The sequence below is a fragment of the Scyliorhinus canicula genome, chromosome 1 (genome assembly GCF_902713615.1).
Source record: "Scyliorhinus canicula chromosome 1, sScyCan1.1, whole genome shotgun sequence".
Taxonomy (NCBI): domain Eukaryota; kingdom Metazoa; phylum Chordata; class Chondrichthyes; order Carcharhiniformes; family Scyliorhinidae; genus Scyliorhinus; species Scyliorhinus canicula.
This window is the reverse complement of record NC_052146.1, coordinates 157,286,904-157,431,082: the sequence shown is the minus strand read 5'-3', so window position 1 is coordinate 157,431,082 and position 144,179 is coordinate 157,286,904. Positions and strand designations below refer to the sequence as shown.

Below are 144,179 nucleotides of genomic sequence, written 5' to 3'. Positions count from 1 at the left end.
CCTGGGGTTACCCCTATCTCTGGATCTGTAAAGACTTAATCACCTGCAAATGTTTGCATTCTAAGCATTGTCTTGCATATTTGACTTTGTCTATATATATGTTTCTGGAACCCACCTCTTCATTCACCTGAGGAAGGAGCAGTGCTCCGAAAGCTGGTGATTCGAAACAAACCTGTTGGAATTTAACCTGGTGTTGTAAGACTTCTTACAGTAAAAAATCACACATGATTTGGGACTTTTAAAATTTGCTCCTGGGAGGAGAGAATTGCTGGCAAGACCACCATTTATTGCGGACACCCTATTGCCTTCATAGACCGCTGCAGTCCATGTGGTGTAGGTACACCCGTAGTGCTGTTAGTGAAGGAGTTCCAGGACAAGAAGAGAGGATGCTGGAAAACGTCAGGTCCGTCAGCATCTATCAGGAGAGGTTTTTTCCCACTATCCTCTGTTCTTGTTTCAGATTCCAGCCTCTGCAGTATTTTTCTTATTTTTGGGAGACCCATGGTTTTGACCCAGAGACTGTGAAGGAACGGCGATATATTTCCAAGTCACGATGGTGAGTGACTTTCCACCTGTTTTCTTCTCTTTGTTCTTTGAAGTGTTAAGAGGTTATGCGTATGGAAGATGTTGTCGAAGGAGACATGGTGAATTGTTGCAGTGCATCTTGTATATGGTACAAACTGCTGTACACCGGTGTTGGAGGGATGAATGTTTAGCTTGGAGGATGGGGTGCCAACCGGCTGCTTTGTCCTGGATGGTGTCGAACCTCCTGAGTGTTGCAGAACTGCACTCATCCAGAAAAGTGGGGAGTATTCCCTCGCACTCCGGTGGCACAGTGGTTAACACTACTGCCTCACAGCGCCAGGGAACTGGGTTCAATTCCGATCTTGGGTGACTGTGTGGAGTTTGCATGTTCTCCCCGTGTCTGTGTGGGTTTCGTCCGGGTGCTTCAGTTTCCTCCCTCAGTCCAAAGATGTGCAGGTTGGCTGGATGGCTATGCTAAGTTGCCCCTCAGTATCCAAAGGTCGGGTGGTGTCACAGGGATAGGATGGGTGAGTGGGTAGGGTGCTCTTTCGGAGGGTCGGTGCAGACTTGATGGACTGAATGTCTCCTTCTGCACTGTATGGATTATATGGTTTCTGACCTGTACCTTGTAGATGATGGGCAGGCTTTGTGGGGTCAGGAGGTGAGTTACTTACCGCAGAATTCTCAGCATATGACCTGCTCTTGTAGTCAGTGTATTTATATAGCTAGTCCAATTCAGTTTCTGGTCAATGGTAGAGCGCCCCCCCCCCCCCCCCCCCCCCCCCCCCCCCCCCCCCCCCCCCCCCCCCCCCCACCCCCCCCCCCCCCCCCCCCCAGCCTCCCGCCGATGTTGATAGTGGGGAATCCAGCGATAGTAACATCATCAAATGTGAAGGGAAGACGGTTCCATTCTCTCAATACCAAATTGAGGTGGTGCTCCACTGTCAGTCCTATTGTCTTCCTGATCATAAAATCATAGAAACCATACAGTGCAGAAGGAGGGTATTAGGCCCATCGAGTTTGCACCGACCTTCCGAAAGACTAGCCTACCCAGGCCCACTCCCTCGCCCTATTCCCGTAACCCCATCTAACCTTTTGGGCATTAAGGGGCAAATTAGCATGGCCAATCCATCTAACCTGCACATCTTTGAACTGTGGGAGGAAACCGGAGAAAATCCACGCAGACACGGGGAGAATGTGCAGATGCCGCACAGACAGTAACCCGAGGTAGGAATCGAACTCGGCTCCCTGACAGTCTGAAGCAGCAGTGCTAACCACTGTGCCGCCCGAATAATAGGACATTAAATCACAGCATTGTGTTCCACTTCAGGTGGAGCTTTAAGATTCCATTGCAATATTTGAAGAAAAGTGAGGAAGTTCACTTACTTACAGGTGCACCTTTCCAAAACAGGTATATTGAAACGGTGCTGACTAGTTGCTTGTCTCCAAGTCAATATCAAGCATGGAGCTGCATTTTATTTGGGAGCCCAGGTTTTCAGAGTATGTCACACAGGGCACTTGGCTGAATGAGCTCTAGGAAAATTTAATCTAAGTGATCCCTGGCACAGGAACATAGGATTGAATTTAACACTGTGTCACATAAAGGAGCTATTATGATGGGTGACCAAATCTTGGTCAAGAGGGTAAGCATTAAAAAGCAAAATAAAGGAGAAGTGAAATGAGGAAAGGATTAGGTGGGGAAGTCCAAGTTCCTATTTGAAACACATTGGGCTGGATTCTCCGTTGCCTGATGCCAAAATTGGGAACGGTGAACGGGTGGAGAATAGCTCCCAATGCCGTAATTGTGGCAGGGCGGCACAATCGCACAGTGCTTCACAGCGTCAGGGTCCCAGGTTCGATTCCGGCTTGGGTCACTATCTGTGTGGAGTCTGCACGTTCTCCCCGTGTCTGCGTGTGTTTCCTCCGGGTGCTCCGGTTTCCTCCCACAAGTCTCGAAAAATGTGCTGTTAGGTAATTTGGAAATTCTGAATTCTGCCTCTGTGTGCCCGAACAGGTGGGATTTTCACAGTAACTTCATTGAAGTGTTAATGTAAGCCTATTTGAGACAATAATAAAGATTATAAAAGGTGCCTGTTTGATGCCCGGTCATGATGCTCTGCCCCTGCCAAATCAGCGTCATTTCGACACGCACCCCGCGTAGTTATGACCACATTCACATCTCATTATCGGGCCCACCCATGATGCTCTATCTCCGATGGGCCGAGATCCCGATGGCGTGGGCCACGTGTGGTCTCAACAGTCGTGAACCTGGCGTGGTGGCTACGGAGTGAGAGGTCGTACGGGCAGTGTCCAGAACTGCCATACGTCACCAACAATCGTGCTACTGGCTGGGGTGGGCTTCTGCCAGGGCTGGGGGAGTAGTGGGAGGTAGCCGGGAGGTGAGCCGTGGGGTCAAGGTGGACGGGTATGCAGCCCAGCACAACCGGCGCCATCTTTTTGGGCACGATCAATGTGTGTGGAGTGTGTAAGTGTAGGTGCGCCTGCAGCCTGTCAGCCCTGCGCATGTCCATCATGGACCCGGTGATTCTCCCACTGTTTTACGCGCGTTCCACGGGTGTTTCATGCAGCGCCGGTGCTAGCCCCTCACCGGTAGCGGAATCGGTGTGGGTGTGGCGCTGATTGTTCTGTTGTGGAACTCCACGGATCCTCCGTTGGCATCAGCTCTTAGACACAGGAACAGAGAATCCTGTCCAAAGCACTTCTCTGAAGATCAACAGGAGACTGTAGTATTAACAGCATCAGGTCAGTGATTCATGGGAAGACATTAACTCACCATCTTCAGTTTTCGCATTCCATATAAACATTTTCACTTGATAATAAATTCAAAGACCTGTTTAATACCACATTGTTCCTGAAACAAGGCGCACACAATATGACGACAGGATTGACAAATTGGGTCTTTTTGTTCAAACATTGCAGATGTCGAGGTAAATTTAAAATGATGGAAGATGAGAACAGGAAGAAGTCTTACAACACCTGTTTAAAGTCCAACTGGTTTATTTCGAATGGCTAGCTTTAGGAGCGCAGCTCCTTCCTCGGGTGAAGGAAAGCTAGTGATTGAAACAAATAGAACATAGAACAGTACAGCACAGAACAGGCCCTTCGGCCTTCGATGTTGTGCCGAGCAATGATCACCCTACTCAAACCCACGTATCCACCCTATACCCGTAACCCAACAACACCCCCCCCCCCCTTTAACCTTACTTTTTAGGACACGAAGGGCAATTTAGCATGGCCAATCCACCTAACCCGCACATCTTTGGACTGTGGGAGGAAACCGGAGCACCCGGAGGAAACCCACGCACACACGGGGAGGACGTGCAGACTCCGCACAGACAGTGACCCAGCCGGGAACCGAACCTGGGACCTGGGACCCTGGAGCTGTGAAGCATTTATGCTAACCACCATGCTACCGTGCTGCCCTATCTGTTGGATTTTAACCTGGTGTTTGTTCCAAGACTTTTTACTGTGCCCACCCCAGTCCAACGCCGGCATCTCCACATCAGAACAGAAAGGAATAGAGACAGATTGTTTCCAGTGGATGAAGGGCTCTGGAACTTCTGCATTGAGAGCAACTTGACATGATTTTATGTGTTTCATAGGAATAATGGTCGGCCATTTGGTCCCTCAAATCTGTTCTGGCATTCACCTACATCAAGACTGATCTTCTAATGGGCAGCAGGGTAGCATGGTGGTTAGCATAAATGCTTCACAGCTCCAGGGTCCAGGGTCCCAGGTTCGATTCCCGGCTGGGTCACTGTCTGTGTGGAGTCTGCACGTCCTCCCCCTGTGTGCGTGGGTTTCCTCCGGGTGCTCCGGTTTCCTCCCACAGTCCAAAGATGTGCAGGTTAGGTGGATTGGCCATGCTAAATTGTCCGTAGTGTCCTAATAAAAGTAAGGTTAAGGGGGGGGGGTTGTTGGGTTACGGGTATAGGGTGGATACGTGGGATTGAGTAGGGTGATCATGGCTCGGCACAACATTGAGGGCCGAAGGGCCTGTTCTGTGCTGTACTGTTCTATGTTCTATGTACCTTAATGCCATCTACTTGCACAATCCCTGTATCTCTTGATGTCATTGGTATCTAGAAATCTACTATATATAATATAATAATCTTTGTTGTCACAAGTAGGCTTACATTAACACTGCAATGAAGTTACTGTGAAAAGCCCCTTCACTTTGAGTATACTCACTGACTGGGCATCTATTGTCCTCTGGGTTCTCCCAACTTTTTCTGGAAGGCAGTGAGTTTTATTGAGGCACAGTTCCAATCAACCTCATTGTCATTGAGGTCATTGTCATGTGCAGGGATAGACAGTGTCATAAGGAACCACTATCTAGCAGTGAGGACTAATTGACATTTCAGTTGGACATGCTGGAAGTGCAGACTGCAACGCGCTCACAGTATTGTCGCTGAGATCAGATTGTTCCATATCAGTAGGTTCCGTTAGTAGCTGAGCTGTTGTGTGAAATCTTGGTTATGACCTGCCAACTTTGGCTTCATGTATTCCAGGAGTTGCCACCAATGCCTCTAACTGCATAGCCCATCCTCATTGTGCTACGCGCCCCACTCCAATTGAAAAACAAATGCTGCTTGACTATCAGTCAAACAGCCTTATCCCCATCAAAGTTTGTTTTATAACTAATAAGCAAAGTTTCCAAAGAAAATGAATATAACAATTTTTAATGCCTGTGATTTGTCTCCTATGTTGCTCACAACCATGTCCTCGAAAGTAATCTTGAATTCCTGGGACAATTTGGGAAGGGTGACAACTCTAATGACTGCGTGTGGGCGCCAATGTGGCTATTAAGTATGTGACAAGCATGTATTATGTGTCTGTACACATAAGGGCCTGTAGGTGTGCGACAAGGCTGAACAGCAGGCGTTCAGCATACTAAATGGCAGTCAGTCAAGAAGGAAGCACACTAATAAGGTGTAAATAACTCACTCTGCACCCTTCGTTAAACAGCTGGCATCATAAATATGCACGGATTCCCCATCTGAATTCTGACTGCAGACACTCTGCATCATTGCGCTCTGCAGCTGTCACACTCTGTTCAACAAGAAGCTGAATGAACATGCACTGTGTACAAACATGACTCGCTGCAGATTTCTCACTTACTCGTGCGGACTGCAAAGTAAAACAAGGTAATAAAAACAGGAAACAGCAGAATAATGAGGCAGCATCTGTGGAGGGAGAAACAGAGTTGAAGTTTCAGGTCTGTGACCTTACACCCGAACTGGGAGAAGTTTGAAAGGAACAACTCTTAAGCAAGTGCAGAGTTTGAAAAATGATGGAGTGGAGGGGACGGGGTGAAAGGCAGGAGCAATTAAATGCCAAAAGAGATGGTGTAAGGCAAACTTTGAGTAGTAATGGGCCAAATAAACAAAACAATGATGGGCCTACTCATGAGGAGGTGTAATTGGGAAAAACTGAATAGGAACATCGAGGGCTCAATAGGTATAAAGGGGACGTTATTTTGGTCGGAAATGGGAGTATAAAAGTTTGTCTATTTTATCAGGCCACGAAGAGTCCACACTGAGTTTCGAAGAAATAAAAACTTATTTTATTTGACAACTATTATTATACACAGCTCCAGTAGCTTGTGACTGGGTCTTCCCTAGCCTTACTGGCCGACTGTATTTATACGTAGCCAGACATTGTTAGAGGTCCCCGATACCTGCAAGATCCATAGGGTATCAGAGAATCATAGAATTTACAGTGCATAGAATTCAGCCCATCGAGTCTGCACCGGCCCTTGGAAAGATTACCCTACCTAAGCCCACACCTGCATCCTATCCCTGTAACCCAGTAACTCCACCTAACCTTTTTGGACACTTAAGGGCAATTTATCATGGCCAATCCACTAACCTGCACATCTTTGGACTATGGAAGGAAACCAGAGCACCCGGAGGAAACCCACGCAGACACAGAAAGAACGTAAAGACTCTGCACAGATAGTGACCGAAGCCAGGAATCAAACCTGGGACCCTGAAGCTGTGAAGCAACAGTGCTAACCATTGTGGTACCATCCTGCCCGCGGTACATCATTCTCACTCCGTAAGACCCATGCGGGTTATAACAGACTTTCTCAAATTTCAGAGATGAGCTGGGACCTAGTTTGATTGATTTGGCTGGTGGCCAATGAATTGACCCAAAATTCTGTACTTTGTCAGGTACAAGACCTAAGGAGGTTTCACTTTTTATTCTGGCAGCACAGTGAACACATCCATCTAATCCTCTCCAGAAAGCTGTTGCACATTCTCTCCAGAAGGCTGCTGTGAGACTGTAACAGAAAGATCCAGCTAACTCTCTCTCCAATAAGCCTGTGGGTGGTTAGATTCCTGAAACTATCGAGGCCTGAAGACAAACCATGAACTGAAAGCAAAGTTTGATGAAGCAAAGACTCTGGCTCTCCAGGAAAGTTGTGAGTATGGTATTTTAGAACAACAGGAAAGACCAGTGCAGGCTGCAAAACAAAGACTTTAATCTGCAATCTTACTGTGAAGTAAGCATGTGAAGAACCATCACCTGAAGCATAGGTAATCCCCACAGCCCCACTACTTGCCTTCAAACCACTCACCAGGTACGCGGTACATACTCATGCAACTCGGCCAACGTTGTCTACTTCATACGCAGCAGGAAAGGATGTCCCAAAGCGTGGTACATTGGCGAGACGATACAGATGCTGCGACATGAACGGACATCGCGCGACAATCGCCAGACAGAAATGTTCCCTTCCAGTCGGAGAATACTTCAGCAGTCAAGGGCATTCAGCCTCTGATCTCCGGGTAAGCGTTCCCCAAGGTGGCCTTCAGGACGCGCGACAACGAAGAATCGCTGAGCAGAAACTTATAGCCAAGTTCCGCACACGAGTGCGGCCTCAACCGGGACCTTGGATTCATGTTACATTACATTCATCCCCCACCATCTGGCCTGGGCCTGCGAAATCCTACCAAGTGTCCTGTCTTGAGACAATTTATGCCTCTTTAACCTGGGGTTGCCCCTCTCTCTGGATCTGTAAAGACTTAATTACCTGCAAATGCTCGCATTCTAAGCATTGTCTGACATCTTTGAATTTGTCTATATATATGTTTCTGGAACATACCTCGTCATTCACCTGAGAAAGGAGCAGTGCTCCGAAAGCTAGTGATTTGAAACAAACCTGTTGGACTTTAATCTGGTGTTGTAAGACTTCTTACTGTGCCCTTAATAAGTTGGTGCTGAGTTGCCTCCTTGAATCGCTGGACTCAATGTGGTGTAGGTACAGCCACAGTGCTGTTAGGGAGTTCCAGGATTTTGATCACGTGACAGTGAAAGAATGGTGATATAATTCCAAGTCAGGGTCATGTGTGGCTTGGAGGAACAGGTGGTGGTGTTCCCATGTGGCAGTCGCACTTATTTTCCAGATGAGAGTGGTGTGGGTTTGGAGGGTGCTGTCAAAAGAGGCTTGGCAAGTTCCTACATTGCAGCTCTGGTACACAGACCTGTCACTGTAGTGGATTCAGTAGTGGAGGGAGTGAATGTTTGTGCTTGGGGTGCCAATCAAGCAGTTTGCTTTGTCCTGGATGGTGTTCAGCTTTTTTTTTTAAGAAATTTTTTTTATTGGGTTTTTGAACCAGGTATAATTACCGTTATGTACACAGGATAAGAAACATATATATATATATATATATATATACACACATATATAGAAGAGAAGGGAACACCCAAACATACCAAAGAGAAGAAAATAATACATAGTAAAAACAATACAAGAAAAAATAAAATAGAATAACTGGTAGGGTATTGTGTACCAGCTCATCAGCAGCAACTCTGTACACCTGGCAAAAGTATTTACAACACATAAGTAGGCGACTGTTGGGGGACTGGGGAGGCAAATATACATTCAGGTGCCGGGGAGATAATTACAGTGTGCGATACTTGGCTGTGTTTCATGTTGTTGTCGCTTGCTTCTCCCGGATGGATCTCGCTGCTGTCTCGCGCTCGCCTCCGCTTCTGCCGCTCCTTCCCGTGTTCCGTCTTTATTTTCCTCATTCCCTGCTCCTGTAGATGTCATGCTCGTTTTGGTATCCCGTGTCTTCCTTCCGACTCTCATTTCCCTGCCTCCCCCCCCCACCTCGCTGGTTCTCCTCTCTTGTTCCCCATCTCCTCCCTTCACCCCCCCCCCTTCGGTTCGCCTTTCTTTCCTCGGGTTTAGCTGTCTCCCCCCCCCCCCCCCCCCCTCCCCCGTGGTTCACCTTTCTTTCCTCAGGTTTAGCTGTCTCCCCCCCTCCCAGTCTATCTCTCCCTTTCATGCCTTGTCTACTTTCCCCTGATTCTTGACTACTTTCCCCTGATTCGTGGCTACCTGGCTATTCTTCCTCTTGTTCGTTGGCCACAAACAGGTCCCGGAACAGTCGCATGAATGGCTCCCACGTTCTGTGGAAGCCGTTGTCTGACCCTCGGATGGCGAATTTGATTTTCTCCGTTTGGAGAGATTCTGAGAGATCAGACAGCCAGTCTGCAGCTTTGGGTGGTGCTGCTGACCTCCAGCCAAACAGGATTCTACGGCGGGCGATCAGGGAGGCAAAGGTAAGGGCGTCCGCCCTCCTCCCCAGGAATAGATCTGGCTGGTCCGAGACCTCGAAGACCGCCACTTTCGGCATTGGCTCCACCCTCACCACTTTGGACATTGCCTCAAAGAAGGCTGTCCTGTGCTCCACAAGTCTGGGGCAAGACCAGAACATGTGGGTGTGGTTGGCCAGGCCTACTTGGCACCGTTCACATCTATCCTCCACCTCCGGGAAGAACCTACTCATACGGGTTCTTGTTAAGTGGGCTCTATGTACCACTTTTAGCTGCGTCAGGTGAGCCTTGCGCATGTGGCAGTGGAGTTGACCCTATGCAGTGCTTTGCTCCAGAGTCCCCACCCTATCTCAATCCCCAGGTCCTCCTCCCATTTCTTTCTTGTTGCGTCCAGTATGGTGTCGGCCCTTTCTATCAGTCGGTCATACATGTCACTACAGTTTCCTTTGTCTAGTATGCTTGCGTCCAGTAGTTCTTCCAGTAGTGTCTGTCGTGGCAGTTGTCGGTACGTCCTTGTCTCCTTTCATAGGAAGTTTTTAAGCTGCAGATACCTTAGCTCGTTCCCCCTGGCTAGCTGAAATTTCTCTGTCAGGTCGTCCAGTGTTGTGATCCTGCCATCCGTCTATAGGTCCCTGACTGTCAGTGTCCCTCCGTCTTGCCCTCACTTTTTGAAGGTGGCGTCAGTCAGTGCTGTTATGAACCTATGGTTGCAGATGGGAGCTTTGTCTGACATTTTGGTCAGGCCAAATTGCTGCCGCAGTTGGTTCCAGGATTGGAGGGTGGCTATCACCACCGGGCTGCTGGAGTGTTTTTTGGGTGGGGATGGGAGTGCTGCTGTGGCGAGGGCCCGGAGGGATGTCCCCACGCAGGAGGCCTCCTCCGCGTGCGCCAACTCGGCTTCTGGATCCATCCCCTTACTTGCTCGGCAGTCGCCGCCCAGTGGTAGAACTGTAGGTTTGGGAGGGCTAGCCCCCCCCTGGATTTTGGTTTTTGTAGGACCTTCTTTGGGATCCTAGCATTTCCCCCCACCCCCCATACGAACACCATGATTAGTTTGTCCAGCGCTTTGAAAAAGGCCTTGGGGATGTAGATCGGAATGGATCTAAACAGGAAGAGGAACCTGGGCAGTACGTTCATTTTGATCGTCTGGACTCTCCCCGCGAGGGAGAGTGGGAGTGTGTTCCATCTTTGCAGGTCCTTTTTTACTTCCTCTGTCAGACTGGTGAGCTTCCATTCGTGGATTTCTTTCCAGTCATGGACTATTTGGATCCCCAGGTAGTGGAATTTGTGTCGGGCTTCTTTAAACGGCAGTCCGTTAGTGCTGCCTCCCCCCCCTTGTGGGTGTACCGGGAAGATTTAGCTTTTGCTCATGTTGAGTTTGTAGCCCGAGAACGCTCCAAACTCTTTCAGGAGCGCAATGGTTCCGTCCATGCTGCTCTGTGGGTCCGAAGTGTAGAGGAGCAGGTCATCTGCATAGAGTGAGACTCTGTGCTCTCTGCCTCCCCTTCGGATCCCCCTCCAGCTTTTTGCTGCTCTGAGCGAGATTGCTAGTGGTTCGATCGGTAGGGTGAACAGCAGCGGGGACAGTGGGCATCCTTGTCTGGTGCCCCTGTGCAGTTGGAAGTATTGGGAGTTGGTATTGTTGGTCCATACGCTCGCCATGGGAGCGTTGTATAGGAGCTTTACCCAGGAGGTGAACCCTGTTCTAAGCCCAAACTGCTCCAGTACCTTTATGAGGTATTTTCATTCGACTCTGTCGAAGGACTTTTCTTCATCTAGGGAGACGATCACCTCTTGTGTTCTCTCCCCGGATGGGGTCATTATCACGTTCAGCAGGCGCCTGATGTTCGAGGTAAGCTGTCTACCTTTGATGAAGCCCGTCTGGTCCTCTGTGACCACCTCTGGAATGCAGTCTTCTAGCCTTTTGGCTAGGATTTTGGCGTCTGCGTTCAGCAATGAGATGGGTCTGTATGCCCCACATTCCGTTGGGTATTTGTCTTTCTTAGGTGTCAGCGAGATTGAGGCCTGTGCTAGTGTGGGTGGCAGTGTGCCCCTAGCTAGCGAGTCTGTGAACATCTCCCGCAGGTGCGGGGACAGTGCTGTTGCAAATTTTTTGTAGAAGTTTGCCGAGAATCTGTCTGGTCCCGGCGCCTTCCCTGCCTGCATGGAGCTAATGCTCTCCATGATTTCTCCCAGTGCTCGTGGTGGCTTCCAAGCCCCGTTTTCTGCCCTCCCCCAGACTCCCCCCTTGGGGGCTCTGAGGTGTACAGCTCTTGGTAGAAGGCCTTGAAGGTTTTGTTAATCTTTTCTGGTTCTGTTTCTAACGTGCCTCTGGTACCCCCGATTTGTGCAATTTCTCTGGTGGCTGCCTGCTTTCTCAGCTGGCGTGCCAACAGACGGCTGGCTTTGTCTCCGTGTTCATACAGGGTCCCACGTGCCTGGCGGAGTTGGTGCACTGCTTTCCTGGTGGAGAGCAGGTCAAAGTTCCTTTGTAGCTCTTTCCTCTCCACCAGGAGCTCTACGGCCGGGGCCTCAGAATATTTACGGTCTGCTTCCAGTATGGAGTCAACCAGCTGCTGCCTAGCCACCCTTTCCTCCCTATCTCTTTGTGCTTTGAATGCGATGATTTACCCTCTTAGTATGGCCTTTAGCGCTTCCCGGAACGTGGAGGGCGAGACCTCCCCGTTCTGGTTGTTCTCCGTGTACTCTGCTATGGCACGCACTATCCTTTTGTTGAAGGCCTTGTCAGCTAGTAAGGCACTGTCCAACCTCCATGTGGGGCATTGGGCCCTGCCCGTCTCCAGCCTCACATCCATGTAGTGTGGAGCGTGGTCTGATATCACAATTGCGGAGTATTCCACTTTGTCTATCCCTGGAAGCACCGTTTTCCCACAAAGAAGTAAATTCTGGTGTATATGTTGTGTACTGGGAGAAGAAGAATTCCTTTTCCCCCGGGTGGGCGAACCTCCAGGGGTCCACCGCTCCCATCTGCTCCATAAAGTGACTCGAGTTCCCTTGCCATGCTTGAGGTTTTCCCCGTTTTGGGGTTTGATCTGTCCGTCTTTGGATCCTGTACACAGTTGAAGTCCCCCCGCCCCCGCCCCCATGATTAGTCGATGCGTCGCTATGTCTGGGATATCTGCCATGGTCTTAGATAGAACAGTACAGCACAGAATTGGCCCTTCGGCCCTCGATGTTGTGCCGAGCAATGATCACCCTACTCAAACCCACGTATCCACCCTATACCCGAAACCCAAGAACACCCCCCCTTAACCTTACTTTTTAGGACACTACGGGCAATTTAGCATGGCCAATCCACCTAACCCGCACATCTTTGGACTGTGGGAGGAAACCGGAGCACCCGGAGGAAACCCACGCACACACGTGGAGGACGTGCAGACTCCGCACAGACAGTGACCCAGCCGGGAATCGAACCTGGGACCCTGGAGCTGTGAAGCATTTATGCTAACCACCATGCTACCGCGCTGCCCCTAAAGTCTTCTTGGTGAAGCTCGTGTTGACCCAGTTGGGTGCGTACATGTTAACTAGTACTACCGCCATCCAGGGCCCTGCTGACCATGACGTAACGTCCCCCTGGGTCCGTAACCGTCTTTGTCACCCTAAACATCGTCCTCTTGCCGATTAATATCACCACCCCCCTGGCCCTTGTCCCATAGCAGGAATGGTAGGTTTGTCCCACCCAGCCCTTTCTTACCCACAGTCGGTCCTGCTCCCTCAGGTGTGTCTCTTGGAGGAAGACTATGTCGGCCCTCATATTTCTTAGGTGGGTGAGGACTCTGGATCTCTTCACTGGGCCGTTGAGTCCTCTTACGTTCCAGGTGACTTATGTTCAGGTGAGAGGTGCCCCCTCGCTCCTGTGGGATTAACCATACTTATCTGGTGGACGCACCCCTGCCCTCCGGGGTTTCCCTTTGTTAGGGGGCCATCAAGGATGGCAGCTGTCGCTGCTCTCTCCATGCGGTCAGGTCCCTGCGCTCCGGGGTTTCCCTTTGTCCCAGGGGCACCTACCATGGCCGCCCACTGTGCGTCCGCCATGCGGGTTGTCCCCTGCACTCTGAGGTCTCCCTTCGCCCAGAGACCATACTGGGTGGGTGCTTGCAGCGGTTCCTTGGTTCGAGCCCTTGGTTGCGGCACTTTGTAGCCCTGTTCCTTTTCTAGCCTCGTTTGTCCCTCCTTCCCTGCATCCCCCTCCCCGGTCTCTCCCTCCCTGTGTACCCCCGGCCCCCGGTCTCTCCCTTTTCCCTCCTCTTTCGTATACCCCTCCTTTGTCCCTCTTTCCCCTGTTCCTGTCCCCGTTTGCTCTCCCGACTCTGATGGGTGGTCCCCCCCATCCCCTGCCTGGCGCCTTCCCCCCTGTTGTAGGCACGATGCGGCCCTGCTTTGTTGCGTGCCCCCAGCGCCAGCTTTCCTGCTAGTACGGTGGCCCCCCTCTCGGGAATTACTGTCTCGCTTCTCCCCTGCCTGGCCTCTGCGATTTTCTGCCTGCTCTTCCCCCTCCTACCCTGCACCCCTCTCACTTGCTCTTCTTTCTCTGCTGCTACTCGTTCCCTCGTGCCGAGGCCTGGCCTCCCACCTGGAGCGGTCCCTCGGGCAGTGGTTTGCTCTTTGTTGAGGGTGCTCTTGCCGTGGCGGGGGCGGGGGGGGCTAGCATTGCCTCACCCCTCCCCACCTCCCTGTCGGCGTGTTGTTGCCCTTTGCCATCTCTACCCTCGCTGGTGGTTTTCTAGCCCGTGTTCCTCGACAAACTTGTTTGCTTCAGCGGGGGCTGTAAAGAAGTATTCTCTTTCTTGGCATGTGACCCAGAGTTTTGCTGGGTACTGCATACCAAAACGCACGTTGCTCTTATGAAGAGTGGTTTTCGCTCTATTGAACTCTGCCCATCTCCTGGCTAGATCTGCCACAATGTCCTCGTAAATTCTAATGGTGTGTCCTTCCCATTTGCAGGCCCTATTTTTCCTGGCCCAGCGCAGGATCGTTCCCCTATCCTGGTACCGGTGCAGTTTAGCTATGACTGCTCTCGGGTGGTCTCCTGCCTTGGGCTTCGGGCGCAGTGACCGATGTGCTCTGTCCATTTCTGGTGGGTTGGGAAAGATTTTCCTCCCCAGTAAGTTGCCCAGCATCTCAGCCACGTATGTCGTGGGGTTTCTACCCTCGATCCCCTCTGGCAGGCCCACTATCCTGACATTTTGCCTTCTCGAGCGGTTTTCCTCGTCGTCCACTCTGCCCTTCAGGCTCCCCTGTGTTGCGCCCAGTCTCGCCACCTCCTTCTCCAGGGCCGTGATCCGGACGCTCATGTCAGTCGCTGCTTTCTCCAGCTCCTTAATGGTCACCTCATGGGCTTCAAGTTTCTACCCTTGGGCATCCAATTTCTCCTCAAATCTGCCCAGGGCCTGCTGCACCTCCGTCAGGGCCTTGGCCATTGCTGCCTGCACTGCAGTCTCTATGTCTGCCTTCGCCTCTGCTGTGTTTATCTGCTGATATTCCCTCAGCGTCTCACTAAAAGCTGCCTTCCAGTTCCAGCTCCCCCCTGGCCCCGGGGCGAATGCACCTGTCTGTCCAACTCTTTTTGATGCGGCGATACATCCGTTCTGCCGCTTCGTGCGCTGATTCGCTCGTCTGAACTGGCTCGCCAGTTGCTCTGTCTGCCTTTGGTGCCCCTTCTCCCTCTGCTTTGGCTCCCTTCTGGCATTCTTTTCTCCCCCTTCCCTTTCTTCTTTTCCCATTGTTTTTCTTTCCCCCCCCCTATTTTTTTTGTTTCTTCCCTTTTTCTTCTCCCCTCCCTTCTCTCCTTTACCACTTTATTTTTCCCTCTTTTATAAAACTCTTCTCAGGTGGGCTTGTTTTGGGTGAGAGAAAGAGAGTGCAAAAAGAAAAAAATAAATTCCCCCCCCCCCCCCCCTCCCTTTAAGTTTTCTTTTCAGAGTTTTGTTTTTGCAAAATTTCTTTTTTCCTTCCTTTCCCCTCACTCACCCAGGGTCGAGAGAGAGAAGCCTCTTTGTTCTTGCCTCGTGGTGGTCACTGCTGGTTGCCGGGGGGGGGGGGGGGGGGGGGGGGTCGGTCCCCGCTGCTTGGTCCGGGCCGCCGATCGTCGCACCCTGCGCTCTCCCGCTGGGGGGTGGGGGTGGTTGGGTCGTTGGTCGCTCCTCTGTTCCCTCCCTTCTGCAGGTTCGGCTCCGCTTCGGTCCGGTCCTGCTCTGGTGCCGTGGGGGGTTTGTTGCCGCTGCTGCTGGATCGCTCCGCTGCCGGGGGCCCAGTTCACCTGCCACCAATTTTGCGGGACTTTGAATTTTTCCCCCCTCCTCCCGTTGTGGAGACCCCCTGAAAAAAAAGCCCCAACCTCGTTGACCTGCGGGAGCCCCTTTTTTCGGTGTTCAGCTTCTTGAATGTTGTTGGAGCTGCACTCATCCAGGCAAGTGGAGAGTATTCCATCACACTCCTAACTTGTGCCTTGTAGATGGTGGGCAGGCTTTAAGGAGGTGAGTTACTCACTACAGGATTGTGAGTCTCTGATCTGTTCTTGTAGCCACAGTATTTATTTGAAATGAAATTATCACATGTAGGCTTCAAATGAAATTTACTGTGAAAAGCCCCTAGTTGCCATATTCCGGCGCCTGTTCAGGGAGGCTGGTAAGGGAATTGAACCGTGCTGCTGGCCTGCTTTCAAAGCCAGCAATTTAGCCCTGTTGTAAACCAGCCCCTGGTCAATGATAACACTCAGGATGATGACAGTGAGGAATTCAGCAAAGACAATGCCTTTGAATGTCAAGGGACAATGGTTTGATTCTCTCTTGTTGGAGATAATCATTGCCTGGCACTTTTGTGGCATGACTGTTATATGCCACTTCTCAGAATTCTGAGCGTGGATATTGGCCAGGATTGCTGCATTTGGGCAGGGACTGCTTCAGTATCTGAAAAGTCACAGATGGTGCTGAACATTGTGCAGTCATGAGTTAACATCCCCACTTCTGACCATATGATAGAAGATCATTAATGAAGCAGCTGAAGATGATCGGGCCTAGTGCATAACCCTAATAGTTTGATAGCGCTGTTGATGACCCCTTCCGTCACTTTAGTGATTGAGAGTAGACTGATGGGGCGGTAACTGGCCAGGTTAGATTTGTCCTGCTTTTCATGCACAGGACATACCTGGGCAATTTTCCACATTGCCAGGTAGATGCGAGTGTTGTAGCTGTACTGGAACAGCTTGGCATGTAGTGTGGCAAGTTCTGGAGCACAAATCTTCAATACTATTGAACATAGAGTGCAGAAGGAGGCCATCAAGTCTGCACCGACCCACTTAAGCCCTCACTTCCACCCTATCCCCGTAACCCAATAACTCCTCCTACCTTTTTGAACACTAAGGGCAATTTTGCACGGCCAATCCACCTAACCTGCACGTTTTTGGACTGTGGGAGGAAACTGGAGCACCCGGAGGAAACCCACGCAGACATGAGAACATGCAGTCTCCGCACAGACAGTGACCCAGGGGGGAATCGAACCTGGGACCCTGCTGCTGTGAAGCCACAGTGCTATCCACTTGTGCTACCCCTATTGCTGAAATGTTATCAAGTCCCATAGTCTTTGGAGTATCCAGTGCCTTCAGCTGTTTCTTGATATCAGGTGGAGTGGATCAAAATAGCTGAAGACTAATGCTGGGTACATCCACAAAAATTGGTGCTGTAAATAGTGAGGAGGAAAGCCTTAGATGACAGGATGATATAGGTGGGCTGGTTAGGAGGGCCGAACAATGGCAAACGGAATTTACCCCAGAAAAGTGCGAAGTGATGCATTGTGGGAGCATTCACAAGGCAAGAGAATGTTCAATGAATGGTAGGACCTTAGAAGTACAGAGGGACCTCGGGGTGCACGTCCAAAGATCACTGAAGGCAGCTCGACATGTAGGTAAGATGGTTAAGATGACATATGGGATATTTGCCTTTATTTGCCAAGGCATGGAATATAAAAGGGAGGTTATAATGGAGCTCTACAAAACACTGGTTAGGCCACAACTAAAGTACTCATCAACCCCAATTCCAATCCCATCTTCCAGCACTTGGCCCGTAGCTTTGCATGCTGTGGCATTTCAAGTACTTATCTAAATTACTTCAATGTTGTGAAGGTTACTGCCTCTACCACTTTTTCAGCCAGTGAGTTACATATTCCCACCTCCCTCAGGGTTACATTTTTCCTCATATCTTCTCTAAATCTCCTGCCCCTTAAATCTACACCCCCTGGTTATTGATCCCTCTACTAAGGGCAAATGCCCCTCAATTTTACACACCTCAGCCTTATCTGCTCCAAGGAAACCAATCCCAGTCTAAGGCCCCAGAGGTTGACCGGGCCCATAGGTCCTTGAGGCAGAAGCTGAGAGCAGGGGAGCCGCTGCGGGCAGTGATTGTGCAGATGCACAGGTTTCTGAACAAAGATCCTGAGGTGGGCCAGGGAAAAACGGTTCGGTGAATGGGAGGGAAACTGAAGCTGGATTTATCAGGACATTGGAGCGGAGATGGCCCAGAATGCGAGCGGGGTTAAACAAGGCCAAGGCAGTGCTGTACCTGCGACAGATTCGATTCGGGGTGTGTACCCAGCTAGACTTACGGTAACCCATGATGATCACTACTTTGTGATGCTGGTGGTAGTGAGTGGCTTTATCAAAGACCATAAGCTGGGGAAGAGCTGAATGGTGACTTTGGATGAAGGAGTTACGTACGTGAAAGTTGGGATTTGGTATTGTTCTTGTTTGCCGATGTGGGGGGGAAAGTTAAGAGGTTGTAAATATGTAAGGGGGCGGAGCAATCTCCTGCTTCTTTCAGGTCTTTTGTGTTTGTAATTTTTTTTTGTAATGGTTGTACATTTGGGACTTTTTTGGGATGTGTTGATGTCTTTGACACTGTTTATGGTAATCGGGTGCCTATTGCGCAAGTTAAGGTGGGTTGTGTTGGGGAATGGGGAGCATTGGATAGAGCCTTCGGGCAGGGGTGCCACACTAATGAGCAAAGCTAATAAACAGGGGTGCAGTGAGGGAGGGGAGACAGACTGTGACGGCTAACCAGTGGGGTTTGGGCAGGGAGGAATGCAATGTGGCAGGTATGAAGGATGTGTGGTCAGGGGCAGAGGGCCGCCTCGGATGGCCCGGTTTAGAGTGGGAATGGGCGTGGCAGAGTCTAAGGTTGGTGAAGGCAGACATCAGAGGGGGTTGGAGGCGTAAGCCTCCGGTGAGAATCGTGACATGGAATGTCCGTGGGCTGAATGGGCCGGTCAAGAGGTCCCGGGTTTTCGCGCACCAGAGAGCTTGAGATTGGAGGTGGTATGTGATAGTGAGTGGGATGTTAGTGGGGACGGCAGTGGTTTTGGTAAACGTGTACACACCTAATTGGGATGATGCTGGTTTTGTGAGGTTACTGGGAGCAATTCCGGAACTAGACTCTCACCAGTTGATTATGGGTGGGGGGAATTGTAAGTGTATAATGGAGCCTAGGGTGAATCGGTCGAGCCCAAAGTCGATGGGAAGGTCAAGAATGGTGAAAGAGCTGGGAGGGTACATGGAAAGGAAGGAAGGGGATAGTGAATCAGTGGAAGTTTGGGAACTCGAGAGGATGTATTCCTTCTTCTCGCATGTGTATAGGATGTTTCCCATGACTGTTTTTGTGGTGAACAAGGCGAAGCCGATGGGGATGGTAGGGGTAGAATATGCAGCGATTGTGATCTCAGACCATGTTAGATGTGGGGTTTTGTTCGGGACAGGTGCACAGTGTTGGACTTGGGACGTTTGGCTGGTAAGGAGTTTTGTGGGAAGGTGAGAGTGGTGATTAAGAACTATGTGGAGTTTAATCAGCATGGTGATGTATCACTAGCTACCTTTTGCGAGGCCTTGAAGGCGATGGCCCGAGGCAAAATTATTTTGTTCAAGGCCCATTGGGCTAGGAGGGAGGAGCACCAGCGGTTACTGGACGAGATAGTTGAGGTCGGCAGGAGATACTCAACGGCCCCCATGAGGGAGCTGTTTGCAATATAAGGTGTTGCAGAGGCAGTTTGACCAGTTGGCAACAGGTAAGGCTCCAGTTGCAGCTGCTGAGGATGAGGGGTGGTGGGGGGGTGCAGTGAGTATGGGGAGAAGGTGAGTCGTATGTTGGCCCACCAGTTGCGGTGTCAGGCAGCGTCCAGGGAACTTTTGCAGGCGAGGGCGGAGAAAGGGGAGGTGAAATGAAATGAGGTGATGTCGGAGAGGATAAATGAGGTGTTTAAGGCTTTCTAAGAGGGGTTGCATAGTACTGAGCAGGTGGGGGAGGCAGTGATATGTGGCAATTTCTGGATGGGTTGGAGTTCCCACCATACCCAGGACCATCCAGTAAACCCCCTCTGTACTGTTTCCAATGATATCTTTCCTTGAATAAGGAGACCGACACTGGACAAAGTATTCTAAATATGGCCTTTTACAGCTGCAGCAACACCTCTACTTTTATACTCCAGCCCCTTGAAATAAAAGCCAGCATTCCATTTATCTTCCCTATTACCTTCTGCGCCTGTATGCTAGCTTCTGGGTTTCATGAATAAGGACACCCCAAGTCTCTTTGTGCTATAGATTTCTGCAGTTTCTCGCCATTTTAATAATAACCTGCCTTTTCATTTTCTTCCAAAATGAGCAATCTCACATTTTCCCACGTTGAATTCCATATTCCAATTCTCTGCTCATTCCTACCGTACACTCTGTTCCTTCCTCCAAATCATGAATACATAGTGAAGAGCTGAGGTTCCCGCACTGATCCCTGTGGCCCTCCAACCTGAGGAAGGCCACCTTATCGCTACTTCCTGTTAATTAGCCAATCCTCTATCCATATTACTGCCAACAGTGAGCTCCTGTCTTGTGCAGTAGCTTTTTGTGTGGCACCTTATACGTCTTTTGAAATTCCAAATATACAGCATCCACTGGTTCGCTTCTATCTACTCTGGCTGATACCTTCTCATAGAACTCTAGTAAATTTGTCAGGCATGATGTCTCCTTCATGAAACCCTTCGTGAAACGATAAATTTTTTTAAAAATTAACTTTCTTCTGCCATTCATTCTATTTACCAAGGCCTGATTGGGTAGCAGCCAGACAAGAGAGCACCTGGAGACTATACTCACTATTCCCATCTGCTATTGTCAGTGGTCAGTGTTTCTCACAGGATCCCGACAGGTAGAAACCAGGTGTATGACAGTACTGACTAACTTTTAGATGCTTTAGGAAATTAACTCACTTATTAGGAGGCAGCAAAGATATACACGGTAAATGTGAGATAGAACTTCATTTATATATATTGTCCCCAAAATGTTTCTGTAGTGGAATACAGCACTTGCTACCCACACAGCAAGACCCCAAGGTGAAAACATGTTGCTGCTGCTGATAGAACCACTACTTTGTGTCCTTCCGATATTGCCAAGAGGGCTACCTGTCCACACAAACCAGATAGTACAGTGGTTTAGCTTTTCCAAGGACAGCACCTGTAACAATGCAGTTCTCTCTGGTCTGGAATACAAGCTGACATCCTGTCAGCGAGCCTCTCGCTTTCCAATTGGGAGGTAAGGATTCTGCCAAGTGAGCCAATGTGGTGGGTGCAATTGTTATGATCAGTGCTCATGCACACCAAGTCACCTGGATTCCACGTTGGCTGACCAGTCCTCATGTTCCCCTACCCAAATACCCTCCTCCCCAAATAATACCCGGACCCAAATTCATCATCCCAACCACCCACGTGATACTTCCACCAACCTCCAACTCATACATCCCTTCTCCATCCAGAACACCCCATCCTCATACCCCAGCCTGATACACCCCTTCTCCATCCAGAACCCCCCCCCCCCCCCCCCCCCCCCCCACACACCTGGTTACATCCCCACCACCCATCCAGTTCGGATACCTCCCCAACACCACCCAATCCTGATATATTCTTCTGCATTCCCCAAATCCAGCACCCAGTTCTAATGCTATGTCTCTAGGCTCAACCCATTGCTATTTTCTTGAGGGAAATTCTCTCCTCCCTCGGTCTTTTCCCCAAAGTTGCGTACTCGGTGGATTTTCTGCAGTTGACTCTGGATTGTTTCAATGATATCGATCTCATCTGGGATGTGAACATAACGTACGTTTCTGCCAGTCACAAAGAAGTTGTCCAGCTGCGACACTCTGCCCCATCTGTCAGTGTACGTCACCTCGGATAGTCGGATATTCATGAAGGCATCAACGTTAACAAAGCATCCCATCACAGAACTCTCATCCCGGAGGTCCACAGTGGTGACGTGGCCATGCACTCCCTGGAGAAGGATGATAAGGCTGTTCTCTGCAATTGTCCGCTCTTTAATAGAGTGACTCAACGACATGATGCTCACTCACAGCCTCTGTGCAAACAACTGATAGGAGACTAAGAATCAATAACAACTGAAACACGTCTGCTGACAGAACTGCAACAGCACCTGAAAGGAAAAACAAATGGATCATGTGGAGAGTGTTCGCCTGATTGCCACTGGGATTCCGCCAGGGCTCTTTGATGTTATACTCGGCCAAATTATGTCTTAAAGTTGAATGCAGATACTCTGTCCACAGCTCTATCATCCATGTTCGGACTGACGCTGTAAAGAGGACAGGAGCCTGATGGCGCTGGCGGAATTTGGTAGATGGTCAGAGACAAGTCACATGCTGTCTGTAAGATGTGCAGTGACCAGTCACACCCTCTGTATGATATAGTGAGCGGATCAAACGTCTTCCCTTGAGAAGAACAGTGAGTGGACAGTGTCTTGTGTCTCCCCTGGGGGTGGACAGTGAGTGGACATAGTGTCTCCCCCCCCCCCCCCCGGATGAGGACAGTGTGTCTCCCCCAACCCCCTCGGGGATAAGGACAGTGTTTCCGCCCACCCCGAGGATGTGGACAGTGTCTCCCCCCGACCCTCGGATTTATGGACAGTGTCTCCCCCCGACCCTCGGATCTATGGACAGTCTCTCTCCTCTCCTCTCCCCTCCCCCCCCCCCCCCCCCCGCCCCCCGCCCCCCGCCCCCGGGGTTGTGGACGTAGTGTCACTCCCTCCCTCCCCGCCGCGAGGGTTGTGGACTCCCCCCAGGGATGAGCACAGAGTGCATCCCCCGGGCCGAGCTCACTTACCGCCGATTAATACCGTTCCCGCCAGTCAGCCTGTTGGAGGAGGCCCTGTCACCTTGGTGACGACCACTTCCGCCTGCGCCGCAAATACGTGTCCCCGGACAGCCCCGCCCCTCCGGGTGACGCAATGCGTTTCCCACCCGGAAGTGAGTTCAGCATGTGGCTCTGGCCTCAGTCACTCACTGAGCTGCTGGGCTCAGGCTGGGAACTGAATGTCATTACCCTGAGTGAGAGAGGGAAGAAAACCTCGCTCAGCTCCCTTACTGATGGCTGAATAATCGTCTTCTGTGCTCTCCTGCCTCAGTGACATTCCTCACTGGTTCAGTGTGAAATTTCACCTCCCTGAATTAATGTGAAATAAATGTTTTTGTTTTGATCATTGGCTCACATCCAGCAGGAATTGGATTCAGACTGTTACCAAATACACTTTACCACTCTTTAAATGGGATTAGTACAGATTGGTATTTGATGGCCAGCATAGACATGATGATCTGAAGGGCCTGTTTCTGTGCTTCATGACTCAATGACTGTAAAACCATACAGGTGCAGAGAAAATAGTCGGCACTCAATTCAAATGGGCAAAGGAACGGTAATAGGCTTCAAACCCTCTGTTCCTGCTGAAGGTTGGTGTTTCTTGAGAGTGCATACTGATTTTTTTCCTGCTTTGTTACTTGGCACCCAGCCAATTATAAAATAGTTTTCAATGTTGTTATCAGAGTAATTATTGATCGAGTGAGTGCGCAAAGATCTGGCAAATGGAGTAAATGTGGAGAAAATGTGAAATTGTCCATTTCGGCAAGAGGAATAAAAAATAAGATCTATTAATGGTGAGAGATTGTAGAGCTCTGAGATTCAAAAGAATCTGGGCATCCTCGTGCATGAATCAGGGAAGGTTTGTATACAGATACAGCGAGCGATTAGGAAAGCTAATAAAATATTTAGTTCAGGTGGCACAGTGGTTAGCACTGCTGCCTACAGCGCTGACTACCCAGATTCTATCCAGGCCCTGCGTCACTGTGTGGAGTTTGCACATTCTTCCCGTGTCTGCATGGGTTTCACACCCACAACCCAAAGATGTGCAGGTTAGGTGGATTGGCCACGCTAAATTGCCCCTTAATTAGAAAAAAATAATTGGGTACTCTAAATTTATAAAAGAAAAGAATATTATAGTTCATTGGGAGGGGAAGTGAACACAAAAGTAGGGAAGTTATGCTTCAGTTATACAGGGGCAAGTGTGGTGAAATATGGTGAAACCATATTTGGAGTACTGTGTTTGAATTTAAGGAAGCATGCAGCTTCCTTGGAAATATTCATTGGAGCATTAAGCATTGGAAATATTCAGAGAAGGTTTACAAGAGAATTATTTTCTCTGAGGGTCATGACTCTTTGGAACTCTCTTCCTCAAAAGACAGTAGAAACAGATTCTTTGCTTAATTTGAAGGCAGAGGTAGATTGATTCTTGATAAGCAAGGAGGTGATAGGTTATCAGGGTTAGCAGGAATGTGGGGTTGAGGTTATAATCAGATCAGACATGATCTTATTGAATGGCGGAGCAGTTTCGAGGGACCGAGTAGCCGAATCCTACTCTCAGTTCATCTGATCTTAATGACAATAACCTTATAATCCCATATCCGTTCCATCACAAAGATTTCTTACAATCGCTCTCCATCCCTGCCTTAGCTCATCTACTGCTGAAATCCTCATCTGTTCTATCGTTTTCTCCAGATTTGACTATTCCAATGTTTTCGCGATATAATCTTTTGCCGATGCGTGACCATGCTGCCCATGTGCCAGCTCACCCATGGCACAAGTCCTTATTGACTTACCTTGACTCCCAAACCGCTGACTTTAAAATTCTCATTCTAAATGGTTTCTCCTGTTGCAATCCTGAAAGCGAACAGCCTTTACTGTACATGTGGAGTAGAACGTATTGACAACGGTGTCGAGACGCTGGAGCATGGCATTCTGGCGTGCAGCTGGTGCCGGCCACGATTTTAGCGTCACCACCATTTCTCTGCCCAATCATGTTTTGCGATTCCAGCGTCGGCCGAAGAAGAATCCCACCAAAGGTTTGCGTTTCCCAGTTCCGAGACAAAAGAGGTTTCTGCCCAAGTTGGTGTTTCCTTAAAGTGGTCCATGAGCTAAGGATTTGTGTGTGTGTGGTGTAAGCGTGTGTAGCCACCTTTTAGTTTATGAATGGTTCAATTTAAAGATAACCCACCAGACAAGCTTTAGACTTAACCAAGATAGATTAGTTTATTAAAGTAAAACAAAAGTGATAATTATTAACCAAAAAAACATTTAGAAAGATTAACACCCAAAATTTTAAAAAGATATATTTAAAGATAAGTGGCTGGATTCTCCATTCCTGAGACTAAGTGTTGATGCCAGGCAGGATTCGGGGACTTCTATGAGAGCAAACCTGGTGCTGCACCTGGACCAATTCAGTGACTGGAGAGGCTAGCACCGGCGCCACGTGGAACACAATCAATTCCAATGAGAAACTGCAGGATTTGCTGGGTCCATGATTTACACTGAGGAGGGTGACAAGCTGCAGCCATATATACACACTTTACTCCCCGCACACACTCATCCCAGCTAACAAGTTGGCACTCGTTGAGCTGGAGCATGCCCATCCCGCTGGTGGGTTGGCTGGGGCCAGAGGGTATCTAGAGGGGTAGCCGGGGGGGGGGGGGGGGGGGGGGGGCGACACCCATACGACCTGTGGCCCTAAGTTCACAATGGGCAGTCAGCGGAGTATGCAGCTGCATGGCTGCCTTGCAGGCTGCAGCAATGGTGCTCCATGCCCGACCACCCCGACCTCACAGCCCACCTCTTGGCCACTACCTGCTACTCCCCTGGACAGCGGCACGACTGTCAGCAAACTATGGCAATGTTACACATTTTCTGTACCCCCCCTCCCCCCCTCCCCTCCCTCAGCAGCCACAACTGCGGTTTCATGATTTTTAAAAGCACAAGTGAACCTTGGCGTCGGGAACTCGGCCCATTGGAGGTGGAGAATAGCTGAGGTCCAGGAGAATACCGGTCGGGCCGCTGATGCTGTGCCAACCGTGTTTACTGTACTTGCTTTCTGGAACGCATTCACGCCACTGTCGAGGTGACGGAGAATTGCGATTTTGAAATCGGTGCCTGCATCAGAACCTATTCTCCGCCCAATCGCATTTCGCGATTCTGGCGTCAACCGACGGGGAATCACGTCTGAGATTTCAAATCAATCTGTGTGAAATATCATTGCTGGCCTGTTGCTCGAGTTCCTCCTTTCCAAAGTAAAGAGGTTTAAACTTGAGGTTTGATTCAACAACTGCGATGCCTTCGATAGTTGAAGAGTTGGAGTTTACCTTCGTAAGGGCTCAACACGTGGACCCTGGGAATGAGTAAAGGCTCCTGTTTTCACTTTTACAGGACTGCAAATGGTGGCTGCTCCTGGTGTTCTGTGAGGTCGTCTTCTATCTTGGACTTCAGGCGACCTGTAACCTGAACAGGTAGACCTGTTCAGTAGATAGACTGTAGACATACTCTGGTATCTGCTCAACACTTGTTTATTAGTACTCCATCCAAACAGGTTACAGATTAGGAATGTGCTCTGGGGCTTTATTCCGACCTCTTACTTTCTATCTCGAATCTAGCACATAATTACCTAATGTCAGTAGTACACCATCATCTCTGTCATATTAGCATATCCTATCTGTTAATCTTTTATACTTCATCTCCCCCAGAGTTTATTATCCAACATTTAACAATGACATGAAACTATGGGCGGGGTTCTCCGGTTGCCGATGGCAAAATCACGTTCGGCGATCGGCCAGAGAATCCCCGTTTGCGATGGAATTGGGGGCGGCGCTGCTTTTGCGATGCTCTCTCCCCCCCCCCCCCCCCCCCCCTCCAAAGCGGCATACTCTGGGAGTATGCGGGCAGGGGAGGCTTTGGCAGGGGCTGGGGGTACTATTGGGGGGTGGTCTGGGGATCGCGAGCCTGGCCACAGGGGGTGCACAGTTTGGCAGGCCGGGTACGGGTGCGGCCGGTGCCATGTTGCACAGCGCGGCCGCTGCAGACCGCCACCGTGCGCCTGCAATTCTCCGGCTGTATCGGCAGCTAGAGCCAGTGCTCTACGCTGCATGCCTACTGGCCCCCCACCAAACGGAGGATCGGTGGCCATTTTGCACCAATCGTTCAGTCGTAAAAAGCCGCCATTTCCACGCTGGCATCTCAACATAGCTTGAAAATCGGAGAATCCAGCCCTATATATTTTAACCATTTCCATTGCATTTCTATTAATCCCTTTTTACAACAACAGATTTTATCCAATTCTTCCCCTCAGTAAGACACAGTCCTGGGGGCTTCTCCTCAGTAAGACACAGTCCTGGAGGCTTCCCCTCAGTAAGACACAGTCCTGGGGGCTTCCCCTCAGTAAGGCACAATCCTGGGGGCTTCAACCATCCACAGCAGTCCCAGGCCTTAAGGAAGACAACTTGGAGACATGAAAGCTTTTTTCTGTATCTGCAAGGTTATCCTCTGCAGAATAGGACAGCAGTTTATCAGCTCTATTGTCAACGTAGTTGGAAAACAGAGTGTAGGTTTCTGAGTGATTGAACTGCAAGGTCAACAAAGAATATTCAAGAAAAGACTGGTCCAAAAGAGAAGACTGAAGAGAATGGACTGTTGTCTCCTCTGAGACTAGAAGAGATGAGTGGCACAGTGATTAACACTGCTGCTTCACAGCGCCAGGCACCCAATGCCAGCAATGGTGGCCTTCTTGCTAGTCGCTGCAGCCCTGGGGGATTCTCTGCGGCTCTATGAGTTGGAGCTGCTCAAGGAGGAGGAAGCTGCAGCAGTGGAGCAGGAAGCAGCCACCCAGGTTGGAGAGCGAGCCACCCAACAGGCCGAGGAGGTGCCAAGGAGGCAACGCATGCGGCCTTGTGTGCTCTGGAAGCGCCTCTCATTTGAGGACCTGCCAGACCGGGCATGCCGAAGACTCTGACGGAGCAGAGGGACAGTGTGACATATCTGCCAGGTGATGGCACACCTGACACCGCGGGGTTATGGGGGACGACACTGCGGGGTTATGGGGGATGACACCCGCTCCCAGTGACCGTCAAGGTGATAATCGCCCTGAACCTTTATGCAACAGGGCCCTTCCAGGTGCTGAGTTGGGACCTGTCTGGGATCACACAGACCTTGCTGCACAGGATGCCCCGGGTCCAGGGGGTGGTCGACGGGGTGCATGTCACTCTATGAGTACCTGCAGAAGACAGGCCGCTCGACACAAACCGAAAGGGGTTCCACTCGATGAACGTGCAGCTTATATGTGACCATCAGATGCGCATTATGCATGCCTGTGCCCGATACAAGGGCAATGTATACAACGCCTATATCCTGGCATTCTCAACGATTCCTGACATGTTCGAGGTGCCACCCACCCCCCGGCTGGCGGACTTGGCTCCTGGATGACAGGGGGTTATCCACTGCGGTCGTGGCTGATAATACCTATCCGGAGGCCACTGACCGAGGCGAAGACCTGCTACGATGACGCCCATACACCGACCACGTCCACGATCGAGCAGTGCTTCGGCCTCCTGAAGATGTGGCTGGACCGCTCTGGAGGGGCCCTCCAGTATGATGCTGAGAGGGCCGTCCGCATGGTGGCCATGACAGTCGGTATGGGTGCCGGCATGTGAGGCAGGTTTGGGGTTCGGCTGCCCTCCAGGTGGAGGGGTAGGGTTGCGGGTATGTGGGACCTGGGTTAGTGCTGGGGGCACAGTGTTGCCTACTTTTCTTTGAGGAAGTGACAAAGTTAATTGATGAGGGAAGGGCTGTAGATGTCATATACATGGACTTTAGTAAGGCATTTGATAAAGTTTCCCATGGCAGGTTGATGGAAAAAGTGAAGTCGTATGGGGTTCAGGGTGTACTAGCTAGATGGATAAAGAACTGGCTGGGCAACAGGAGACAGAGAGTAGTGGTGGAAGAGTGTGCCTCAAAATGGAGAACTGTGACCAGTGGTGTTCGACAGGGATCGGTGCTCGGACCACTGTTGTTTGTGATATACATAAATGACCTGGAGGAAGGTATAGGTGGTCTGATTAGCAAGTTTGCAGATGATACAAAGATTGGTGGAGTTGCAGATAGTGAGGGAGACTGTCAGAGAATACAGCAAAATATAGATAGATTGGAGAGTTGGGCAGAGAAATGGCAGATGGAGTTCAATCCAGGCAAATGCGAGGTGATGCATTTTGGAAGATCAAATTCAAAAGCGGACTATGTGGTCAATGGAAGGGTCCTGGGGAAAATTGATGTACAGAGAGATCTGGGAGTTCAGGTCCATTGTACCCTGAAGGTGGCAACACAGGTTGATAGAGTGGTCAAGAAGGCATACAGCATGCTTGCCTTCATCAGACGGTATTGAGTACAAGAGTCGGCAGGTCATGTTACAGTTGTATAGGACTTTGGTTAGGCCACATTTGGAATACTGCGTGCAGTTCTGGTCACCACGTCACCAGAAGGATATGGATGCTTTGGAGAGGGTGCAGAGGAGGTTCACCAGGATGTTGCCTGGTATGGAGGGTGCTAGCTATGAAGAAAGGTTGAGTAGATTAGGATTGTTTTCATTGGAAAGACGGAGGTTGAGGGGGGACCTGATTAAGGTCTTCCAAATTATGAGAGGTATGGACAGGGTGGATAGCAACAAGCTTTTTCCAAGAGTGGGGTTACAAGGGGTCAGTTACAAGGGGTCACGATTTCAAAGTGTGAGGGGGAAAGTTTAAGGGAGATGTGCGTGGAAAGTTTTTTACGCAGAGGGTGGTGGGTGCCTGGAACGCTGGTACAGGAGGTGGTAGAGGCGGGCATGATAGCATCATTTAAGAGGCATCTAAACGGGTATATGAACGGGCGGGAACAGAGGGAAGTAGACCTTGGAAAATAGGAGACAGGTTTAGATAAAGGATCCGGATCGGCGCAGGCTGGGAGGGCCGAAGGGCCTGTTCCTGTGCTGTAATTTTCTTTGTACTCACCCTGCACCTCCTGAGGAGGTTGTGCAGATTTTTATGGCACTGCTGTTCGGTACGGATGGTCATAGTTCACCATACTGAAGGCCTCTGCCACCTGTGCCCAGGCACGGCAAATGGCGACGGCTGGCAGCCTCCTTTCCGGACCGGGTATAAGGTCATAATAATCTATAATCTTTATTAGTGTCAGAAGTAGGCTTACATTAACACTGCAATGAAGTTACTGTGAAAATCCCCTGGTAGCCACATTCCGGCGTCTGTTCAGGTACACAGAGGGAGAATTCAGAATGTCCAATTCATCTAACAGCACGTTTTTCGGGACTTGTGGGAGGAAACCAGAGCACCCGGAGGAAACCCACGCAGACACGGGGAGAATGTGCAGACTCCGCACAGACAGTGACCCAAGCAGGAATTGAACCCGTGTCCCTGGTGCGTGACGCAACAGTGCTAACCAATGTGCTACCATGTCATGTTCCTCTCCTCCACGGCGTACAGGAGGGTCACCAGCTCGTCATCCGTGAATCTTTGGGCTGCTCTCCTCGCTGCCATCTTGTTGAGTGGGATGGTGTGTCTGGGGAGTGAAGTGTGTATCTGCGGCTGCAGCTTGTCAGCCTCCTGAGCGTCAATCGAGAAATCGGCGAATCCGGCACCGTTTCTTATTGGAATCGATTGTGTTCCACGTGATGCCAGTGCTAGTCCCTTAATAGTCACTGAATCGGTCCAGGTGCGGCGACAGTTTTGCTGTCATGGAAGTCTGGAAATTCTGCACTGACACAGTCTCAGAAACAGAGAATCTCGCCCTAGATGTCTTCATTTTCTGTAATGAGAAGAATATCCTGTAGATGACTAACTCGGGAACAAGATTGTTGTGCAGGATTCTGAAGCTTCAGAAGTGCTGCAGATTCTGCCACAGCGTGTGTGCTGACCTCCAGCTCTGGAGGGAAGATAGCTTTCTGCTGGGACTGAAATATGGGCGGCAATTGACTTTCACCCTTGCAACTCCTGGGCAGTGTGATCCTCTATGGGTTCTGACCTGGACTCAGGCAAGGCATTCTCTGTGGAAGAGACACCAGAGACACACTAAGCATTACATCGGTAGGTTCAGTGGAACAAAGATCAGAGCGCTGCTCAGACACTAAAAACACAGGTGAGTCCTCGAAAAAGACAATAGGGGATTCACAAGGTGCATCCATCAATGGGAAAGTAAATCATTCTCCAAGACCGCAATAACCGAGGGATCACTCAGCATTGGAAGGGATTCTTCCTCATTACTCTCCAGGAAGAGTTAATTCAGGGCCGGCAGGTCGGGGAAAATCCCAGCCATTGTCTTATCAGTTGACATAATCAAACTTTTAAAGGACTCAGCCGTTAACTTCAATGGCTCCCATTCGCCCAGGTTGAAGGGGATAAGAGCTATTCACAACTCCATGGATGTTGCAATGAGTTTCTGTTTATCCCTGGTGGAAATGCCAATTGAATTTCAAATGTCTTCATTTGTCTGGAAATGTCCATCTGCAATCCACTTGAAACTTTCTGGAAGTTTGATCACGTTGCAGTGGGAAAGGCCAGGTGACATTTGGCAGCCATCTTTAAAGCTTGTTTATGATAATATTTTAAAAAGATTATCTATTTTACAAAATCTATAATATCACAACTACACATCCATGAGAATTGTGAAAAATCCAGAGAGACATGGTAAAGTTGAGTGCCATCGGTGTACTTCTGGACAATGCCACTGAGGGGCAGCATGTAGCTGGGAAAGAGACATTCAAGTAAATAAAATAATATTTTCATCATGCCACAGTAACATGGGCAGCACAGTATCATTGTGGTTAACACTATGGCTTCAGAGCGCCAGGGTCCCAGATTCGATTCCCAGCTTGGGTCACTGTGCGGAGTCTGCGTGGGTTTCCTCCGGGTGCTCCGATTTCATCCCACAAGTCCCGAAAAACATGCTGTTAGGTGAATTGGACATTCTGAATTCTCCCTCCGTGTACTCAAACAGGTGACTAGAGGCTTTTCACAGTAACTTCATTGCAGTGATAATGTAAGCCTACTTGTGATGATAAAGATTTAAAATAATTTTTAAAATCACAAAATTCCTCCAATCCACTTTGGCAGGTGTGTTAGGTACACTGGTCTAACACTGGCTGCAACAGGATGCAGCTTAGATCGGAAAGATACTCCAGGCCTTGAAGTTAGTTCAATCAAGTTTATTGAACTAATAGCACAGTTCTCTGTGAGCTCGACTCTCTGCTAACTTAAGTGTGGTTACTCTGTCTGACTGAACCAGACAAGCTCTTAGCCACGTGGTGGAGATGTGTGATTGGAACAACACCCTTGACTGACTCTCTTGACAGACTAGCTCTTAGCCACGTGGTGGAGGTGTGAGATTGTAACAACACCCTTGACTGAATCTCTCGATGTTCATTACTGGAAAGAGGTGGAGTGTGAGTGCCTCGTGTCTTTTATAGTCAGATCCCACCTCTGAGTGTCCTGTCTGCTTATTCGTCATGTCCTGTTCTCTTTGTCCATTAGCTGCTTATCTGTATATCATTGTGTGTGCATATCATGTCTGCATATCATGACATCTCCCTTTTTTTAATGTTTGGATGACATGTGTAAGTGTATTTACAAGAATAAGCCAATATTAACATATATACATGCAGTGGATGTGAACATATGTACATGTGAAAACAGCTGTCTATGCGACATAGCAAACAGAACAAATGTTCATAAGTCCAGTCTCTGTGTCTTGCGTCTGATCCTGGTCGACTGCCGGAGAGGTGGTGGTGGGGACGACAGCACCTTGATGGGCGGCGGGATTGAAGCCTGACTGGTGGCCTTGTGGGTCGAGATATCAGGAGGTGGCAAAACAACTAAAGGAAACGGAGAAGAATGCGGTTGCGGGCAGGCAACTTTGTGCAGTGCCCGTCTGTTTCGTCGCACAACAGAACCATCCGCCAGACGCACAACATATGAGCGGGGGGCAGCCTGTCGAACAACGACAGCTGGAGCTGACCAGCCTCCATCAGGGATCTTGACCCGAACAGTGTCTGGCGGGGATAACACGGGCAAATCGGTGGCATGAGCATCATAGCCGTTTTTGCAGGTCTCGGAGCTGCTGCACCTTCTGCAGCACCGGGAGGTGATCCAGGTTGGGCAGGTGTATGGCTGGAAGTGTCGTTCGCAGGTCCTTGTTCATCAGGAGTTGAGCCGGCGACATGCCAGTGGACGGGGGGTCGCCCTGTATGCAAGCAGCGCAAGGTGAATGTCAGTCTCAGAATCCGCGGCCTTGCAGGTGAGCTGCTTCACTATGTGCACCCCTTTCTCAACTTTTCCGTTTGACTGGGCAAACAGAGACCACTCGTGGCTGTTTAAGCACGGGCCATTGTCACTCATGACAGTGAGTGGGATACCATGCCTGAAGAATGTCTCCTTACAGGCCTTGATGACGGTCTGAGATGTGAGGTCTGAGAGCTTCACGACTTCAGGATAATTGGAAAAGTAATCAATGATTAACACGTAATCATGACCATTTGCATGAAAGAGGTCAATGCCAACCTTAGACCATGGAGAGGTTTCGATTTCATGCTGCTGGAGCGTCTCCTTGCTCTGCGCTGGTTGGAAGCGTTGACAGGTCGCACAGTAAAGGACCATGTTTGCGATGTCTTGGCTTATCCCGGGCCAGTAGACAGCCTGCCTGGCTCTGCGTCTGCACTTTTCCACACCCAGGTGGTCCTCATGGATTTGACGGAGCACTAAGCTCTGGAGACTGTGGAATTACAATCCGGTCCAGTTTGAGGAGGATACCATCAGCCACGGCAGGTCATCCTTCACATTAAAAAATTGAGGGCACTGCCCTTTTTGCCAGCCATTGGCTATGTGTTGCATGTGGGCTGTCTTCCCACGGATATGAATCACCTTCTCATCAGATGCCGGGAGGGTACTCAACCTGTGACTCAATTTGTCGGATGACGGTCGGTGGTTCACTAGGCACGGTGATGGAGCGGGACAGTTTATCGGCAATGATGAGCCCCTTGCCAGGCGTGTAGACCAGGTCAAGGTCATACCTTCTGAGTTTGAGGAGGATGCACTGCAACCGAGGTGTCATGTCATTAAGGTCCTTCTGGATAATGTGGACCAGAGGTCTGTGATCCGTCTCGACTGTGAATGTCGGCAGGCTGTGGACATAGTCGTGAAACTTGAGAATGCCAGTGAGAAGGCCCAGGCATTCCTTCTCGATTTGTGCATACCTTTTGTCGTGGAAATCATAATAAAGACAAATTCCTTGAGGTTCGGTTTAAGGAAATTTATTTATAACCCCCTCCCAAGGGATGTTTTGCTGTTTCTAAAATACTCTTATGGTGCATCTTGGCCAGCTTTGAAGGATGGGATTTCAGTCCCACCCGGCATAAATGGGGGCTGGGTTTCCAATAATGATAATCATTTGAATGAAGGAAATGAGTCCCTCGAACACTGGTTAGCAGACAGAGGGAAAGAGGCTATCATGCAAGGGGCCAAGAAGCATTTAACCCCCAGGAAGGATGTACCGCACCTAGCGACACCTTCCCCTATTAGGCAGACAGACACTCTGCAAATTAGGAGCGGTAATCCATTGCATTGATGATGGAATGTTTACAGAACTGCCTCAAATACGAGCTCACCAGCTGCAAAATTTAATAACTTCTGAGCCTGCGCCCGGTCGCTCTGTGTCTATGTTGTATGCTGGCAGCTAAACGTTAACCCTAACAGTACCACTGTTAAAAAAAAATTAAAAACTGCAGGAAGTTTTACAAAAGATTAATGACCCTTGGACACGGCACCTGACAGAGTCCAGATAAGAGAATATAGTGACCCATTGCACGGCTTGGTATGTTTGTGAGGATGAGCACGCAGACAATTTACAAACGCAAAGTCACTTAGGACAGCAGACATCATTGCATATCACTCCTTTTTATTTTCGGTGTTGTGGGATTAGGAATGTTAGTCCAATTGACCCATAGTCAGAGGGACCTTTTTAGGATGGGTTTAACTTCAGAACCCCATTTAACATTGGCCGTAAGACATCCCACTAAGGCAAAGCAAATAGGAGAACTGATCAAAGAGGCCAAAGGAAAAAAGTAATACATGGGATTTATATTGAAATGGACGACCAAAATTGCCTGATAGAATTTAATGGAAAACAGGAGGGCAGAATAACCTGGAAAGAGGAGCAACGGCCCGCTACATTTGAAAGACAACAACCTCCCTGAGAGAGCCAGCATTTACTCCCTTCAATCCTGGCCCAGGTAGTGGCACATCTATGAGCCCAACGTAAAAATCATGTTGGAAAAGTACATTCTGTCCCAGTGCATAGGGTGCAGTTACAGAAGAACGTTGCCCTGCACTGCTTAAAACTATACAGGTTGGCACCGGAAGCAGAGAAAGGGATAGAGGGAGTGATCAATGCACTATTACAGCAAGGGGTGCTGAAGAGAACACAAAGCCCCTGTAACACCCATATACTCCCCAATCCAAAGGTAGGAAGACCCAACAAGTGGTGGTTTGTGCAAGATGTCAGAGCCATCAATAAAATTGTTATCACTATTGCTCTGTTGGTGCCGGACACAAATGTCATTTTGTCTTCTGTACCACCAACAGCAGATACATTCTCAGCCTTTTTCTCCATACCATTGCACCCAGAAAGTCAATATCTATTTGCCTTTACATATCGGAATTAACAGTATTAAAAGAAACTTGGATGAGCCAGTTGTCTGCAGGCTCAACATTCCCTCAATATGATGACAATTTATTGATAGCCTCAGAGGGAGGGCTAGTTTGTCAACAGAATACCCTTTTGTTATTATCACATCTGGCAGAAAGAGGGCATCGGGTCTCAATGGACAAACTGCAATTCTGTCAGGATTTGGGATTTCAGCTGGAGCAAGGACAGCGGAGGCTTGGGTCTGAAAGCGTACAGGCTGTAGCAACGGTTCCAACTCCGCGCACGAAAAGGAAACCCTTACCTTCCTCGGCATGGTGGGCTATTGCAGGCAGTGGTTACTGGACTATAGAGAGATGGGCGCAGTACTGCGCACGGCTACCCTACAGGATGCCCCTTCAGTTGTTACCTGGATCCCAGAGAGGGAGCAAGCATTTCGGAATTTGAAACAAGCCATGATTAGCGCCCCTGCCTTGGGACTTCCTAATTTCAGCAAGCCCTTTACTCTTTATCTGAATGAAGCAGGGGGATTTGCAACAGCGGTCCTGGTGAAGAACATTGAGGAGGGAAAAGACCCCTTGCCTATTACTTGGTGGCCCTATGTGCTGTGGTAAAAGGTATGCCAAATTTCTTAAGAGCAGTAGCAGTCACGGCGGCCATAGTAGAAAAAAATCAGTTTTGCTGCTGCTTAATTCATCCGCAACGCAGCATTTTACTGCGGCTCGACACACTGGGTACAAAGTAATCCTCTCTAAAACCAACTTTACTTTCAAGCTAGCGCCAGTTGTCAACCCTGCAACACTCTTATCCGCGCCCTCGGAAGCAGAACATATGTATAATCATGACTGTTTACAATTGGTTGAAGCCACCACAACCCCTCGACCTGATTTATTGAGTCACCCACGAGAAAATCCAGACATCATCTTTTTCACCGATGGGTCAGCGAACCGACCAAATGATATGACCCTCCTGGCCGGCTATGCAATAGTACCTCCATTCAAGATAGTGGAAGCTTTTGCTCTGCCTTCGGGAACATCTGCTCAAGCGGCCGAATAGTTTGCCCTTACTAAAGCATGTTTTCTCGCTAAAAATAAAACAGTCAATATTTATACTGATTCCCGATCCACTTTTGGGGTAGTACATGATTTTGGCCAATTATGGAAAAACAGGGGATTCATAACTTCCTCCGGCCAACCTATTAAACATGCTAAATTGGTATTAAATTTACTAGATAGATAGATAGAACAGTACAGCACAGAACAGGCCCATCGGCCCTCGATGTTGTGCCGAGCAATGATCACCCTACTCAAGTCAACATATCCACCCTATACCAGTAACCCAACTAACCCCCCCCACACATTAACCTTATTTTTTTTTTAGGACACTACGGGCAATTTAGCATGGCCAATCCACCTAACCCGCACATCTTTGGACTGTGGGAGGAAACCGGAGCACCCGGAGGAAACCCACGCACACATGGGGAGGACGTGCAGACTCCGCACAGACAGTGACCCAGCCGGGAATCGAACCTGGGACCCTGGAGCTGTGAAGCATTTATGCTAACTACCATGCTACCGTGCTGCCCACCATGCCTACTAGATGCTGTTCAGCTGCCCAGCAAGATAGCCGTTTTATAGTGTGAAGCGCATACTACCGCAGACGATGAAGTCTCATGCGGCAATAGATTTGCTGATGAAATAGCAAAGGAAGTGGCTCTCAAACAGCAGCTGTCTTGTTATGCTCTAAGTGTGGCATAAGCGGCTTCCTTGTAGTGCACTTGACAAAGGAAGGTTCAGACGGGGAGATAACTTCAACACGTTTATTAAACTATATACGCTTCAATTACTCGTGTTCGACACTACTGCTAATCCTACTATAGCTACTCAGACTGACTAGCCAGCCTGCTACAATCCACGTGGTGGGAGTGATATTGAATCAACCCTGTGTCTGTACTCACTGACTGTCTCCACTGGAAAGAGGCAGATCGTGTGTGTGGTGTCCTTTATATATGGGTTGGTGTAATGCCCTCCTGTGGTCGTGTCACCGCTGTGTGTATCGTGAATGCCCATTGGTCGTGTCCTATATAACTGATCTATTGGTTGAGTGTGTGTGTGTGATGTCTCTGGTGCTCCCTCTAGTGTCTAGCTAGTCTACATATATTTACATTAACCCCTTGGTGTATTTGCAGTGATGCATATCACCACAGCAGCCACAATTACAAGCTGCTGCAGTTGAACTTCTATCCACCATAACAGAACCAAAGTTAAAACAGACACAGGAGCAACCTTCCCTACAGGAGCATCGCTCTTGGCTAAAAGCAGGTTGCTATCCAGGCACAGGAGCAAGCCTCCCTACAGGAGCATCGCTCTTGGCTAAAAGCAGGTTGCTATGAAGACAGCCATCAAATCTGGATCCACCCAGATAGCCGCGCAGTGTGCCCCAGAAGTCTGTTTTGCCACTATGTTGCCTTGCCCATGGGCAAGCTCATGTGGGCAAAGGAGGAATGACACACGCCATATGTCAACAATGGTATGCTCGAGGTATCACGGTAACAATTGAAAAAGTAGCCCGCACATGTATGATGTCAGAGGAATAATCGGGTAAAACACCCGCTGTCTTTGATCATCTCCTACGGCCCAAAATGCCCTTTGAAAATTTGCAGATAGATTTTGTACACATGCCGATGGCTAAGGGATTTAAATACATGTTGGTGATAGTGGACATGTTTTCCCGGTGGGTAGAGGCTTTTTCCAACCAAAAGAGATGATGCTACAACAGTGGTAAATATTCTGTTAAAGGAAATAATACCTAGGTTTAGGGTACCAATGGGTATTCACAGTGACAGGGGAACTCATTTCACTAGCAAATTGACCAAAGAAGCCATGGGATTTGATTGTAAATTGCATTTACCATATCAACCACAATCCTCAGGAATGGTGGAAAGGGCGGATGGAATAATTAAAATTGGTTACAAAAGTGTGTCAATAAAATGGGCTGCCAGATGCCATACCCATAGTAATGTATGCCCTGAGAAATCAGAGAAACCGTAATATGGGTTTAACACCGTATGAGATATTAATGGAACGTCCCATGACAACTGGAACTAAACCCCCAATGACACCAGCGGCAGTAGCCTTAATATGGGCAGATGAGGCATCACTAAAATATGCCCAGGCCATGTGTGAAACCGCTGGAAAAAATACATGAAAAGATGCGACAAGCTCAGACGCATCCAAAAGAGGGAAATACACACCCTTTAAACCTGGAGGTCAAGTATATGTGAAAGCACTAAAGAAAGATTATTTTTCTCCGAGGTGGAATGGACGCTACCAAATGCTGCTAACAACCCGAACAGCTGTTAAAGTAAAAGAAAAGCCAGATGGGTTCCAGGCAACTTGTGTAAACTACACCATACGGAACTTTGAGAGTATTAGCGAAACGCTAACCTGAAGAGAATGACGGCGTTAATGTTTTTATATTATCATATTAATCCAATACCATGTAGAGGGTAAACTGCATACTAACACCTTAATATACATGTCTCACTCATACACAGAGAGGGTAAATAAATTCAGTTGTTGGGTTTGTGCACAAATTCCCAGATGCTTGGGGGAGGGCTTCCCTGTGCGACTTAGCCCATTCACCAGTAAAGAGATAGAAGAATGGGCTCTGAGACAAAATAGTACAAGACGTGGTGAAGATGCACAGAATATGTTAGGTTAGAGATTAGCTGGATACGATATGAATAGGTTTGAGGAATGATGGGGGCCTAGGTTGATCCTTCCCAATTATACTGGAGTCCCAAAAGGAAGTATATGCTTTAAGAATCATAAAACATATGGGACCCACTCAGTAGGCACGAGTCAGTGTGATCAGACCTTGAATTGGCAACCCGCTATGTTCCACCTTACAGCTAAAGGTCTATTCATCTTTGATTGGTCAGGAGTTGAAAATCAAACTAGTGGAGGCTCCTAGGAAGGGAATCGATTAGACTAATGATGACTGACAGTAAAGGAAACCTGACCGCATATAACGGCATGTATTTTATCTGTGGCCATACCAGAAAATTGGGAAGGCTCCTGCTATTTGGGATAGGTAGTCCCTTATGTGCATCACATTCAGCAATTGCAGGACCATCCCCATCACAGGACCACACAAAGTGTTATGACATGGGCACAAATGCTGGGAATAATACCATCATTAGGAATAGCCACTACTGCATACGAACTACACAAACTACGAGACATCCTTGAGCAGGTAGCTAATGGCACTGCAGAAGCTGTTAACCAGATAGAAACTGAGATGGTTGCTGTAAGAGCAGTTGTCCTGCAGAATAGAAAGGCTCTTGATTTCTTGTTAGCTGAAAAGGGAGGTACTTGACTGTTGCACGTATGTCCCTGATAACTTAAGAGAAATTGATAACCTGGTGGATCACATTCGTAGAGAGGTCACAAGATTACATGAAAATGAGGGATGGGCCTTTGGCTTTGAGTGGTTAGGATCATCAGGACAGAGGATTGTGTTCTGGATTATAATCACCATTGTAATCTTGATTGTTGTATGGTTATTGTTTTAATGTTGCACAAGATATTTTTATTGTACTAACACAGGAGAACAGCCCTAGCTGCCTTGCCACCTTGCTACCAGGCTCATAACACGCAGGGACTGTCATACGTCCGTTCCCCTTACATTATAAACCGCCCTTCTCTACGGAAGACTCGATAATTTACTAAAAGGTGTTAATCAAAAGACCAACAAGGAGGGAATTGAGGAAGGGAAATTAACATCGACCAACTTCAAAGCATTCTGGGAAATGCTTGACTATAGTTCAACACTGCTTTTGAATGAAAATAAGTAGGTCAGGTAACATAAATGAAATACTGCTTAATATTCTGGTTTCAGCCTTATTATGAAAACACATTGTCCTCCGAAAGATAACAAAATGTGTACTCGAGTTGTTTTTAGCCAAGGGCAAGAACATACGTACCACGTATTTCATATTACGTACTTTCCAAGGTCTATTTAATATAAACATGCCTGTTTATAATAAATAGACCTTGGAAAGTATGTAAGTATTGCGAGTAAGTAAGACCATGCTGAGTTACGGTTCCCCATGGCATGTGTGTCAACAGCCCCCCTCCCCACACACCGCATCCTCCACCACTACCCAACCTCCACCCCACACCCTCCACCACTACCCAACCTCCACCCCCACACCCTCCACCACTACCCAACCTCCACTTCACACACTCCACCACTACCCAACCTCCACCCCACACCCTCCAACACTATCCAACCTCCACCCCACACCCTCCACCACTACCCAACCTCCACTCCACACCCTCCACCACTACCCAACATCCACCCCACACCCTCCATTACCCAACCTCCACCACCACACCCTCCATTACCCAACCTCCACCACCACACCCTCCACCACTACCCAACCTCCACCCCCACACCCTCCATTACCCAACCTCCACCCCCACACACTCCACCACTACCCAACCTCCACCCCCACACCCTCCACCACTACCCAACCTCCACTCCACACACTCCATTACCCAACCTCCACCACCACACCCTCCATTACCCAACCTCCACCACCACACCCTCCACCACTACCCAACCTCCACCCCCACACCCTCCATTACCCAACCTCCACCCCCACACACTCCACCACTACCCAACCTCCACCCCCACACACTCCACCACTACCCAACCTCCACCCCCACACACTCCACCACTACCCAACCTCCACCCCACACCCTCCACTACCCAACCTCCACCCCCACACCCTCCACCACTACCCAACCTCCACCCCACACCCTCCACCACTACCCAACCTCCACTCCATACCCTCCACCACTACCCAACCTCCACCCCATAAACCCACCTCCACCCCACACCCTCCCCCACCACCCCCGTAAACCCCCTCCACCACCACTACCACCCCAACCTCACCCCCATAAACCCCCCTCCAGCCACACACCCTCCAGCACTACCCAACCTCCACCCCACACCCTCCACCACTACCCAACCTCCACCCATAAACCCACATCCACCCCACACCCTCCCCCACCACCCCCATAAACCCCCCTCCAGCCCCACCCTCCACCACTACCCAACCTCCACCCCACACCCTCCACCACTACCCAACCTCACCCCCATAAACCCGCATCCACCCCACACCCTCCCCCACCACCCCCACTCCCACCCCAACCACCCCCATAAATACCCCCCACCCCCACACCCTCTCCCACCACCACTACCACCCCAACCTCACCCCCATAAACCCCCCTCCAGCTCCACCACTACTACCACCCCAACCTCACCCCCATAAACCCCCCTCCAGCCCCCTCCTCCTCAACCCATGTTCCACCTCTATCGCTCTCTCTCTCTCCCCCCTCCCCGTGACACCATCCCCACCTCTGCCACCCCAAGGATTCGGTGGGGCCACGTGATGGAATGGCCAGCCCGCATGCAGATGGTGGAAAGTGCTATTGTGGGCAGAAGTCAAAAATTGTCAAACGGTGCGCTGCACCAGAGCACATTGCAGAGCGGGTTGTAATCATACTCCACCCCATGGACTGGAGCCACTGTTATTGCCAAACTCGGGCCTGTGTCATATAGTGAGGCAGGTAGGAATCAGGGAGAAGGTTTCAGGGGGTGAGGTTGGGTTGCGCAGGGAGTGGTGTCTGGGATGGGATGTCTGTGCCGTTGGCCAGGCCCCTTAGTCAGTGAACCAGGAGACAATCATAGGATCCTGTGCCCGCCAACGTTGTGCGGCCTCCCATGCCTGACCGGGTCCATGACATGCCCATCCTCACCCTTCTCTACATCCTCCTTATCAGACGAGGCCTGACCACCATTTTCCTCCTCCAGCACATTGGCCCTCTGCTGTGTGATGTTGTGGAGGATGCAGCAGATCACCACTATGTGGGAAACACTTCCAGCACTATATTGGGGATCCAGAACGGTCGAGGCACCTGCACTGGATCTTCAGGATGCTGAAGCAACACTCGATCACGTCCATGGTTGCTACATGGGTGTGATTGTGGAGCAGCTCCACGCACAGCTCATACAGCCTCAGTGCATCACTCAGGCCTGTGGCGACTAGGATGAAGGCCACCATTCCTAGTTAAATTCCAAGGTCCACTATCTGTACTAGGTGAAAGTCAGACATGGGTTAGCTTGGTGCATAATCCTGTGACCAACCAGATCCAATGGGCTACACACTGCACCACTGGCACCGTCGGAGCTCGGCACTGTGGGGGCCTCTGACTGCCAGGGGTACCGGTGGCCTGCGCTACCCAAACCAGTGGTACGCTCCGCAGGCCTGTCCTCCTGCAGGGGATATGATGGATGTTGCCCTTGGGTGGGCTGCCTGCTGCCTCGCTGGCGGCCAGTCGTGGTAGGTATGGGGAGTTGGTGGGGTGGGGGCTGGGGTTCGGGGAGTGGTGGCATCCATACAGCTGTGGCACTCTGCATAACTATGGTCCATGGTTTGTGGCCAGTGCAGTGGCTGCCTTGCAGGCCGTGGCAATGCCGGACTGTGCCTTGACACTCCAGTCCCTTTGGGGGTCACCCTGACCGCACGGCCCATCCCCAAGTCACAACCTGCTGCTCCCCCCACCCCCCTCGGGCCTGGCGGAGTCCTCCTCCCAGCACCAGGAGCCCAAGGTCATGCCTCTGCATGTCCTACCTCCTCTCTTCCTCGTCAGCCATGGCGCCTGTTTTCGATTTTTAAAACCAGAAGTGAAACTTTCCATCAGTAATTCCCCCTGGCGGAGGAGCGTGGGGGCCCCGGAGAACATCGGGTCAGACCCGCTGTTATGCTACGGCGTTTACTGTACATGCAGTGTAGAACATATTGACACTGCTGACGTTGCACCATAGCATGGCATTCTGACATGCAACTGGCGCCCACCACGATTTTGGCATTACGACCGAATCTCCGCCCAATTGCGTTTCTTGATATTTCGGCATGGGAGACAGAGAATCCCGCCCTTTGCCTCTCCCGTGCTGCGGCTCTGGCTGCTCAGAGTGGATGGTCATCTCGCGTGCCACTGAATATCATCGGACGTGCTACCTTTGGCACATGTGCTGTAGGTCCCTGACCCCCTCCTCTATGGTTTCAATAAAACAGTGGTTAACACTTTAAACATAGAATTCGATTTTCAATGGATTATAAAATACATTTGTTGAGTACACCCATTCCCGTTTTATGAGCTCCTCTTCTTCATTTCCCGATCCTTTGGAGCAGAAACAATGGTTTACATCAATCTGTGGGTGACACATCCAAGCAATGTGCAGTCTTCAGCGTTCGCTGATCTTCAAACATGAAGGAATTTCTGCTGCTGTTCAAAGTGATTTATTAAGTTTCAAATGTCCTGACAACTTGTTTGAGTGCATTGTATCAAGCAAAAAAAATCCCTGGAAATGCAACTTCACTCTGCTCAACCTTTTTGAAAAAATGTTGTTTTGGGGCAATGAGCACTGACAAAGTAGTATTTATTGAGCATTCTTCATTACCCTTACAGTACTAAAAGTCAATTATGTAGCATGTAATTGGAGTCACATATATGCCAGACTCGGTAGTCTCTCTCATGAAGGATATTTGTAAATCAGTTGTTTGTTTAAAAAAACATCCAGGAGCTTTCATTATTGTTTTCGTTCATCGTAGAATTAAGTTTCATAGTTGAACTCATGACCTCTTAGGTTGTTGATTCAGTACTATAACCACTCGACTACTGTGTCCACATTATTAAAATCACTGGACAAACCCAAAATGAACTTCAAATGCTTGGCCTAATATGCTACAAAAATTGAGCAATGGGCTGGGAGCAGTGGAACAGTTAGCATTTATTATCAGCCTCAGAAGTTTATGGGCACTGAGGACATGAATCTACCCTGTGACAATTTGAACGGAATTCGTCCCCGCCACTTCTCACTATGGAGCAGATGAGAGCAGAAGGAACGACTTAAGTAAGCTGCATAGCCCAGCCCACCTCAATGAAGGAGGCTAACTTGTCATCAAGATTCTTGGTAGATACTTATTCTGTAGCATCTGCTCTATCTGGCTTAACTACAAGTTTTAAAAATGCTTATGTAAACATTGTGGATGTGTTTTCTAATCATTCACGAAAAGAAAGACATGTTGTTGAAGCTTTTACACCTTAGACTCATTAGGGCAAATCCAACAATACTAAATTTCAAGCAATCACAATAATTTATATTTCAGGACAAAAGAGGATTTTCTTTCCATTTATAAAATATTTTACTTTGTTATTCTTGCCAAAGACAAGCATTCCACACATTATAAACTACGTGCCTAATTTTTGCCCACTTCATTAAAAATTTTTCTTTCCCAATTAGGGGGTAATTTAGTGTGACGGGGAGAATGTGCAAACTCCACAGTTACACGGGGCCGCGATCGAACCCAGGTCCACGTCAACCACCGCACCGCCCCATTTCCTTATTCTCACCCAACCCACATGTTCACCTGCATATTTAGCTGCCTTCATCCAAGTCACTAATGCTGATTGTAAATAGTTGTAAACCCAGCAATGATCCTTGTGGCGCTCGACTGGTCACAATTTGCCAACCCGAAAAGGACTCATTTATCCCAACTTTCTATTTGCTGTTAGCTAACCAATCCTCTATCCATGCTAAATATGCTACATCCAACACCACAAGGTAGCAACCTTTTATGTGGCAGCTTAGCAAATGCCTTTTGGAAATCCAATTCTACAGGTTCACCGTTATCCACTCTTTTTGTTAGTTTTTCAAAGAGCTCTAATAAATTAGTCAAACACAATTTCCCTTTCATAAGCTATATTGAGTCTGCTTGACTGTGTTATAATTTCTGAATGCCCACCTATTACCTCCTCAATAATGGATTCTAGCAATTTCCAATTATAGTGGTTAGGTCAACTAGCCGATAGTTTCCTGCTTTCTGTCCCCGTCCTTTCTTGAAGAGGTGTCACAGTTGTAAACCACCAGGACCTCTCCAGAATCTGTGGAATTTTGGAAGATCCACAATGTAGATTTTCACAGTAACTTGATTACAGTGTTAATGTATGCCTACTTGTGACACTATTAAAGATTATTATCCACCATCTCTGCAATCACCGCTTTTAAGACCCCAGGATGCAGGGAACGTGGCAGCCTTTAATCCCGCTACTTTTTCTCTGGCGATAGCAATTGTTTTGAAGGTCCTCCTTCCCTTCTTTTTCCTCTCTTGACTTTCAATTAATCCAAGACATTTTTGTCATCATAGAATTTACAGTGCAAAAGGAGGCCATTCGGCCCATCGAGTCTGCACCGGCTCCTGGAAAGAGCACCCTACCCAAGGTTAACACCTCCACCCTATCCCCATAACCCAGTAACCCCACCCAACACTAAGGGCAATTTTTGGACACTAAGGGCAATTTATCATGGCCAATCCACCTAACTTCTACAGTCTTCTACGGTAAAGTCTGATGGAAAATGCCAGTTCAATGTTTCTGCCTTTACTAATTTCCCATTAATTCCTAGGGAACCAACACTCACTTCAGTGACTCTTTTTCTTTCTTATATACTTGTACAAACTCACTGTTCTTTTTATATTTCTACCTGGTTTTATTTAATATTTTAATTTTGCCCTTTATTTTAGTCTTTCTTTGATTGTTTCTAAAATTTACCATTTCTGACATACCATTAATCTTTGCAGTATTGCACACATTTTCTTTCAATTGATCCCATTCTTAACTTCCTTAGCCACAGATGATGCATCCTTCACATAGTCTTTAATAGAATATAACCTTATTGAGAGTGACAACATATCTCCTTATGTATGCCACTGCTTCTCCACCATCCTATCTTTTAAACAGCCGACTTTAGCCAACTCTGTCTTCATTCCCTAGTAATTTAGTTGAAGATGCTAGTTTTATACCCACATTTCTCACACTGAAACTAAATGCAAAATTCTGACATGTTTTGATCATTTTAGAGGATCCTTTACAATGAGGCTATTAATTAATCCTATCTCATTTCAGGTTTAAAATAGCCTGCTCCCTGCTTGGCTCCAAAATGTATTGCTCCAAGAAATTGTCCGAAATATATTTTATGAACTCTTCTTCCAGACAACCTTTGCAAATTTGATTTGTCTAATTTGCCTTTAAGACCATAATCCCAGCCAAACTGATATCCAAACTCCAAAACCTAGGACTTGGCTCCTCCCTCTGCAACTGGATACTGGACATAGACCACAATCAGTAAGGATAAACAACAACATCTGCTCCATGATAGTCGTCAATATCGGGGCCCTGCAAGGCTGTGTACTTAGCCCACTACATGCCCTATACACACACCACTGTGTGACAAAACTCGGCTCCAACTCCATCTACAAGTTTGCTGATGACACGACTGTAGTGGGTCGGATCTCAAACAACGATGAGCCAGAGTACATGAGGGAGACGAGAACCTACTGACATGGTGCAACAACAACAATCTCTCCTTCAATGTCAGCAAAACTAAGGAGCTGATCAGCGATTTCAGGAAGCAAAGTATTGTACATATCCCTGTTTGCATCAATGGTGCCAAGGTGGAGATGGTTGACAGCTTCAAATTACTAGGTGTGCACACCATCAACAATCTGTCCTGGTCCACCCACGTTGACGCAACAGCCAAGAAAGCACAACAGTACCTACACTTCCTCAGGAAATTTGGCATTTCCACATTGACTCTTAACAATTGTTAAAGATGCACTATAGAAAGCGTCCTATCTGGCTGCATCACAGCTTAGTATGGCAACTGTTCGGCCCAAGACCGTAAGAAACTACAGAGAGTCGTGAACATAGCCCAGTCCATCACGCGAACCCATCTCCCATCCATTGACTCGGTCTAGAATTATGGAATTCCTTCAGTGCAGAAGTGCATTCAGCCCATCCAGCCACCCTCTGAAAGGGTCAGTCCCCTGACCTATCCCCATAACCCAGTAACCCCACCTAATTTATTGGGCACTAAGGGGCAATTTAGCATGGTCAATCCAACTAGTCTGCACATCTTTGGACTATGGGAGGAGACCGGAGCACCGGAGGAAACCCGCGCAGCCACAGGGAGAAAGTGCAAACTCCACACAGACAGTGACCCAAGGCTGGAATTGAACTCGGGTACCTGGTGCTGTGAGGCAGCAGTGCTAACCACTGTGTCACAGTGCCACCCTAAACCACCCACTGCTTTGGGAAAGCTGGTAGCATAAACAATACCCTTCCCACCTGGGTTATTTCCTCTTCCAACCTCTTCCATCGGGCAGAAGATGTAAAAGTCTGAGACAACACACTAACACATTCCCCACTGTTACCAGACTCCTGAATGGGCCTCTTACAGACTAAACTGATCTCTCTAAGCATCTTCTCTACTGTTGTAGCACTATACTCTGTATGCTTCACCTCATGTCTATGTGTTCACATTGTATATTTATTGTATGTCTGTCTGTCATGTATGGAACGATCTGCCTGGACTGTACGCAGAACTGTATTTTTCACTGTACTTCAGTACATGTGACAATAAATCTAAATAATGAAAAGTAAGATCTACAAGTATTACAGTACCTATGTTACAAGTCCCCATTATTCTTTTCATGTATACTCTGTGCTAGGTGTAGCTACTGTATGGGGCCTATAAACGATTCCCACCAGTGACTTCTCTCCACCCAAACGAAATCTACATCTTGCTCTTCTGAACCAACATCATTTCTCACTACAGCAATAATCTCGTTGTTTAATGACACAGCCAATTATTTCTTTTTCTCCTGCTGAAATGCAAAATACTCTTGCATGTTCATATTCCAGCCTCGGTCACCTTGCAACCACATCTCTCTAATTGCTATTGTTATGTATGCTACGTGTATTCAGATACAGAGCATTTAGTTCTGTCTTTTTATCATTCTCCCACACTCTGAAACCATCTGCTTCCTACACAGCGTGGTATCATTTCTCTCATCGCGAACTACCCTGTTCTTGTTCTTTCTCTTTACCTTATCAATTGTATCCTTACATGATTCCTCTCTATGATCCAGCTATGCCATTCTCCAGGACACTGGTCATAGGGAGGACGGATGTAGTGCTATTGGAGAGTGAATATGAAAAGGAAATATTGAAAAGATTATTAAGACATTAAAATAAATCATTGCAGCAAGTCAATTAAATACAAGGTTAATCCGAGCCAGTCCAACATCCAAGAGAACTGTATGCGATGAAAATATTGTACCTCAAGTGAATTTTAAAACACTAAAAGACTAACAAACTGAAAATAAACAGGAATCAGGGGCAAAATTCTCCGACCCAGCCCGGGACCGGCGAAAATCTCACCCCTGCCATGGCCGGAATTCTCCACCACCCGGGAATTGGCGGGGGCTGGAATCGCACCGCGCCAATCGGCGTGCCCTCTGCGCTGATCGGCGTCCCCCTGCGGCGATTCTCCGGCCCGCGATGGGACGAAGTCCTGCCGCTGAGTGGCCTCTCCCGCCGCCGTGGTTTCAACCACCTAGATAGCAGTGGGATTGGCGGCTCGAGCGGGCCCCCGGGGTCCTGGGGGCTGGGGGGCACTCGGACCCGCGGGGGGGGAGGGGGTGCCCCCAGGGTGGCCTGGCCCGTGATCAGGGCCCACCGGTCGGCGGGTGGGCCAGTGCCGTGGGGCACTCTTTTTCTTCCGCCATCGCCATGGCCTCCACTATGGCGGAGGCGGAAGAGAACCCTCCTACCGTGCATGCGCCGGTGGTGACGTCAGCGGCAGCTGACGCTTGGTGCACGCGCGAACCGGCGAAGGCCTTTCGGCCAGCCCGGACGCCAGCCGGCGAGCGTCAAAGGCCATTGGCGCTGGTTTTGGTGCCGGTCGGCGTGGCGCCAACCACTCCTGCGCGGGCCTAGCCCCCAAAGGTGCGGAGAATTCCGCACCTTTGGGGAGGCCCGACGCCGGAGTGGTTGGCGCCACTCCGCTACGCCAGGACCCTCCGCCCCGCTGGGTAGGGGAGAATCCCGGCCCAGATCTTCTAAAAACAAATTAACTCTGACACTCAGTTTGGTTCTAATATTTTAATAAAGTTGTCAGTGTTTAAAGTTATTTAAGAACAGTTAATGGCAGTTAATAGTTGATCTTTTAGAAATTCAAGGTGCAGAGGTCCAAATCCTGAGACCAACTCTGCCTTTAACATTAAAAGTAGAACCAAGATTTGTGTCTATTTAATTAGAACAAATCTAAACTGTACAAGATTGGCAGATTTTCATACAATTGCTGGTAAAGGTTCCATAAGGTGACCCAGTGACCCCACTGCCACACACATACAATCAAAATTTCATAGCATGACCCAGTGGCCCTACTATTATAGACTGTGATACCAGCCAGACACTGTGACCCAACTATAACCTACACTGACTGGTTTTATTAGCATGACATACCGACTATCCATATAATTTTTACCTACTCCTGCCCTCCACCCCATGGCTAGCTAATCAGCCAGTCTCTTTTAATGTTTCGATTTGATTTTCACAGACGCACACTCAAAAAGTACACAAATAAAACACTTGCATTCTGTGCAAATCTGCCTCCAGTTCACAGAATAGCAGAAATTCACAGCTGAGCCAAAGCCTCTCTTCTCCACTTCTGTCTTCCCTGCCCATTTACTTTCCAAACCTCCATCCAGATTTTGACAGTCATAAAGGTTGGTGAATATGATCACATTCTGGCTGGTTTAATAGGTACTATGTATAGTAAAGGTAATTGGACGAAACTGTGCCGAGGAGCACAAAATTGTACAGAATGGGAGTTTGGCTCTTGGTACAGGGACTGAGTGAGTCGATAACAGAAACAACTTGTTCAGAGGACTGAAAGCTAGCCACTCAGCCACAAATGTTGTGCCAAGGAAGGTCATGGGGAAAATATGGTGACCTCACTGTTGACTGGGAGCATGTCACAGATCGTCCATCATGGCCAGTAAGTCATCCCCTTTACTGCGATTGTGCCTGGGCTGCTCCTGGACATGGAACTCTCCCATTATTCGTGTTAACTCTTCGTGCTGCTGCTGGTCCTGTAGAGAGAGATAACACATATTAGCTGACCAGTGGTCTTCTGTCTTATAAGTAGATCGATCAGCTGAGTGGGTAAATGCCTGTGTGCAGTGTGATATTGTTTAGAAACTGGGTCCTGAGGCTAGATCCCTGGTTTGATTGCTGAATAGGCTCTTCTCAGCCAAATGGGGAAGCATGACAACTGACATCACTGTTGATATAGGTCATAAACCAGCCCTTTGGTGCTGTTCAGTCAATGTGTGTGAGCACACAACAGGATTGGGCTTGTATGTAACTACCAACACCCTTTCCACAACGCACATGTTTGAATTGGTTCATGTGACCATTTAGCTGAAATAGCAAAAGTCAGCGAGTGCCAACAGCTATTAAAATATTTGTTGATTGAGAGAGGGGGGGGGGGGGGGGGGAAATTACAGTTGCATACATTCATTAAAAGGTAAGGTGCAGCTGCTCCAAATAGCGATCTAATATCATTCTGCTCACCTGAGAGACCTGTATGTCGATCACTTCATCGGAAAGGTCTGGAGGCCTCACGGCCGCTGCATGACTATAAGACAAAAATAGGTCAAAAGATAACTTGCTGCAGCTATAAATAGTCTGCTTCATTCTTTAGAACAGATCAGACTGCAACAAGCAACTCTTCTCGTTTCACATAGAGTCATAGATGTTTACAGCATGGAAACAGGCCCTTCGGCCCAGCTTGTCCATGCCACTAAGTTTCTATAACAAAGCTAGTCCCACATGCCTGCATTTGGCTCATATCCCTCTATACCCGCTCTGCCCATGTAACTGTCTAACTTTTTTAAAGGAACAAATTGTACCTGCCTCTACCACTGCCTCTGGAAGCTCGTTCCAGATGCTCACCACCCTCTGTGTAACACAATTGCCCCTCTGGTCTATTTTGTACCCCTCCGCTCTCACCTTAATCCTATGCCCTCTAATTCTAGACTCCTCTACCTTTGGGAAAAGATGTTGACTATCTACCTTATCTATGCTCCTCATTATTTTATAGACCTCCATAAATTCATCCTTAAGCCTCCTGCACTTCAGGGAAAAAGTCCCAGCTTATCCAGTCTCTCCGTATAACTCAGACCATCAAGTCCTGGTAACATCCTCGTAAATCTCTTCTGCACTCTTTCTAGTTTAACAATATCCTTCCTATAATAGGGTGACCAGAACTGAACACAGTATTCCATGTGTGGTCTTACCAATGTCCTGTACAACTTCAACAACACGTCCCAACTCCTGTATTCAATATTCTGACCAATAAAACCTAGCATGCTGAATGCCTTCTTCACCACCCTGTCCACCTGCGACTCCAGCTTCAAGGAGCTATGAACTTTACCCCTTGATCTTTTTATTCTGTAACTCTCCCCAACTCCCTACCATTAACTGAGTAGGTCCTGCCCTGATTAGATCTACCAAAATGCATCACCTCACATTTATCCAATTTAAACTCCATCTGCCAATCGCCAGCCCACTGGCCCAATCTTATATAACCTTTCTTCACTATCTTATATAACCTTCTTCACATAACATAGTATAGACCAGGGGCTGGATTCTCCCAAAATGGGGCTATGTCCCCACGCCAGTGTAAAAACGGTTTCGCACAGCAGCGGCCTTGCCGAGCGCCATGGCGAACTTGGACCGCGGAGGCAGCTCCATAAAGTGCCCCCTCCCCCCCAACCACCGACCGGATGTGTGCCCCTGCATCGGGCCGGCCCGATCTGTACCCCGGCCACCCATAAGGCCCCCCCTGGTGTCCAATCCCCCCCGCCCCCCCCCACCAGGGTGGCCGCGGACTGAGTCCGCAGCCATCACGCGAGAGTCCCGGTCGGGAGTGGAGGTTCGCTGGACGGGCCTCTGGGAATGGGGGCCGCGCGGCGTAATTCGCGGACACGTGGATATTCGCGGCCTGAAGAATCGCCGGAGCGACGCCAGGCCCGATTCCTTCGGGAAAGTCGATTCTCCGCCTCCGCGCCAAACGCGATTTTGGTGCGGGGCTGCAGAGAATCCAGGCCCAGGTTTCTGTTTCCGCTGTACCTGGTTAATATTGTTGTATTATGGTAATGGTCAGGGTCTTGTTGGTAATGATTTATGGTAATACTGTATTACTGCTACCTCCACTGGACTCAGATCCAAAGGCCTGGTTTATATTGAGGCCTTAGATTGGAACCTTGCCACATTGTGGCAAACAGCTCAGATTTCCCTCTCTTAAAGAGGCACTGTCCCTGTGATCTTCCTGCAGCGTGTAATACCAACACAACAATTCCTGTGTGTGTGTGTGTGTGCGTGGAGGATTAAATAATTCCAAGTTTTATTATTTTCGGCCCTAGTTTTGGGTTAACTTACATTCGGCATCATTTCCCTGTTCAGAATATAAATAGTAAAACTGCTCTGGGCCTCTGCAACCTCTTAAAGGCGCCACTAGAATGTGCAACTCCCAATTGTAACTTTTCTTTCCTGCTATAGGGAAATGTCAGAGTCATTGTGAGATGTGAAAATTCTGCAATTGATGTTCGTGAGTACGTGCACAGTGTGGTGTGCATGCATATGGGAGAAAGTATATGAATGTGGATGTGTGCGTGAGGGAGTGTCTTGCTGTGAGTGCATGTACATGGGTGCGCATGGAGGTTACATCTGTATGCACACAGGTATCTGTGGAAAAGGACATGTGGATCACAGAACCCATACAGTGCAGAAGGAGGCCATTTGGCCCATCGAGTCGGCACCAACTTTTGGAAAGAGCGCCCTACCTAGGCCCATGCCCACACCCTATCCCCATAACCCAGTAACCCCACCTAACCTTTTGGATACTAAAGGACAATTTATCATGGCCAATCCACCTAACCTGCACATCTTTGGACTATGGGAGGAAACCGGAGCACCAGGAGGAAACCCACGCAGACATGGGGAGAACGTGCAGACTCCGCACAGTCACCCGAGGCCGGAATTGAACCCACGTCCCTGGCACTGTGAGACAGCAGTGCTAACCACTGGATATACATGTGCATATATGCGAATATAAATCTTGTCCCTATGAAAGATTTTTTTAAAATACAGCAGTCAACTTACTCTTCCTCCTCATCTGTGCCAAACAGATTGAGCCGAAATCCTGGCTCAGTACCAATAGGCTTCTTGATCTCTAGGCCTCCCATTAACTGTGCCAACAGGTTCAGCTCCTCCTTAGCAAGTGGATTGGGAGCTGCATTCTCCTGGAACGAAGAACAGGAGACAATGACAATTTTTCAAAAGCAAACAAGCAAGAAAATGATGGATTACAGGGAGGAATCTGGCTCAAATTGGCATGACAGCGTCAATAACTCAGTATCAAGCCAAAGTGCTGATGTTAAATGGATTGATTTGGATTCATAGCAGAGAAATTATCTGGTACTCACTGGTATTGAGACTGCGAACAGGAATGCAGTTAATGCATTCCAACAATTGGCAAAAAGAGAGAAAGAATAAACTTTTTAGCACCTTTTTCTGACCTCAGGGCTACCAAAGCACTTCATAGCCAATGAAATACTTTTGAAGTATAGTGAACATCTGTTATAACATAAGAAATATGCTTAAAATAAACATATATTTAGTCAACTTAAAAGAAGTAAAAGAGTAAAAAGCAAGTTAGATTCTGGAATCTATGGACTCAAAATGTTAACTTGTTTCTCTCCTGATTGATGTTGGTTGAGATTTTCCAGTGCCCTCATTGCTGAGGGGTGACCATTGACCAGAAACTCAACTGGACTAGCCATATAAATACTGTGCTTGAACAGCAGGTCAGATCTAGGAATCCAGCAGTGAGTAACCCACCTCATGACCCCCATGACAGTAGCAACTCACCAAAGATCCTTAATAGCACCTTCCAAACCCACAATCTCTACCATCCAGAAGAACAAGGGCAACAGATTCACAGGAAAATAACCACCTGCAAGCTCCCCTCCAAGGCATCCTAAATTGGAACAATATCATCGTTCCTTCACTGTCGCTCGGTCCAAATCCTGGAACTCCCTCCATAACAGCACTGTGGACCTTCCTACACCACATGGAGTGCAGCAGGTCAAGAAGGCAATTCACCAGTGACTTCTCAAGAACAATGAGAGATAACCAACAAATGCTGGTCCAGCCAGTGGTACCCACACCCCTCGACAAAAAACAAAAAGTGATGACAGCTGTCGCTAGCCTAAAAAGGGGCTTTGGCCAGATGAGGGGCAGGATTCTCCGTTGCTGGGCAGCAAGGTGGTGCAGTGGTAGGCACTGCCATGGCGCCGAGGTCTCATGTTCAATCTTAGCTCTGGGCCACTGTCTGTGTGGAGTTTGCACATTCTCCCCATGTTTGTGTGGGTTTCACCCCCACAACCCAAAGATGTGCAGGTTAGATGGATTGACTACACTAAATTGCCCCTTAATTGGAAACAAAATAAATAATTGGTACTCTAAATTTATTTTAAAAAAAGAAATGGGGATGTTCACTGATGTTTGCAGAGTGTTCAGTACCACATCTAAATTGCCTCTTAATTGAAAAAAATTAATTGGGCACTCTAAATTTACAAAAAAAAAATTGTTAGAGGTCAAAATAAGGCTGAGACTGTTTTACTGAGAAGAAGGTGCAAGGTATTTTTCCTTGGAGACAATGGCAGGAGCTTCTGAGTTTACAATGAGTAGACCATGGATCTCCCAAAGTTCAGGAAAGGGGCTGTTGGTATTGGGTTGTAAACAGTGGTTCTATTACCTATCCATTTACTTCTAAGTTGAAAGTGAGTTGGGATCAAAGATAGTTAATAAGCAATTCCACCTGGATACAAGGTTCATGTTGCCAAGGGGAAGAGGGGAGAGGAAGCCATTTTGAGATCGGAATGCAGACCTTTGTCCAAATCTACAAGTATCATAGACAAACAGCAATTTGTTTTAGGATAGTCAGTGGCCATCTGAGAGGAGGCGAGCAGGAGATAGAGGCAAACAGTCCTGCAACTGAAGCAGACAATGTGCTTACTCTATTACTCACCAATCAGAATGTGTGTGGGAGAGAGCTCACACCCAGATTGAAGAGGCTGAGTTTGTGAGGACTTAAGTTAGGCTTGGAAGATTCCCCTAGCTTGGGCTAGAAGGAAGGAGTCTCAGTTTAACCCTCACAGCAAAGGTCAGTGCTAGAATTAAAAGTTGCTTGACTGGTAAAGTAAAACCGAAGCAACCCATTGGAAGCTGTGAGCGATTGTGAACAGTTGCGATACGCGTAATTCTGTGGCGTGTGGTATGTGAGGCAAGTATGAATGGGGAATGTTCCTCTTTGTGGTTTAAAGCATAAGTTGCCTACAAAAAAAATATTGTATTTAGTCAATTGTGCTTGATGAAACGAAACTTGATTCTTTTAGTTAGTAACGAGAAGCTCAAATCTGTAGATGTTTTTCTTAGAGAAGAGAATGTTGAAAGAGTACAGGTATTTAACAAATGTATTCAAAATCATGAAGGGTCTGGACAGAGGAGGTAGGGAGAAACTTCCCATGAGTGGAAGGATTGAAACCCAGAGAACATCGATGTAAGGTGTTGAGCAAAAGAAACAATGGAAATGTTAGGAAAAACATTTCCACACAAGAGTGGTTACGATCTGGAATTCATTCCTGAGAGTGTAGTTGAGACAGATTCAATTGTGGCTTTCAAAAGAGAATTGGATCATTATCTGGAGAGGAAATATTTGCAGGGCTACAGAGAAAAATACAGTGGCACTAGTTGAATTGTTCTTGCAGAGGGCGAACACAGACACAATGGGTTCAATGGCCTCTTTCTGCTGTAACCATTCTATGATTCTACAACATGCCAACCAATAATTTAGAATTGGCAGCACTCCCACAAAATATACAATGTTATTAAGGGAGGTGATCCACAGGTCAATCCAGGTTGATAGTGATTAGTGATCACATTTTACTTGCTAAAGTTTTACAAAACCACAACCAATGATGGGTATTTAACACACATTCCTCATTTCTCACCACCTTATGTGATCTGGGGCTGAGGAAAGAGGAAACAAAACTCTGAACAAATGTCAAAAGGTTGTGTGCAGATCACCCCACCCATGAGTCACAAAAAGAATGAGTAAGTGGTAAAGAATAACAATGAGTGTTGGATTGGGGGAAAATCTTTTCCTATCCTTTCCAATCAAAATTCCAAAATGCCTCCTCTGCTCTGTGATAGTTAGTCCGCTTTGCAAGGTTCTACAATTAGTTCATTTTGTTGCACATTTGAATGCTTTATTTGCAGAGGACAGGATTTCATCAAGATCGAGGTCTCAGAGAAAATTCAGAAAGCTCTGAAATATTGTATAAGACCATCTGAGACAGAACGTAATACAGGAGATTTGGTGTATTAAAAAAATGAAAGTCATAGGGAATGGAAAGGTCTTGATAAGGTAACCGGCCAAGATGCTAAGACAGTACCTGTTATATTGTGTACACTAAGATGAATGCTGCCATCATCAGTATGAGGTGATGTCATCAGTCAGCATGGGTTTGTTGTATAGTCCATGAGGTCTGGTTGAAGGACCTGTTCATTGCTGCTGCCAGATTATGTGTACACGCTGCAGTTTATTTTATATTATTGAAGGAAAGGCTAGTCAGCATTTAAAACACACACATCTACCTCGCCAACAGTATCTATCAAACATGGTAATCAAATTCATTTCTCACGATTAATTAGAATTGTCATTGAGCAGCTGATAGGGAGTAAATGAAGCACCTTGTACCACATTTGGTCATACGTTTTATGAAGTTCCTGAGGAACATAATACAGCATATTAAGGGGTTGGGTAGTGGTCAAAGGAGTGCATGACACAGTCAGAACTGTCAAATCTGAAGAACAATTATCCTGAGTAGGTTCGCGGGTGACATATATTCTTGAAAAGTCCAGTAAATGGAGGGATGTGACAATTATGGGACATGCAGGAAAAGCTCCTGACAAGTTTACATATTGGCTGTATGTTCAGAGGATGGCCAATGAGTGAGGTCCATGGACTGGTAGCATGAAATAAAGAGTGCAGAGTAAGAAAGCACAGCACATGTAATGACAAGTCCATAAGTGATTCTTGCATCAGGAAATTATCACAGAACCTGCAGTAGTGCAAGACGGTGATCTTACAGTAGTGAGCCTACCAGCCGTAAAGGTAGAGGCCATAGCTTGAATAGGTTACGCAATGAAATACAGACCATAGGACAGTTTCTGAACAGAACTGGAAGCAACATTCTCATGACCGTGAAGTTTTGGTAGCTGCCAATAAACTCAAGGATAAACTAACAAGAGGCAAAAGAAATTGAATTAGATAGTTGGAGAGAGTTTTGAGTTGATTCTCAGGTACCAAATAAAAGACAAACTAATTTGTCATATTCATTGAAAAGTGTCCTTGCATTTGGGACTTGAGGCTAGAGGTCGAGGCTCTGAGAAATGACTGGGTGATGTAGATGTCAGAAAAACAATATTGAAATTCTTTTTAACTCTTCATGGGAGTGTCTATTAAAAGCTTTGTTTCTGCTGGGTGAAACTTTTCATACAGTTTCTGAAGCCAGCCAAAAGAATGGCAGCAGATGCAGAAGTAAAACTAAGAAAATGTTCCTCAAATGTGTCAATCGCCTGAACTGCTGTTTCGAGGATGTACTATCATTCATTCAGATCTGTTCTGAAAATAGACTGTGTTCAACCAAAAGTAGACTACACAATGGGTACGATCCACCAGCCGCGTTGAGCTCTCTCTTGAGCGCGGTGCAGCCGGTGAATGCTAAAAGAGCCCTCAAGCGGGCTTCCCAACAGTCTTCACGCCTCACGGGATTCACCCAAGTCCCATGAGGCGTCGAGACCAAATCCCACCCACAAGGGGTGGGACCAAACGGCGCATGCCGTAGCCAGTTTTAAACTGGTTTTGGTGAACTTACCCAGCATCCACCAGTCACCCTCGTTCCTCCGTCCTCCCCATTCAGCACTGGTGCACACAAATATGGACCAGGAGGAACGGCACCCAGCGGGTCTCTCGGGCCATCGGAGACTCCTGGGTGGTCAGGGTCAGTGCAGGGTGGCTCCTGGCCCTCCCCGGAATGTGGGCACCTTGGCACTGTCATCCTGGCGCTAAGGTGCCTGGTTGGCATTGCCAAGCTGGCAGGAGCAATGCCTGTGTGCCAGGGTGGTAGGGCAAGGGCGCACAGGTGCCAGGGTGGTACTGCCAAGTGTCAGGGGCCGAAGAGGGCCATGCCCATGAAAGAAGGTGGAGGGGGGTGGTTGAAGGGTGGGGGTGTGCAGGGCAGGTAAGTAGGGGCCTCCGGGATGTTGATGGGGATGATGCATGGGATTCCCACTTGGGGGGTGGTAGTGTAGGGTATTGCCCATATGTGTGGGGGTGTGGGGGACCCACAAGCTCATTTAGAGATTGGGGCTCCTTTCAAAATGGCGGCCCGATTTAGAGTTCAGTTCCCAGTTCCTCAGTGCTAATCAAATTCTAAGTGTGGGCTAAACCAGTAAGAAACTCCCCAGGGCCCCAAAAAAATGACTAAGTGTCATTGAATAGCGGTGGGGAACTCGCCAGCAGAGCCGCTGGGAAACTCCCTGAAAAACCCGCCACAAATAAACTTGGAAAGTGTTCTGGAAAATCGTGCCCAATGTTTCGTTCAGGCATCTTCAGTGGCACATGTTGTTGGGTGATACTGTGGAGGCTGAGAGATGTGCTATTAAGTTGATTGATAGTAGAATTTAAAATTGGGAGTCAGGGTTTATGAGGCTTTTAAATTTGTTGATTTGGATTTAGATGTAGCAGAGTAGGTCTGCAATAACGTTAAATCAACAATCCTATTTTAGAGAGTGTTATACTGTTGAAGTGGGTTTCCAAGGGCAGAGGCACCTGTGATAAATATTATGCAATTCACGTGTATTTCCAAGTAAAATACATATATTCATATCTAACAGTTTGTAAGGCATCAGGGAACATGGGAATCAAGCTACCCAGCTTGACCACATTCCTTATATGGGCTGTCTCACGCAGATACACACAAAAGCACACAGAGCAGAATGTTGCCCTTAGGGCAGATGTTCTTGTGGAAAGTAGATGATGATGATACCAGCCTGTACAAGGTTATGCCCAAGACCCAAGGACGGAAGACAAGGGGGTTTAGATTATGTCACAATACCATGAGTAACCCCCAGCTGTCCATGAGCTGATCATGCAGCCCCCTAAAGTCTGGTAATCAATTTCATTGGCCCAAAACGGTCAACATATGTCATCTATAATCATTAGGATTGGTTTGTGTCTAACAGGATAGGCTCAGTAACTGTTTGAAATAGTATAAATATTGGTGAATGTCTTAGTTCAATGGAGAAATATCTGGATCGCCCAGAGACTCGTTTCCTGCTAGCGTAATTTCAATAAACTGTTTGGCGATTGGAATGGACTCGAGTGTTGAGTAATTCTTTCAGATTCATTCACGCTAATACTCCCATCCCTGATATTCTTAGTATCATCAATGAAACTTCATGCCACATCTAAAAGAATAGGCAGAGCAATTACAAAGCTTAATTGGTCAAGTTGAATCGGTTGACTCAGATCAGGTAAGATGCTAGTTTTGACACACTCGTATTAAATACTAGAGTGAAATGGAGAATAATTTAAGGGCAAATAACATTATTGCAAATAATTAAATTTGGACTTCCGGTGGCAGCCATGGAGTGAGCGGTCAGATATTTGGTAGCTGCCGCTCATGGTGGTCTTTTTGTGGCTTTTACCTCGGTTTGTAGCAGGAATTTTGGAGGAAAAAGGTGTAGAAGTGAGAGCAGAAGGGAGTGACCCCTAGTTTACGGAGCGGCGGACCGGAAGTACACGGAAAAAAGCAAACCAGTTCGCTGAGGCAGGCGAGGAGCTGGCAACGCACATGGAGATGTCAGATGGGCAGGGGCAGGGGCAGGGTCCGGCCCTGCCTTTGTTCACCGAGCAATGGAAGGAAAGTTTGGAGGACCTGGCCCGGGTGGTGGACTCGATCAAGGCAGTGGTTGACCGCGTTGAGACGAGACTGGCAGCCCACGTACAGGTGATTCAGAGGTTGGAGGAGCTGGCAGGGGAGCTTGAGGAACAGTCTACCTTGACGGCAGCGGAGATGGGACTGATACAAGACCAGCAGAAGCGACTGCTAGGGAAAGTGGAAGAGCTGGAGAACCAGGTATACACATTGATGAATTTCTTAGTTCAATGGAGAAATATCTGGATCGCCCAGAGACTAGTTTCCTGCTAGCGTAATTTCAATAAACTGTTTGGCGATTGGAATGGACTCGAATGTTGAGTAATTCTTTCAGATTCATTCACGCTAATACTCCCATCCCTGATATTCTTAGGATCATCAATGAAACTTCATGCCACATCTAAAAGCGCTGTTTGGTCCCACCCCTTGTGGGTGGGATTTGGTCTCGACGCCTCGTGGGATTTGGGTGAATCCCGTGAGGCGTGAAGACTGTTGGGAAGCCCGCTTGAGGGTTATTTTAGCATTCACCGGCTGCACCGCGCTCAAGGGAGAGCTCAACGCTGGTGGATCGTACCCATTGTGTAGTCTACTTTTGGTGAACACAGTCTATTTTCAGAATGAATGTTCTCGTAGGCAGAACATCCAGATCCTGGGCCTGCCAGGGGTGGTGGTGGTGGGTGGGTGGTGGGGGGGGAGCGAAGGAACAGATGCTGGTGCATAAGTAGGGAAGATGCTGGAGAAGTTGATTGGTGAAGGTGCGTTTCACCGGCCGTTTGAGGTGATCAAGCCCACAGGGCGGTGATGCGCAAGACCCGGGCGGGGGGGTGGGTGGGGGGTGGGGGGAGCTGCCGGGGAGCGATGGTGGTACGGTTGAATCGGTTCCTGGATAAGGAACGTATCATGAGGTGGGCCAGGCGGATGAGGCGATGCAACTGGGAAGGTGTCAAGATCCGTTTCTATCAGGACCTGGGGGCAGAGCTGGTGAAGAGGAGGACGAGCTTCAACAGGGTCAAGTCGGCCCTGTACAAGAGGGGCGTAAAGCTCGGAGTACTGTACCCGGCTCGCCTAGGGGTGACCTATGGGGGCCGGGAGATGTGCTTTGGCTCGGCGGAGGAGGCAGTGGACTTCATGAGAGAGAATGGACTGGCAAGAGAAGGAGGACCTTGAACTTTGATGGAGAAGTGGAGTGAATGTACTGTACTGTGAAAAGCTTTGTTTTTGGTGTTCGGGTTTCTTTTGTTTTTCTGCTTTTTGGGGTTAGGCTGGTTTACAGTTCTCTGTTGAGGGATGAGGGGTGGATCTCTGTGTTCGGACCTTTGGGAGGGATTGTCTGTTTTTACTTCTTGCCTTTGTTTTGATTGTTTGCACTAAGAGCGGGGGGAGAGGAATCTGAAGATCTGTGGGGGGGGGGGGTATAATACTACTGACAGGGAGGGGACTTTCAAAGTGAAGGTGGAGGAGGGTTGATGACAGTGGTTACCTGGGGGCGGACCAGGGGAGGTGCGGGACATGGGCCGAAGACTGGCCTAGGAGAGGCTATAGCTGATCGAACGGGCGAGGGGCGGCAAACCCCCCCGACCAGACTGGTTACGTGCAGCGTTCAGGGACTGATTGAGCCAGTCAAAAGGGCCCGTGTGTTCACACACTGGAGGCAATTGAAGGCGGACGTGGTCACGTTGCAGGAGACACACTTGAAGGTGGGGGATCAGATTAGGTTAAGAAAGGGATGGGTTTTGCACGTGTTCCAATCGGGGTCAGACTTTAAAACGACAGGGGTGGCGACCTTGGTTAATAAGCGGGTGGCATTCGAGGTGGGGAATATAGAAGCGGACCCGGGGGTGGATATGTTCTGATTAGTGGGAAACTGGAGGGAATGGCCAGCCATGGTGTTGGTAAATATATATGCCCCGAACTGGGATGACGTGGAGTTTGTTAGACGGGTACTGGAGAAGATTCCGGACCTAGATTCACATCGACTGATTATGGGGGGGGAGATTTCAACATGGCTCTTGACCCAAGGTTGGACCAGTTGAGTTCTAGGTCTGGGAAGGTACCAGCTATGGCGAAGGAGCTCATGGTGGCGGGGAGGGGGGGGTCGATCTGTGGAGATTCGGGAGGCCGAGGAGTAAGGAGTATTCATTCTACTCCCATGTGCATAAGGTGTATTCCCGGATAGACTTTTTTTGTGATGGACAAAATGCTGCTGGCTGAGGTGAAAGACGCTAAATATCCAGCAAGAGTGAATTATGTGTTTTGGGAATTTTACAGAAAATTGTATAAATCGGAAACCCCAGCCGGGGAGGAGGATTTTTGGGGGGGCTGAAGTTCCCATGGATAGATGAGGAGTTGGTGGAGGAGCTGGGAGCCCCAATTGGGCTTGGCAGGTTGGAGAGGTGTTGAGGGCGATGCAATCGGGCAAAGCCCCGGGAATACACGAATACCTGGCGGAGTTCTACAAGACGTTTTCCGGGCTGTTGGGGCCGCTTTTGGTAAAGGCTTTCAATGAGTCAAAGGAGTTGGGAGTGCTCCCCTCAGTGTTACCGCAATCATTGATTTCCCTTATTTGAAACGGGATAAAGATCCAGAGAGCTGTGGGTCATATAGGCCAATCTCCCTGCTAAATGCGGCCACACAGATAGAGGACTGTGTTTCGGGGGTAATAGGGGAGGACCAGACGGAATTTGTTAAGGGACGACACATGGCGTCCAACATTAGGCGGCTCCTTAATATAATAACGATGCCTGGGGAGGGGTGTGAGATCAAGGTAGTGATGGCCATGGATGCAGAAAAGGCCTTTGATCGGGTGGAGTGGAAATATCTCTGGGAGGTCCTGGGAAGGTTTGGGTTTGGGCAGGGATTTGAGGGTTGGGTCTGGTTGCTATATCAGGCACCGGTGGCAAACGTAAGGACGAATCGGGAGCGATTAGAATATTTTAGCCTGTGATGGGAGACGAGACAGTGATGTCCACTCTCCCCACTACTGTTTGCCCTGGCCAGAGAGCCGTTGGCAATGGCCATGCGAACATCAAACGTTTGGCGGGGGATAGTGAGAGAACACGGTCTCACTCTATGCGGACGATTTGCTCCTTTATATAAGGGACCCGTTGGGGGGGTGGGGGATTGCAGTAATCATGGGGATACTGGAGGACTTTGGCCGGTTCTCAGGTTACAAACTGAATATGGGCAAGAGCAAGGTTTTTGCAATCCAGGCAAGGGGGCAGGACAGGAGACTGAGGGAAATGCCATTGAATGTGGTGGAAGGGAGTTTTAGGTACCTGAGTATTCATGTGGTACAGGACAGGGGTCAGCTCCGTAAATTAAATTTGGGCAGGCTGATAGAGCAGATGAACAGGGACTTCTGAAGGTGGGGCGTGCTATCACCGTCATTGGCGGGGAGGGTACAGACTGTGAAAATGACAGTCCCCCTGAGATTCCTGTTCATTTTTCAGTGTCTCCCACTTTTCATCCCCAAGGCATTTTATAGGAAGATGAATGTGGCGATCTCGGGAAAGCCCCGCAGGTGAAGAAGGTCCTACTTGAGTGGGGGAGCGGGGAAGGAGGCTGGCCCTTCTGAACTTTATCAACTATTAGTGAGCGGCTAATATATCGATGGTTAGGAGGTGGTAGTGGGGGAGCAGTAGGTGTGGAAGTGGGTAGAGGCAGCATCGAGTCTGAAGGCTTTGTTAACGGCACCTCTGCCGTTCTCGCTGGCTCAGTACTCCACAAGCCCAGTGGGAGTAGTAGCCCTGAGGGTGTGGGGACAATGGAGACAGCCCATGGGACTGGAGGGGCGACGGTGTGGTCACCGATCTGTGCCAACCACCGGTTCACTCCCGGGGGGGGGGGGGGGGGGGGGGGGGGGGCTGCATGAGGGCTTTAGGGGGTGGCAGCAGGAAGGGATCGAGAGATTTGGAGATTTTTTCATTGAGGAGGGTTTCCTGAGTTTGGAGGAGCTATATGAAGAGTTTGAGTTGCCAGGGGAATGGGTTCAGGTACTTGCAAGTGCGGGATTTTGTCCGGAGGCAGGTCGTGGACTTCCCTCGCCTCCCACTAAGGGGGCTACAGGATGAGGTGATGTCAAAAAAAGGGGTTGGTGAGGGGAGGGTCTCGGAAACTGATGGAGTGGGAAGGAGTTCCAATACGGGAGGTGAAGAGGAAGTGGGAGGAAGAGTTGGAAGTCGGGTTATGGGGCAAGGCCCTGCGGAGAGTAAACGCGTCCTCATCATGTACCAAACATAGCCTGATGCAGTTCAAGGTGGTCCACAGGGCTCATATGACTGTGGCCTGGATGAGCAGGTTTTTTGAGGAGGTGGAGAGCAGGTGTGGGCGCTGTGGGGGAGGTCCTGCGATCCACATGCATATGTTTTGGGCATGTCCGAGGCTGAGGAGATTTTGGCAAGGATTTTTGGGTGTCATGTCAGAGATCTTGGAAGGGAGGGAGACTCCGAGTCCAGAAGTGGCAATATTTGGAGTGTCGGAAGATCCGGGAGCCCAGGGAGGGGGAAAGAGGCTGCGTTTTGGTCTTTACCTCCCTGGTGGCCCAGAGACAGATTCTGTTGGGATGGAGGAACCTGGAGCTTCCGAAGTCGGGTGTTTGGGTCAGCGACATGGCAGGGTTTCCTAGGTTGGAGAATATTAAGTTTGCTTTAAGGAGTTCACTACAGGGGTTTGCTTGCAAGTGGCAGCTGTTCATCGACTTCTTCAAGGAAAATTGACCGTCAGAAAGGGGGGTGGGGGGATGGGGGGTTAGGGGGAAAAGGGGCAGCATGGCAGTGACAAATAAGGGTAGGAAACTTAATGAAGGGAGAACAGTGAGATGGAGTAATTACATGGACCATGATAGTTAGGGTTTATGCTTGGGAGCAGATGGGTATGTTATTGCGGGTTTTGTGTTTGTTGGATCTCTTTGATTAAAATGTTAAAATTATAAATGCCTTAACAAACTATTTTCTAAAAAAAAAATTAAATTTAGAGAAGTGCATACTTAGGTTTGTGTATCAGTTGATCCAAAGAATGTGAAACTGTTATGGGAGTGGCGTTTTCAGAACCCCAAAATGTATCATGGAGTTCAACCAACCTCTCCCTTTAATGTATTGTTGCTTTTGAAGCACACGGCTTGGTCTCCAGGTGTGTATTACAATTATGGACACGTGGGGTTTTAAACACAAAACAATGTTTATTCCATGAATTCAACTTAACCTTTTTAAATAAACATTGGATCCCTTAACACCCCTTACTTCAAAGATAACCCCGAAAAAAATACAACACTAAATAATCCCTCAAAATGTTCCTTCAAACCTCCAAAAGACTTAACACCTTTAAACAGAAACACATCAGGTTAAAGACATTACTATTATGAGTTTAAATCACCCAAATGATTCAGAGATATTCTTTTCTGGCAGAGATCACAGCAGCTCCAGCTCACTGCAAACACAGACACACCCAAGCTCTTTTTCTCAAAACTGAAACTAAAACTCCCAAAATGCAGAAGTGAGCTCAACTCAGCTACCCTCGCCCTCTGACATCACTTCAGTAATATGAGCTGCACTATTTCTTAAAGGTACATTGCTTAAACATCCATTTCTTAAAAGTACTCTCACATGACAAAACTAATAATTTTTAACAATGCATAATGTATATTCCTTCCTGATAGCTATTCAGGCGCAGCTGGTTTCAGAACGGCCCAAATCATTCATTAGTGTCGCAGTGGTCCGTCCAACGCTGATTGTGATTTAAACTGAACTCTTACTATTTATGCTGGAGCTTTTGCACTTTTGGATGCCGGCTCCAGCAGGGATGCATGGACAAACACAGTCGAGAGGCAAATTGTCCAGTGGAGCCGTGCCCCCTTTACAATCTCTCCATTGAATATTTTTTTTTAATTCATAAATTTAAAGTACCCAATTCATATTTTTTTCTAATTAAGGGGCAATTCAGCGTGGCCAGTCCACCTACTCTGCACATCTTTGGGTTGTGGGGGTGAGGCCCACGCAGGCACGGGGAGAATGTACAAACAACACACAGACAGCGACCTGGGGCCAGGATCGAACCCAGGTCCTCAGCACCGTGAAGCAGCAGTGCTAATCACTGCGCCACCATGATGCTTGTCCATTGAATAAAATATACCTCCTTGATAAACAGATCCAAAAGTCCAGAAGTCTGTCAAGGTCCTCTTCTTCATGGAGACAAAAATATGAGATTGACACCGCAATTCAGCACAGAGGGAGGGGCTGCATTGTTAGGTATGTTGTTCTTTAGATGAGATATTAAATTGAACCATAGAATCCCTACAGTGTAGAAGGAGACCATTCAGCCCATCAAGTCTCTACTGACCCTTGGAAAAAGCACCCCACTTAGGCCCACTCCCCCACACTATCCCCATAAACCCGTAACCCCACCTAACCTGAACATCTTTGGACACCAATGGGTAATATATCATGGCCAATCCACCTAACCTGCACATCTTTGGACAGTGGGAGGGAAATGTGGTGCAGTGAGGTAATTCAGTGCAGAGTGGGAGAAGGTGCTTTTTCGGAGGTGCTTTTTAACCCTGGTAAGTGACTGGTAAGTAGTTTTTCTTTTCATTGTCTAATTTATTTATTTTTATTTTGAAATTGTAGTTGTATACGTTTACCTAAGGTTTAAGACATGGCAGGAGATCCCAGACCAGTGTCATGCTCCTCGTGTGCGATGTGGGAGCTCAGGGACACGTCCACTGTCCCTGGCTCTTTCACACAAGAAGTGTGTTCAGTTGCAGCTCCTGTTAGACTGCTTGACAGCTCTGGAGCTGCGGATGGACTCACTTTGGAGCATCCGCGATGCTGAGGAGGTCGTGGATAGCACGTTTAGCGAGTTGGTCACACCGCAGGTGAAAATTACTGAGGGAGATGGAAAATGGGTGACCAAAAGACAGAGCAAGAGTAGGAAGGCAGAGCAGGTGTTCCCTGCGGTCATCTCCCTGCAAAACAGATATACCGCTTTGGATACTGTTAGGGGAGATGGCTCACCAGGGGAAGGCAGCAGCAAGGTTCATGGCACCGTGGCTGGCTCTGCTGCACAGCAGGGCAGGAAGAAAAATGGGAGGGCTATAGTGATAGGGGACTCGATCGTAAGGGGAATAGACAGGCTGTTCTGTGGACGCACTCGAGACTCCAGGATGGTATGTTGCCTCCCTGGTGCAAGGGTCAAGGATGTCTCGGAGCGGCTGCAGGACATTCTGGGGGAGGGGGGGTTGAACAGCCAGCTGTCGTGGTGCACATAGGCACCAACGATATAGGTAAAAAACGGGATGAGGTCCTACAAGCGGAATTCAGGGAGTTAGGAGTTAAACCAAAAAGTAGGACCTCAAAGGTAGTAATCTCAGGATTGCTACCAGTGCCACGAGCTAGTTAGAGTAGGAATTTCAGGATAGATAGGATGAATGAGTGGCTCGAGAGATGGTGCAAGAGGGAGGGATTCAAATTCCTGGGGCATTGGGACCGGTTCTGGGGGAGGTGGGACCAGTACAGACCGGACGGTCTGCACCTGGGCAGGACTGGAACCGAAGTCCTATGGGGGGTGTTTGCTAGAGCTGTTGGGGAGGATTTAAACTAATGTGGCAGGGGGATGGGAACCGATGCAGGAAGTTGGAAGGTAGTAAAACAGGGACAGAAGCAAAAGGAAGTAAGGGGAAAAGTGCAAGGCAGAAAAGACATAGTCAAAAATCAAAAAGGGCGACATTACAAGGTACAGTGACTGAGGGAAGCTCAGTGAACAGGCCCAGTAATACTAAAAGGAATAAAACTGGAGATGTTAAGACTCAAAACCGAGGTAAAAAAAACTAACACACCATATATACTCGCGTAACATGCGACTTTTGAGCACCTAAATTGTAGCCTAAATTTGGGGGGGTCGCATGATGCGCGAGATACAAAATTCGCGGGTGTTTTACTTGCTGTTTTTTCTGATGGGAAGATGTTCAGCCACTTGCCGTTTTCATTCATAAAAACATGAATGGAAACGTCAAGTGGCTGAACATCGTCCCATCAGAATACTACTCTTCAGATTTTGACCACAGCATTCTAATGGGAAGATGTTCAGCCACTTGACGTTTCCATTCATGTTTTTATGAATGGAAACGGCAAGTGGCTGAACGACGCTAGTAAAGCCAGCTGGAAAGCTGTTCGAATCGCGAACAGCTTTCACAGCAGAATCCACTCTTCCCATCAGAATACTACCGATTGTGACCACAGCGTTCTGATGGGAAGATGTTCAGCCACTTGACGTTTCCATTTATGTTTTTATGAATGGAAACGGCAAGTGGCTGAACGACGCTAGTAAAGCCAGCTGGAAAGCTGTTCGAATCGCGAACAGCTTTCACAGCAGAATCCACTCTGCAGAAACCACACACGATGATACCATTTGGAAGTTTTAGTTTCCAAAATTAATTTCCAAAAAAGTGACTCGCATGATACATGAGGTATACCATAAAATCATGTTTTGGGGACGAAAATTTAGGGGTCGCATGATACGCGAGATCGAATGATACGCGAGTATATACGGTAAGTGTACTTTACCTGAATGCTCGAGGTATTCGGATTAAAGTAAATGAGTTGATGGCACAAATCATCGTGAATGACTATGATTTAGTGGCCAATACTGAAACATGGTTAAAGGATGGTCACGACTGGGAGTTAAATATCTGAGGGTATCAAACTATTCGGAAGGACAGAGTGGATGGTAAGGGAGGTGGTGTTGCTCTGTTATTTAAGGATGACATCCGGGCAATAGTAAGGGATGACATCGGTGCTATGGAGGATAAGGTTGAATCCATTTGGGTGGAAATCAGGAATAGTAAGGCGAAAAAGTCACTGATAGGAGTAGTCTATTGGCCGCCAAATAGTAACGTTATGGTAGGGCAGGCAATAAACAAAGAAATAACTGATGCATGTAGAAATGGTACAGCAGTTATCATGGGGGATTTTAATCTACATGTCGATTGGTTTAACCAGGTCGGTCAAGGCAACCTTGAGGAGGAGTTTATAGAATGTATCCGCGATAGTTTCCTAGAACAGTATGTAATGGAACCTACGAGGGAACAAGCGGTCCTAGATCTTGTCCTGTGTAATGAGACAGGATTGATTCATGATCTCATAGTTAGGGATCCTCTCGGAAGGAGCGATCACAATATGGTGGAATTTAAAATACTGATGGAGGGTGAGAAAGTAAAATCAAATACTAGTGTTTTGTGTTTAAACAAAGGAGATTACAATAGGACGAGAGCAGAACTAGCTAAGGTAGACTGGGAGCAAAGACTTTATGGTGGGACAGTTGAGGAACAGTGGAGAACCTTCCAAGCGATTTTTCACAGTGCTCAGCAAAGGTTTATACCAACAAAAAGGAAGGACGGTAGAAAGAGGGAAAATCGACCGTGGATATCTAAGGAAATAAGGGAGAGTATCAAATTGAAGGAAAAAGAATATAAAGTGGCAAAGATTGGTGGGAGACTAGAAGACTGGGAAATCTTTAGGGGGCAACAGAAAGCTACTAAAAAAGCTATAAAGAAGAGTAAGATAGAGTATGAGAGTAAACTTGCTCAGAATATAAAAACAGACAGTAAAAGTTTTTACAAATATATAAAACAAAAAAGAGTGGCTAAGGTAAATATTGGTCCTTTAGAGGATGAGAAGGGAGTTTTAATAATGGGAGATGAGGAAATGGTTGAGGAACTGAACAGGTTTTTTGGGTCGGTCTTCACAGTGGAAGACACAAATAACATGCCAGCGACTGATAGAAATGAGGCTATGACAGGTGAGGACCTTGAGAGGATTGTTATCACGAAAGAGGTAGTGATGGGCAAGCTAATGGGGCTAAAGGCAGACAAGTCTCCTGGCCCTGATGGAATGCATCCCAGAGTGCTAAAAGAGATGGCTAGGGAAATTGCAGATGCACTAATGATAATTTAGCAAAATTCACTAGACTCTGGGGTGGTCCCGGTGGATTGGAAATTAGCAAACGTGACACCACTGTTTAAAAAAGGAGGTAGGCAGAGAGCAGGAAATTATAGGCCAGTGAGCTTAACTTTGGTAGTAGGGAAGATGCTGGAATCTATCGTCAAGGAAGAAATAGCGAGGCATCTGGATAGAAATTGTCCCATTGGGCAGACACAGCATGGTTCATAAAGGGCAGGTCGTGCCTAACTAATTTAGTGGAATTTTCTGAGGACATTACCAGTGCAGTAGATAACGAGGAACCAGTGGATGTGGTATATCTGGATTTCCAGAAAGCCTTTGACAAGGTGCCACACAAAAGGTTGCTGCATAAGATAAAGATGCATGGCATTAAGGGTAAAGTAGTAGCATGGATAGAGGATTGGTTAATTAATAGAAAGCAAAGAGTGGGGATTAATGGGTGTTTCTCTGGTTGGCAATTAGTAGCTAGTGGTGTCCCTCAGGGATCCGTGTTAGGCTCACAATTGTTCACAATTTACATAGATGATTTGGAGTTGGGGACCAAGGGCAATGTGTCCAAGTTTGCAGATGACACTAAGATGAGTGGTAAAGCGAAAAGTGCAGAGGATACTGGAAGTCTGCAGAGGGATTTGGATAGGTTAAGTGAATGGGCTAGGGTCTGGCAGATGGAATACAATGTTGACAAATATGAGGTTATCCATTTTGGTAGGAATAACAGCCAACGGGATTATTATTTAAACGATAAAATATTAAAGCATGCCGCTGTGCAGAGAGACCTGGGTGTGCTAGTGCATGAGTCACAGAAAGTTGGGTTACAGGTGCAACAGGTGATTAAGAAGGCAAATGGAATTTTGTCCTTCATTGCTAGAGGGATGGAGTTTAAGACTAGGGAGGTTATGTTGCAATTGTATAAGGTGTTAGTGAGGCCACACCTGGAGTATTGTGTTCAGTTTTGGTCTCCTTACTTGAGAAAGGACATACTGGCACTGGAGGGTGTGCAGAGGAGATTCACTAGGTTAATCCCAGAGCTGAAGGGGTTGGATTATGAGGAGAGGTTGAGTAGACTGGGACTGTACTCGTTGCAATTTAGAAGGATGAGGGGGGGATCTTATAGAAACATTTAAAATTATGAAGGGAATAGATAGGATAGATGCGGGCAGGTTGTTTCCACTGGCGGGTGAAAGCAGAACTAGGGGACATAGCCTCAAAATAAGGTGAAGTGCATTTAGGACTGAGTTTAGGAGGAACTTCTTCACCCAAAGGGTTCGGAATCTATGGAATTCCTTGCCCAGTGAAGCAGTTGAGGCTCTTTCATTACATGTTTTTAAGGTAAAGATAGATAGTTTTTTGAAGAATAAAGGGAATAAGGGTTATGGTGTTTGGGTCGGAAAGTGGAGCTGAGTCCACAAAAGATCAGCCATGATCTCATTGAATGGCGGAGCAGGCTCGAGGGGCCAGATGGCCTACTCCTGCTCCTAGTTCTTATGTTCTTAAACCGGAGCACCTGGAGAATACCCACGCAGACAGGGGAGTGCATTCAAACTCCACACAGTCACCCAAGGCCAGAATCGAACTTGGGTTCCTGCCGCTGTGAGGCAGCAGTGTTAACCACTGTGCTACTGTGCCTTCCATCCTGATGAAGCTTGTACATGGTTAATTTATTTTTGTTCAAGGGCACCACATAGCACAAGGTTAAGGGTTCAAATTATATTAACTAATGCTGCATTAACACGTTTCTATAATCTGAATAGAACATCACCCTTTGAAATAAACAGTAGCATTTCTATTGAGTGTAAATCCACTGGTCCGACAGTTCCAAGAGAAGTCACACTTGGAAAGCGAGCATGGGTTGAACAGAGTAGCAACACTCTACTGCCAATTATCTAACCATTGCTCCCTCTCACCATGGTTACTGAGTGGGGCTGGTTTAGCTCACTGGGCTAAATCGCTGGCTTCTGAAGCAGGCCAGCAGCATGGTTCAATTCCCGTACCAGCCTCCCCAGACAGGCGCCGGAATGTGGCGACTAGGGGCTTTTCACAGTAACTTCATTGAAGCCTACTCGTGACAATAAGCGATTTTCATTTCATTTCACAAGGTGATTTTACCTATTAGTCTCTCTTTCTCTCTCTGTTACTCTCCCTCTATTGCTTTCCTTCTTTCTGTATGCCATATTAATTTTTCCTATTTCTGTATTTTTGTTACACTCTCCCAATCTTTTTCTCCCTCCTGGTCTGCACTTATTTCTCTGCCTCTGCTAACTCCCTGTTTCTGTTTTGCTCATTCTCTTTATTTTTCCACTTCTATTTCTATTCTGTGTCTTTTGCTCTCCCTCCTTTTTTCTCCTCTCCCAGTATCCACAACTAATAATTTGTCTCTCCACATCCTCACTAATCTCTGATTTATACCTTTCTATTTTCACAGGGCGACATTCCTCTCCGACTTGGGCAGGCCCCAGGCACCTTGAGAGCATATAATTTGAACCCTAACCCTTGCATTCTCTCCTACATCCCAGATTGCTACACGCTATATTATTTCCCAGCAAGCTTGTCACTCTCACCTTTCACGGCTGTATTTCCCTTTCTTTATGTTAGTAACTCCCCATCTGTGGTTCTCTTCCTGTCTCTTACCCTCTTTCTCGTACCACCAACTCCCATTTTGCTCCCCTGGTACCTCTCATCCTTTAAACATCCCATCATGCGCTCTCTCGCTGGCTTGGTGTCAACTATTGTCTGGTGGTCCTCCTGTGAAGCATCTCGAGATGTTTTATTTGTTAAATTCAAGTGATCATTGTTGTTGTTTAACTTACCTTCACCTTTAAATTGCAGACTGGCTGCTATGTATTTTACATAAAATATATTGGACATAGGGGCAGGAGTAAGCCTTTTAGACCCTCCAGCCTGTGTCCCCATTCCATAAATCTATGGCTAATCTGGTTGTATGGTCTCAACTCCATCTTCCTTTCCCCCCATAACCCTGGATTCCTTTGTCTAACAAAAACATTTCCAACTCAGCCTTGAATAAATTTAAAGACCCAGTCTCCATTATCTCCTTGAGAAGAGAATTCAACACTCCAAGGACCTAGGGCGCTATTCTCCCAAAGGGAGACTGAGTGCCGACGCTGGAGTGAAACCCAGAGTGTTTCACTCCGGCGTCGGAGGCCGCACATCGCCCCCTATTCTCCCCCAGCCACTGGGGGGCTAGGAGCGGCGTTGTGAGAAACTCGGCTGCCGGGCCTTGACGCTTGCGTCAAAGTGGCACGCCGAGAATGACGCGGGCGGCGGCGCCTAAGTGACGTCAGCCGCACATGCACAGGTTGGCCGGCTCCAACCCGCTCATGTGCGGTTGCCATCTTCCCCTCCGCTGCCCCGCAAGATGTGGTGGCTTGATCTTGTGGGGCGGCGGAGGGGAAAGAGTCCGTCTCTTGGAGACGCCGGCCCGACGATCGGTGGGCACCGATCGCGGGCCAGTCACCTCACGAGCACGTCCGTGGTGCTCGATCCACTCTCCGCCCCCCACAGGCCCCACACTTACCTGTCGCGCGATGTTCATGCCGGCAGCGAGCAGGTGCGGTTGCCGCCGGCGTGAACCTGTCGGGGTCGTCAGGCCGCTCGGCCCATCCGGGCCGGAGAATCGCTGGTCGCCAGGAAAAACAGCGATCGCCGATTCTCCGAACGGTGTGTCGCAAAACACAACACGCCATTTGGGGGGGGGGGGGGGATGCCAGGGCGGCGTGGCGTGATTCGCCCGGCCCTCCCGCGATTCTCCCACCCGGCGTGGGGAGCGGAGAATCGCGCCCCATATGAGAGAAGGGTTTTCCCCTCATCTCCATCTTAAAAGGGAGGCCTCCAATTCTTAAATTATGTCCATGAGTTTGCAGTCTCCCTCGAAAGAGGAAACATCCTCCCAGTATCCGCTCTATCCAATCCTCTAAAGATCGTTTATGTTTCAATAAGATCACCTCTAATTTTCTAAACTCCAATGGATATGTGAGTTTCTTCATAAGACAATAATAATAATCTTTCTTGTCACAAGTAGGCGTACATTAACCCTGCAATGAAGTTACTGTGAAAAGCCCCCAGTCGCCACACCTTCCGGCACCTGTTCGGGTACACGGAGGGAGAATTCAGAATGTCCAATTCACCTAACAGCACATCTTTCGGGACTTGCGGAAAGAAACCAGAGAACCCGGAGGAAACCCACGCAGACATGGGGAGAACGTGCAGACTCCGCACAGACAGTGACCCAAGCCAGGAATTGAACCTGGGACCCTGGCGCTGTGAACCACAGCACTAACTACTGTGCTGCCCCCAAGGTTTTCATCCAAGGAATAAGAATTTATGAATTCTAAAGTAATTACATATTTTATCAAATAATGAGACCAACTAGGGAAACAGTCGGGCCCATTAAGGACCACAGTGATAATTTGTGTGTGGAGCCGAAGGACGTAAATAGGGTTACAAATGAATACTTTGTGTCGGTGTTCACTAGAGAGAGGGATGGCATGGGTATAGAAATCAGGGAGACGGACTGTAATAAGGTTAAGGAGATTAACACAGGCAGAGATGTGGTCTGTTAGGCTGAAAAGTAGACAATATCCAGGGCCAGATGAAATATATCCCAAGCTGTTAAGTGAGGCAAGAGAGCAAACAGCAGGGGCGTTGGCAATCATTTTCAATTCCTCTCTGGCCACAGTGAAGGTGCAAAGGTGTCAGAGGACTGGGGGATAGCTAATGTGGTATCATTATTTAAGAAGGGAGGAAGGGATGAATCAGGAAACTGCAGGCCAGTCAGTTTAACCTCAGTGGTGTGGAAACTATTGGAAGCAATCCTGAGAGACAAATAATCTGCACTTGGAGAGGCAGGGATTAATCGAGAACAGTCAGCATGGTTTTGTTAAGGGGACTTTATGTGTGACCAACTTGAATAAATTTTTCAAAGAGGTGTGTAGAATGGTGAAATACATTTGACATAGTCTACTTGAACTTCAGCAAGGCTTTTGATACTCGCTGCTTGAAAGGGTGGTGGAGGCATAACATTTAAGAAGTATGTAGATGTGCACATCAATGTCAAGTCATACAAGGCTGTGGGCCAAATTCTGGAAAATGGAATTAGAATTGTTAGGTAGTGTTTTTGACCGGCACAGACACGATGGGCCAAAGGGCCTTTTCTGTGTTGTAGACCTCTATGACTCTATTTGCCTCCGTCTTTAACTTGCTATGCCTGCAGCCTAACATTTTATGATTTATGTCCAGGACACCCAGATCCCTCTGTACCACAGAGTTATGCAATCTCTCCCCATTTAACTAGTTTACTGCTTTTCTTTCCTTCCAGCCAAAGTGGATAAGATCACATTTACCCATGATAGACTAACATAAAATATAAAGTAGTTTGGATGTGGAGCAGAGGAGACTGAGGGGAGATATGATTGAGATGTATAAAATTATGAGGTATATAGATAGATATGAAGAAACTTTTCCCCTTGGTGGAGGGACCAATGACCAGAGGGCATAGATTTAAGGTAAGCAGCAGGAGATTTAGGGGGGATTTGAGGAAAAACTTTTTCACCCAGAGGATGGTAGGGGGTCTGAAATGTGGTAGAGAAATTAAAAGAAAATGTGAATTACCAACAAAAGCTAGAGGAATCCAGAAATAATAATATGACTGCTGCGCGTTGGAAAGAGCACTGACCTTTGTGCGTGCAGCCGAGCTCTTCAACGTCCCTGACATGTGTGTTTCCACGGGTCGTGAAACACTGTACCTGTGACCATTGAGACAATGCGCGAGTTTTAGTAAAAAGGCAGAAAGTGCAATGTCAACAATTATAAAAAGTCTGGTACCTTTGGCTCAAATCTTCAGAAGGAAAACATATTTAATGAGTGGGCATCACTGGCAGCTCCCCGGAACAATGATCACCCACATCCGCGCCAATTCACTGAAGTGCAGGTAGGGCAATGCTCATTCGGTCTTTATTTTCTTAAACATGCAGGAATCAGTAACAAATAGTATGAAATAATTGTTCTGTTAGTAGCACCAAATAGGTCCTATTATTAACTATACTAATAGTAACTGGTGTGGGAGCCTCCCATCAATTTCAATCCATTTATTCCATTAATGCATGCATGACACTTTTAGAGATGTAATTTTTGCATCTGCTGGTTTGAAGAATGAACACTTACGAAGCCATGAACTGATTCATATTAGTAAATAGAACAGTGACGACATTAGGCATTTCTCTCACTCTCACTGCTTGTAAAGACCAGGCATCAGTGGCCTCGCTAAACAAGCTACGTTTCATACTTTCTCCTTTTCGTTTACAAATTCATGCTTGGGATTATGGTATGACTCTTCCACAATATTCTAGATGTCCTACAGAAATAATTAAGTGGTCACTCTTCATCTGAATATCTGGGCAGCAGCAAGGTTTCGGCAGGTCATGAGAGGCATCACAGCTGTCTCAGCCAAAACACACTTTCCTGTGGGGGTTAATGGATGGCAATCAGGAGGCAGAACCTGGTTAGATTCTCTCCTCTGGCTAGGTTATCTCCTCTCTAGCTAGGGTCAACTGTAACATCCCAGTTTAAATATGACCTGACTCAGCTTACATATAGATGAGGTCAGGGTCGGGTCCGTATGGCTCAATTATACATCAGATAATAGCCTGTTACCTGAACCCCACACTGTGGCTCAATTAAGAACTGTAGGCATTTGGGTAAGAGGTGTAATGCAAGTGGCTGCCATGCCTACAAAGGTGACAGACAAACCAGTTGTGGTCCCTACAACAAAAGATCAGAAGGGGGATTTTGGCAGATGGATTGCACAATCTTCAATACCATTCACAATCCCTCAGATACAGTCTGTGTCCACAAGTAGCAACAGCATTGAGACTTTTGCTGATTGGTGGCAAGTAAATTTTGCACCAGTGCCAGGCAAACACCATCTCCAAAACAGAGAATCTTTCCATCTCCCCATAACACTCAATAGCATTGCCATCACTGGTTATTGTTCAACAAAGAGTCCTCTCTTCTTGTATAAATTCAACAGTGAAAGTGTTATCAGGATATTCACCAGTTGAAGGGTATCACAGTTAAGCATATCCTCACTCAACAGACATACACATAAACATCCAGACAACACATTCCCTAGTCCCTGCATGCTAAGATCAACTGTAGTGTTGAGATTAATTAATTGGTGCGTAAGAAAATCACCTATTGTATCAGTAAGGCATACAGCCCAGGAATCAACTTTGCACCTTTTGATGTGCATTACCGAGTGCTAAACCAGCAACAACCTGCATTTATATAGCGTCTTTAACATTAAACTATCCTCCTAAAATGAGGTCCTACAATCAGAATTTAGGGAGTTAGGAGATAAGTTAAAAAGTAGGACCTCAAAGGTAGTAATCTCAGGATTGCTACCAGTGCCACGGGACAGTCAGAGTAGTAATTCAAGAATAGTCAGAATGAATACGTGGCTTGAGAGATGGTGCAGGAGGGAGTGGTTCAGATTTTTGGGACATTGGAACCGGTTCTGGGGGCGGTGGGACCATTACAAACCGGATGGTCTACACCTGGGCAGGACTGGAACCAATGTCCTAGGGGGTGCTTTTGCTAATACGGTTGGGGAGGTATTAAACTAATGTGGCAGGAGGATGGGAACCAGATTAGGAAGTTAGAGGTCAGTAAAGAAGCAGCAACTAAAGCCAGTAAGGTACGAGACAATAAACTCAATGTGACTAAGGGGAAGAGTAGACAGGGAAGAGATGATGAACGCAAAGGTGGTCTGAGGTGCATTTGTTTTAATGCAAGAAGTGTAGCAGGTAAGGCAGATGAACTTAGGGCTTGGATCAGTACCTGGGAATATGATGCTATTGGTATTACTGAGACTTGGTTGAGGGAAGGGCAGGACTGGCAACTGAATATCCCAGGGTGTAGATGCTTCAGGAGGGATAGAGAGGGAGGTAGAAGGGGTGGAGGAGTTGCATTACTCATCAGAGATGATATCACAGCTGTGATTAAGGAGGGCACGATGGAGGATTCGAGCACTGAGGCAATATGGGTGGAGCAGAGAAATAGGAAGGGTGCAATAACATTGTTGGGACTTTACTACAGGCCTCCCAAAAGCGAGCATGAAGTAGAGGTACAAATATGCAGACAGATTATAGAAAAATGTAGGAACAATAGGGTGGTTGTGATGGGAGATTTTAACTTCCCCAACATTGAATGGGATTCATGTAGTGTTGGAGACGTAGATGGAGCAGAGTTTGTAAGGAGCATCGAGGAGAGTTTTTTAGAGCTGTATGTAAATAGTCCAACTCGGGAAGGGGGCTATACTGGACCTGGTATTGGGGAATGATCCCGGCCAGGTGGTTGATGTTTCAGTCGGTGATTACTTTGGGAATAGCGATCACAATTCCGTAAGTTTTAGAATACTCATGGACAAGGACAAGAGGGGTCCGAAAGGAAGAGTACTAAATTGGGGAAAGGCAGAGTATAACAAAATTCGGCAGGAGCTAGGGAATGTGGATTGGAAGCAGCTGTTTAAGGGTAAATCCACATTTGAAATGTGGAAGTCTTTTAAGGAAAGGTTGATTAGAGTGCAGGACAGACATGTTCCTGTGAAAATGAAAGATAAAAATGGCAAGATTAGGGAACCATGGATGACGGGTGAAATTGTGAGACTAGCTAAGATGAAAAAGGAAGCATACATAGGATCGAGGCAACTCAAAACTGATGAAGCTTTGGAGGAATATCGGGAAAGTATTCGAATCTCAAACGCGCAATAAAGAGGGCTAAAAGGGGTCATGAAATATCTTTGGCTAACAGGGTTAAGGAAAATCCCAAAGCATTTTATTCGTATGCAAGGAGCAAGAGGGTAACTAGAGAAAGGATTGGCCTACTTAAAGACAAAAGAGGGAATTTATGCGTGGACTCAAAGGAAATGGGTGAGATTCTTAATGAGTACTTTGCATCGGTATTCACAAAGGAGAGGGACAAGATGGATGTTGAGACTAGGGATGGATGTTTAAATACTCTCGGTCAAGCTTGACGTCAGTGGTAGGCAAACTGTTGGAGAAGATACTGAGGGATAGGATCTGTTCACATCTGGAAGAAAATAGACTTATCAGTGATAGGCAACATGGTTTTGTGCAGGGAAGGTCATGTCTTACAAACCTAATAGAATTCTTTGAGGAAGTGACAAAGTTAATTGATGAGGGAAGGGCTGTAGATGTCGTATACATGGACTTTAGTAAGGCATTTGATAAGGTTTCCCATGACAGGTTGATGGAAAAAGTGAAGTCGTATGGGGTTCAGCGTGTACTAGCTAGATGGATAAAGAACTGGCTGGGCAACAGGAGACAGAGAGTAGTGGTGGAAGGGAGTGGCTTAAAATGGAGAAGGGTGACTAGTGGTGTTCCACAGGGATCCGTGCTCGGACCACTGATGTTTGTGATCTACATAAATGACCTGGAGGAAGGTATAGGTGGTCAGATTAGCAGGTTTGCAGATGATACTAAGATAGGTGAAGTTGCAGATAGTGAGGAGGACTGTCAGAGAATACAACAAAATATAGATAGATTGGAGAATTGGGCAGAGAAATCGCAGATGGAGTTCAATCCAGGCAAATGCGAGGTGATGCATTTTGGAAGATCAAATTCAAGAGCGGACTATATGGTCAATGGAAGGGTCTTGGGGAAAATTGATGTGCAGAGAGATCTGGGAGTTCAGGTCCATTGTACTCTGAAGGTGGCAAGGCAGGTTGATAGAGTGGTCAAGAAGGCATACAGCATGCTTGCCTTCATCGGACGGGGTATTGAGTACAAGAGTTGGCAGGTCATGTTACAGTTGTATAGGACTTTGGTTCGGCCACATTTGGAATACTGCGTGCAGTTCTGGTCGCCACATTACCAGAAGGATGTGGATGCCTTGGAGAGGGTGCAGAGGAAGTTCACCAGGATGTTGCCTGGTATGAAGGGTGCTAGCTATGTAGAAAGGTTGAGTAGATTAGGATTGTTTTCATTGGAAAGACGGAGGTTGAGGGGGGACCTGATTGAGGTTTACAAAATTATGAGAGGTATGGACAGGGTGGATAGCAACAAGCTTTTCCCAAGAGTGGGGGTGTCAGTTACAAGGGATCACGATTTCAAGGTGAGAGGGGGAAAGTTTAAGGGAGACGTGCGTGTAAAGTTTTTTACACAGAGGGTGGTGGGTGCTTGGAACGCTTTACCAGCGGAGGTGGTAGAGGCGGGCACGATAGCATCATTTAAGACGCATCTAGACAGGTATATGAATGGGCGGGAACAGAGGGAAGTAGACCTTGGAAAATAGGAGACAGGTTTAGATAAAGGATCTGGATCAGCGCAGGCTGGGAGGGCCGAAGGGCCTGTTCCTGTGCTGTAATTTTCTTTGTTCTTTGTTCCTAAGGTGTTTCAGAGGTATTAGAGAATAAAATATTTCCAAGCCACATAAAATGGTCTAAGGGCAGATGACCAAAAGCTTGGGGCGGAATTCTCCGCTCCCGCGCGGCATTGGGAAGGCCGTCGTGAACTCTCCACCCCCCACAAGCCACAAACGAGCCTTTGGCGCCATGTTCACGACGGCAGCGACCAGGTGTGGTTGCCACCGGCGAGAACAGGTCGGGAACGGCAGGCTGCTGCGGAGAATCGGCGGTCGCCGTGAAAAACGTGAGCGGTGATTCTCCGAGCGGGGGGGGTGGGAGAATCGCGGGGGGTGCCAGGGCAGCGTGTCGTGAGTCGCCCGGTCCTCCCGCGATTCTCCCACCCGGCGTGGGGAATGGAGAATCGCGCCCTTGGTCAAAGAAGTAGGCTTTAAGGATTATCCTTAAGGAGGGAAATAAGGTGGAGAAGCAGGGAGGTTATGGAGGGAATTCCAGAGCCCAACAACAGAAGACACAGCCACCAATGGTGGAGGGACTGAAATCTGCGATGCTCAAGCTGGGATGCTCAAGAAACAGGAATTAGATTGGATTGGATTTGTTTATTGTCACGTGTACCGAGGTACAGTGAAAAGTATTTTTCTGCAAGCAGCTCAACAGATCATTAGAAAAAGGAATTAAACAAAATTCAAGAAAATACATGAGAATACATAATAGGGAAACACAAGATATACAATGTAACTACATAAGCATTGGCATCGGTTGAAGCATACAGGGTGTAGTGTTAATGAGGTCAGTTAATAAGAGGGTCATTTAGGAGTCTGGTGACAGTGGGAAAGAAGCTGTTTTTGAGTCTGTTCGTGCGTGTTCTCAGACTTCTGAATCTCCTGCCCGATGGAAGAAGTTGGAAAAGTGAGTAAGCCGGGTGGGAGGGATCCTTGATTATGCTGCCCGCTTTCCCCCGGCAGCGGGAGGTGTAGATGGAATCAATGGATGGGAGGCAGGTTCGTGTGATGGACTGGGCGGTATTCACGACTCTCTGAAGTTCCTTGCGGTCCTGGGCCGAGCAGTTGCCATACCAGGCTGTGATGCAGCCCGATAGGATGCTTTCTATAGTGCATCTGTAAAAGTTGGTAAGGGTTAATGTGGACATGCCGAATTTCCTTAGTTTCCTGAGGAAGTATAGGCGCTGTTGTGCTTTCTTGGTGGTAGCGTCGACTTGAGTGGACCAGGATAGATTTTTGGTGATGTGCACCCCTAGGAATTTGAAACTAGCGGAATGCCATTATTTTGCAAGGTTATGGGGCTGCAGGAAATTTCAGAGGTCAGGACGGTCAGGTCATGAGGGATTGAAAAACAAGGATAAGAATTTTAAAATCGACGTTTGCCTAAGTGGCAGTCAATATAGGTCAAGCAACACATGCATGATGGGATTTTGTGCAAGTTATGACACCCACCAAGCAAGAATGCCAAGTGAATCATTTTTAAATGAGCCTTCTTGGTTCTTAGTTCATTCCAGACTGGTCTATTGTAAGGCAGATGGAGAGAGTTGGTTGAATTTAAAAGGTAGCAGGGTGGTTAGCACTGTTGCTTCACAGCGCCACGTACCCGGGTTTAATTCCCGGCTTGGGTCACTGTCTGTGTGGAGTCTGCACGTTCGCCCCGTGTCTGCGTGGGTTTCCCTCGGGTGCTCCCACAAGTCCCGAAAGATGTGCTAGTTCAATGTGCTTGTCAGGTGAATTGGACATTCTGAATTCCCCGTCAGTGTACCTGAACAGCCACCGTAGTGTGGTGACTAGGGTATTTTCACAGTATCTTTACTGCAATGTTAATGTAATTGGCGCTAATACAGATTATTATTAAACCCTCTGGGACTGATACCCAAGTGATACTTAAGTGTTTATTCCCTTATTTCCCCTTTCTTTTATTTTGCTGTCATAATTTTTGGTTCCTGGATGGTTAATGGACCTGTGTCTTTAGGTCAAGCAGCAGAGAGGAGTGAGGAATTCAGAAGTTACAGGAGAGAACACTCTGTTAGTTTGTACAGGAGACCTCAGATGTTTAAGCACCAGAGAAAGAGATGGGGTGGAATTTGGTTCGATTGATTGGCTGGTAGCTATGATTTGGCCAAAATGCCATATTCCACCCAGTAACAGGTTGGACCTGCCTGAGTGGGATGATTTCAAGAGACCTAAAGAAAGCAGAGTTTGATTCCTGGAAGTACAGGAACAAGGACCTGCTCCCTCACTCTCTCTTTTCTCCTTCCTTCTTCTCTCTTTCTCTCTCCAGGAAGTCTATGAGTTGTTATATTTCTAAACCTACAAAGAACCTGAATAAATTATGTGCAAAAACGCCTGGATCATAAAGCTAACTTTAAAGAAAGATGTGCTTAAAGACAACCATCTGAAACAAAGGCTCTTTTTCCTTTTAACTATTATTTTAATCTCTCTCCTCCCCTCTGTGTTTGTCTGTCTCATGTGTGCGTACATAGAGGTAGGAGCAATTTAAAGTGGGAGATTAGGAATTATATAATAGTTAACCAGTTGTATTTGCTGCATATTTCATTATAGCTTGTGCTATAAATAAACAGTAGTTGTGTTTAAACTTACAAACTGGTGATTATTGAACAGCCAAGGGCCAAAGACTTAGGGCATTTTCAAAGAATTATTGGTTAGGTCAATTGTGTTGCGACTCTGGGTCACGTGGGGGTGGAATTGACCGCGCACTATCGCTGGATGTCGTAACATGGGATACTTACATATTAGTGCCAAGCTTAATGACTCTGTCGCCAAAGAGGTCAAAGGATCCTTCTGTCAGTACACTGGTGTAACAGCCGCTGGCTGCAAAGGTTGCTCGCTTCACCTCTTCTCCATCATTATTAAACATTCTGTAAAAAGAGAAGACCAGAAGTCAGTATTTCCCTTGTGTAAAAAATCACAATCAAACAGCACATTACTTCCGAACATTAAACTCCTATTCATTTTTATTACTGTGCTCTGAAAGTTACTTTCATCTTTTTGCATTATGGAGGAGGGGTTTTATGTAGTTGGAGGTTCTGTAAAAGCTGGCTTTAAAATTCGTAACATGTACAGTTCATATATTTCCGTACATGTATTGCAACAATAAATCTATCTCGGGTACAGATTTATCTGGGGTACAAGACTTTTTAAGCACTGTGGAGATAAGAAAAGAAAAAAGCTGCAAATGTTGGAGACATAGGACAGCCAGAATCTAATATTTTGGCGGAACAGTCATCATTAATGTTAAATTAATCCAAGCCAAAATAAAGTTATTTTCCTTGATAGTCAGTTTATTCACAAGACAAGGTTTCCATTGCTTTTGAGGAACAGAGTTCCAAAGACTCCTCTGAGAAAAATGCCTCCTAATTTCTGTCTTAAATGGGCAACCCTTTATTTTTAACCAGTGATTTTCCCACAGAGGAAACATCCTTTCCACATCCACCCTGTCAGTATCTTACATGATATAAGCCTAGCTTTCCCAATCTTTTCTTATAAGACAACCCACCCATTCCAGGTATTAGCCGAGAAAATCCTCTGTGAACTGCTTCCAATGCACTTGCATCCTTCCTTAAATAAGGAGACCAATATTGTAGGCAGCACTCCAGATGTCGCCTCACCAAATGCCCTGTGAAGCATAACCCCTATTTTGTGTTCAATAAATTTATTTGAATGAACAAATTCGATAAACTTCAAAACAAAAATGAAACACCGTGGATGCTGGAACGCTGAAATAGTCTAAAAGGTTGGAAATTTGTTGAGATTAAATGACAAAAGCCAAAGCAAAAGGCAGAAAATAAATGTTTCAAAATTCTGCTATTCACACCTCCTCTTGACAGTTTTTATTTATTTTATTGTCCCATTATCACTCTCTTTGGCTTTGTACCATTTCCTCACAATTAGCAAAGGCCGTTGGCGGGCAGGAAAAGCGGCATTGAGCCTGCTGATGGCTGACGGCTTTCCTTGCTGTGTTGTGGGCACATGGCGGCCACGGGATCCATGCGATATCACTGGTGGGATGGCCTCTGATTCGCCTGCCCTGCCATCACCTCAGCACTGCAATTATCGGAGTGCCACACTTAAAGACCACCTCAGCACACACTAGCCATACTTCGCAAGTCACGGGGAGTGATGACTACCAGGAAATATGCTCTGAAATTCTCCGACACCCTTTGGAAAGACTTCTTGATGCTGTCGAGTTCCACTGTGACATAATCTACCCACACTCAGGGCAGCAAGGTTACAAACACAGCATGGGAGGCAGAGGCAGCGGTCATGAGTACCAACACCCTGCAGCCATCCAGTGGCACAAGCATGGCGGCATCCACTCTATATTAAAAACTGATCAGAACTGACTTTATATTAAATCATGTATTAACTCTATATTAAAAACTGATGACTGATGAAGTCATATCTCTCTTGTAAACCATTACTTATCGCAATAATGTTTTTTAACAAGTACTACAGACATTACCTTTGTAAAAGCCCAGCTGCAGTGAGCACATTAAGTCTAGCGGCCTTGTCTAGAAATAAGTCTTACCAACTAAGGGAGACTACTGCTTGTCTAGTGGCCTTGCCAACTAAGGGAGGCTACTGTTGGTCTCGAAATAACTGTTGGGAGCTGATCTAGTATCTTCAGAAGCAGGTGCTCTGCTAAAACTCCCTTCGACTCCCGAAGTAAGAAAACCTTATAAACGTTTAAGCTAAGGCTGCGAAAAAAGGATTCTCTTTGAGAGCTGTATAGGAGATTGCTGAGTGTTTACCTGACCAAGCCGCTGCCTTTATCTCGACTCGTAGAGTTCTGCTCTTGATTGAGTATTGAACTCCGAGGCTACTAGCCATTGTAAGTATGAATTGTTTATAGCTTAAGCAATTATGTAGTTAGGGAGTTCAAAGGCTAACTCATCACATATCCTGTATTTGCCGAACTGTATCATTTACTAACAACTTGTATTACCCTTATTCTTTAAATAAATTGCGTATATATTTTACCATACAGATCTGTGTCTATTTCCATAAATAAGGGTGACATTTAACTAAGGCTCATCATATTCTGGGCAGCACGGTAGCATTGTGGATAGCACAATTGCTTCACAGCTCCAGGGTCCCAGGTTAGATTCCGGCTTGGGTCACTGTCTGTGCGGAGTCTGCACATCCTCCCAGTGTGTGCGTGGGTTTCCTCCGGGCGCTCCGGTTTCCTCCCACAGTCCAAAGATGTGCAGGTTAGGTGGATTGGCCATCATAAATTGCCCTTAGTGTTCAAAATTGCCCTTAGTGTTGGGTGGGGTTGCTGGGTTATGGGGATGGGGTGGAGGTGTTGACCTTGGGTAGGGTGCTCTATCCAAGAGCCAGTGCAGACTCGATGGGCCGAATGGCCTCCTTCTGCACTGTAAATTCTATGAAATATTCTCACCTCTGAGGCTACTGGAGGATGACTTACCCATACCCGGCTCTCAGAATAAGAAAGATTTAGCTGCAGTTCAGGATAAGATAGCCCTCTAAGTGATAATATTTCTCATATACCGAAGGTAGTGAAAGCAAGGAACATTGTTGATACTATAATTAGACATCCCAAACAGCGAGTTTTATCTTAGATATTGACAAGACTTTGTCTGGTAGCTTACAACCTCAACTAATCGGGAAGATCTTAGGTAGAATACTCCTCGACTGTTACACAAGAGGATAATGATCTTTCCTGTTCTGCCAGGGTAAGTCACTCTTCTCATCACTCACAACTCATACACCCATTACACATCCACAGGGATCTCATTCACTGTGAGCTCAAGGGGCATCACCACTTGCTCTCCCACACACATCTTCATCTCTTCTACGGGTCAGGTCCTAATCACCTCGCTGGTCCCACTCTCCACCCACACATACTAGGTATCAGTATCGTGTGCCCTGACATGCATCCTGCTAACACTCTCTCCATCTGTTTACATGCAGGCAAAACTGGTGCACATCAAGAGGGAGAGATCCCAGATGGGTGGAGGAATGCCAAAACTCAAGGTCCAAATTAGTTTCAACGATAGCCATCCAGCTGGCTGGGGAGATGTTGACTGCACCTGTGCTGATGGTGGGATCGGCAATAATGAACCAAGTGAAGATCTAGCACTGCATCATCCATCAGACAACAAAGCTGTGAATCATGTCTTCTGTTTCTTAAGATCCCCCCCATGCACTGTCATCTCATTTCTTTCGCAGACACATCTGGGAAACAGCCAAGGTAGTCCACCATCCAGGTCCTTGACCCCAGCAGCACAGAGGAGGGATTTACAAACCCAAAATGGAGGAACTGTCACAGTGCTCACACACACCCTCAATCAGCACAAAGACATGCACCTTGACAGGACCTAGTTCTAGAGTAGCCTTGGGATCACAACCTTGGGTGAGCACATCACACAGAGCCACAACAGGCAGAGGCAGGGATGTCCCAGGGTGCAAAGGCCAGGAATCTGTTTAGCCTCAGTCAGATGACGTGACTCCGGACCCAGTCATTCCTCAGTTGCTGGAGCTCCAAAGGCAAAGCCAGGAACATCAGGAAGGGATGTCAGCAACATTCCTCAGATTTAAAGGGTGCAGGTCTGAGGCAATCGTGCTGAAACAGCAATGCAATGAGGTCAACATAGCTAGAGTGAAAGCTGCCATGGGGATCTTGGTAAAGACTTGAATCTTGCACTCGCTCAGGTCCATCGGTGTCAATGCCAGAGGACAGTGTTCCTGAGCTCACTCCATCTGCCCCTCTTTCCCAAGGAGGAAACTAGGGTCCTTAGACACCCTTAGGTGGGAGGATCAGCTGGTGCACACCCTATGGCCTTTAACTCAGGTAACTCTAGCAGTGTCCCACCCATCTGAATCCCCTCTTCCTTTGATTGCTTCAGTTCCAGCTCCACAGGCCGCGGATGGTGACACTGCCACACAGTAGCACCCGGAAAGCGGTGGGGGCCCTCCAGAGGATGCCCACATATGTCATCACAGACAACAGGGTATGGCAGAGAGCAGGCTGCATCCAACTCCGCTGTGGATGTTGGGGATGCCCCAAGACAAGCTGCAGGGTTAGAAAGGTCACGAGGCTCTAGTTGCACAGCGTGTGTACAGGTGTTAAGCATTTGTACATAATATTCACCTGTGTAACGAAACTCACGAATTGCACCCTTTCTGTGGCTCCTTGTTCTGAGCTGTGTTCCTGTAGTCCCAACCTAAAAATGGGATTCCTGCACCAGAAAAGGCTCAGTTCAATGGCTCCTGCATTTGCTTTGAACAAGGTTTCCAGTTGCTGGTGTTCCTTCACAGGGACTTAACACATCTGTAACGCCTATGTCTCATAGGAAATTAAGATGTTGCCCACAATGTACAGGACTAGTGTCTCTCAATCCAGTCATTGCTCTTATGTGCTCTCTTCACCTTTTGAGGTACGGTTGATTCTCCCATTCCATTACCCGGTGACACTGAAGGTCAAGGGTATAGCTCACAAACAATACCATAAAATCAGAAGTGAAAAGGTTTTGCACTGCATCGTCATGATATAACCTTAGTCATTGACAGCAAGCAAGCTGCCATCAGCCAGCCAGACATTCACAGAAGCTTTGTGAGTATCAATACACTGCCCCACTGCAAATCATCATCACCCTTCTAGAATTATGGGCAACTGCAGTACAAGATGTACACCATCACTCATATCGGACAGCAATGCTCACAGAGGCCACGTGAAGGTAAAGGGATATCTTCACTGGATGTCCTCGTCACCTTCGATTAAACTAGCAGCAATGAACACATGCCGTGCTCGCCTGCCTCATCTGGACATCACCATTTGCTCATGGATGACATGCTTTCCCTCGAGGACCTCCTCAACCTCTTTCTCTTCAATATTCTCCTCTTCCCAGAAAATGCGCCACTCCTCCATCTCCTCCTCAGGCCGATTCTTCTCATGTTGCAACGGCAGGTTGTGCAGGGCACAGCAAGTGACCACAATGCGTGACTCCGTCTGCGGATTGTATCGCAGTGTTCCACCAGACTGGTCCAGACACCAGAACCTCATCTTCAGCGTCCCCAAGGTCTGCTCCACCAAAATGCGAGTTGCAGCATGAGCCTCGTTGTACCTTATTTCAATTGCACTTTATGGCCTCTGCACAGGCGTCATCAGCCACGTCTTCAGTGGGTATCCTTCGTCCCTGAGGAGCCCACCCTGCAACCTCTGTGGTTCCTGAAACATGTCAGTGAACCGAGAGCAGCTCAGAATGTAGGCGTCATGCACGCTCCCTGGGAATTGAGCACACACCTGGAGGATCATTTGATGCATTTGCATTCCAGATGAACATTCAAAGAGTGGAAGCCCATACAGTTCACTGTTTGATCTGGAGATCTGAGTGCTATGGCGGTGCAGTCGATGGCACCCTGCACCTGTGGAAAGCCAGAGATTTGTGTAAAACCCATCACTATTGGACCCTGGCTTGCCTGATCCCAGTCATAAAAGACAAAGTTGTGTGCCCTTGTGAAGGTTGCATCCGTCAACTTCTGGATAAACTTGAATGTGAAGGCTTGTGAAATCCTGTGGAGATCACCTGTGGAGCTCTGGAAGGAACCACTGATGCAAACAATGAGCGCTGCAGTTACTTACAGCGACACTGGCAGTGGATGTCCTCCAAGACCCATGGCGCCAAATCCTGCAGGTGGCAAAAGTGACCAACCAGTTCCCTGGACATGTGTAGTCTCTAGCAACATTGATTCTCGGCCATCTACTGGTATATTATGCACAGTCTGTAAATCCTGGATCTAGCGAGGTGCCTACTAGTGATGGCTCTCCAGAGTTCATCCACCGCATGTGGAGCAAGCACTGCCATGCTCTCCTATTCACGCTTCTGCTCCTCTCTTTGGCAAGTCTTCTTTTCTCCTGCCTATGAGCAGGAATAATAACAGTGAAATCACCATGTCCATGTTTTATACATTCTCCTCATTGCAGTATCAAAGAGAGAGGGCTCAATAGAGTGTGGGATTTGATAGTTAAAGCTACCGTAAACAGTTTGTTCAACAGTCAAGACAAAGAAATCCTGAACAGGAAGTTGTAAAATATGGATGCTGGCTTCTTTATTAAAAGTGGAGGGGAAGTTTTGTTTGGGAGAGTCATTTTGAAAACCTAGACTGGATTTCAGAATGCAAACAAACCGCTGATGGAAAAAGCATTGTTGTGAAAGAAGATTTTAAAATGCGATTTTTTGGGGAGTGGAGTTGGAGACTCTCATGTGACAAACATCTGGGGGGATTTTGAGGAGAAATGCCACAGATATTCACTTGGGTTCCGAATGGGGAGTGTATTTGACCACAATAAACCTATGTGTTTAAATGGACTTATTGTTACTGTAGCTTAAGATATCCTTTGTAATCTGTGTTAAAGGTAAAATCTGTGTACATTTATGATGCTCAGGGAGGAGTAAAAAGGGGAGTATCCTAATTCAATTGTTCCCTTCTGTTAAATTTTTTTTCTTGGTGTTGAAGCTAATTCGTGGTTCTGTGACTCTGCTCCTCCACGTTTAAAAGGAAAGTAAAAGTTACTCTTTTTTGAGCCAGGGTTCCATTCTGGCATCTACCTGCCCAGGTTGAGTGCATTAACACTTACACGCGTCAGTGGTGCTTGAGTCGGCATAAATGTGGACTGGTTTAATTCCAGGCATGGCTATTGAGTTGCAGCTGAACTGTCTCAGCTGCAATGGGATACTGATCACTCACATGTCTCTTCATTAGTATTGCCCTTGTCAACATCCTGCTGCCAGAATGCCCCTCTCCCCAGATTTGAGTGGAACCATCAGTTCATGATGACTACCCACCCACCCAGAATCCATCGCACTTTCCCAGGCTTCCCTTCGTTCTGTGAGGCTCTTCCAACATGCTCACCTAGGCTTACCTTCTCTCTTTGAGATCCTTCTCAGATACCCGGCAGCAGAAAGCATCCTCAGGAATGGTGCTTTTCACACATGACAGTTTTCTGTCCTAGTTCCCTGGAGTCTTCTGCTCTGTTCCCTGGAGTCTTCCACTCAGTATCCTGAAGTCGCCACCCTCCGGTACCCTGGAGTCAACACCCGATACTTGCCCCAGTCTCCCTCAAATTATACCCCAGTCATCCCCTAAGTGAGACCCCGGTCGCCCCACAAGTCAAATGCTGATTACCTCCCAAGCCAAAAGGTTGGCAGACCCTGAGTCAACCCCCTTAATATGCGGAGCCGCTCCGTGAGCTTTGCACTCACCTCTGTGCTCCGCGGCGGTGGTTTATGATTCTGGTGTATGGAACTGATAATGAGATGCAAATGTACTATGTTCCCAACATTGAAATGCATTTATTATTTTCCTTTTCTTGGGCAGTCCCTCAGAGTCAAGGGTGATTTGCTTCCACACTAAAATGACTGAGGAGTCCAATGTGTGACCGACAGACTCTGTCAGAGGTGGGGCAGATGGTCATTGAAGGAGCGGGTGGATGAGGTGCCCAGATTTCCAAATGCGCCTTTCGCTGCTACCGCTTGGCTTCGGCTTGCTCTCAGCAATGAAACTCAAAGGTGTTCACTCCTTCCAGAATGCTTTTCCTTTACTTTAGGCGGTCTTGAGTCAAGAAATCCCAGGTGTCAGTGGGAACATTGCACATTTTCAAGAAAACTTTGAGGGTGTCCTTGAAGCCTTTCTTCTTCCCTACTGGGACTTGTTTGCCACGTGAGGCTCCGGATAGAGTGCTTGCTTCTGGAGTCTCGTGTCAGGCATGCGGACAATGTGATCCATCCAGTGGAGCTGACTGTTCGTGTTCAATGCTGGGGATCTTGCGAAGGGAGTGCTGGTGGTACTTCTCCAGGGTTCTTAGGTGCCTTCTAATTATAAGCCATGTTTTTGAGTGATATAGGAGAGTGGGATATAGTCCCGAGATCCTAGTCTTCACTCTCTTCAACAGGCGACTGATGCACTAGCAAACTGAAGGCAGTGTTGAACTTTGTCATCATGTCTGCCCTTGTTGATAGTAGGCTGCCAAGGTATGGAAAGTGGCCACATTGTCCAACGCCTGATTGTGGATTTGGATAACTGGAGGGCAATGCTGCTTGGCGGAGGCAGGTTGGTAGAGGATATTTGCCTCACATGTGTTTAGTGTAAGGTCCATGCTCTTGTATGCCTCGGTGAAGGTGTTGACGATGGCTTGGAGCTCAGCCTCCGAGTGTGTGCACAATCACAAGCATTGGTTAAGTACTGTAGTTCAACGACAAAGTGTGGGACTCCCTTGGATTTGGCCTGCAGGCAGCGGGGGTTGAACATATTCTTGTTTGTTCTGTAGTTTAGCTCCACTCCAGCAGGGAGCTTGCTAAGAGTGAGATGCAGCATTGTAGCAAGGAAGATCGAGAAGAGTATTGGTGCGATGACAGCCTTCCTTGACCACAGTCTGATTGCGAATTGGGTCTCTATTGGATTTGTTGGTTAGGAACATGGTTATCATGGAGCAGATGAAGGATGGTGACAAACTTTTGGGGGAAGCTGAAACTGAGAAGGATGCTCGAGAATCCCTTGTGGTTGACAGCGTTGAAGGCCTTTGTGAGTTCAGAGAAGGCCAGGTACAAGGGTTGGTGCTGTTCCCTACATTTCTCCTGTCGTTGCCGTGTGGTGAAGATCATATTATTTTGCGCAGCTATTAGAAAGAATTTCAAACAAAGAGTGATAAATATTTGGAAATGGTCTTTGGGGTAGGGTAGTGCAAACAAAAGTCTTGGAGTAATTTAAAGGACAACTTGAACGATAGAATTGAGAATTCTACTGAAAGGTGACTAAACAACATTCAACAAGGACCTACGGTGAAAAATTGCCATAAAACTGAACAAATCACCTACTTGCCATGGACAGATGTGTGGAATTTGGAGAGAAGTAAGGAATAAGCGATCATAAGCAGTTAAAGCAATTAGTTTTCCTTCTACCACAATGAAGATCAAAGCCAATCTGATGAGAATGTGTATAGGAAATCATGAATGAGAAAAGTTATAATTATTAGGATCCCATATGAGAATCCGAACAATTTGCAATTTGTTAGACTTTGAGGGAAGACTACTAAACCACAGGAGTGATAACTGTTGAACAATAGGTATCTTTTATGGAAAACAAACGTTAACTTAAACAAAGCATCAACCATGTTAATGACAAAGAAATAGATTTACAATTAACAGTTAAAACAGTTCTTATATAAAAGGGGAAAAAAAACTTTTAACTCACTATCTACGCCTTCCATTGCCTATTCCAATTAAGCAACCCAATACAGTTCAAATGCCACTTATAAATAATGTTAACAATCAGGGTTACTTGCTTCTTTGTGCAGACCTGTGGAGAGAGACCCTTCCAGGAACAACCTGAAAAACCTGCTGTCTTGTCAGATACTTCTATACAATTTAAAATCGTATGACGAAACTGCAAAATGTCAGACAGTTCTTACTCCTACCATTAATGACATAATCTGCATCCCAAGCACAAAGTATTCTCCAGTCTCCTCCCACTAAGATGTCCCATGACCTACTTAGCTAGGATTAAAAACAATCCCTCATAAATTATCTACACCCAGGGAAACTCCAAAATCAAAACTATTTTCCGTTAACCATCTCTCTCTAAATAAGTAAATGGTTAAAATCAATTATTTCCCCACCTTTACGACCCCTTAATCTCAGCTTTAGCAGATATACTGTAATTATTTGAACACATCAAATATAAAATACAATATATCAGAATTTCTACATCCATCACATAATTAGGGACAGTTGTGGGATTGAGACCATCCAACTTACTTAATCAATCCCGGGATCTCTGTTCCCCAAGGAACAGGACCAGAAATTGGCAGCACGAATCGGCCATTAGAATTCTGAACTTTATCCTTCAGGAAGATGGACACCTGTGGAGATAAATTAAGACCCGATAAATGACGATGATTGTGAAACATTAAAGAGTGATAAAATCAGATCAGCAGGCATACACTGCATATAATTACATAAAGATGTATGGCACAGGAACAGGCCATTCGGCCCTACCACATCATTCCGTGTTTATGTTGAACATTTTTCCATCTTTCTTTGTCTAAATCTATTATTGTAGTCATCTATTCCTATCTCCCCCATTTATCTGTCTAGCCTCCCCATAAATGCATGTGTTATTAATTATAATTAGTACATAATATATAATACATAATTACAGTTATTACAGTTCATGTAGTATAGATCAACATATAACATATCATATCAACGTAAAATCCACAATTGCTGGTCATTAACTCAGTGTCCGTCTCCATCACCACTGTTCATGGAGTCTCTGACTTATCAATATAGATGCATAGTAATAGTAATAATCTTTATTGTCACAAGTAGGCTTACATTGCAATGACGTTACTGTGAAAAGCCCCTCGTCGCCACATTCCGGCGCCTGTTCGGGTACAGAGGGAGAATTCAGAATGTCCAAATGACCTAACAGAACATCTCTTGGGACCAGTGGGAGGAAACCGGAGCACCCGGAGGAACGTTTGCTTGATTGACTTGGGCGGGGTGGGCATGAAAGGGGTGGCAGAGCAATTTCACAGAATTTCCCAAAGTTAATTGCAATATTTTCCTGAAATAAATGAGAGAAACGGAGTCGATGCTTTGTGTTGAACATGACTCTTCTTCAGGGCGGCTTTGACACTCCTGTTTATGTTTTTAAATTATACTTGGCTGTATTTATGCCTCTTCCAAACTTCACAGAATTGTCATAGCACAGTAGGAGGCCATTCGGCCATCGCGCCAGCTCACCGAATGAGCAATTCATCTTATTGCATTCTTCCCCCTTCTCCTCGTTACCCTGCACATTCTTTTCAGATAATAGTCTAATTCCCTTTTGAATGCTTCAATTGAACTTGCTTCCACCACATTGGTTTGCATTCCAAATCCTAACCACTCGGTGTGTGAAAACGTTTTCCTTCAGGTCTCTTTTGCTTCCTTTACCAATTAGTTGAAATCTGTTCCTTCTTGTCTTTGATCCTTTCACTAGTGGGAACAGTTTCTCCCTATCTATTCTGTCCAGAGCCCTCATGATTTTGAATATCTCCATCAAATATCCTCTCAGCCTTCTCTCCTCCAAGGAAAACAGCTCCAACTTCACCAATCAATCTTCATAACTGAACTTCCGCAAACCTGGAATCATTCGAGTGAATCCTTTCTGTATCCTTTCATTAATCTCTTCCACGCCAATCAAAAGGAAAAATCAGGCGATGTGTTTAAATGCAGGTCAAACCAATACTGCCCATTTTACTTTCTCTATACTGGCATCATGCTCCTACAGGTGTGAAGGTCCAAAAAACAAGCATAGAATTTTCACCTATTCATTGACTACACAATAAGCGATTCTGCAATACACCTGTTATGTTGCAGACTTAGTAGGTTCCACCCACTTGTGCACATGGTGTATCACAGGGCAATCTGGAACTCAGTGCACTTACTCGGATATGGAGGTCCTGAAAGAAAACCAACAGTGTTTGCCTGATGAGCTGAAACTCTCCTGCTGGTAGGCAGCTGTATGTCTGTCAATCAGAGAAAGGAAAAAAGACAAGCATTATGTTCCAAACTAGCAAAGCAGAAACATATAATCTGTTTCAGTATTAAACACTGTTAACTCTATGCCCCAGCCAGACTAAGGTCCAAATCTGTGATACTGCAGACTTCAGAAAAAGGCAGGATGGATTACCTCCTTGGCATTTCTGGCTGAAGATGGTTACAAATGCTTCAGTTTGTCTTTTGCACTGCTGCGCTGGGTTCCCCCATCATTGAGGATAGGAATGATCCAGTTAGTTGTTTAATTGCCCACCACCAGTCACAACTTGGTGCAGCAGGATTGCAGATCTTTGATCTGATCTAATGTTGAGGGGTCTCTTAGCTCTGTCTATAGCAGTGGTTCTCAACCGGGGTCCACATGGACCCTGGGGGTCCATGTAACATTACTGGGGGTCCACACAAAAAAAATACCGAATTGGGGGTCCACGGTGATATTTTAGTGGTCCATAGAGCAATTCTACTTCAGAACAATTGTTATTACTGAGAATCAAGTAGAAGAAAAAAATGTTTGTTTTCATGATGAATATTCACCTTTCTCTCTCTCGCACTGACAAAGGTCAAAGAGAGATTATAATCTATCTAATTTACCTTGAGGGCTGAAGGGGCTCAGAACCAAAAAGGTGCATTTGCTGTGTTTATTTTTGTGGTACTGTATTCTGAGAAAAAAAAATCCATACCGGTTGATGACAAATGGGTTTATTGTGCTTTAATGACAGTTGTTGTTGAAGATTGCCCGGGCTATTGTCCCCTAGGAACAGCCCGGAGGACCTTTAATGACAGAAGCAGCTTATTAAATACCCACGGTTGACCTGACACTTATGCCACGTTTCTCCTTGACAAGTTTAATGAATGATTTAACACAGTAATCACTAGAAACTGTGTATATTTGATATGAATTGGTTATTTTTAGAGTAATTTAATTCAATTTAGTCAGTAAAAAGTTTTTTTCATTACTTTTCATATTAGAATAAGTTTGGCAACGTACGAAAATACCGCTAATCCGTTTCCAACCCTCACGGTAAGGTACATGGACTTTAGGATTAGTTTACCACGCATATAAGAAGCTTTTTTTTCTGTGGAATGGCTATGGGGGTCCACAAAAAAAAATTAAGAGGAAAAGGGGTCCATGGGTTAAAAAAGGTTGAGAACTCCTGGTCTATAGCATGCTGCTTCTGTTGTTTAACATGCATGTAATCCTGTGCTGTAGCTTCACCAAGTTAGCATCATATTTTTAGTTATGCCAAGGTGTTGGACTCTTCAGTGAACCAGAGTTAATCCACTGGCTTGATGAAAATGATAGTGAGGGATATGCCAGGTCATGTGATTACAGATTGTAGTCGAGTACAGTTCTGCTGCTTCGGACAGCCCATAGCACCGGTTTTGAGCTGCTATATCTGTTTGAAATATATCCCATTTTGCATGGTGCCACACAATATGATGCTGGATATCCTTAATGTGAAGACAGGACTTTGTCTCCAGAAGGACCGTGCAGTGGTTAATCCTACATAAACTGTGACAGGCAGATTAGTCAGAATGAGGTCAAGTAGATTCTTCCCTTTGGTTCTCTTACCACTCTGCCCAATCCATCTTTTGCTTTGCCTACCAAGCCAAGCTAAGGTTCCCTCCTTGCCCTAATTCTGAACTTGAATCTGTCTCTGATTACTCTCATTGTAATTTTCTGTACAGCATCAGGATCGCATATTGAACCTATCCCCACAAACGACTGACCAGCCAGTTTGCCTTCCTGGTCCCCTGCTAGCTCATATTGTAAACAGCTGTTATTGTTAGCCGTTCCCCTGTCTCGGATACTGCCCCTCTTCCTTTCTGCCATCATTACCCACCTGCTCAAAAGTCCCACCCTGGCTACTCTTCCCAAAATCTCTCATGTTGTCAAACAAACCTATCCCAGAAACAACAGTGCATTCCACCATCTATCTCAATCACACATGCTAAATGGTGCACATAATGATGCCTGCAGACTAGTATTACATGGCATTCTTATTCACATGCCTGGTCCAACAGTTGCCTTAGTTACATCAACTTAGCATCAAGTGAAGATAACACCCACCTCGATCAACTGTCGGAATGTCTCATCTACCTGGTTGAGAATGCTTGGAGAGTCACGTATAAATTCCTTAACTGCATCCATATGATTGAACGTGACCAAGAGGATATCTTTTGGCCGTGGGCAGAGCAGCACTTGGTACTTGAATGCCATTGTCATCAGGTCATAGAGCTGGGGATTATAGGGAAACAAATCATGGATACCTAATGCAGACAGGTTAAAATAAACAATATTCTTTTCTGCAACCAAGAATCACCTTTCTTCCTCTCAGGTTATGACCCTTGGCTTTGATTATCAATGGCTTCTCTTATATATTTTATCTCTAAGATGTGAAGCTAGTGCTTGAGCTAAGAGTGTAAATTTTCATTTATTGGACAGTTGAGAGGTTTACAGGTCACTGCTGTTCTTTCCCCCATGGTTCTGTCTACCACTCAAGTAACCAAAAGGGCAGAGCTGTGAAGAATGCCTGCGTCCAACAGTTTGGCTCAAACGATGGCTGTTAAAGGTGAACACAAACCGTTTTTGTATCCATATTTTTTGAATAAAATTGACCCTGCATTTACCCAATATTTCTGAGAGGATTAAGCACTGCAATTACACTGATCCATTCACCTTGTCCATGCTAGCCTGATTAAGTCTCATAATGGAGGCATGAGCCAGTCGATCAAACACGGTTCTTAGGGCTTTCTTGGAATACAGTTCCTGAGATTTGAACAATTCTTCCATGAACTTCTTATTAAACATAGTACTGATAATGTCATTCATTACTGAAAAAAAGCAGAAAGAATTATATAATTATTTAAAAATAATTTGTACGTATTCCTTATATTGACAGGTGGATAGACCCACTGCCCAGGATCGAACTCAACAACACAGACCTAGCACTAACATCGCAGATTCAATCCCAAAACTGTCCCGTGTTAATTGGGCTGGGCTGGAAGTGACAACTGGGAGAAGATCAATTATAATTAGCCTGATTACAATATTTGACTTGATAGGACATGTGAATGCTATCGAGTCAAGTACAGCTATGATGCTCATGTAATCAAAATCCCTGCCAAAACGCCAAATCTCAATCTAAAGAGTGTCCACTGGAAGGGAACTTTCTATCGGCTTGAGAGTCACCACATCCAACCAAGGAATAAACTGCATGAATATGAACCCAGAAGAAGAAGGTGAAGAAGTGCAGCATGATGGCTATGAATCTTGGAGCGCTGTGAGATACAACCCAGATTCATGCCTATCATTGCTCACCTGTCAATGCACTGAGTAGCTAGCTATCCTTGCAGGCAAGATATATTGCTTAGATATAGATTGTATCTTTTGAATTGCGTTGTTTGAACTAACTAAGTTAATGTCGCTGACTCTATTATGTATTAAAGATGGAGCATGCCAATATAACAAAAGACACACAGCATTAAGGATTCTGATTGAGGACTGAATTGACCTCTTGAAACAATGATTCTGCTAAAAGGACTAATTGGGTTGTTTTTAAAGATTCCTTCCAAACTGAATGTCAAGATTCATAATCATTCATAGCGTGCTCTACATTCAAAGTGTTATCTTTGAGCTGCCCAAGGATGAAGATATAGAGCAGAAAGAAGAAGAAGGGGATGAGATCTGAAGGATGCAGATGAAGAGAGTCATACAGCAGTGGTATGAGTTGCTTGGGCTATAATGCAGGATGTTGGTGAAGAGATATCCTCCTGAACTATTTCTCTCTTTCCTGGAGTACCAATACAATCTCTCTTTTCATTTGATCCATTCCTGACACCACCATGCCAATGTCCTTGAACACTCCAACTCAATGTGTTTCTATTACATCACTAAAGTTATGAAGACCAGAACTAACAGCTAATTTAACTTCATTGCTCTAATACTTGACAATGGTTACATGACTAATACTCACCTATAAATCATCCTCATACAAAGTTCTAGCGTCTACTTTGTTTGCTTGCTTAGCTATTCCATTTTTCCTATGAGATGTTTTCCTAGTAGCTGCAGCTTGGCAAGTAGAAGTCTGCTGCAGTTTTGTTGTGGGCACCCAAAATGTCCACATTGAGCAACCACTCACTGGAGCTGATTGCAGCCTGCCGGGACTGGGCTTCAGTCTCATACCAAAGACAACATGGATTAATAGGGGAGCAGTCATGCTGTTACCCTGAAAGAGGACAGCAGATGTCTCCACTATTGAATTGTCACTCTCAGGGGCCAGTGAAGCAACACTCTAAATGTTCTGTGCGAGACATGCTGGGAGGCTCTCAAAGCCCCTATCAGTGCTTTCCTTCAGGCTTTGTAAGCCAGAAGGGATGCAATGGCTCTGAGTGAAAATGGCAGCAGACTGAAGAATGAAACTCAGAGAGTTATCATCCCAGGGTCCATCACTTGTAGTAGTCATGGGTTTGGACAGTGCTGCTTAAGGAACCTCGGTGAGTTCCTGCAGTGCATCTTGTAGATGGTACTCACGGCTGCTACTGTTCATCAGTGGTGGAGGGATTGAATGTTTGTGGAAGGGGTGGCAATCAATCAGGCTGCTTTGTCCTGGATGGTATTGAGCTTCTTCAGTGTTGTTGGAGTTGCACTTAGCCAGGCAAGTGGAGAGTATTCCATTACACCCTGTTCTGGTATCCACAGTATTTATATGGGTAGCCTAGTTGAGTTTTTAGTCAATGGTCACGCCCAAGATGTTGATAATGGAGGATTCAGTGATGGTAATGCTGTTGAATATCAAGGGGAGATTGTTAGATCCTCTCTTGTAGGAGATGGTCATTGTCTCGCACTTGTACAGCGCAAATGTTACTTGCCACTTGTCAGCCCAAGCCTGGATATTGTCCAGGTCTTGCTGCATTTGGACTGTTTCAGTAACTGAGGAGTTGCGAATGGCAATGATCATTTTGGAGTCATCAGCGAACATCCCCACTTCTGACCTTATGATGGAAGCCAGGTCCTGGAGCTGAGATGATGTCGCTCCAACCACCACAACCATCTTCCTTTGTGCCAGTTATGAATCCAGCCAGCGGAGGGTTTTCCCTTGATTCTCATTGACTCCAGTTTTGCTAGGGTTCCTTAATGCCACATACTTGGTCAAAAGCTGCCTTGACATCAAGGGCGGTCACTCTCACCTCACCTCTGGCATTCAGTTCTGCTGTCCCTGTTTGAACGAAGGAGATCAGAACCCAAACTGAGCATCCAGGAGCAGGTTATTTTGAGTAAGTGCCACTTGATAGTGCTATTGCTGACCCCTTCCATCATTTTACTGATGGTTGAGTAAACTGATGGGGCGGTAATTGGCCTGTTTGGGCTTGTTCTGTTTCTTGCGCACAGGATACACCTGGACAATTTTCCACATTGCTAACTCGATGCTAGTTTCTGGTCAATGGTAACTCCCAGATTGTTGAAAATGGGGATTTCAGCAATGGTAATGCTTTGAGATGGTTAGATTCTCCCTTGTTGGAGATGATCATTGTCTGGCACTTGTGTGGTGCAAATATTATTTGCCACTTATCAGCCCAAGCCTGAATCTTGGACTACGGACTGGGTCAGTAACCAAGGAGTTGCAATTGGTACTGAACACTCTGCAAACATCAGTGAACATCCCCACTTCTTTAAAAAAAAAAAAATTTAGAGTACCAATTATTTATTTTGTTTCCAATTAGCGTGGTCAATCCACCTAACCTGCACATCTTTGGGTCGTGGGAGAATGTGCAAATTCCACACGGACAGTGACCCAGGGCCGGGTCAAACCCGGGTCCTCAGCGCCACAGTCCCAGTGCTAACCACTGCCCCATATGCTGCCCTGAACATCCCTAATTCTGATCCTACGATGCACGGAAGGCCACTGATGAGGCAGTCGAAGATATTTGGGCCTAAGACACTACTGTGAGGAACTTACACAGCACTATTCCTGGGACTAAGACTAGCTGAATCATGAGTAGCAACAAACATCAGATGCAAAAGTTTGATGATTGTGGCATGTGCCCAGTAATAGAAATTGATGGCATTGATAACATTAACCACATTAAAGGTGGTTGTGGCATTGGTGCTGACCCAGAACATGATTGTCAACAAGGTATTTGACCACTGTGAACAAAGGGTGATCTTGTCCTCACCAAAAGCTCACACACACATGCATTTCTATATGCTCTCCAGAACAGCCAGTGTCAGGTACCCAGCCTGATATTTTCCCTCCAATCTCACTGACATTGGGGTTGATTGGAGCACTCAAAGCACCTTGGCTAAGATCAACTAACTCAGCACAAACCTGAGACTAGGCAACATGCACACCAACTTCGTTAATGGGGGCAACTCCATTGTGACACGATATTAATCGTATTTAGAATAAAATACTTTTAACAGGAAATATTAGTTTTCCATTTCTAAAAGGACTTTTCTCCTAGTTATATATTTATTTAGCAACTTTCATTTTTTTTAATACTTTTTTTCTGTAAATTTAAAGTACCCAATTATTTTTTTCCAATTAAGTGGCAATTTAGTATGGCCAATCCACCTACCCTGCACATTTTTAGGTTGTGGGGGCGAAATCCACGCAAACACGGGGAGAATGTAAACTCCACACGGACAGTGACCCAGAGCTGGGATGAAACCTGGGACCTCGGCGTCGGAGACAGCAATGCTAACCACTTTGCCACCATGCTGCCCTCAACTTTCATAACCACCTAAAGCCATCTAGGCCATCTAAAGCATCTGAAGTACTTTTGAAGTACTTTTCACACAGCAAGATCCCACAAACTGCAATGTAAGACCAGATTTTTTTTTTTTAAAGTGATGTTGGTTGAGAGGTAAAAATTGGTCAGGCACCAGGGATACCTCCTCTGTACTTCATTGAAATAGTGCCAATGAATCTTCTCCATCCACATTAAGAGTGCAGATGAAGCCTTGGCTTAACATCTCATCCTAAAGACTGCACTTCTGACAATACAACATTCCCTCAGTACTCACCTAGCATCAGCGTTGACCTGTGTGCTCACATCCAGGACTGGCCTGAACCCAGAACCTACCATTTAAAGCTGGGAGAGACAGATTTTTGGTCTCACAGGGATACAAGGTGCAGGTGAGAATATGAAATTGAAGCCCAAGATCAGCCAGGATCATATTGAACGCAGGTTCAATGAGCCAAATGGTCTACTCCTATTTCTCGTGTTCCTCTGGCTCAGGGACAAGTGAGCTAACATCTAAGCCATGGTCGACTCTGAAAACTGTAATAGTTGTTCTTCCTGTACTGATAGAGACAGATCAAAAGATATTCCTACATCTGACAAATCAATCCACTGCTATTTGTCTTATATGCATGTAAAAGATATACAGGGCTGGGTTCTCCGCACCTCGACGCCGAAATTGCAGCTGGCACCGGGGCAGAGAATCCATCTTGAAATTGAAACCGGCAGCGGTTCCCCAATTCCCCGGGCCCTGAAAAGCGTGTACTCAGAGAGTACGGCGCGCTGCAAAGCACCTGCCTGTGCCCATTGCTGGAGGCCCGCCCTGCTATTCTCCGCCCCTGACCGGCCGAAGTCCCGATGGCGTGGATCTAATATGGTCCTGGCGGTCGGGATACTAGCATGGCGGCTGCAGACTCAGTCCACTGCCGCCCTGGTCGGGGGTGGGCCGATCGGAGGGCAACGGAGGCCTTATACTCAGCCGTGCAATGTTCGGACGGGCGGTCGGGTTCGGGCGCGCGGTCGATCAGGTGGTCTATTTTTAGTGTCTAGCTCCGCTGTCTGAATCCGCCATGGAGCATGGCGCAAGCTGCTGCCATGCACATGCATGGCCTCTGACCCATGTGGGGGCCTGTATCTGCAACAAAAGCTGCGAGATTTATGCTGGGTCCCTGTGAGCCCCCTGCAGGGCTAGGAAAATGTGGCCCGTTCACGCCAGTTTGTCTGGCATGGAAGTCCACAGTTTTTACGATGGTGTGGGACATAGTCTCAAAAACAGAGAATCCAGCCCACAATCTCTGGAGTTTAGAAGTAGATTTCATTGAAACATATAAGATTATGAGAGAGATTAACAATGCAGATGTTGAAAGGATTATCTTGGCAGGAAAGTTAGGAACTAGTCTTAGAAGAAGGGGTTGGTCATTTCACAGAATTCATTTTCACTCAGTGGAATTTGAATCTTTGGAATTGGGGTCTGTGGATACTCATTGAGTATATTCAATATTAAGATTGAGAGATTTTTGTACTTAAGGCAATCATAGGACATATAGATTATAAAAGTGGAGTTGAGACTGAGAATCAGCCATGATCTTATTAAATGACAGAGCAGGCTGGAAGAGACTGAATGGCCCATACCGGTTTCTTATGTTATGTTCGTGATTCCTGGGATGGAAGGACTGACATACGAGGAGAGATTGAATCCATTAGGATAGTATTTGCTGGAGTTAAGAAGAATGAGGGGGAATCTCACAGAAACCTATCAACAGGGCTAGACAGGGTAAATGGAAGAAGAATGTTCTCGATGGTGGAAGTGTCCAGTACCAGAGGTCATAGTGTGAGGATGCGGGATAGATCATTTAGGACAGAGTTGAGGCGAACTTTCTTCACCCAGTAAGTGGCTAGCCTGTGGGATTTATTATCACAGAAAGTAGTTGAGGCCAAAACATTGTATGTATTCAAGAAGGAGTTAGGTATTGCACTTGGGGCGATGGGGATCAAAGGGTATGGGGGGTTGGGATTATGCTACTGAGTTGGATGATCAGCCACGATCATAATGAACGGCAGAGAAGGCTCGAAGGACCAAATGGTGTCAAATAGAATTATTGAAGAAACAAGTTACATTTTGACAGTATTTATACTGGGCAATGTGTCCTGGCAGAGAATCCAGGACACATTCTACAAAGTGGTCAGAATCTCTTGAAGAGATGTGGATTGCGGCCCAGCATTGTTATAACAATATCTGAACGTGAAATGATCTTGACATGAACTCGTCACATTTGGACAGTGCTGCACTAGATATAATATATCACTTGACCATAATTAAAATGAGTTCTTTCACTACTTGTCCATAAATTATGACACGTCAAATTTGACAATATTTGTACATCACACTCTTGGGAGGCAGAAGAAAGGAAGATTCCCTTTTGTCCTCCTGGGAATAAAGACAACCACTATGAAAGTTTCAATTACATAATTCACTATCCTACTTGAAGAAGGCTAGCAGGATCATATGGGGACAGAACAAATAGGAGCATGATCTGAAAGTACCAAAATTAAACCAGTCTTCAAACATGCTTTGTAGATAAGCATATGAGGAGCAGCTAGCTATGGTGCTTCAGAACTGCTATCTCCATTCTGGATATTTAGGTTTGAGGCTTAGGCACAGAGGTATAGGAGATTGAAACGGTTTGAAACAAAAAGTAATATTTCCCTCTAATTCTCCGGTAGACTAGATGGGTCAGAAGTCCCAACGCTTTATTTTCCGATCTATAGCTTCAGTATACAGACCCACACAGTCAGCCTTGCCCCTCATCAATAACTCCCAAAAAATCTAATGCACATTGTACATTGGGCTAACGTAACACATTTTTGGTTTTCAATAGGCTCATGCATCAAGAAGCCTGTTTTGCCTCTAAAGATGCAACCTCATCAATTGGGAGGGGCTGATGTTTTGTTTCATGAGTCCATTTCTAGATGATATTGTGGTATTATGACATAAAATCACTGTGAGACCCAGCGTTGCCTCTTAGAGTCAAGCGTGACCTCGCCAATGACTACATGCATCTCACACCTGATGGTGGAAAGACAAATGGCCATGGACGTCCTTGTGCAGTAACTCGCTAGCATGATTGGTACATTAGTTCTATTCTACTTTCAAAGCTGAACAGAAAACATGATGCTTATTCAAGATCATCAGCTCCATTGAGAAAAAAAGGATAAAGTGCAGGGCTGAGGGAGGTGATGGTTTTCTGCGATGCTAGAAGGAGAGGTGAGGTGGGGCAGCACAGTGTGCAACTATGCAGCTAAATGTAACAAAGTACAATACCTCGTTGTCGGTCTCTCTCTGGCCAATCATCTACAAATGCAGAGGAGAAGAATGACAATGATTTTTTTGGAGTAATTATGATTATTTACAAGCTACAGTAGCCTGGTGGTTTACATCTCACAGATTACTAACGCAGGAAGCTATGTGCAAATAAACCTTTTTGCAACACATTTGTAGGTACGTACGTCAATTGAACTGTGAAAAATACCAGCAGCATAATTATATGTTTTGTCCTTTCAGATTGGCAAGAGCCTAGAGAGAGCCATTTGAGCTGCGTAATATTATGGTGAAGAATTGTTGTTCAAGTCCTCTCTCACTCTATGGCGCAACTGTCCAATACTCCAATCGTCACCAACGACCCAACATCCCAACGACCCCCTCCCCACCCTCATTGCATTGAATTCAAAATCTTAATTTTGGTTTCCACATCCCTCCCCATCTTCATTGTCTTAAATTGCATCCTATCTTCCAATTCTGACCACTCTAGACACCACTCAATTTCACCCTACAGCTATCTTGACCTTAAACCCTCACTTCATTAGCTGTCACATTCAAAAGTCTCCTTCAATAATAATAATTATTATTAGTGTCACAAGTAGGTTTACATTAGCACTGCAATGAAGCTACTGTCAAAATCCCCTGGTCGCCACACTCCGGCGCCTGTTCGGGTACATTGAGGGAGAATTCAGAATGACCAATTCACCTTAATTTAATTAATAATCTTTATTGTTGCAAGTAGGTTTACATCAACACTGCAATGAAGTTACTGTGAAAAACCCCTAGTCACCACATTCCAGCGCCTACAGCACGTCTTTTGGGACCTGTGGGAGGAAACCGGAGCACCGGAGGAAACCCACGCAGACACAGGAAGAATGTGCGGACTCCATGTAGACAGTGACCCAAACAGGGTCCCTGGCGCTGTGAAGCAACAGTGCTAACCACTGTGCTACCGTGCCGCCCAAGGCTGTCTCTTCAACTTTGCCTTCCACTAGGTCTCCAATCCCTTTCTAATACCCAGCAATTCTGCTATGCAAAGTTCTTAGGTATGTTTATTCCTTAAATCTGCGAAATAAGTACCAGTTGTTGGTGAGAGATGCCGCAATGTTGGTGTCATACTGGGGGCAATTTATGGGGATGGGTTATAGACTATTGCAACATTAAACTGTACAAGCCGAGGTGCTACTCATAGGTATTGGTACAGTTACATCCAGTGATACCATTACTTGAAAAACAAAGAAAGAATTGCAGTTTTTGGGTGATCAATGTTTAAAGAGTGTGCTCGAGTTAAATGAATATGCTTTAAGGAATAAACTAAACCAAATGGTTGGATACTCAGAATAATAGAGAAACTGCAAGCGATGCACTTTGGTCAGACAGACCCATCAGCTACACCTTAGAGAATAAGGAACTGAATGGGGCAGAAGACCAAAGCGATCGAAAAATACGGGTGACCAAATCATAGTATCACACATGTTTACAGCATGGAAACAGGTCCTTCAGCCCAGCTTATCCATGCCACCCAGTTTCCATCACTAAGCTAGTCCCAGTTGCCTGCATTTGGCTTGTATCCCTTTATACCCACCCTGGCCATGTAACTGTCCAACTGCTTTTTAAAAGACAAAATCATACCCGCCTCTACCAATGCCTCTGGCAGCTCATTCCAGATGCTCACCACCCTCTGTGTGAAGAAATCTAACACCATTCGCAGTATATCATGCAAAAAAAGGACAGCTGCTGTTTGAGACACAGGAACAAAGAAGCTACGCTGTGTAAAAGCAGGCAAAACTATTTTCTGTTTATGACATGTGTTAAAGTACGCTTTTTATCATAGAATCAGGGAATCCTTACAGTACAGAAGGAGGCTATTCAGCCCATCGAGTCTGCACAGAGTCATAGAGTCATAGAGTCATAGATGTTTACAGCATGGAAACAGGCCCACTGTCTAACTGCTTTTTAAAAGACAAAATCATACCCGCCTCTACCACTGCCTCTGACAGCCCATTCCAGATGCTCACCACCCTGTGTGTGAAGAAATTTCCCCTCTGGTCTCTTTTGTATCTCTCCCCTTAAACCTAAAACCTTTGGGAAAAGATGTTGACTATCTACCTTATCTATTCTTCTCATTATTTTATAGACCTCTATAAGTTCATCCCCAAGCCTCCTACGCTCCAGGGGAAAAGTCCCAGCCTATCCAGCCTCTTATAACTCAGACCATCAAGTCCTGGGAGCATCCTCGTAAATCTCTTCTGCACTCTTTCTAGTTCAACAATATCCTTCTTACAATAGGGTGACCAGAACTGAACATAGTATTCCATGTGTGGTCTTACCAATGTCTTGTACAACTTCAACAAGACGTCCCAACTCCTGTATTCAATATTCTGACCAATAAAACCTAGCATGCTGAATGCCTTCTTCACCACCTTGTCCACCTGCGACTCCACCTTCAAGGAACTATGAACCTGTACCCCTAGATCTCTTTAATCTGTAACTCTCCCCAACACCACACCATTAACGGAGTAGGTCCTGCCCTGATTTGATCTACCAAAATGCATCACCTCACATTTATCGAAATTAAACTCCATCTGCCATTCATTGGCCCATTGATCAAGATCCTGTTGCAATCTTATATAACCTTCTTCACTATCCGCTATGCCACCAATCTTGATGTCATCTGCAAACTTACTAACCGTGCCTCCTACATTCTCATCCAAACATTTATATATATATTACAAATAACAGTGCACCCAGCACCGATCCCGGAGGCACACCGCTGGTCACAGGCCTCCATTTTGAAAAACAACCTTCCACAACCACCCTTTGGCTTCGGTCGCCAAGCCAATTTTGTATCCAATTGGCTACCTAGCCCTGGATTCCGTGAGATTTAACATTTTGCAACAACCTACCATGCGGTACCTTGTCAAAGGCCTTGCTAAAGTCCATGTAGACAACATCGACCACACTGCCTTCAACTACTTTCTTGGTTACTCCTTCAAAAAACTCAATCAACTTCGTCAGACATGACTTTCCCCTTACAAAGCCATGCTGACTTTCCCTAATAAGCCCTTGCCTGTCAGAAATAACTGACAGGTCAGGAGAGGATCCAAATCTAGGGGCTGTAAATAGAAGGTGTCTACCAATAAATCCAATAGTTAAGCAAGGATATAAACAAAGAAATAACTGATGCATGTAGAAATGGTACAGCAGTTATGTGGGATTTTAATTTACATGTCGATTGGTTTAACCAGGTCGGCCAAGGCAGCCTTGAGGAGTTTATAGAATGTATCCGCGATAGTTTCCTAGAACAGTATGTAATGGAACCTACGAGGGAACAAGCAGTCATAGATCTTGTCCTGTGTAATGAGACAGGATTGATTAATGATCTCATAGTTAGGGATCCTCTCGGAAGGAGCGATCACAATATGGTGGAATTTAAAATACAGATGGAGGGTGAGAAGGTAAAATCAAATACTAGTGTTTTGTGCTTAAACAAAGGAGATTACAATGGGATGAGAGAAGAGCTAGCTAAGATATACTGGGAGCAAAGACAGTGGTGAAACAGTTGAGGAACAGTGGAGAATCTTCCAAGTGATTTTTCACAGGGCTCAGCAAAGGTTTATACCAACAAAAAGGAAGGACGGTAGAAAGAGGGAAAATCGACCGTGGTTATCAAAGGAAATAAGGGAGAGTATCAAATTGAAGAAAAAAGCATACAAAGTGGCAAAGATTAGTGGGAGACTAGAGGACTGGGAAATCTTTAGGGGGCAACAGAAAGCTACTAAAAAAGCTACAAAGAAGAGTAAGATAGATTATGAGAGTAAACATGCTCAGAATATAAAAGATAGTAAAAGTTTCTACAAATATATAAAACAAAAGAGTGGCTAAGGTAAATATTGATCCATTCAATAATGGGAGATGAGGAAATGGCTGAGGAACTGATCAGGTTTTTTGAGTCGGTCTTCACAGTGGAAGACATAAATAACATGCCAGTGACTGATGGAAATGAGGCTATGACAGGTGAGGACCTTGAGATGATTGTTATCACGAAAGAGGTAGTGATGGGCAAGCTAATGGGACTAATGGTAGACAAGTCTCCTGGCCCTGATGGAATGCATCCCAGAGTGCTAAAAGAGATGGCTAGGGAAATTGCAAATGCACTAATGATAATTTACCAAAATTCACTAGACTCTGGGTGGTCCCGGAAGATTGGAAATTAGTAAACGTGACACCACTGTTTATAAAAGGAGGTAGGCAGAAAGCAGGCCAGTTAGCTTAACTTCGGTAGTAGGGAAGTTACTGGAATCTATCAAGGAAGAAATAGCTAGGCATCTGGATGGAAATTGTCCCATTGGACAGACACAGCATGGGTTCATAAAGGGCAGGTCGTGCCTAACTAATTTAGTGGAATTTTTTGAGGACATTACCAGTGCGGTAGATAATGGGGAGCCAGTGGAAGTGGTATATCTGGATGTCCAGAAAACTTTTGACAAGGTTCCACACAAAAGGCTGCTGCATAAGATAAAGATGCATGGCATTAAGGGTAAAGTAGTAGCATGGATACATGATTGGTTAATTAATAGAAAGCAAAGAGTGGGGATTAATGGGCGTTTCTCTGGTTGGCAATCAGTAGCTAATGGTGTCCCTCAGGGATCAGTGTTGGGCCCACAATTGTTCACAATTTACATAGATGATTTGGAGCTGGGGACCAAGTGCAATGTGTCCAAGTTTGCAGACAACACTAAGATGAGTGGTAAAGCAAAAAGTGCAGAGGATACCGGAAGTCTGCAGAGGGATTTGGACAGGTTAAGTGAATGGGCTAGGGTCTGGCAGATGGAATACAATGTTGACAAATGTGAGGTTATCCATTTTGGTAGGAATAACAGCAAAAATATTATTATTTAAATGATGAAATATTAAAACATGCCGCTGTGCAGAGAGACCTGGGTGTGCTTGTGCATGAGTCACAAAAAGTTGGTTTACAGGTACAACAATTAAGAAAGCAAATGGAGTTTTGTCCTTCATTGCTAGAGGGATGGAGTTGAAGACTAGGGAGGTTATGCTGCAAGTGTATAAGGTGTTATTGAGGCCACACTTAGAGTATTGTGTTCAGTTTTGGTCTCCTTACTTGAGAAAGGACGTACTGGTGCTGGAGGGTGTGCAGAGGGGATTCACTAGGTTAATCCCAGATCTGAAGGGGTTGGATTACGAGGCGAGGTTGAGTAGACTGGGACTGTACTTGTTGGAATTTAGAAGGATGAAGGGGGATCTTATAGAAACATATCAAATTATGAAGGGAATAGATAGGATAGATGCGGGCAGGTTGTTTCCACTGGCAGGTGAAAGCAGAACTAGGGGGCATAGCCTCAAAATAAGGGGAAGTAGATTTAGGACTGAGTTTAGGAGGAACTTCTTCACCCAAAGGGTTGTGAATCTATGGAATTCCTTGCCCAGTGAAGCAGTAGAGGCTTCTTCATTAACTGTTTTTATGATAAAGATAGATAGTTTTTTTGAAGAATAAAGGGATTAAGGGTTATGGTGTTCGGGCCGGAAACTGGAGCTGAATCCACAAAAGATCAGTCATGATCTCATTGAATGGCGGAGCAGACTCGAGGGGCCAGATGGCGTACTCCTGCTCCGAGTTCTTATGTTCTTATATTTATTTCTTCAGAGTGCAGTTCAAGAGTGTAATTCACTATCACAGAAAGTGATTGGTGCCAATAGCTTAGGTGCTTTCAACAGAAAGGTGGACAATTAAAGAAAAAGGAATAAAAATATATACAGAAAGGTTGAAATGAGGAAGATAGAATAGAAGACTTGTGTGGAATGGCTAACTAAGGAAGTTAAAGAAAGTATCAATTCGAAAAAAAAGCGTATAATTCTGCTAAATTGAGTGGCAGGTCAGAAGATTGCACAGAATATAAAGAATAGCAATGAATGAATAAAAGATTAAGTCGGGAGAACTTAGAGACTAAGGGAAAGCTATCTAGAAATATAAAAACAGATAAGAGTTTCTACAGGTGTTTAAAAAGAAAAAGAGTGAAGTTAATATTGGTCCTTTAGCAAGTGAATCTGGGGAATTGATCAAGGGAAATAAGGAAATGGTGGGTCAATTGAACAGATTGTGTGTCTGTCTTCACTGTAGGGATAAAAATAACACTCCAGAAATAATTGTGAAACATAAGGAGGAACTTAAAACAATTGCCACCACTAGGCCAACTGTACTGAGAAAATTAGTCGAATTAAAAGCTGACAAGTCCCCAGGTCCTGATAGACTTTATCCATGACTTTTAAATTAAGTGTCTGCTGGGATAGTAGATAAATTAGTTTTAACTTTCCAAAATTCTCTACATTCTGGAAAGATCCCAACAGATTGGAAAATAGTAATTCAGGAAAGGAGGGAGTCAGAAAACAGGAAACTCCAGGCTAGTGAGCTTAACATTTGTGCTGGAAATATTAGAAAATCGCAATGCAAGCATGGTGTCAATATGGCTTGTGAAACAGAAATCTTGTTTGACTAACTTATTGAAGTTTTTTGAGGAAGTGTAGAAAAAAGGCAAACCTGTGAAATGTGCTAAAGGCACTTGGCAAAGTGCCACACAAAATAAGAGCTTGTACTAGTATGGGTAAACGATTGGTCAGCTAACTAGAAACAGGGTAGGCAGAAATGGGTCATTTCTGGGTTTGCAAGATGCGATGAGGGGAGTGCCATAAGGATAATTGCTGGGGTCTCAGCTGTTCACAATTTATATCAATGACTTGGCTGAAGGGACCAACTGTATAGTCAATGAGTCATAGAATCATACAGCACAGAAAAGGCCCTTTGGCCTATCACAACTGCACTGGTCAAAAACAACCACCTAATCATTCTAATCCCATTTTCCAGCACTTGACTCGTAGACCTTTATGTCCTGGGATTGCAAGTGCACATCTAAATACTTCTTAAATGTTATGAGGGTCTCTGCCTCCACCACACTTTGAGGCAGCAAATTCCAAACTCCCACCACCCTTTAGGTAAAAAGGGTCTAAACCTCCTGCCCCTTACCTTAAACCCATGTCCCCTGGCCACTGATCCCTCCACCAAGGGGAAAAGTTTCTTCCTGTCTACTCTGCCTGCGCCCCTCATAATTTTATACATCTCAAACATGTCTGCCCACCTGCTCCCAAGGAAAACAATCCAAGTCTTTCCAATCTCTCTTCATAACTAAAACTCTCCAACCCAGGCAACATCTTGGTAAATCTCCACTGCACCCTTTCCAGTGCTATCACATCCCTCCGACAATGTGGATTCCAGAACTGCACATAATACTCTAGCTGTGGCCTAACCAAAGTTTTTTACAGTTCCAGCATAGCCTTAAACTCTATGCCTCGGCTAATAAAGATACTACAATATACCATATGCTTTCTTAACCAGTGTATGCACCTGCTCTGCTACCTTAAGGGACCGGTTTACATCCACACCAAGATCCCTCTGATCAATGGTGCTTCCCAGGGCTCTGCCATTTATCATGTATTCCCTTGCCTTATTTTTCCTGCCCAAGTACATCACCTCACATGTATATAGATTGAATTGCATTTGCCACTGATCAGTCCATCTGACCAGTCCATCTACATCCTCCTGTAATCGAAGGCTAGTTATCTTCCTCACTATTTACCACCCCACCAATTTTCGGATCATCCGGTGACGTTCTTGATATCATGTGGAATGAATTGAATTGGATGAAGACGGACATCGGTGATGCTGGGGACATCCGGTGGAGGCCGACATGGATCATCCACTCGGCATTCTGCTAAAGATTGTTGCAAATGCTTCAGCCTCATCTTTTGCACTGATGTACTGGGCTCCTCCATCATTGAGGATGGGGATATTTGTGGAGCTTCCTCCTCCAGAGAGTTGTCTAATTGTCCAGCACCATTCACAGCCGGATCTGGCACAAATGTTTCGCACATAAATATGTATGTCTTCAGTAGGTTGACCATTTTTAGGTAGGCCTGGTGTAGTTCCTGGCATACCCACCTGCACTCTTCATTGAACCACGGTTGATCCCCTGGCTATGTGGTAATGGTAGAGTGGGGATATATTGGGCCACGAGGTTCCAGATTGTAGCCGAGTACAATTCTGCTACTGCTGATGACCCACACAATGGAGTGTATCCTCAATGTGAAGACGTGACTTTGTCTCCACAAGGACTGTGCGGTGGTCACTCCTACTGATGCTGTCATAGCCAGATGCATCTGCAGCAGGCAAGTCGGTGAGAATGAGGTTACGTATGTTTTTCCATCTTAGAACATAGAACATAGAACGATACAGCGCAGTACAGGCCCTTCGGCCCTCGATGTTGCACCGACATGGAAAAAAAAAACCTAAAGGCCATCTAACCTACACTATGCCCTTATCATCCATATGCTTATCCAATAAATTTTTTAATGCCCTCAATGTTGGCGAGTTCACTACTGTTGGATCTTGTTGGATCTCTCACTGCCTGCCGAAGTCCCAATCTCGCAGCTATGTCCTTTAGGATCCGGCCAGCTCGGTCTGTGGTGTACCATGGAGTCATTCTTGGTGATGGACAGTGAAGCCCCCCCCCCCCACCCAGAGTACATTCTGCACCCTCACCACCCTCAGTACTTCCTCCAAATAGTGTTCAACATGGAGGAATACTAATTCATCAGCTGAGGGGGGACTATCCGTGGCAAGCAGCAGGAAGTTTGCTTGACCATGTTTAACTTGGTGCTAAGAGACTTTGTGGGATCCAGTGTCAATATTGATGACTCCTGGGAAACTCCCTCCTGACTGTATATCACTGTGCCGCCACCTCTGCTATGTCTGCCCTGCTGGGGGAACAGGGCATACCCAGGGATGGTGATGACTGGGACATTATCTGTAAGGTATGATTCCATGAATATGACTATGTCAGCTGTTTCTGTGAGAATTTCTGAACAAGCTCCCAAACATTAGTATGGAGAGGGCAGCATGGTGGCCTAGTGGTTAGCACAGCTGCCTCACAGCGCTGAGGTCCCAGGTTCGATCCCGACTCTGGGTCACTGTCCGTGTGGAGTTTGCATATTCTCTCCGTGTCTGCGTGAGTTTCGCCCCCACAACCCAAAAATGTGCAGAGTAGGTGGATTGGCCACACTAAATTGTCCCTTAATTGGAAAAAATAATTGGGTAATCTAGATTTATTTTAAAAAAAACATTAGTATGGAGAACTCGACAGGGCTGGGTTTGCTGTTGTTGCTTTCAGTGCCCAAGTCAAAGCTGGGTGGCCTGCCTGGTTTCATTCCTTTTTGATTTCTTTGTAGTGGTTGGCTAGGCCATTTCATAAGACATTTAAGAGTCAATCACATGGTTGTGGGTCTAGAGGCACATGTAGGCCAGACAAGGTAAGGACATTCATCAACCAGATAGGCTTTTCTGACAATCGACCGTGGTCATCATTAGACTTTTAATTCCAGATGTTTTATTTCCATGGTGGGATTCCAAACAAAGTCCCCAGAACATTACCCTACGTCTCTGGATTACTAGACCAGCTACAATATCACTGCTCCACTGCCACACTTTGATAACTGTGAAGGGGGACATCTTATAAGAAAAGGTTGAGCAGGCTGGGCCTGTATCCATTCAAGTTTAGAAGATTGAGAGATGACCTCATGAGATCATGAGGGGATTTGACAGACTGAATGCTGTAAGAATATTTCCCTTGTGGGAGACTAGAATAAGGGGGCATGGTTCAAAAATAAGTTGTCTCCCATTTAAGTTAGAGAAGAGGAGAAATCTTTTTTCTCAGAGGGTCAAGAGTCTTTGGTGCTTTTGTCGCCAGAGAGCGGGGAAGCAGGATCTTTGAATATTTTAAGGTAGATAGATTCTTGACTAACAAGGGAGTATACGGTTAACAGGAGTAGGCAGGAAAGTGGAGTTGAGGCCACAAGCTGATCAGCCATGATCTTATTGAATGGTGGAGCAGGCTCAAGGGACAAATGGTGTACTCCTGCTCCTAATTCATACATCCTATGTATGCGCAAAAGTATAAACACTAGCACAAAGGGGTTGGGCCAAATGGCCAATCACTGTGATATTCATCCCATTTAATTCACTGTGAAGAACAATAACTTGCACTCATAAAGGATCTTTGACATTGTAAAGCACCCCATGGGCTTTATAGATGCATCAGCAGACAAATTTGACATTGAGGTACATTAAGGAGATGTCAAAACAAGTGCTTGGTCAAAGAGATGAGCTGCAGTGAACATCTTAAAAAAGGAGAGATAGGTCGAGAAGTGGAGAGCTTTAGAAAGGACACAGTCCTGTTTCTGTAGTTTTTCCTGCTGTCTGTTGTTCTGAAGACAGGAGTTTATACAAAGAACAATACAGCACAGGCACAGGCCCTTCGGCCCTCCAAGCCTATACCAGTTGTGATACCACCCTATGGCCAAAACCCTCAGTACTTCCAAGTGCTGTATTCCTCTATACCCATCCTACCCATGTATTTGTTGAGATGTCTTTTGAACGCTGTTAAGGCATCTGCTTCCACAACCTGGCAGCGCGTTCCAGGAACTCACCACCTTCTGTGTTAAAAACCTGCCTCGCACATCTCCTCTAAATTTTGCCCCACGGACATTACACCAATGCCCCGAGTGTCTGACCCCTCAAATCTGGAGCAGGTGATGTATCTGCCCTTAAGACAGTGGCTCTCTCATGCCCCACGCAAGTGTGCATTTATGATGTGGTTAGGTATTTGACCAAGAGAGGGTGGAGGGCACAACTCAGCTTTATCCTGCCCTTGAGATATTCACACCCAGAAACTTCCAGTTGGATCAGGTATAAGCAGAGCTGCGATATCGCCATGAACTGAATTTGATGACCAGCACAAATATTTCCACAACACCTGAGGAAGGAGCAGTGCTCCGAAAGCTAGTGTTCGAAACAAACCTGTTGGACTTTAACCTGGTGTTGTAAGACTTCTTACTGTTCACAACACAAGGTAGAGAATACTCCCAACTAAATAAATATTACAGTCAAACAGTTTCAGGGTCTGCGTTAGACTTAAAGTCAGATGGCTCAATACACAATTTTTCCCACATTGAACTATTCTGATGTCACTGTCATAGACAGTTAAGTGAGAGGGCAAGAAAGTGACAGATGAAATATAATGCGGAGAAATGCAGTTAGCAACTTTGGTAGGTTAAAAAAAAAGCTGGATAATTAATGTTATATTTATATTCAGTGCGATTTGGGTGTCCTTGTCTCCAGAAAGCTAACAGGCAGATGCAGCAAACAATTCGGAAATCAAATGTCATGTTAGTTTTTATTACAAAGGCAATAAGAATAAAACAGAAGAAAAGTCTTACGACAACTGTATAGGGCCTAAGTGGACACATGTGGGATACTGTAGTAGAAGTTTGTTTCTCTAAGGATATACTTATTTTAGCGGGAGTGGAACAGAAGTTCAGTCTTATGAATAGCTAGGATATAGGAATAGAACATAGAACAGTACAGCACAGTACAGGCCCTTCATCCCACAATGTTGTGTCGAATATTTATCCTAATCTAAGATCAACCTAACCTACACCCCTTCAATATACTGCTACACCCCTTCAATATATGTGCCTGTCCAAGAGTCACTTAAATGTCCCCAATGACTCAGACTCCACCACCTCTGCTGGCAGTACATTCCACGCACCCACCACTCTCTGTGTAAAAAAACCTACCCCTCGCTTCCTGTAGTAACCTTGGGTATATCCTGTCAGACCCAGGGGACTTACCTATCCTGATGCTTTTCAAAGTTTCCAGCACGTCCTCCTTCTTAATATCAACCTGTTCAAGTCTATTAACCTGGTTCACGCTGTTCTCATAAGCAACAAGATCCCTTTCTATTGTGAATACTGAAGCAAAATATTCATTTAGGGCCTCCCCAATCTCCTCAGACTCTCGGCACAAGTTCCCTCCACTATCCCTGATCAGCCCTATTCCCACTCTGTTCATCCTCTTATTTCTCACACATAAGTGTAGAACGCCTTGGGGTTTTCCCTAATCTTCCCCGCCAGGGCTTTTTCATGCCCCCTTCTAGCTTTCTGAAGTCCATTTTTGAGTTCCTTCCTGGCTACCTGGTAACCCTCTAGAGCCATTCCAGATCCTTGCTTCCTCAACCTCATGTAAGCTTCCTTCTTCCTCTTGACGAGAAGCTCCACTTCTCTTGTCATCCAAGGCTCCTTCACCTTATCATTCCTTCCTCGTCCCAGTGGGGCAAAACTATCCAGCACCCACAGCAAGTGCTCCTTAAACAACCCCCACATTACTATTTTGCATTTCCCCTAGAACAACTGTTCCCACTTTATGCTCCTCAGTTCCTGTCTAATAGCCTTATAATTTTCCCTCCCCTAATTAAATACCTTCCCATACTGTCCGTTCCTATCCCTCTCCATGACAATGCTAAAGGTCAAGGAGTTGAGGTCACTGTCACCTAAATGCTCTCTCACCGAGACATCAGACACCTGACCTGGTTCGTGGCCGAGCACCAAATCCAATATGGCCTCCCCCTAGCCAGCCTATCTACATATTGAGTCAGGAGTCCTTCCTGGACACACCTGACAAAATCTGCACCATCTAAACCATTTGCAGTAAGGAGGTTCCAGTCAATGTTAGGGAAGTTGAAGTCACCCATGACAACAACTCTGTTACTTCTGCACCTTTCCAAGATCTGCCGCCCAATCTGTTCCTCCATCTCTCTGCTGCTATTAGTGAGTCTATAGAAAACTCCCAATAAAGTGACTGCTCCTTTCTTGTTTCTGATTTCCACCCATACTGACTCAGTGGACAAACCCTCCTCAACTACCTCTTTCTCTGCAGCTGTGATGCACTCCCTAATTAACAGTGCCACTCTCCCTCCTCTTTTACCTCCCTCCATATTCTTCTTAAAACATCTAAACCCCGGAATATCTAACAACCATTCCTGCCTCTGTGAAATCCATGTCTCCGTAATGGGCACAACATTATAGTTCCAAGTACTGATCCATGCTTTAAATTCATCTCCCTTATTCCTGCCACTCCTTGCATTGAAACAGACACACTTTAACCCATTCTACTGATTGCAACTTTGCCCTATCAACTGTCCATCCTTCCTCACAGACTCGCTGCATACTATTTCTGCCTGGTCAACAGCTACCCTATCCTCTGATCCATACCTCTGGTTCCCATCTCCCTGCCAAACTAGTTTAAACCCTCCCGAAGAGCTCTAGCAAGTCTCCCACCCAGGATTTTATTAACTGAATTTAAATTCCACCAGTTGCCAAGGTGGGATTTGAAGCCAGAGCAGTAGACTGAGCCTCCGGATTACTAATTCACTGACAATAATTTTGCAGCACCATCTCCCCCATCTCTGTTGCTAAAATGTTGAATAGGTGGGTGTTTCTCAGTGTTGCAGCCGCCAAGAATCACTCCGTTAAATGCAGCCAATGCCAGGCAGACATTACTTCCGGTTAAATCGCGCACTTGGCGTCATTTCCTGCTGCGAGCCGAGCAGGAAACATTCCTCGCAGATCAGGGAGCCGTTTTGTCTGGTTGCCCTGCTCTCCCCCACTCCACCCCCTGCCTTCCTTTCAGCCCCATCCCCCATTTTCAAAATCCCTACCCCACCAACCTTGGCGATGTCCCTGAGAACATTCTATCACCGTCCCCCATCTGGTAAGGCCCCCGCCAGGTCCGATCCGTGACAGTGTCAACCTGGCACTTGCACACCCTGGCAGTGCCACACTGGCAGTGCCACTCTGGTGCCCAGGTGGCACTGCCAGGTGCCAGGCTGACAATCCAGGCACCTTGGCACTTAAGATGGAGTGCCAGGGTGCCACCTTGCCCTGTCCACGACTGTCCGGAGGGTTCTCTAATGGCCTGGGAGATTGCCCCAGATGTCATTACGACTGGTCCATGTTTGTGGAAACCAGTTCTAGTGAGATCTCGCTGGGAGGCCATTAGTTCCTGGGTATCAGGAGAATGCAGCCTGGGCGAGATCTAGATCACTTATTCCTGCCACGCCTTGCATTGAAACAGACACACTTTAACCCATTCTACTGATTGCAACTTTGCCCTATCAACTGTCCATCCTTCCTCACAGACTCGCAAGGTTTGGTTGAATCTCACAAGACGTCTTGAGCATCGTGAATCTCACGAGAAGCCTCTCACGAGATTCAATGGCCTCATCGTGACACCAAGTGGGCACAACAAGGCCATTAAATTGCATCCAATGTTTCACTGTAGATATGCAGCAATCAGAAACAAATCACTGCCTTTCTCTCTCAAAATGTCTTTGTTTTATGATAGTTTGGCATCTTCTTAAGGGCAGGTGATGCACATCAGTGGCAGGATTTTTACTTGCAAGTCGATTGAATAAATATTTCCGTGCGACAGTAAGTAAAGCAGCACAGTTCATTGTGACAAATTCCATGAGGGTTTCTGTGTGTGAATCTTGATTACTCTTCCTGCTGCTGAGAGGAGTAATGGGGTTCATGCGTGCTGAAGTTCACTTTATCTGATTTAGTCATCTTGGATTTTTTTTTAAACTGTGAACTTGATGAAGTAATTGGCTGAATTGTGATTTGAGACATTTTAGCTGAAGCTTGTTTGCTTTGTGGGTAATCAGCGAGGACTCATTCCCTTACGTAGGTGGCTATTGTCTCTAATTGATGTCGTTTGGGTCAAGTATAAGGAAGTTGTCACATCAGCACTGCTGTTAATCATTCTATCTGCAATATGTAATTAAAGCACTTAAACCACAGGCAGAATGATCTTATTTAACAGTTGGTTGCTGAAATTCACATTATAGCATAATAAAAGGTTGAACAGTTAAATCTGAGCCAGTCTTTTCTGGCTGTCTTTACACACGTGCAGTTTTAACTCAGATTTCAGGAGTCTGCTGTCTTGACCTACAACATTCATTCTAGCTCCCTCATTCTAATGGCAAGCCCCCAATCCTATCAGGGGCAATTTTTACCCAACCCAGGCAAGGCAAAAGAATCAGTTTGTATTCAATCCCATCTGTTCTAGGCAGGCGGGTTAGGTTGAAATGACTCCCCATTATGTTTCAGCTTTGGGTCTCTCCACATCAGCCTGGCTTTGGTAGTTGCACTCTCGCTTGAAGAGTCGCAAGGTTGTGGAGCCGACTACAGAAATTGTGCTCACATCCTAACCTTGCAATACTGAGGGAGTGCCACATTGTCAGGAGTGTTGTCTTTCATATGAGTTTAACCAAAGCCCCATGCTCCTGCACAGCCAACGATTTCCCCTCAAAATGACACTACCCAAATAGATTATCCAGCCATTAATCGCGTTGTCGCTGAGAGAACAATATACTGTGTGCAAAATTGCTCAATCAATCAGGGTTAAAATCCTTAAAATCCTTCAAGGGTTTGACAAATTAAATAGAACATAGAACAGTACAGCACAGAACAGGTCCTTCGGCCCTCGATGTTGTGCCGAGCATTGTCCGAAACCAAGATCAAGCTATCCCACTCCCTGTCATTCTGGTGTGCTCCATGTGCCTGTCCAATTACCGCTTGAAAGTTCCCAAAGTGTCCGACTCCACTATCACAGAGAAAAGCCCTAGCTCCCTCAACCTTTCCTCATAAGACATATCCTGCAAACCAGGCAGCATCCTGGTAAATCTCCTTTGCACCCTTTCCAATGCTTCCACATCCTTCCTACAATGAGGTGACCAGAACTGCACACAATACTCCAAATGTGGTCTCACCAGGGTCATGCATAGTTGCAGCATAACCCCGCGGCTCTTAAACTCAAGCCCCCTGTTAATAAACGCTAACACACTATAAGCCTTCTTCACGGCTCTATCCACTTGAGTGGCAACCTTCAGAGATCTGTGGACATGAACCCCATGATCTCTCTGTTCCTCCACATTCCTCAGAACCCTGCGTTGACCCTGTAATCTGCATTCAAATTTTTTCTACCAAAATGAATCACCTCGCACTTATCAGGGTTAAACTCCATCTGCCATTTTACAGCCCAGCTCTGCATCCTATCAATGTCTCTTTGCAGCTGACAACAGCCCTCCACCTCATCCACTACTCCACCAATCTTGGTGTCATCAGCAAATTTACTGACCCACCCTTCAGCCCCCTCCTCCAAGTCATTGATGAAAATCACAAATAGCAGAGGACCCAGCACTGATCCCTGTGGTACAGCGCTGGTAACTGGTCTCCAGTCTGAACATTTTCCATCCACTACCATCCTCTGTCTTCTATGTGATAGCCAGTTACTTATCCAATTGGCCAAATTTGCCTCTATCCCACACCTCCTTACTTTCTTCATGAGCCGACCATGGGAACCTGATCAAACGCCTTACTAAAATTCATGTATACAACATCAACTGCTCTACCTTCATCTACATACTTAGTTACCTCCTCAAAGAACTCAATCAAATTTGTGAGCCAAAACTTACCCTTCACGAATCCATGTTGACTATCCCGGATTAAGCTGCATCTTTCCGAATGGTAATAAATCCTATCCTTCAGGACCTTTTCCATTAACTTACCGACCACCCGAAGGAAGACTAACTGGTCTATAATTACCAGGGTCATTCCTATTCCCTTTCTTGAACAGAGGAACAACATTCACCACTCTCCATTCCTCTGGCACTATCCCCGTGGGCAGTGAGGACCCAAAGATCAAAGCCAAAGGCTCTGCAATCTCATCCCTTGCCTCCCAAAGAATCCTTGGATATATCCCATCTAGCCTAGGAGACTTGTCGACCCTCAGGTTTTTCAAAATTGCTAATACATCCTTCCTCAGAACATCTACCTCTTCCAGCCTTCCCGCCTGTATCACACACTCATCCTCAAAAACATGGCCTCACGGTAGCATGGTGGTTAGCATCAATGCTTCACAGCTCCAGGGTCCCAGGTTCGATTCCCGGCAGGGTCACTGTCTGTGTGGAGTCTGCACGTCCTCCCCGTGTGTGCGTGGGTTTCCTCCGGGTGCTCCGGTTTCCTCCCACAGTCCAAAGATGTGCGGGTTAGGTGGATTGGCCATGCTAAATTGCCCGTAGTGTAAGGTTAATGGGGGGATTGTTGGGTTACGGGTATACGGGTTACGTGGGTTTAAAGTAGGGTGATCATTGTTCGGCACAACATCGAGGGCCAAAGGGCCTGTTCTGTGCTGTACTGTTCTATGTTCTATGGCCCCTCTCCTTGGTGAACACCGAAGAAAGGTATTAATTCAACACCTCTCCTATTTCTTCTGACTCCATGCACAAGTTCCCACTATTATCCTTGACCGGCCTTACTCTCACCCTGGTCATTCTTTTATTTCTCACATAATAGTAAAAATCCTTGGGGTTTTCCTTGATCCGACCTGCCAAAGACTTCCCATGCCACCTCCTAAGGCCTTTTTTTTTTAAGCTCATTCCTTGCTACCTTGTAACCCTCAAGCGACCCAACTGAACCTTGTTTTCTCATCCTTACATACTCTTCCTTTTTCCTCTTGACAAGACATTCAACCTCTTTCGTGAACCATGGTTCCCTCACACGGCCATTTCCTCCCTGCCTGACAGGGACATACCTATCAAGGACACGCAGTATTTGTTCCTTGAACAAGCTCCACTTTTCATTTGTGCCTTTCCCTGACAGTTTCTGTTCCCATCTTATGCTCCCTAATTCTTGCCTAATTGCATCATAATTACCCCTCCCCCAATTATAAACCTTGCCCTGCCATATGGCCCTATCCCTCTCCATCGCAATAGTGAAATACACCGAATTGTGGACACTATCTCCAAAGTTCTCTCCCACAAACAAATCTAACACTTGGCCTATCTGTCCCTCTAACTATCGAGTCCCCAATAACTATTGCTCTCCTGCTCTCCCTCCTTCCCTTCTGAGCCACAGGGATGGACTCAGTGCTGGAGATCCGTTCACCATGGCTTACCCCTGGTAGGTCGTCCCCCTCAACAGTATCCAAAACGGTATACTTGTTACTGAGGGAACGACCACAGAGGATCCCTGCACTATCTGCTTCCTGCCAGCCCCTCTCACCGTCACCCATCTATCTTGATTCTTCGGAGTGACTACATCCCTGAAGCTACTATCTATGACCACCTCTGCCTCCCGATGATCTGAAGTTCATCCAGCTCCAGCTCCAGTTCCCTAATGCGGTTTCTGAGCTGGAGATGGGTGCACTTCCCACAGGTAAAATTAGCAGGGACACCTTAAACATTCTGCAGGAGGATTATTGCACTGCCTTCCCTGCCATCCTCTCTAGATAAAAAAAGAAAAAGAAAGAAAGAGCTTACCCGTTATTCACTCTACCCCTTAGGTTAAAGGAGGTGGAAGGGTGGGGAACACTACAAGTGTCGTGTCTAGGGTTTAGGAACTGCCCAACTTAAATACAGGTAAAAAATAAAACATTTAACCAGCAACCACTTTGCCCCACATAAGAACAGCAATCAGCTGTTATGGGCCTGCGCAAACAATTTAAATGTTTACTACTTACCCAGCAGTCACTCTGTCCTCACTCCGACTGGATTCAGCTGAAAACTCCCAACAGTAAGTTTTTTAAAAATGTACTCCCCTTCTCAGCAAGCACTCACTCAGCAACCACTGCTTAAGAGGATGTTCTCTGGCTGGGAGAGTATAGAGCTAAGGGAGTGGCAGTATAGATTAAGTAATTTAGGACTGAGATGAGGAGAAATTCCTTAATTCAAATAGTTATGAACCTTTTGGAATTCTTCACTGCAGAGAGCTGTGAATGTTCAATCATCAATTATATACAAACCAGAGAGTGACAGATGTTTTGATACCAAGGGAAGCAAGGGATGTGGGGTAATTGGAGAAAGTGTAGTCTGTAGGTGGCCAGTCATCATCTTACTTAAAGGGGTGGGGGCTGAATAGCCAACTGCGGCTCCAATTTTTGATGTTTTTATATCTTGATTGATAAAGCAAATAAAATGCAAAGATAAAAGACATCATAAAAGGTGTGGTAAACGGAGGTTACTTTCATCCACGGAATGACGCACATTTGCTTGTGATTGTCATGGGTGTACTTTAGTCACAAGTGTTACAATACTGCATCCCCTGCTTACTATTCATTCTTTTAATGGTAGACTTCTATTAATGTTAATGTAAACTTAAACGTGGTGAGGTTATCTTGGCTTTGTAGTAATATTCACTCCTGAGTTGGATGCAGTATGAACCGTGGTATGAACAGTATGCAGAATGAACAGTGGATAGTCCAGGTCATAAAATGTACAGTGCAGAAGGAGGCCATTCGGCCCATCGAGTCGGCACCGGCTATTGTAAAGAGCACCCCACCCAAGCTCACACCTCCACCCTATCCCCAAAACCCAGTAACCCCACCCAACACTAAGGGCAATTTTGGACACTAAGGGCAATTTATCATGGCCAATCCACCTAACCCGCACATCTTTGGACTGTGGGAGGAAACCGGAGCACCTGGAGGAAACCCACGCACACACGGGGAGGATGTGTAGACTCCGCACAGACAGTGACCCAAGCCGGAATCGAACCTGGGACCCTGGGGCTGTGAAGCGATTGTGCTATCCACAATGCTACCGTGCTGCCCAATAAACGAGTGCATGATCAGCATTGACTTGTGTACTTTATTCTTCCACGGGACATTGGTATCACTGGCGAGGCCAGCATTTGGTGCCCATACCTAAATGCCTTTAGAATCAAAGAATCCCTACAGGAAGAGGCCATTTAGCCCATCTGGTCAACAATGACCAGAGATCGCAATCACACCTGGTGGATGTGGATACCCTACAATCCTTATCGTATGGACTGTGCAAATCCATACAAGCCTTCCACCATAGAGTTTGAAGTTGAAAGGAATTTGCATGTTGTGGCTTTGACATTGTCAAATGTCAACCTGCAAATCCTTCACCACTTCACAGTTTTCACCAAGAAATGTGCATGATAGAAAATAAAGATGACTTCAGTGAAGTTAAGGCTAACAAATGCAGCCAAGAAGGGCTGAGACAGAGTGAGCTGCCAGGTTTCTACCACTGCTGCCATAAAGTAGCCAACAAAAGGTGCCATAGTCCACCCAGATCCAAAATAACATCCTGAACCCTCACACCCTCACTGCTGGATGTTTCTGTTGTTTTTGTTCCTACGCAGTTATGTGCTACAATTTTAATGCATCCTCAATCACGCTTTAACTCTGAGGTAGGGCATGCTGAGGCTGCATACACAAGAAACTAAAACAGGGAATGCTAGCAATATTTATGAGGCTGTCCTTCTCCTCATTCAAGACCCACAAAGATGCACTCTCTGCCAGAAATTCTGATAGCAAATCAGAAATAAAACTGGATGGCATTCCTCTTCCAAGCTCATGAACACCAAAGCCAATTGGTGCAGTCCCACCAACCATCAACTAACTCAGCACAGGCTGATCAATCCACAGCCTTCATTCACTAAATGAAACACCAGAAAAGGCAGGGAAATCTATTTTCAATGGCACCATGTTGGCTAAATGAAGAGTATATAGATAAAACAGCATGAACCATTGCAGAATCTTTCTCCACTGCAAAAACCAATGGAAATCACGGGTACATTAGTGTACATAGCTGTGAAAATTTACACAGCAACACTACCCCTTACACAGAAGGCTCATGCTCCCACTCATCTCCAAAATCAACTCAAGTAGTTACCAAAATCACAACATTGCTGACAATGGAGATATTTTAAGGAAATGTGAAGTGTATGAGGGAGGGGCAAATCCACTGAAACATAGCTGCTCATTGCTTTGGGTAAAGTTTCACAAACTCTCAGAATGAGAGCCGAGACACTATTGTGATGGAAACCCCAGTGAAATAAAGAGCAAGGTTAGATGTTAAAATGGGAAATTGTAAATCTACGGGAGTGAAGAGGTGGTTTATATTCTTCAGATGGACTTATGATAAATACAGATGCTGTGAATGGAATACCGCCACATATTGTTTTTTTTTTAAATTTCTTTTAATTTCACATCAGCACTTTTGTAGCAAAACTTCAACAGCAGTTCAAACCAAAGAATGAAAACCCAGATTAAAGCCGTGGCAATCTGTTAAATAGCTCTGGGAATATAACCTTGTTTACAATAATTGCCATTCACATAGCCAACTGTGGCATGTTTCCCTCAGTTAAACACAAGGCTATTTGTTTAAAAAGGTTACAATTTGCTTAGTTCATTCTGATCAGAATCAGCCCAAAGGTTCCCACAACTATTAATAGCAATAAAGTAGCCCAATGGCAATTTCAGTGAGATGGTGAAAAGACTGGATGCATATTACAAATGGTTATTATGGGGGTGGCAGAGCGGTGCCGAGGGGCAGAGCAGGGGGTCAGAGGGCAGAGCGGGGGGCAGAGCAGGGGGAGGGCAGAGCGGGGGAGGGCAGAGCGGGGGAGGGCAGAGCGGGGGAGGGCAGAGCGGGGGAGGGCAGAGCGGGGGAGGGCAGAGCCGGGGAGGGCAGAGCCGGGGAGGGCAGAGCTGGGGGGGCAGAGCCGGGGGGGGGGGGGGGCAGAGCGGGGGGGGGGGCAGAGCGGGGGGGGGGCAGAGCGGGGGGGGGGCAGAGCGGGGGGGGGCAGAGCGGGGGGGGCAGAGCGGGGGGGGGCAGAGCGGGGGGGGCAGAGCGGGGGGGGGCAGAGCGGGGGGGCAGAGCGGGGGGGGCAGAGCGGGGGGGCAGAGCGGGGGGGGCAGGGCGGGGGGGCAGAGCCGGGGAGGGGGGGCAGAGCGGGGGGCCGAGCTGGGGGGCATAGGGGGCGGGCAGAGGAGGGGGGCAGAGGGAGGGGGCAGAGGGAGGGGGCGGCAAGAGGAGGGGGGGCAGAGGAGGGGGGACAGAGGAGGGGGGACAGAGGAGGGGGGGTAGAGGAGGGGGGTAGAGGAGGGGGGCAGAGGAGGGGGCAGAGGAGGGGGCAGAGGAGGGGGGCAGAGGAGGGGGGGCAGAGGAGGGGGGGAAGCGGGGGGGAGAGTGGCGCCGGGGGGGCAGAGGGAGGGCATAGGGGGGCAGGGCGGGGGCAGGGGGGCAGAGGGGGCGGGGGGGCGCAGAGGGGTGCAGGGGGTTGCAGAGGGTGGGCAAGGGAGGCAGAGGGGGGGCGGGGGGGCGCAGAGTGGCGGCAGGGGGGCGCAGAGGGGGCAGGGGACGGGTGCAGGGGGGGGCAGAGCGGGGGGGCAGAGCGGGGGGGCAGAGCGGGGGAGGCAGAGCGGGGGAGGCAGAGCTGGGGAGGGCAGAGCGGGGGGGCAGAGCGGGGGGGGCAGAGCGGGGGGGGCAGAGCGGGGGGGGCAGAGCGGGGGGGCAGAGCGGGGGGGGGCAGAGCGTGGGGGGTAGAGCGGGGGGGGCAGAGCGGGGGGGGCAGAGCGGGGGGGCAGAGCGGGGGGGGCAGAGCGGGGGGGGCAGAGCGGGGGGGGCAGAGCGGGGGGGCAGAGCGGGGGGGCAGAGCGGGGGGGAAGAGCGGGGGGGGAAGAGCGGGGGGGGAAGAGCGGGGGGGGAAGAGCGGGGGGGGGGAAGAGCGGGGGGGGAAGAGCGGGGGGGGGAAGAGCGGGGGGGGGCAGAGCGGGGGGGGCAGAGCGGGGGGGGCAGAGCGGGGGGGGCAGAGCGGGGGGGGCAGAGCGGGGGGGGGCAGAGCGGGGGGGGGCAGAGCGGGGGGGGCAGAGCGGGGGGGGCAGAGCGGGGGGGGCAGAGCGGGGGGGCAGAGCGGGGGGGCAGAGCGGGGGGGGCAGAGCGGGGGGGGCAGAGCGGGGGGGGCAGAGCGGGGGGGGCAGAGCGGGGGGGCAGAGCGGGGGGGGGCAGAGCGGGGGGGGCAGAGCGGGGGGGCAGAGGGGGGGGGCAGAGCGGGGGGGCAGAGCGGGGGGCAGAGCGGGGGCCAGAGCGGGGGGCAGAGCGGGGGGCAGAGCGGGGGGCAGAGCGGGGGGGCAGAGCGGGGGGGCAGAACGGGGGGGGCAGAGCGGGGGGGCAGAGCGGGGGGGGCAGAGGGGGGGCAGAGCGGGGGGGGCAGAGCGGGGGGGGCAGAGCGGGGGGGGCAGAGCGGGGGGGCAGAGTGGGGGGCACAGGGGGGGCAGAGGAGGGGCAGAGGAGGGGGCAGAGGAGCGGGCAGAGGAGGGGGGCAGAGGAGAGGGGGCAGAGGGGGGGGAAGGGGGGGGGCAGAGTGGCGCCAGGGGGGCGCAGAGGGGAGGCAGAGGGTGGGGCAGGGCGTGGGCAGGGGGGGCAGAGGGAGGGGGGCAGGGGGCGCAGAGGGGGGTGCTGGGGGGTGCAGAGAGTGGGCAAGGGAGGCAAAGAGGGGCGGGGGGGGCGCAGAGTGGGGGCAGGGGGGGAGCAGAGGGGGGCAGAGGGGGGCAGGGGCGGCAGGGGACAGGGCAGGGGGATGGGGGGGCAGAGTGTGGCAGAGGGGGGCAGAGGGAGGGGGCAGAGGGGTGGCAGAGGGAGGGGGCAGAGGGGGGCAGAGGGAGGGGGACAGGGGGGTGCAGAGGGTGGGCAAGGGAGGCAGAGGGGGCGCAGAGTGGGGGCGGGGGGGCGCAGAGGGGGCAGAGGGGGGGCAGGGGTGGCAGAGGGGGGGGCAGGGGGAACGGGGCAGGGGGGAGCAGAGTGTGGCAGAGGGGTGGCAGAGGGGGGCAGGGGGGCAGGGTGTGGGTTTGGGCAGAGGGGGGGTGGGGTAGAGTGGGGAGTGCCAGAGGGGGGGGGGGGCAGAGCGGGGGGGGGGGGGTAGAACGGGGGGGGCAGAGCGGGGGGGGGGGGAGAGCGGTGGGGGGGCAGAGCGGGGGGGGGGCAGAGCGGGGGGGGCAGAGCGGGGGGGGCAGAGCGGGGGGGGCAGAGCGGGGGGGGCAGAGCAGGGGGGGCAGAGCGGGGGGGCAGAGCGGGGGGGGCAGATCGGGGGGGCACAGTGCGGGGGGCAGGGGGCACAGCGCGGGGGGGCAGGGGGCACCGCGGGGGGGGCACAGCGCTGGGGGGGCAGGGGGCACAGCACGGGGGGGGCAGGGGGCACAGCGCGGGGGGGGCAGGGGGCACAGCGCGGGGGGGGGCAGGGGGCACAGCGCGGGGGGGGGGCAGGGGGCACAGCGCGGGGGGGGTGGCAGGGGGCACAGCGCGGGGGGGGCAGGAGGCACAGCGCGGCGGGGGGCAGCGGGCAGTCCACTCCACTCCACTGCGCTCAGAGCCCGAATGGCCCGCTCCCTCTCTCTGTACCTTTCTTAGCCTTGTCGCTGGGGATGTTCTGGGCCCGGAGCCGCTGGTCCAGGATGTAGAGCATCTCCCCGCCCAGGTTAATGAAGAGGAGCGGCAGCGTCCGCAACGACATCCTGACCCCCTGTCTGTGTGGGTGTAAGTTACGGTCTCTGTCACTCTGTGTGTGGGTGTGTGTCACGGTCTCTGTCACTCTGTGTGTGGGTGTGTGCGACGGTCTCTGTCACTCTGTGTGTCTCTTTGTCTGTCCCGGGCCCGACTCCGCCCGTTGCCTTGACGCTACGGTTACCATGTTAGTGACGTAACCCCTCTTCCACCAATCAGCATTATTCTTACTGGCAGGTACGATTAAAGGGATGGGCGGTCTCACTGATTTGTAACCAGCCGACCATAAATCTCTCTGCTGCTTGACTCTGAACTGCCCTGGTGTTCCTGTCTCAACTCACACCAAGTTCCATCTCCCTTTCATGCCCTGTGCTGGCTGACCTGGAGCATTCAGTCAAATCATCAGCTTGTTTTCAAAATTGTCACCTTGGTTATAGGATCTCTTCATGGCCTTACCCCAGCCTATTTCTGTCATCTCCACCAAGCTCACAACCCTCCTAGATATTTGTATTTGTCGAATTCTGGCCTCTTGTGCATCGCCAATCATAACCGCACCCAGGATGACCAACGATCCAGGGACCATCCCATATCTGAGGTGCTCGTCCCACATCCTGGATTGCCTGCATTTGGGATGCTGTTTATTCAATATTCCAGATCATTTAATTACCTGTCGACAATCTAATGCTTCCCCACCATTCAGATTTTCCTCCTGTCACAAGACAACCAGCCAGAATCCAATAGAACTCCAGTAGGGGGAGGCGGTGGCGTAATATTATTGCTGGATTAGTATTTCAGAGATGCAGGATAATAATCTGGGGACCCAGGTTCGAATTCCATCGCGGCACGTGAGAGAATTTAAATTCAATAAAATATCTGCAATTAAAAGTCTAATGAGGACCATGAAACCATTGTCAATTGTCGTAAAAATCCATCTGATTCACGAATGTCCTTTAGGAAAGGAGATCTGACAGCCTTACCTGGTCTGGCCTACATGTGACTCCAGACCCGCAATGTGGTTGACTCTTAAATGCCCTCTGAAATAGCCACAAGCCACTCGGTTGTATTCAACCTCTATGAAAACACAAAAAACAGCATCAAACCAGGCACTGGAATCGACAACGGCAGACTGTTGTGCTTTCTTTTACTCTGTCTTTTCTGTGGCTCTGTTCCAATTATGGCACTCAGTGAGTTTGCCTCCTTTCTATGTTATCTATGTCCGAATGCTTAGAGTCGCCAGGTATCGAATGATACCACCACAAGTTTCAACCGCTATCGATCAAAGAGCCAAACACCAGTTAGTTAGTTCCAAGTCAAGGGTACTTTATTTACACACAACTAGTCATACAACATAAACACTACTAGTTAACTACACCTATCAACTAAGACAGCCTGTACTTAACTTCGGGCACCCAGCTTAGGTCAGAAAACAGTGGCTGCTGTTCAATTCTGGATCTCTCGGGTTCGAAGGAGTAACTGCTGCTCAGCTGGGCCCATCCGTCTGGTAGCGAGCGTTGAACTTGGACTCGCTTCTGGTGTTGCTGCGATTGGCAGCAACCGAGGGCACCAAGGCCAAAAGAGAGCGAACATATGGCAAACTCTTCTTCTTATACTTGGGGGGTTTTCGCGCTCTGGGCGGTCCTTCGATTTGGGTCTTACTAATTGGGTGATCCCTGATCACTCCATTCAATTCCTTAGCCAATAAGTGGGCAGGGATCTGGATGGCTGGGCGTGTCCCAAGCGGTCACTGACCCCGTTGTTTGCGTTTCCCTTGAACAGGGAGTGGCGCCGAAATGTCTGGGACTGTCCCGGTCGCTCAAGTCCCAGTCCTTTGTTTTGGTGGAGATGGGCCATCAAATGCTAATCGGCCCTATTACCATGCTAATTGGTCGGAGTTTCGATACCGTCTGGACTTTTGCTGGCAAATATGTATTTCAGGCTCTGAGCCTGCCTGAGTCTTGGCTTGTCCATTTGACCTGCCAGGCTGTGCAAGTTCCTCTGCACCTAGTTGGAAGTGGCCATCCCAGATGGCTACAAGACCCAGCCCTGTCGACCCTCCAAAGTCCTGCTTACCAACATTTGGGGGCTTGTCCTAAAGTTGGGAGAGAAGTCTCACAAACTAGTTAAGCAATAGCCCTTGTCCCTATCCAACAGGTTTGAGATTCTAGCTCCCTGTGTGGAAAGGAGAGGGGATTGCAGGGAGGATGAGCAAACTGACCACAGCACCGGTCAAGTGTGGGGAGAGAAAAGAAATATAGTCGTAATTGGGAATAGTTTAGTTAGGGTCATTGGCATTGCTCTCTGTGACCAAGATCGAGAATCCCGATGGTTGTGTTGCCTGCCTGGTGCTCAGGTTTGGGATATCTCATCTGAGCTGCAGAGGAACTTGGAGTGGGAGGATAAAGATCCAGTTGTCGTGGTCCACTTAGGTACCAACGACAGAGGTAGAACAAGGACAGAGTTTCTGCTGATGGTGTATGAACAGCTATGAGCGAAATTAAAAAGAAGATCCAAGAAGGTAATAATTTCTGGATTACTACTTGAGCCACGAACTAATTGACATAGGGTCAATAAGATTAAGTAGGTAAATGTGTGGCTCAAAGATTGGTGTGTGAGAAATGGGTTCAAAATTAATAGGACATTGACACCAGTTCTGGGGAAGAGGGGACCTGTTCTGATGGGACGGTCTTCAAATGAACTATGCTGGGACCAGAGTCCTGGCGAATCGCATAACTGGGGCTATCGATAGGGCTTGAAATTAACAGTGGGTTCAGTTGTATGGAGAATTATAAAATCCAATTTAAACGAGAAGATAGAAGTGCAGGTTCATGATGAGGACTTTAAAGTAGTTTAAGGGGCTCAGCGCGCAGGAGAGGTTAGTAACGTTTCCAGAACATATAATAGATCAGAGAGTATAGAAGATGGCAGGAATCTAACTTCAGAAAGAGCAAAAAAGGGGACAAATACAGGACTGAGGGTGTTGAACTTTGAGGGTGTTGAGCGCAGTAAATGAGACAAGGTAAATGCGCTTGTTGCGCGCATTGAAATTGGCTGGTATGATGGTGTGGGCATGACAGAGATGTTGCTGCAAGGGGATCAGGGCTGGGATCTAAATATCCAAGGATATGTGTCCTGTCGAAAAGACAGGCAGATGGACAATGGGGGCAGGGTTATATTGTTAATAAGGAAGGAAATTAAATCGATAGCAAGAAGCAATATAGGATCGGAAAGCATAGAATCTCTGGGTTGGTAGCGTTGAGAAATCGCAAAGGAAAAAAAGTCCCCGAGGGTAGTTATGTACAAGCCTTCGATCAGTAGTCAGAATGTGGAGCAGAGAATAAATCAGGAGATAGAAAAGGCATATAAGAAAGGCAATATTACAATAATCATGGGGGACTTCAATATGCAGCTGGACTGGGAAAATTAGGTTGGTAATGGATCCCAAGAAAAGGACTTTGTGGAATGTTTGCAAGATTGATTTTTGGAGCAGCTTGTGGTACAGACCACTAGGGAACAATTCTGGATTTAGTGATGTTTAATGAGGCAGACCTGATTAGGAAACTTAAGGTGAAGGAACCCTTTGGGAGCAGCGACCACAATATGATCAAATTTACCCTGCAGTTTGAGGGGGAGAAGCTTAGAGTCAGATGTAACGGTATTACAATTATATAAGAGTAACTACAAAGACATGAGGGAGGAGCTGGTCAGAATTGGTTGGAAGGGGAGCCGAGCAGGGAAGATGGTGGAACAGCAATGGCAGGAGTTTTTTTGGGTTAGACATAGGCATAGATTTTACAGTGCAGAAGAAGGCCATTTGGCACATCGAAACTGCACCTGCCCTTGGAAAGAGCACCCTACTTAAGGCCATGCCTCCACCCTATCCCCGTAACCCTCCTAAACTTTTTGAACACTAAGGACAATTTAGCATGGTTAATCCACTAACTTGCACATCTTTGGACTGTGGGAAGAAACCGGAACACCCGGACGAAACCCATGCAGACACGGGGAGAACGTGTAGAATCCGCACAGACAGTGACCCAAGCCGGGAATCGAACCTGGGACCCTGAAGCTGTGAAGCAACTGTGCTAACCACTGTGTACTGTGCTGCCCCTAATCGGGAGCCACAAGAGAATTTCATCCCAAGGAGGACGAAACATGCTAAGGGGAGGATGAGCCAGCCATGGCTGACGAGGTAGGTCAAGGACAGCATAAGGGCAAAAGAAAAAGCAGCCAAGGTGGCGAGGATTAGTGGGAAGCCAGAGGATTGGGAAGCTTTTAAAAGAGAGCAGAGGACAACTGAAAAAGCAACAAGGGGGGAGAAGACAAAATATAATTGTAAGCTAGCTAGTAATATAAAAGAAGATAGCAAGAGTAATTTTCAATATATAAAAGGTAAGAGAGAATCAAGAATAGACATTGTACCACTGGAAAATGAGGCTGGAGAAGTACTAATACGAAACAAATGAATGGCAGAGGAACTGAATAGTTACTTTGCATCAGTCTTCACAATGGAAGACACCAGTGGGATACCAGGACTTCAGGAGATCAAGGGGCAGAAGTGAGTGTGATGCCCATCACCAAAGAGAAGGTTCTGGTGAAACTGAAAGGTCTGAAGGTGGATATATCACCTGGACTGGGTGGACTACACCCCAGGTTTCTAAAAGAGATAGCTGAAGAGATTGTGGAGTCATTGGTGGTGATCTTTCAGGAATCACTGGAGGCAGAAGGGTCCCAGAAGACTGGAAAGTCGCTAATGTAACACCGCTGTTTAAGAAGGGAGGGATGCAGAAAACGGAAAATTATAGGCCGGTTAGGCTGACTTCATTGGTAAGATTTTAGAGTCCACTACTAAAGATGAGTTTACGGATTACTTGGAAGTGCATGGTAAAACAGGATTGAGTCAGCACGTCTTCGTCAAGGGGAGGTCATGTCTGACAAATCTGTTAGAGTTCGTTGAGGAGCTAACATGGAAGTTAGACAAAGGGCAACCAGTGGATGTCATCTATTTAGATTTCCAGAAGGCCTTTGACAAGGTGCCGTATAGGAGGCTGTTAAATAAGTTAAGAGCTCATGGTGTTAAGGGTAAGATACTGGCATTGATAGAGGATTGGCTGTCTAGCAGAAGGCAGAGAGTGGGGATTAAGGGGTCTTTATTGGGATGGCAGCCAGTGACTAGTGGTGTGCCTCAGGGGTCGGTGTTGGGACCACAACGTTTCACAATATACACTAACGATCTGGAAGAAGAAACTGAGGGCATTGTTGCTAAGTTTGCAGATGACACAAAGATATGCAGAGATACAGGTAGTATTGAGGAAGCAGGGGACTGCAGAGGGATTTGGACAGGCTAAGAGAGTGGGCAAAGAGGTGGTAGATGTAAAAGTATGAGATTATGCACATTGGTAGGAAGAATGGAAGCATAGACTATTTTCTAAATGGGAAAAGACTTAGGAAATCAGCAGCACAAAGGGACTTAGGAGTCCTAGATCAATATTCTCTTCAGGTTAACGTGCAAGTTCAGTCGGCAGTTAGGAAGGCAAATGCTATGTTAGCATTCATGTCGAGAGAGCTAGAATACAAGAGCAGGGATATACTTCTGAGGCTGTATAAGGCTCTGGTCAGCCCCATTTGGAATATTGTAAACAGTTTTGGCCCCGTATCTAAGGAAGGATGTGCTGACCTTGGAAAGGGTCCAGAGGAGGTTCACAAGAATGATCCTTGGAATGAAGAGTTTATCATATGAGGAGCAATTGAGGACTCTGGGTCTGTACTCGTTGGATTCAGGAGGATGGGGGAGGATCTTATTGAAACATACAGGGTATTGAGGCCTGGATAGAGTGGACGTGGAGAGGATGTTTCCATTAGTAGGAGAAACTAGAACCAGAGGCCACAGCCTCAGATTGAAGGATCATTTTAAACTGAGACGAATTTTGTCAGCCAGACGGTGGTGAATCTGTGGAACTCTTTATCGCAGAAGACTTTGGAGGCCAAGTAACTGAGTGTCTTTGAGGCACAGATAGTTAGGTTCTTGATTGATAGATGGATCAGGGCTTATGGAGGGATGACAGGAGAATGTGGATGAGAAACATATCAGCCACGACTGAGTTGCAGAGTAGACTTGATGGGCCGAATGGCTTAATTCTGCTCCTATGTTTTATGGTATTTTTGTCTTATGGTCATCTGAAAATTATTTTGTTGACATGACAAAAAATATGGTCTGAGGCAGTCAAGGAGATCAAGGGTTCCTACACAATGAGGGAAGAGCCTCTGAGAGTTGTGCTTCCTTCATCAGCAATAAGAGTTTAGATGTGTTCCAGGCTGCGTCTTCAACAGACGTATTAACACAGACACCTCAGGATGAACTGCATTCATATCCTTCATCCTAGGCCAGAGCGATTCCATACAAATGTTCCTCAGATAGAAGCTCCCTGAGATTTACAATATCTTGATGAGACCTTTGCATTCCGAGCTCGGCCTGGCCCTCTCAGTGTGCAGTATCGACACTTTGGTGTTCTGCATCTTTTGCTTCTTTACTCAGAGGATGGCCAAACTGTGGAATTCTCTACCACAGAAAGCTGTGGAGACCAAGTCACTGAATGTATTTTAGAAGGAAATAGATAGATTTCCAGATTCTAAAGTTGTCATGGGTTATGGGTAGAGCTTGGGAGTATGGTGTTGAGATAGAGGATCAGCTCCTATTTTCTTCACTCTCTGCCTCCACTTTCTCCTCCCCTCCCACTTCTTATACTCCCTGATGAGCTATCTTGATGCACAGACGCTCCATCTTCAAAGCCAGCTCATCTCTGGAGGGCTATGTTATGGAACATGGAAGAAATCATCATGCTGATTTAGACACTTTAAAAAAATATATTTTTACTCTCCATTTTCACATTTTCTTCAAAACTTACACCCCACCAACAAACAGTAAATGGTAATGAATACAATATCAATCCCCTCATCAACAACAACGATCCCATCCTCCCACCACCCCCCAAACAACGGCCCACCTGACAATATAAGCATCAAATATAACGAAACCTCTCAAGAAAAAAAAAAGAAAAAAAGAAAAAGGAATCAGGAATCGCCTATGGTCACCATTGACATATATAGTCCTCCCCCCCCCCCCCCCCCAACACTCTCCCCCCCGCAATATTCAAAGCGATCCAATTCCCAAAGTGTACTGTGAATGACACCCATGAATTTTAGACCCTCCCCACCACACACAGATTCCTCCCCTCCACTTCCTTTCGCAAACTCCTCCCCCCCAGCCTCGGTTCTTTCCCCCAACTTTTCACCCCGGCTGGACTCACCAAAATCTGTTCTACCAGGCTCTGATGGCCACAGCCCCTCCCCCACCTCACTCCCGTTCACTGGCCGGCTAAGTTGGCCAGCGTGGAGGCCCCCGCCCGGGTCTCCTTCCCCCTTGCCTTGTCCTTCCCCTTTAACACACAAACCCAGCATACACACCCAAGCTCCAAAGAACCATCGTTGCAAATGAAAGTCCCAACTCTTCCCTTCTCCAAATATATACAGCATCGACTCATTTAGTACATACACCAACACGCAGTGAAAAACTAAAGTTACATGAGGCTACATCAGTACAAGACCCGCTCTCAATTCTGCCACAGTCCGTCTACCTTCGCAAACCCCTCCGCTGCTTCCACCGTCCCAAAATAAAAGTCCTTGGATTCATAGGTCACCCTCAACTTAACTGGATGCACTATGCCACATGGCACCTTGCTGATATATAGTGCCTTCTTCACCTGGCTGAAGGCCGCCCATCTCCTCGCCAACTCCACCGTAAAGTCCTAGGATATGCGTATAACAGCACCAGCCCACTACACCACCCACTTCTGCTTTGCCCAGCACAGGGTCTTCTCCTTCACGCTGTACCTACGGAAACAAACAGTTACTACTCTTGGCGGCTCACTCGCCTTTGGAATAGGCCTCTACGAACATATGAGTTCAATCCAGTTTGTATCGAGAGGGATCGCCCCCCTCTCCCAATAGCTCCGCCAACATCGTGTCAAAATACTCCATCGGCCTCGGGCCTCCTACCCCTTCGGGCAGAGCCACAATCCTCAGTTTCTGCTGTCTGGATCTGTTTTCCAGGTTGTGGTGATCTAACCACTGTACATATGTGTGCTTGCAGTAGGGGGATGTATGGCCGTACCTGTATTACAGGTTTCTCCGGTAAGCCCCTGCCGGCTAGTTCCGCCCACAGGTGCAGTATAAATATTCGTAAGTTACACTGAGATGCCATTCTACAGCTGCCGCCGGAGGAATAGCATCTCACTGTAATAAAGCCTCTCTTGTACTGCACTCAAGTCTTTGTGTACAATTGTTAGCACCACAATTTATTACAGTGAGATTTTCCTTACACCATGCACATCAGGATTAAACCTGACCGCCTGCAGCTGGATCCGCAGTCGCCCTACGCTAGGAAAGACTTCATTCACTGGCTTGCAGTTTTCGAGGCCTACAACTCTTTAGCGGACCCTCCACCTTCGGAGGCTCAGAAACGACAGCTTCTTTACTCAAGTCTCAGCTCCAGCATGTTTCCGCTCATTCAAGACGCGCCTAACTACGCCCGGGCCATTGAACTGGTCAAAGAGAACTATGCACAGTCGGCGAACACCCTGTTTGCGAGACATCTACTCTCTACTCACGTCCAACAACCGGGTAAGTCGATTGAGGACTTTTGGAGAGTAGGACTAGTACGAGACTGCGACTGCCAGGCCGTCACGGCCACAGAACATTCCGATTTACTCATGCGGGATGCATTTGTTACGGGTATTGCATCGGACCCCATCCGGCAACGACTGCTGGAAGGGGCCGCTCTCGATCCCACGGCTACAAAGACTCTGGCATTATCAATGACGGCCGCCTCCCGTAATGCGCGATCCTAACCCGGTAGCCACTCGGTCCACCCGTCCTAACCCTCGTGGACCCCGCAACCGGCCCCCCCGACAGCCGCCCGTGCGCACTACGCCTGCGCTGCTCGCCGCACTGTGTACCCTGGGGGTCCCCGCTGCTACTTCTGCGGTCAGCAGAAGCACCCCCGCCAGCGCAGCCCGGCCCGCACCGCGACCTGCAAAGCTTGTGGCAAGAAAGGCCACTTTGCAGCGGTGTGCTAGTCCCGAATGGTTGCCGCTATCGTGCCCGAAACCCCCTCCTCACCTCAGCCGATTGCACAATGGGCCCTGCCGTCCGCTGCCCCCGACCCCACCTGCGATCAGTGGGCGCCACCATCTTTCGCCGCCCCTGGCATGTGCGCACCATGGGCGCCGCCATCTTCAACCTCCACCTCCATGTGCGTTCCATGGGCACCGCCACCTTGCCCACCGCCATCTTGTCCGCCGCCATCTTGTCCGCCGCCATCTTGTCCACCGCCATCTTCTTCCACACAGGTACTCCAGACGCCGCCATTTTGTCCTCCCCTCGGGACGGGACCACGGGACTCGGGTCGCTGCCGCTACTCTTCGGACTCGTCAGACTCGTCGGCCGATCGCCCGCTACTCACCTCCGTGACGCTCGACCAGTCCCGTCCTTGCAACCTGGCGCCCTCTTCCACAACGGTGCTCGTCAACGGCCACGTGACCTCCTGCCTCATCGACTCCGGGAGCACCGAGAGCTTCATTCACCCAGACACGGTAAGGCGCTATTCCCTTGCGGTCCATCCCGCCAACCAGCAGATCTCCCTAGCCTCTGGTTCCCACTCTGTCCCGATCCGGGGCTCCTGCCTGGTTAAACTCACTGTACAGGGCGCGGAATTCGACCATTTCCGCCTGTACGTTCTCCCCAACCTCTGCGCGCCACTCTTACTGGGCCTGGATTTTCAATGCAACCTCCAGAGCCTCACCCTCATATTCAGCGGACTCCTACCTCCCCTCACCATTTGCGGCTTCGCGACCCTCAAGGTTGAACCTCCCTCCCTCTTTGCCAATCTAACCGCAGATTGCAAGCCCATCGCCACCAGGAGCAGACAGTGCAGCACCCAGGACAAGGCCTTCATCAGGTCCGAAGTCCAGCGGCTGCTTCGGGAGGGTATCATCGAGGCCAGCAACAGTCCCTGGAGAGCCCAGATGGTGGTGGTTAAAACTGGGGAGAAACACAGGATGGTCGTGGACTACAGTCAGATCATCAATCGGTACATGTAGCTCGACGCGTACCCCCTCCCTCGCATATCTGATATGGTCAATCAGATCGCACAGTACCGGGTCTTCTCAATTGACCTGAAATCCGCTTACCACCAGCTCCCCATTCATAAATCGGACCGTCCCTACACTGCCTTCGAGGTGGACGGTCACCTGTATCAATTTCTTAGGGTTCCCTTCGGCGTCACTAACGGGGTCTCGGTATTTCAACGGGAAATGGACCGAATGGTTGACCGGTACGGACTGCGGGCCACGTTTCCGTACTTAGACAATGTCACCATCTGCGGCCACGATCAGCAGGACCATGACGCCAACCTTGCCAAATTTCTCCACACCGCATCTCTCCTCAACCTCACCTATAACAAGGAGAAGTGCGTTTTTAGCACAGACCGCTTAGCCATCCTCGGCTACATAGTCCAAAACGGACTACTGGGGCCCGATCCCGACCGCATGCGCCCCTCATGGAGCTTCCCCTCCCCCACTGCCCCCAGGCTCTCAGATGATGCCTGGGGTTCTTTTCTCACTATGCCCAGTGGGTCCCACAATACGCGGAGAACGCCCGCCCACTGATCCAGTCCACACAATTTCCCCTCACGGCTGAGGCACGATAAGCCTTCGATCGTATCCGCTCAGACATAGCCAAGGCCGGGATGCACGCAGTAGATGAGTCCCTGCCCTTCCAAGTAGAGAGCGACGCTTCAGATGTCGCCCTTACCGTCACTCTAAACCAGGCCGGCAGACCCGTGGCATTCTTCATTCCGCACCCTCCATGCCTCCGAAATCCGACACTCCTCTGTTGAAAAGGAGGCCCAGGCAATCGTTGAAGCTGTGCGGCACTGGAGGCATTTCCTGGCCGGCAGGAGATTCACTCTCCTCACTGACCAAAGGTCGGTAGCCTTCATATTTAACAACACGCAGTGGGGCAAGATCAAAAACGATAAAATCTTGCGGTGGAGAATCGAGCCCTCCACCTACAATTATGAGATCTTGTATCGCCCCGGCAAGCTCAACGAGCCCCCAGACGCCCTCTCCCGAGGTACATGTGCCAGCGCACAAGTGAACCAGCTCCGTGCCTTGCATGAGAGCATTTGCCATCCGGGGGTCACTCGGTTGTACCACCTCGTCAAAACCCGCAATCTGCTCTACTCCGTTGAGGAAGTACGGACAGTCACCAGAGACTACCAGGTCTGTGCGGAGTGCAAGCCGCACTTCTACCGGCCAGATCGCACGCACCTGGTGAAAGCGTCCCGCCCCTTTGAACGCCTCAGCGTGGATTTCAAAGGGCCCCTCCCCTCCACCGACCGCAACACCTACATTCTTAGTGTGGTCGATAAATTCTCTAGGTTCCCCTTCGCCATCCCATGCCCGGATATGACGTCTGCCACCGTCATCAAGGCCCTCGATTCCATATTCGCTCTGTTTGGTTTCCCCAACTATATCCACAGTGACAGGGGATCCTCATTCATGAGCGATGAGCTGCGTCAGTTCCTGCTCAGCAGGGGTATCGCCTCCAGCAGGACGACCAGCTACAACCCCCAGGGAAACGGCCAGGTAGAGAGGGAGAATGGGACGGTATGGAGGGCAGTCCAGTTGGCCCTACGGTCCAGGAACCTCCCAGCCGCTCGCTGGCAGCAGGTCCTCTCTGACGCGCTCCATTCCATTCGGTCACTGCTGTGCACCGCAACTAACCACACACCCCACGAACGTGTTTTTGCCTTCCCTAGGAAGTCTACATCTGGGGTGTTGCTCCCGACTTGGCTCACGGCTCCAGGCCCAGTCCTTCTTCGTAGGCATGTCAGGCACCACAAGGCGGAACCCCTGGTGGACAATGTACGCCTACTCCACGCGAACCCCCAGTGTGCCTACGTGAAGTTCCCCGACGGCCGCCAGGACACAGTCTCGCTCCGGGACCTGGCTCACTCGGGTGCCGATCCTATTCCCACGCCGCCCTCCCCCCCCCCCCCCCGCCATCCTCCTTTTCCCCGGGTCCCCCGTATTCGTCCCCACCAGATCCATCCCTCGATCCCCTGTCCACGATGGAGGACATGGAAGATTTCGGCTCGCTCCCGGAGTCATCCCGCCAGTGGCCAGCACTAATACCGCCAGCACCTGTATCGTCGTCATCAATGGTGCCTGTGCAGACGTCGCTACCACAGCTACGTCGCTCGCAACGGAACGTTCTGCCGCCAATCCGACTCAACCTGTGACCGGATTGCCTGATGGACTCTTGGTTTTCTTTTGTTTTGCCCTTTTGTAAATAGATCACTTTATGTATGATAGTTCCACGTCACCCCCGCCAGACTCATTTTTTACAGGGGGTGAATGTGGTGATCTAACCACTGTACATATGTGTGCTTGCAGTAGGGGGATGTATGGCCGTACCTGTATTACAGGTTTCTCCGGTAAGCCCCTGCCGGCTAGCTCCGTCCACAGGGACCAGTATAAATATTCGTAAGTTTTTTTTTATAAATGTTTTTATTCAGTTTTCATATTTTATATTGAACAAATTACAAATTGTTAGGAGAGAGAGAAAAAAAAACAAACACGCAAAAATTAACATACATATTTACAGGTAAGCATCTTCGTAGTAGTAACTGCCCCCCCCCCCCCCCCCCCCTCAACATGTTTATTTAGTTTGGTTTTGGGCCTTAGCTAGCCATCGAACCCCCGTAACGAACCTGTAGCCCCCCCCCTCCCGCTACCTTCCCCCGACTATTCTTCCTCTTGTACATTGGCCACAAATAGGTCCCGGAACAGTTGCATGAATGGCTCCCACGTTCTGTGGAAGCCGTCGTCCGACCCTCGGATGGCAAATTTGATTTTCTCCATTTGGAGAGATTCCGAGAGGTCGGACAGCCAGTCCGCAGCTCTGGGCGGTGCTGCTGACCGCCAGCCAAACAGGATTCTACGGCGGGCGATCAGGGAGGCAAAGGCAAGGGCGTCCGCCCTCCTCCCCAGGAATAGATCTGGCTGTTCTGAAACCCCGAAGACCGCCACTATCGGGCATGGCTCCACCCTCACTCCCACCACTTTGGACATAACCTCGAAGAAGGCTGTCCAGTACTCCACGAGTCTGGGGCAAGACCAGAACATGTGGGCGTGGTTGGCCGGGCCTCTTTGGCACCGTTCACATCTGTCTTCCACCTCCGGGAAGAACCTACTCATACGGGTTCTTGTTAAGTGGGCTCTATGTACCACTTTTAGTTGCGTCAGGCTGAGCCTTGCGCACGTGGAGGTGGAGTTGACCCTATGCAGTGCTTCGCTCCAGAGTCCCCACCCTATCTCCATCCCCAGGTCGTCCTCCCATTTCCTCCTTGTTGCGTCCAGTACGGTGTCGTCCCTATCTACCAGTCGGTCATACATGTCACTACAGTTCCCTTTCTCTAGGATACTTGCGTCCAGTAGGTCTTCCAGTAGTGTCTGTCGTGGCGGTTGTGGGTACGTCCTTGTCTCCTTTCGTAGGAAGTTTTTGAGCTGCAGGTACCGTAGCTCGTTCCCCCCAGCTAGCTGAAATTTCTCTGTCAGTTCGTCTAGTGTTGCGATCCTGTCGTCCGTGTATAGGTCCCTGACTGTCAGTGTCCCCCCGTCCTGCCTCCACCTTTTGAAGGTGGCGTCGGTCAGTGCTGGTTTGAACCTATGGTTGTTGCAGATGGGAGCCCTGTTCGACATTTTGGTCAGGCCAAGTTGCTGCCGCAGTTGGTTCCAGGATTGGAGGGTGGCTGTCACCACTGGGCTGCTGGAGTGTTTTTTTGGGTGGGGATGGGAGTGCTGCCGTGGCGAGGGCCCGGAGGGAGGTTCCCATGCAGGAGGCCTCCTCCGCACGCACCCACTCAGCTTCTGGCTCCTGGATCCATCCCCTTACTCGCTCGGCTGTTGCTGCCCAGTGGTAGAATTGTAGATTCGGGAGGGCTAACCCTCCCCTGGTTTTTGTTTTTTGTAAGACCTTCTTTGGGATCCTAGCATTTTTACCCCCCCATACGAACGCCATGATGAGTTTGTCCAGCGCTTTGAAAAAGGCCTTGGGGATGTAGATCGGAATGGATCTAAACAGGAAGAGGAACCTGGGCAGTACGTTCATTTTGATCGTCTGAACTCTCCCCGCGAGGGAGAGCGGGAGTGTGTTCCATCTTTGCAGGTCCTTTTTAACTTCCTCCGTCAGGCTGGTGAGGTTCCATTTGTGGATCCCTTTCCAGTCATGGGCTATTTGGATCCCCAGGTAGCGGAATTTATGTCGGGCTTGTTTGAACGGCAGCCCCTTTAGTGCTGCCCCCCCCCCCCCCTTGCGGGTGTAATGGGAAGATCTCACTTTTGCTCATGTTGAGTTTGTAGCCCGAGAAGGCTCCAAACTCTTTCAGGAGCGCGATGATTCCGTCCATGCTGCTTTGTGGGTCCGAGATATAGAGGAGCAGATCATCCGCATAGAGTGAGACTCTGTGCTCTCTACCTCCCCTTCGGATCCCCCTCCAATTTTTTGCTGCCCTGAGCGCGATTGCTAGCGGTTCAATTGCTAGTGCGAACAGCAGCGGGGACAGTGGGCATCCTTGTCTGGTGCCCCTGTGCAGCTGGAAGTATTGGGAGTTGGTATTGTTGGTCTGTACACTCGCCATGGGAGCGTTGTACAGGAGCTTTACCCAAGCGGTGAACCCTGTTCCAAGCCCGAACCGCTCCAGTATCTCTATGAGGTATTTCCACTCGACTCTGTCGAAGGCCTTTTCTG

General features: G+C 47.6%; 2 protein-coding genes across 5 annotated transcripts; both read right to left on the bottom strand.

The window, feature by feature from the left end:
• Positions 1–20,993: 20,993 nt before the first annotated feature.
• On the bottom strand, positions 20,994–22,417 carry LOC119968848 (U7 snRNA-associated Sm-like protein LSm10). 2 transcript variants are annotated; one of them, XM_038801730.1, is made up of 2 exons: positions 22,267–22,417; positions 20,994–21,583 (listed from the first exon to the last, which is right to left on the bottom strand). In XM_038801730.1, exon 2 carries the CDS (start codon positions 21,488–21,490, stop codon positions 21,101–21,103), a length of 390 nt encoding a protein of 129 aa, XP_038657658.1. In that variant the 5' UTR covers positions 21,491–21,583; positions 22,267–22,417; the 3' UTR covers positions 20,994–21,100. The 2 variants fall into 2 exon arrangements, with proteins under 2 accessions (XP_038657658.1, XP_038657668.1); XM_038801740.1 differs by having other exon boundaries at positions 20,994–21,520; positions 22,267–22,367.
• Positions 22,418–49,052: 26,635 nt separating this feature from the next.
• oscp1b (organic solute carrier partner 1b) lies at positions 49,053–129,511 on the bottom strand. 3 transcript variants are annotated; one of them, XM_038801716.1, is made up of 11 exons: positions 129,210–129,511; positions 123,524–123,669; positions 97,654–97,808; positions 97,045–97,212; positions 94,865–94,945; positions 93,189–93,292; positions 83,142–83,270; positions 75,680–75,749; positions 53,136–53,275; positions 50,544–50,607; positions 49,053–50,059 (listed from the first exon to the last, which is right to left on the bottom strand). In XM_038801716.1, the coding sequence occupies exons 3-11, from the start codon at positions 97,804–97,806 to the stop codon at positions 49,943–49,945; spliced, it is 1,026 nt and encodes a 341-aa protein (XP_038657644.1). In that variant the 5' UTR covers positions 97,807–97,808; positions 123,524–123,669; positions 129,210–129,511; the 3' UTR covers positions 49,053–49,942. The 3 variants fall into 3 exon arrangements, with proteins under 3 accessions (XP_038657644.1, XP_038657625.1, XP_038657636.1); XM_038801697.1 differs by lacking the exon at positions 123,524–123,669 and adding an exon at positions 105,040–105,069; XM_038801708.1 differs by lacking the exon at positions 123,524–123,669.
• Positions 129,512–144,179: the final 14,668 nt, after the last annotated feature.

Bases quoted from the DNA above. Each gene is read 5' to 3' on its own strand.
- LOC119968848 (XM_038801730.1), bottom strand. From the start codon at position 21,490: ATGTCGTTGAGTCACTCTATTAAAGAGCGGACAATTGCAGAGAACAGC.
- oscp1b (XM_038801697.1), bottom strand. From the start codon at position 129,321: ATGTCGTTGCGGACGCTGCCGCTCCTCTTCATTAACCTGGGCGGGGAG. The intron at 97,809-105,039 runs GTATTGTACTTT...GCTTTTTTTCAG, and splicing joins AGAGAGAGACCGACAACGAG to TAATGAATGACATTATCAGT. The intron at 94,946-97,044 runs GTGGGTGTTATC...TCTGATTGACAG, and splicing joins CATTCCGACAGTTGATCGAG to ACATACAGCTGCCTACCAGC.